At 55.3% G+C, this 137,736-nt stretch overlaps 6 protein-coding genes across 22 annotated transcripts in view; 4 read left to right on the top strand and 2 right to left on the bottom strand.

The window, feature by feature from the left end:
* IL2RB (interleukin 2 receptor subunit beta) overlaps positions 1 to 11,934 on the top strand; it is a 26,369-nt gene extending 14,435 nt beyond the window's left edge. For both annotated transcript variants that reach the window (XM_058308779.2, XM_004447025.4), the window contains exons 6-10: positions 282 to 430; positions 1,469 to 1,637; positions 2,453 to 2,570; positions 5,526 to 5,610; positions 8,712 to 11,934. In XM_058308779.2, coding sequence (XP_058164762.1) covers positions 282 to 430; positions 1,469 to 1,637; positions 2,453 to 2,570; positions 5,526 to 5,610; positions 8,712 to 9,446 — 1,256 coding nt within the window. In that variant the 3' untranslated portion in view covers positions 9,447 to 11,934. The remainder of the gene's footprint in view (positions 1 to 281; positions 431 to 1,468; positions 1,638 to 2,452; positions 2,571 to 5,525; positions 5,611 to 8,711) is intronic.
* Positions 11,935 to 23,149: 11,215 nt separating this feature from the next.
* On the top strand, positions 23,150 to 60,561 carry TMPRSS6 (transmembrane serine protease 6). Of its 2 annotated transcripts, XM_058308766.2 has the most exons (18): positions 23,154 to 23,364; positions 28,033 to 28,229; positions 30,818 to 30,951; positions 31,735 to 31,802; positions 32,250 to 32,434; positions 32,613 to 32,654; positions 37,186 to 37,390; positions 39,756 to 39,892; positions 41,329 to 41,441; positions 41,765 to 41,874; positions 49,074 to 49,219; positions 49,619 to 49,717; positions 50,569 to 50,682; positions 52,686 to 52,802; positions 53,109 to 53,277; positions 58,578 to 58,849; positions 59,130 to 59,266; positions 59,764 to 60,561. In XM_058308766.2, the coding sequence occupies exons 2-18, from the start codon at positions 28,040 to 28,042 to the stop codon at positions 60,052 to 60,054; spliced, it is 2,529 nt and encodes an 842-aa protein (XP_058164749.1). In that variant the 5' UTR covers positions 23,154 to 23,364; positions 28,033 to 28,039; the 3' UTR covers positions 60,055 to 60,561. The 2 variants fall into 2 exon arrangements, with proteins under 2 accessions (XP_058164750.1, XP_058164749.1); XM_058308767.2 differs by lacking the exon at positions 32,613 to 32,654 and having other exon boundaries at positions 23,150 to 23,364.
* A 2,168-nt stretch (positions 60,562 to 62,729) lies between these two features.
* On the bottom strand, positions 62,730 to 73,190 carry KCTD17 (potassium channel tetramerization domain containing 17). Of its 9 annotated transcripts, XM_058308774.2 has the most exons (9): positions 72,919 to 73,190; positions 71,666 to 71,774; positions 69,356 to 69,447; positions 68,308 to 68,403; positions 66,530 to 66,655; positions 65,102 to 65,192; positions 64,840 to 64,917; positions 64,386 to 64,476; positions 63,318 to 63,528 (listed from the first exon to the last, which is right to left on the bottom strand). In XM_058308774.2, the coding sequence occupies exons 1-9, from the start codon at positions 73,174 to 73,176 to the stop codon at positions 63,459 to 63,461; spliced, it is 1,011 nt and encodes a 336-aa protein (XP_058164757.1). In that variant the 5' UTR covers positions 73,177 to 73,190; the 3' UTR covers positions 63,318 to 63,458. The 9 variants fall into 9 exon arrangements, with proteins under 9 accessions (XP_058164758.1, XP_058164753.1, XP_058164757.1 ...); XM_058308775.2 differs by lacking the exon at positions 64,840 to 64,917 and having other exon boundaries at positions 62,730 to 63,528; XM_058308769.2 differs by having other exon boundaries at positions 63,403 to 64,476.
* A 13,306-nt stretch (positions 73,191 to 86,496) lies between these two features.
* Positions 86,497 to 103,676, top strand: TST (thiosulfate sulfurtransferase). 5 transcript variants are annotated; one of them, XM_004456378.5, is made up of 3 exons: positions 86,497 to 86,606; positions 97,474 to 98,105; positions 103,207 to 103,676. In XM_004456378.5, exons 2-3 carry the CDS (start codon positions 97,511 to 97,513, stop codon positions 103,503 to 103,505), a joined length of 894 nt encoding a protein of 297 aa, XP_004456435.1. In that variant the 5' UTR covers positions 86,497 to 86,606; positions 97,474 to 97,510; the 3' UTR covers positions 103,506 to 103,676. The 5 variants fall into 5 exon arrangements, with proteins under 5 accessions (XP_004456435.1, XP_004456433.1, XP_004456432.1 ...); XM_004456376.5 differs by lacking the exon at positions 86,497 to 86,606 and adding an exon at positions 96,465 to 96,695; XM_004456375.4 differs by lacking the exon at positions 86,497 to 86,606 and adding an exon at positions 96,615 to 96,865.
* Positions 89,765 to 96,478, bottom strand: MPST (mercaptopyruvate sulfurtransferase). The gene is made up of 3 exons (XM_004456382.5): positions 96,399 to 96,478; positions 92,900 to 93,525; positions 89,765 to 90,307 (listed from the first exon to the last, which is right to left on the bottom strand). Exons 2-3 carry the CDS (start codon positions 93,492 to 93,494, stop codon positions 90,009 to 90,011), a joined length of 894 nt encoding a protein of 297 aa, XP_004456439.1. The 5' UTR covers positions 93,495 to 93,525; positions 96,399 to 96,478; the 3' UTR covers positions 89,765 to 90,008.
* A 5,474-nt stretch (positions 103,677 to 109,150) lies between the features above and the next one.
* Positions 109,151 to 137,055, top strand: CIMIP4 (ciliary microtubule inner protein 4). 3 transcript variants are annotated; one of them, XM_004456383.2, is made up of 6 exons: positions 109,156 to 109,360; positions 111,901 to 111,933; positions 113,951 to 114,348; positions 114,934 to 115,075; positions 136,587 to 136,697; positions 136,898 to 137,055. In XM_004456383.2, exons 2-6 carry the CDS (start codon positions 111,912 to 111,914, stop codon positions 136,990 to 136,992), a joined length of 768 nt encoding a protein of 255 aa, XP_004456440.2. In that variant the 5' UTR covers positions 109,156 to 109,360; positions 111,901 to 111,911; the 3' UTR covers positions 136,993 to 137,055. The 3 variants fall into 3 exon arrangements, with proteins under 3 accessions (XP_058164747.1, XP_004456440.2, XP_058164746.1); XM_058308763.2 differs by having other exon boundaries at positions 111,874 to 111,933; XM_058308764.2 differs by lacking the exon at positions 136,587 to 136,697 and having other exon boundaries at positions 109,151 to 109,360; positions 111,874 to 111,933.
* The last annotated feature ends 681 nt before the right edge of the window (positions 137,056 to 137,736 follow it).

The raw sequence follows: 137,736 nt of genomic DNA, 5'->3' as shown, positions 1-137,736 counted from the left end.
GAAACAAAATGAGTATTAATATGTTGGGGGTGTTATAGGTTCTAGGAAGAAAAATTAAAAGGTAAGGGGGAGAGAGTGTGATGGGTGGTCAGAGGAAACTTCTCCAAATAGATGATATTTGAGCAGAGACCTGGAGAAGGGAGTGTGGGCCCGGGGTGGGGGCAGCTCTGGGGCAGGGCCTGCTGGGGGCAGCGCAGCAGCTGCGCAGGGCAGGGGGGCAGGCTCAGCCGCTCCTGTCTCCTCTTGCCCCAGCGTCACCTGTCCTTGCTCTCCTTCTCCAGTTCGCCTGATGGCCCCCGACTCCCTCCAGGTCGTCCACGTAGGGATTCACAGGTGCAACATAAGCTGGAGCGTCCCCCAGTTCTCCCACTACCTCACATCTTACCTGCAGTTCGAGGCCCAGGTCCGGCCCCTGGGCCGCAGCTGGGAGGTGAGTCCACGGCCAGCCCCCGCCTGCCCTGCCCTGGCCGTTCCGCAGCTTGGCGAAGCCAAAAGCCACCTGCAGCCAGCCTGCGGGTGGCCAAGAGTCCAGCCCCGCTGCTCCTCCCAGGCTGCCCCGCTCTACCTCCTCCCCATCCCCTTCCCAGCCAGTGGCAGACCCCAGGGCGAGACTGACATGGCTGAGAGGCAGGCGCCGGCCCACCCCGGGAGATTTCAGAGGCCCTGGGAGCCTCCTGTCTGCTCTTGAAATCCAGTGGGGCTGGATTGTCTCTAGGCGCCTCCTTCACTTACTCATTCATTCATTCCTTTACTCATTCATTCAGCAAGTATTTCCTAAGCAGCTATTACGTGCCGGAGATTGGGGAGAGGGGTGGATGAGACGGACAAAGGTCAGACTGTCAGCCAACAACTGAGCAGGAACCTAAGGGGTAGACGAGTGCCACGAAGAAAATGAAGTGGGTTGAGGCAGTGGACAGTGACTGGGCCAGGCTCCTCTGAGCAGCTGAGGCCCCTCTGAGACCTGAAGGTCAAGAAGGAGCTGACCTTGGGGAGGGTTTTCCCGACAGAGGAAAGGGCCCCTGCAAAGGCACGGAGGCGCTTGTGCCTCTGGGGAGCTGGGGGAGGGCCGGAGGATTTGGTTTTTAGTACAAGCAGATGGAAAGTCGTCCATGGGTGATTGACGCTTTTTTAAAAACCCTCATTCTGGTTCTATGGAGAAGAGTCTCGTGGGGTGTGGTAGAAGCAGGGAGACGTGCGACAGAGCAGGAGGGGGGCAGGAGAGAGGCCAGGAGGGGATGGGCGCAGGCTCCGGAGGTGGCCCAGGCTGATGAGCCAGCGGCCTGGGATGCGGGGGCCGAGGGGGAGGAGAGGTTCAGGGTGGCTCCTCGGGGAGCCTGTCAGCGGGACGGGGCGGCGGGGCCGGTAGGAGGACTGGAAGGTTCTGTTCTCAGCCCCCCGGCCCTGCCACGGGACGTGGGGAGGGGGGAGGCCACCCCTCCAACTCGGACACCCCCTGTCTCTGCCCCAGGAGACCCCCTCGTTGGCCCTCAAGCAGAACCAGCAATGGATTTTTCTGGTGACACTGGCCGCAGACTCCCTGCATGAGTTTCGGGTGCGGGCCAGGACCCAGGGGAACGGCTACACAGCGGAGTGGAGCCCCTGGAGCCAGGCCCTGGCCTTCAGGACGAGGCCTGCAGGTGCCCGTGGCAGCAGGGGCGGGCGGGGCTTGGGGCTGGCAGGGTGAGGCTCTGGGAGCCGTGGGCGGGGCACCGCCTTCCGTTAGCTCCCTCGGTGTGACCCGCAGGGGGTCCGTTTCACAGACCGGAGCAGAGGCTCAGGGAAGGCCTGGGAGTGCCCGAGGCCCTGTGAGCAGCAGGGAGGCCGGAAGGGCTCTTACACTTTCTCCATTCCGAAACCTCCAAGTCCTGGTTTCTGCCAGGGCAGGGGATGGGCTGCTCTCACCTCGCAGCCTCAGTTTCTTCATCTGTAAAGTGGGTATGGTGATGCCGAGGTAGAGCTACCGTGACGACGGCCTGGCAGACAGCAGTGCTCACGGGGTGTCCCTGGGAGGGCCTCGGGTCAGAGGTCAGCTGTCCCTGGTCCGTGATGCTTTGGGCTGAGTTCAAGCCCAAGCAAGGCCCAGAGGCCTCTGTGGTGGTCAGCGGGAGGGGGCAGGGCCGCTCGGCGGCGTGGAGACCCTGGCTGCTGGGCGCTGTGGGCCTGCCATGGGGCTCAGGGGAGCTGCCTGGGCCCAGGGTGCTCCCGGGAACCCCTTTCCTCCAGACCCTATGGTGATGGGTGCTTTGGCAAGAAGGATGGTCTCTTTGTAGCATCTAACCTGGCTTCCCAGAGAGGGCAGGCATCAGGCAGAACCGCTCAGCAGCCCAGAGGCAGGGAGGCCGGGGCCCCGGGGCCCGGCAGGGCGAGGCACTGGAGGGGGGGCACTGGGCTGGTGGGGTCCGGGGCTAGTGGGCCACTGCTCTAACCCCCTCTCCTCCCACCACCTGCGCAGCCCCCGGGAAAGAACCTCTGACCTCTTGGCTCGGCCATGTCATCGTGGGCCTCAGTGGCGTCTTTGGCTTCGTCCTCTTAGTCTACTTGCTGGCCAACTGTCAGTCCTTCGGGCCGTGGTAAGAGAGCCCCCTCCCTGCCCCTCATGCCCCCACCGCGCACACCTGCCGTGCCTCACCTGTGCTCCCTCTGTCCCCCTGAGGGTCCTCCCTGCCTAACACCTGGCCTTTCCCTGTGATGCCCCCAAAGATGGTACCACTTGGCCCAAGGAACCAGCCCCAGGAGGAGACTGGGGGAGACACGGGGGGCCTGCCCAGAGCACCGCTCTCCAGACTTGGTGTGTACACACCCGCGTGTGTGCCGCGTGGGCACGGCTGCCACCTGTGTGGAGGGCTCGCGGTCTGCCAGGGCTGCACACGCCTTCTCTTACGCCTTCCTTTGCAGGGCACCAGCTGAGTGCCAGCTACCGCTAGGTGCCAGGGCATAATGACACACCACAGGCAGGTGGTCCCCTCCTCCAGGAGCTCACCGCCCGGCGGGGGAAGTGTGTGGCTAATCGCACACGTGGATGATGCCCCGTGATTAGGATGGGGAAAGGAGGTGCTGGATGCATTGGGAGCAGGTGGCAGGGAGAGGAGCCTTAGCTGGGGGCGGTCAGGGAAGCTTCCTGGGGAAGTGATGACTCCACTGCAGTTGGAAGGGATGGAGGGGAGGGGGTGGCCTGGGGGGGGGAGAGCCTCACAGGCGGAGGACACAGCCTGTGCAAAGGCCCTGGGGAAGAGAGTGAGGGGCGTTCCAGGGACTGAGAGTGCAGGGAGGCTGGAGTGGCCAGGGGTCAGGGGTGCAGGACCGAGGGCTGACGGGGGGCCCCCACGTGGCTGCGAGGCCATGGCGAGGATTTGGAGCTGCACTCTGGGCCCTGCAGGACTGTGATGGGATCGGCCTTGCAGGCAGTGGCGCTGGCTGCTGTGTGCAGAGTGGCCTGGGAGAGGGCAGAGGGGAGTGGGGGGCGGCGAGAGGGGCGGCGAGGGGGCCGTCGCCACAGCCCAGGCAGGAGGGGAGGGTGGAGAAGCAGAGAGAAACGGGTGGAGTCGGGAGACGTTGGGAGAGGAAAGGAGCCGAGTTGGAGTCTAGCCTGAGCAGCAGGGGGAGGGTGGCGGCATTCCCCGAGGCGAGGCGGGCGACAGCAGGGGGTACGCTGTGCCTCTGAGATCTGAGATGAGACGCTGGGGCGGGTGCCTCTGGGTCTGGAGTTGAGCTGTCCCCTGGGGTAGCGTAGTGGCCGCTGTGCAGGGCACAACCGGGGCTGGGGTTAGAGCAGCTTTCAGCACCGTCCTGCGGCCTTCCCTTAGCCGTTTCACTTAAACTTCCTGACAACCCAGCTCGTACTTGTAGTCCAGTATTCCCGTTTTCCGGCTGAGGAAGCACAGAGAGGTTAAGTCGCTTGCCCAAGGCCACACAGGTGATAAGTGACAGAGCTGGGTGTGCACCCGGGCAGCCTGGCTCCGGCGCCCTGCGCCTGATGACTTCCTCTCTGAGGAAGCACGCACGCGTGTCCCCTCACACCCCTCACAGTCCCGGACCCCAGGCTCCCGGCAACGCTTCTACCCAAGGGACACTGCTCCTCCCTAGAGATGAGACAGCATTTTATGGTTTGCAGTGTGCCTGCCTGTAGCACCTCACAAAGGCAGCAAGTCAAGGGCTGCCGTTCCCTCTCCCCGCCTTTTTTTTGAAATGTTACATTAAAAAAATATGAGGTCCCCATATACCCCCCCACCCCCCTCACCCCACTCCTCCCACATCAACAACCTCTTTCGTCATTGTGGGACATTCACTGCATTTGGTGAAGACATTTTGGAGCACTGCTGCACCACACGGATAGTGGTTTACATTGTAGTTGACACTCTCCCCCAGTCCTCCCAGTGGGCCATGGCAGGACATACAATGTCCAGCATCTGTCCCTGCAGCACCACGCAGGACAACTCCAAGTCCTGAAAATGCCCCCACATCACACCTCCTCTTCCCTCTCCCTACCCTCAGCAGCTACCTGGCCACTTTCTCCACCTCAGTGTTACAATTTCTTCCATTACTGATGGCCATTCCCTCTTAGCTGGCCTGGAGCCAGAGAGGCCAGCGACCTGCCCAAGGTCACAGCCAATTAGCAGAGAGCTGGGGCAGGAGCTCACGTCTCCTGCTCCCCACTAGCACCTCTCAGGGCCCCCATTTTTCCTGCCCTCCTGAGAAAGCTGGACGGCCCCTCCCGCCACCAGCCCCAGCTGCACCCTCTGCAGATACACCAGGGACTCCATCTCCCTGCTCATCACTCTTGTTCCCAGACTGGGCGAGGAGACGCCCTTACCTGGATGACGGCAGTTACCTCCTCGCTGGCCTCCTCGTTGCCAATCTTGCCCCTCGTTAACCCATTCTCAATCAGATAGCGCTCCTGCTTAGCATGTGCAGGGGCTGCCCACAGTGTTTGGAATACACCCAACCCTTGGGGTCTACCACCAGCCATTTGCAAGCTTTGTGCGAATCAGAAAATAGTGTCCCTTCAGGCAGATGCATGCACATGCCCGGGCCTCCCCTCCATCCCTCAAGCCAAATACCCTAAGACAGTGCACGACCTGAACCACCATCCATGGCAGTCCTGCTGGGAGGTCACAGCCTGGCCTCGCTCCAGCAGCTCTCCTTCCGGCTCGCTCTGCTCCAGCCACCCCCATCCCTGACCACCCTGGTTTGTGGAGTTCCCGGTCCCGCACCCCAGTTCTTCTCTCACCTAGCACCCTGCTCTCTTTCTCCCCAGAACGAATGGCGTGTTGCACACTCGTTTCTGTCTGTCTCCCCATTAGAATGTCAGCCCCTCTAGGGCAGGATCTCCTCTGCCTCGGTCATTCTTGTGTCCCCAGCACCCAGCACAGTACCTAACCTGAAGCAGGCACTCCATCGAGAGTGAGTGAATAAATGAGTGAATGTGGGGTGTCCACACGGCCCACCTGCAGGGCTGCTGGAGCTGACTGAGACCGCGGCTCCCTCCCCGCCTCACCCTCCACCCTCCCTCCTTCTCTCCTGCGCAGGCTGAAGAAGGTTCTGCAGTGCCACATCCCAGACCCTTCGGAGTTCTTTTCCCAGCTGAGCTCAGAGCATGGAGGAGATTTCCAGGTAGAAGTCCACAGGCGGAGGCAGCAGGGGGCAGCTGACACTGGCTGGCCAGAGGGCGGGCAGTGGTGCCAGTGGGGTGGCAGTGGGGTGCAGGCTTAGCGGTGTTCGCACTTTGCAGAGGAGATGAAATGCTCCTGGGTGGGTGCAGGCCCCTCTCCCCAGTCCTGGCACCCCCAGCTGCCTGGCAGCTCCTATCTGAATTGGACTTCCCAGGCTGTGTGATTGTGGGCAAGTTACGGAACCTCTCTGTGCCTCTCTTTCCTCATCTGTCAAATAGGGTGAAAAAATAGCATTGCCGTGTGTATTGCCCTAAGAATACAACCCGGTTCCCAGTAAGCACGCAAGGGACCCCAGCTAGGAGGGCTGTCACCTGTGTGTGGCCGACCACCCTCCCCATCTAAAGCCTGTGCAGGCCCTGCCCCAGCAAAAGTTCTGCAGGCCCCTCACTGGTTCTCCAGTTGCTTCCAGGCACAAACACAGGCTCATTTTCCAAGTGCGGCCCACCGGGTAGGGCCACTCCGAACTCCACAAAGCGCAGGCGTGCCCTCCCTCCGCCCACACCCAGTTTGGTAGGAAGCTTCATGCGGGAAAGGGGATGTCGTGGGCTGCTTCGACCACCCTACCCCACCCCAGGCTCCTTAGGGGGACAGTGGGGGTGACGCAGGGGTGGAGGGAAGATATGAGGAGCAGTGAGGGCCGGGAGAGCCATCCTGGACCAGTGCTGTCATGAGCTGGCTTTGGGATTCTCTAGTCAGGACTGATCAGGTCCGCTTTTGGAATTCTTTGGACCCCAAGACTGGGGGTATCTCATCTACAGTATCTTTTTTTTTTAAAAGGTTTATTTTTTATTTATTTCTCTCCCCTTTCCCTCCCCACCTCCCCTCCCCCCAGTTGTCTGCTCTCTGTGTCCATTCACTGTGTGTTCTTCTGTGTCCACTTGCATTCTTGTCAGAGGCACCGGAAATCTGTGTCTCTCTTTGTTGTGTCATCTTGTTGTTTCAGCTCTCTGTGTGTGTGGCACCACTTCTGGGCAGGCTGCACACTTTTTGTGCAGGGCGGCTCTCCTTACGGGGTGCAATTCTTGCACGTGGGGTCTCCCTACACAAGGACACCCCTGCATGGCAGGGTACTCCTTGTGTGCATCAGCACTGCGCATGGGCCAGCTCACCACACAGGTCAGGAGGCCCTGGGTTTGAACCCTGGACCTCCCATGTGGTAGGCAGACGCTCTATCAGTTGAGCCAAATCCGCTTCCTTACAGTATCTTTGATGTGGGGAAATGTATCACCTTTAAATTCCTCTGTCAGGCCTAGAGGTAGTGAGTGCCCCATCAACAGAGGTATTCAAGCAAGCCTTGGCTGCCTGTGTGTCAGAACTGTTGCAGGAGGAGTTCTTACATTGGACTTTGTGGGAGGACTAGATGCATCCTCAGGCCTCTTCTAACCATAGTGTCCTCCTGACGCCTTGGGCCGAGGACATTTTGAGATGGAAGCAGGGTCTTTCCTGGAGAGCTGCAAACCTCTCCATGTCCCACAAGGTTAGCCCTGGCCAACAGGGTGTCCCGAGGGGGTCCTGGGGATACACCGCGTGGCTGGGGTGGGGCTGGTCAGGACCCTGCCCTCTCCTCTGCCGCTTTTCCTCTCTACGCCAGGACCCCCACTCCAAGGCCACCAGGTCTGCCCCATCCGCGGAATCGGGGCCTGAGCTGTGAAGGGGACGGACGTCTCTTTGACCCCCAGGGTGGGTGGAGGCGCGGGAAGCGGCTGAGCGCAAACGCCTCCGAGAAGGGCCCCGTGCGCCCCTGGACACCCGCGCTGGCTGCCGGGCTCGGCCTCGCTGCTTCCCCGAGTGCCGCAAACCTCCCCAGGCTGTTGGCCTCCTCCCGCTCCTGCTCTCTGCCACCCCAGGGCGCCCTGTCCCCCTCTCTCGGCCTTTTCTTCTCTAACACAAACTCCTGGTTCCTGGGGGTGTTTAAAGAAGTGGGGGTGGGAGGGTGTCACTGAGTCGTTGTGTGGACGTCCGTGCGCTGTGTGAGCACGTGCAGGCGTAGTTGTGTGTGTGTGTGTGTGTGTGTGTAACGGCCGGCTAGCCCGGAAGCTCACCTGGGGAGGGAGAACCAGGCACCTCTGCAGGCCCAGCAGCTCACCTGAAATCTACTGATGGGGCTCTCGGGCCCTGTGCTGGGCCCCGGCTGCAGGGGAGCCTGCCAGGCCTGGTCCCCATGCTCAGAGCCTACCTCCAGCCCTTGAGGGCTCCCACGGCAGAGGCTGCCGGGGTTCGCAAACTCATCTGCCGGAAGCCCTGCCGGGCTGCCTGTGGGGCTCCTGCCGCTGCCACCTCCGTGTGCAGCCTGCCTTGCAGCCTGGGCCGGGTGTCTGCACCTCCGTTTTCTCACTGCCCCTCTCCTTGCTGGCCCGACAGATTGCCAGAGGAAGTTGGGAAAGAAGTGACTGGGGGGTGGGGTGGCTGCGGGGGGAGAACTGAGGCTCAGAGAGGTGCAGTGACCTGCCCACGGTCACACAGCTTGTGAGCCGGGCGTAGAGCTGGGTCTGCCCACTCCTTGCCAGTGCCCTCTGGGCTCCCGATGGACGTGTTCCTCTCCCCAGGAGGTCGCGGGGCACTGGGAGGGAGAGGTGGATATGGGGGATACCGACAGCGCCCAGCAGAGACGTTTCCAGCTTAGTAGTAGGGGGAGCCCGTGCCCTCCCCAGGCACCTGGGAAGCCAGGAGCTCTTTGTGCCTGGGCCTGTCTGGTTAATTCACCACTCGCGCTAATGTCTGCCAGAGGCTCTGAGGAGTAGGGCCAGGCCACAGAAGGTGCATGATAAACAGCCCCTTATTCACCCAACAGACATTCTTCGAGCACCCTACTGGGAGCCCAGGAGGCCTGCCCAGGGCCTGTGAATCAGCCCCAGCCCTGGGCCGAGGTGCCCCAAGCCAGTGGGTGGCAGGGGCAAGGAAGGAGGGCGCCATCAGGGAGGGCTTCCCGGAGGGGTAGCCCTGAGCGGAGAGGAGGAGGAGCTGGGAGCTGGCGCTGAGTCTGCGGAGGGGTCGGGGTGGCAGGGGCGCCCCGCTCACCCTCCCCGACCTCTCTCCTGGCAGAAGTGGCTCTCCTCGCCTTTCCCCTCCTCCTCCTTCAACCCTGGCGGGCTGGCGCCCGAGATCTCCCCGCTGGAGGTGCTGGAGCGGGACGCCAAGGCCCTGAAGCTGCTGCTGCCCCAGCAGGACAAGTCATCCTCGCACGACACCAGCGGCCACTCTCTGGCCAGCTGCTTCACCAACCAGGGCTACTTCTTCTTCCACCTGCCGGATGCCCTGGAGATCGAGGCCTGCCAGGTGTACTTCACCTACGACCCCTGCGCAGAGGAGCCTGACGAAGGGGGGCCTGGGGCACCCGCGGGGTCTCCCCTGCCAGCCCTGCTGCCCCTGCCAGGGGAGGACGATGCCTACTGCACCTTCCCCCCAGGGGAAGACCTGCTGCTCTTCTCCCCCAGTCTCCTCGGTGGCCCAGGCTCCCCAAACACCGCCCTTGGGGGCAGGGGGGCTGATGAAGAGAGGCTGCCCCCCTCCCTGCAGGGGAGTACCCCTGGAGACTTGGCCCCCAGGCCCCTGGAGACTCCCTCCCCAGGAGCCCCTGACCTGGTGGGTCTCCATTCACCCCGAGAAGCTCGGGAGGAGGCCCCTGCCCCCAGCCCTGTGGAGGCCCGTGGTCTCCCCTGGGCCACCCTTCCTGGGCACGGCCAGGGCAGGGTCCTCACTTCCCACCTGCCCCTGAACACTGATGCCTATTTGTCCCTCCAAGAACTCCAGGATCAGGACCCGGCTCACTCGGTGTAGACAGTGCTGGTCCTGCTGGTGCCACCGGGGCCCATGCCTGGGGCGACTCCCCACTCCCCCTGCAGGCCAGGAGACGTGACCTGGCTCCCAGCATGGCAGGGCCTCCCCTCTTCATTGCGCTTGACACAGGGTCTGGAACCCGACTGTGGACCTTGGAGGAATTAATGAATTATCTGGCTTCACCCTGCCTGGGCTCACCATGCCCCACAGGGGGGCCCCCCACCCATAGGACCACCTCCTGGCACCTTGACTCTTTCTGAGGTCAAGACTTGGAGACAGCTCTAAGTCCCGAAAATGCCCCCAAATCACATCTCTTCTTCCCTCTCCCTGCCCTCAGCAACCACCGTGGCCACTTTCTCCACATCAATGCTACAGTTTCTTCCATTACTAGTCACAGTTATTCTACAGTAGAACACCAGTAAGTCCACTCTAATCCATATTTTATTCCTCCATCCTGTGGACCCTGGGATGGTGATGTCCACTCCACCCCTATATCAAGAGGGGGCTTAGATTTCACATGGTTGATGGATGCGATTCTCCTGCTTGGAGTTGTAGGCTTTCTCAGTTCCCTGCTGTGGTGGTTGACCATCTTCACTTCCTTGTTAGCTGACCTTGGTAAGTCCAACGAACCAGAGAGTAGGAGTTGCAAGTCTGCTGAGGCTTAGGACCCAGCTGACACATGGCCAGTCCAGAGATTCAAGTCTCCTGAGTATACATCAAGCCCAGCACCAACCACAGGTCCAGTAAGAGTGACAGAAGAGGCATGTGTAGAAAGGTTACATCTGAGTCCATCACACTCAGGAACACAAATAACAAAGTAGGGCCCACTGACAAGGCGCTGAATTCCAGAGCCATTTGCCATGACCATACAACCTGTGTGTCTCCTTAGCCCTCAGGAGCACCAGTACCTGGGGTTGTATCTACTTTGGCTGTCTCTGGGATCCTGCTGAGGCGTGCATAAGTGCAACCCCTCTGATGACCTCCCAACTCTTTTTTGAAGACTGTTAGCCATATAAACTCAATTGTCTTTATCATTTCCCCCTTTTATTCAAGGTCGTTTTCTATTTGAATCACCAGTTAGTGATTGATAGTAATCCTTGGGCACCAGGGAGGCTCATCCCTGGGAGCCATGCACTTACATGTTGAGGTTGGCCTAGAGAGTGGCCACATTTGAGCAACATGGAAGCTCTCAGGAGGTACCTCTTAGGTACCCTGCAGCTCTAGGCCTAGTTGAATTTCAGGCACACAGGCTCCTAAGCATAGTCATCAATATCAAGTGCTCATCATTGAACAATTCTTCTTCACTGATCTTTGCCCTTGCACTTGGGGGGTTGTTGCTGCTTCACTGGGGAATGTAACAGAGCTCCCCTGGCTAGGAACTCAGCACTCCCTCAGTTGTTGTTTGTAACTAATTACTATGAAAATACCCAACGAATATCTGTACATTTTTATATACCCTATATACATGCCCTGGATAACTCCCTCCCAACCATGTGTCCCCCATCAATAACACTCCACACCAGCATTCCTCCCCTGCCATAGTTGAACTCCTCTGTGGTCCAAAACTTCTTCAAAAATGAAGCTTATTGTATTGCCAAATTCAATTCATAGGAAAATGAAATAGTAATGATAGGTTTAAAGATTAGAAATAGAATACATACTAATTTAGAAAAACTAAAACAAAGAAAAAATAAATTGGGGTATTAAAATATGAAAAATATCATAAAACTTTTTTACATTTTGCCTTTCATCATTGTAATAGCGGTTGCCCTGTATGTACAGTGGCAAGGCAATTTCTTTCATTTCTTCCTCATGTCTACATCTTTTTTTTTTTTTTCTTCAAAAAAGTTTCAGATACAGTAAAGTCACATATACAATATAGGGGACTCCCATATATCTAACATCAAACCCTTGTCCTCCTTCCCCAGCAATGATCTTTTTACATGTTCATGTTATATTTGCTGCAGCAGATGTACAGATATTGAAACATAGCTACCAAACATGGTTCCATTTTGGTTACATTCTGGTTTATATTTTAGACTGTATAATTTTCTAAATTTTTAGTTACGTTATGGTTGACATTATGGATTACATTTTAGCCTATAGACTTTCATACATTTCTGGTGAAATTTAACATGTCCTATATCCATCATTGCACAATCTTGTGGAACACTTATATTGCAGGGACAGATGCTGGACATTATATATCCTGCCATAACCCACTGAAAGTACTGGGGGGAGAGTGTAAACTACAACGTAAAGTATAATCCATGCAGTACAGCAGAGCTCCAAAATGTATTCACCAAATACAATGAATGTGCCACACTGATGAAAGAGGTTGATGTGGGAGGAGTGTGGGGGGGTGATGTGTGGGGTATATGGAAACATCTTATATTATTTAACATAACTTTTTTTGTGATCTATGTATCTTCAAAAAAACAATAAAAAAATTTTTTTAATTCCTCAAGATTGGGGAATGAACAATGGACTCAAGGACTCTTATTATTCTAATATAGATGTCTTACTATTCTAGCAATGGAAAAACTTTTACCATTGATATTAATATAAAGGCAGTGGCCATCAGAAATTCTGAGGGGATGGAGAGGGAAGAATAAGTGTAAGGACATTGGAATTGTCCTGCATGACATTGCAATGACAGATACAGGTCATTAAACATTTTGTCATAACCTATAAAATTGTGCAGGGTAGAGTGTAAACTATAATGTAAACTGTAGTCCACAGTTAGTAGCAGTACTTCAGTATGTGTTCATCGATTGTAACAAATGTACCACACTAATGAAAGGTGTTGTTAATGTGGGAAAATGTGGGGGTGGGGGTGGGGGTAGGGCATATGGGAATCCCCTATATTTTTTATGTAACATTTATGTAATCTAAATCTCTAAAAAAAAAGACTTGAAGAGATGGAGCCCCAGGGCTAGCATAGGAGGCTCATCCCCCTGCTCCCCACGTGGTTGAACCTTCCTCCTCTGTGCTCCCCACCTCCCCCCTTGTTCTCTTCCCTCAGTCCTAGGTGCTGATCACATGGGCTGTTGCTCACAGATCTGCAAGGCTTGGACCAAGTCCCAACCTCCTCCGTGCCCAGAGCCTCTGTGCTCGCAGCTGATTGGGCACTTGACTCAAGAAGCCCCTCTATAGGCTGACCATCAGCCTATGAGGTGGCTCGGCACAGAAGCTCCACCCAGTCAAGGAGGCGGTCAGTCCAGGTATTTAAACAGAGGGAGGGAGCAAGAATGAGGGCGAGCCTTGGGGCTGGGGCTGGAAGAGCTGCCCAGGCAAAGCTGGGTGCTAAGGGACCTGTTAGTAGAGCACGCCAGTTCCTCAGGCAGACACTCTTGTTGCCGAGGGGTTCACTGACATTGGGTTAGGATTCCTGGTTCCCTTCTGTCTCAAAGAAACTCCCCTGTCTTGAGGTTATCTGAGTCTCAGGTTTCTTACTGCCAGGAGGCCTTAATTACCCGCAGCCTCATAAAAGCTTCTGTTCCTCGCCCAGGGGCCTCTTCCTACCTGACTTGAGCGTGTGTCCTGGGGCAGAAAGTACAAAACGTCCCTGCATCCTTATCCCCAAAGGGGAGGTCTTATTTGCCTGCTCTACTTCGAAGACTTCTTGGAAGGGTGGACCTTCACAAGCTTTGGTCATGTGTGTTATCAGATGTTCTGAAGATGAGCTGGGTTGTACTCTTTGGTTATTCTTTACTTAATTTTTCTTTAAAGCAATTCACCTTTTTGTTTAAATGCATTTATTTAAAGAAAAATCTTTATAGCACTCCTGTAAATGGAAAAACTGATATTCACTAGAAGTAAGGGTAACTTTTAAGAGCAAATACAGTGATATGAAACAATGTTCAAAGTCATTACCTGCTGGAAATCTGCTCTATTAGTTTATAAGGGCAGATTAGCAAGTGTCGGGAAGCTGTTGAAGAAGTCCTCCTTGAGAGAAAGCAGAAGGATTAAAAAGAGGACATCTTTCTCATGAATGAGAGTGCGGTTTATCTTATTCTGTGTCCAGGCACCATCTGACCTCATCTCACGCCCATATCTCCTGAATCCCACACTTAGGGAAAATATCCCACTTGATGGCAAATATGTAGATTTTTTTTTCATGCCCTTGACTCTGGAACGTTGGACTAGATCAGGAACTGCAATTCACCTGATGTTCATAAAGCTGCACCCATGGAAGACATTGCCAATCGACTACCCCATCCGTAGCAGACATTGCTAGTCGATCACGGCCCTCCGTCCTGTGGATCCTGAGTGAAGCTTTAGAGTCTGCAATTCCATGCTGTTGGCAGCCCCGGATTGTTCAGAGCTGGTTCCTGATGAAATCTCTGGACCAGATAATTTTTCAAGTCCCTTCCACAAAAAAATAATTTAAAAAGCTCTCATTATTCCTGACTCCCATTTTCCAGGTAGAGAAAACTGAGGTTGAGATGATGGAAACTGGAAAGCCAAGAGGGACCCGTGAGCGGGTGAGCTCAGGGAACTGTCTCCACCAGGTCTGGTAAGAGATCTGAGCTGGCCATAAGTGAGCCGAGTACAGGGTCACCTTACACCACGTGGTGAGGAAGCGGTCGGCTGGAAGCTGCAGTGTGTCAAGTCCAGTATGGATTAGAGCACAGGCCCTGAGAGATGGGGCGGGCAGGGGGCCACCGGCAGGGGGAAAGGCGTGAAGGAGAGGCCTGCCCGGGTCAGATTGCAGGAGAACAGCGCAGGCACCAGCTGGGAAGCAGGCTGCCCTGGGCTTCCAGAGAACCGGCAGGTGCCGAGTGGGAAGCAGGAGGCAGCCAGGGCAGATTCGGGGGGATAAGAGAAGAGGTAGGAGTTGAGACGGCCTTCCAGCCTCTTGGGTTTCCTCTCTGTTCACCAGGAGTCTTTCCTTTGCCTCCTCACTGCCCTGTTACCTCTGCTCTCAGCCCACCTCCAAGCCACGGCCAAGGCCCAACATTATGGTGCGAAGAGTTCAGAACTAGGAGGCACCACTGTTCTTGTTGCATCCTGGCTAACTTCAGAAAGACCAGGGGGCACGTGAAGAAGGCATAAGAAAATGAATATCGATGTTCAGACACTGTGCCAGACACTCCCCACGCATCAGCTCTTGTCACCTGAAAACCACCTTCCCAGGCAGGTGCCATGATTTCCGCTTGCAGATAAGAAGACTGAGGCTCGGCGAGGTTAGGAAAGGCAGCTGGTGGGTGGTAGAGCCGGGACGCACACGCTGGCCCCAGAGCTTTCGATCCTTTGCGTATGCAAGGCTACGTAGGAATCGGTTATGCTAACGGTGGGAAAACAGCACAGTTCCATTCCAGGGCGCCACGCGCGTTCGCTGACCGGGGCTGCGGGAGAAAGGGAGAAGCCCTTTGGTCAGCTCTGCCGACTGACGGGTTCCCGCGGTGGCCAGGAGTCGTGGCCGAGGGCACTGCTGGCTGCTCCCAGGCCTCTGGCTCACTGCCCCCCCCTTCTCGGTAGGGTCTCTGCTCAGCGCCCCCACAGTCCACTCGTGCCCTGCCCGGCTCCTCCAGTCTGTCCGCCTCTGGGCCCTGCCAGGTGACCTCGCTAAGGGCTACGTCTGACCACGCCATGCCCCCTCAGTGATACTGGCTGGACTCCTCCCTGAGACGGCCAGTGGGATGCCCTGGCCAGGTCCTACCTGCTCTCGTGCCTCAGCCATCCCATCTGTAATGATTTCTAAGTGCTCTTCCAGCCCCAGTTTTCTGTGGTTCCAGACATCATGTGGAATGTGGCTGGTGGCCCGGATGACCTGTATTTCCTCTCAGGGGGTGAAGGCTGGGGGTGGGGGTGAGGGCAGGGACCTGAACAGACTAACCTGTGTGGGCACCTGCTGCTCCCTGGGTGTGAAGTGCTCTGCTCCCCAAACAGTCCATCCCCAGACTCACCGCTCAGGCTCCCCGCAAGCACCGCCGCCTCTGGGAGGCCCTCTGAGTTGCCCCAAGGAGGAAGGATGGCTTCTTCCTACTGTCCCCTCCTGAGCTGCCTTGGTCACAACCGCCCATCAGGCTAGGGGCAACCCCTGTGCTAGATTCTGGGCATGGAGGGTGGATTAGTCAGCCAAAGGGGTGCTGCAGCAAAATACCAGAAATTGGTTGGTTTTTATAAAGTGTGTTTATTTGGGGTAGGAGCTTACAGGTACCAGACCATAATTATAAGTTACTTCTCTCACCAAAGTCTATTTTCATGTATTGGAGCAAGATGGCTGCCGACGTCTGCGAGGGTTCAGGCTTCCTGGGTTCCTCCCTTCCCGGGTCTTGATTCTCTCTGGGCTCAGGGTTTCTCTCTCCCTGGGGCTGGCTTCTCTTTCCTCCGTGAACTTACTTCCAGGGCTCCAGCTTAAAGCCTCGGCATCAAACTCCAACATCAAAAAACCCCTAACTCTGTCCTTCGCCGTGCCTTTTATCTGCCATGCCCCTTGGTGGATGGAGACTCAACCCCCTAATGACATGAACCAATCAAAGCCCTAATCATAACTTAATCACGCCCAGGTACAGACCAGTTTACAAACGTCATCCAGTATCTGTTTTTGGAATTCATAACCATATCAAACTGCCACAGAGGGGGAGTAAGAATAGTTTGGAAGAAAACCAACCGGAGCGCCATCAGTCCAGCCTTTATTCAGAAATGCCGGGCATGGGAAGGAGGGTGCATTAGCTCAGCTGGAGTCCAGCCAGTGTTGGAACTGGTTGACTGAGGATGGTTCTCAGAAGGGGGAGGCATGGTTTTTGTAGATTAGCAGCCACCATGTGGATAATTTGGATTTTCTCAATCAGCAGTGGGGAGGGACAGCTCTGGGGGTGAAGGCCCAGCAAGGGCCATGGTGGAACATTCTGTCCTTCAGGATCTCGTCAGGGGCTGCGTTTACCCAGCACTCAGCTTCCATCAGGTTTTCTCTAAGCACTTGATCCTCACAACAATGCCACAGGGAAGCTACTCTTCTTACAGAGAAGATGAATGCACAGAGTGGTTGAGTGACTTGCCCAAGGTCACACAGCTAACCCAGGGTAGAGCCAGGATTTGAACTCAGGTGATCTTCAGCACTCACATGGACAGTTTATCAAGCGTGTGCATGTCTAGTCTCTTATACAACCTCATCCCCCAGCAAGACTGGGAGCAGGGCTGAGAGCCTAGGCCACGCAGGGAGTCTGGCAGAGGGAAAGGCTCCCTGGCCTCTCACCCTGCATCTGGCTGCCTCAGGGCCGCGGTGGTGGGGAGGGGTGGTGCTGGCTCACCTGGAGCTCAGCCCCTGTGGCTCAGGGCCCCGGGACCGCCTGGGGACAGCCCCTTGTCTGGCATTTTCCACTTTGGGTATGACACACCGAGGCCGCCAGCTCCCTCACGCAGCCTGGGTCCGGGGGCAGCGCGGGGCTGTGTGAAAGCACAGGCAGGAAGTGCTGAGCGAGGAGAAGGGTGCGCGACGGGGGGTGCCCAGGCTACGATTCCAGGAAGCCAGGACGCGGGCGGTGGGAGGAGCGGCGCGGTACGTGCCTCCTCTCCCACCCGCCGGGCACCTGCCTTGCGCCGGGCGCTGGCCCCAGAGAGGTCCCTGGTTTCTGCCCTGTCTGCCAAGAGCCCCCAACCTGGCAGGAGACGGGTGGCCACGGAGGACCCAGATGCCCATCACCCTCCTCCTGCTGCAGAGCCCGTCAGCACAAGCCTTTATTTGGAAATGCTGGGCCTGGAAGGTTCTCATCGGGAAGGAGGGCTGAATGCTGGATGGACTGGCAAGAAGGGCTCGGCGGGAGTTCAGCTGGTGTCGGGAATAGTTGGTCGAAGTCGGTTCTCGGGGGAGGGAGGAGATGTGCTTGCAGATTCATTCATTCCCCTGACACCTTATGAGCAAGGCGGATGCCAGGTCACGGGGAGGCAGCCGGGGACAAAGCACCCCGTCCTGTCCTGGAGCCCCCGGTGGTCTCCTTGGGGCAGCGTGTGCAGTGGTTAAAGTGCTAACTCTGGGGCCAGGTGGCCTGTGAAGTCCTGGCTCTGCCACCTTCCGGCTGGGATCCCGGGCAAAATCCTAAACTTCTCGGGGCCTCGGTTGTCTCCTCTGTAATAGGGAGGAACCCCAGTGTGTGTTGCGAGGATGAAGAGTACTCAGAAGAGCCAGGCCGACTTTGGGGGGCAGGGAGGCGTGTCAGACAGGGAAGTCCAGGGGCTGCAGGGGTGGACGCAGCTGGCTTGGGGCTCCCCTCTCGGAGGGCTGAGGACACTCGTCATACATGTTGTGAAATTAAACAAGACGCCCTATGTGCGGAACTTAGAAGAGTGCCCGCACCTGCTAAGAGCCCACGGCACTTCCAGCATCATTTTCATCACTGTTGTATTACTGCCCCCACCCTCCACCCCCACTCCCGCCCCGTTGGCATTGACTTTGGCATCCCAGCAGTAAAGATTTTGCTGTCAGTTTCACATCTGCAAACATCACAAGCAACAGAATTTGCTTGTCGACCTACTTGGTCCTGGACAACGACACCACACCTGCTGTCTTGGGGAGGCTGTTGGGGACAGGCCCTGACCTGGACCCACTGCAGCCTGGATTCTGTCTCCCCCTGCCCTTACCTTTTCTCCTCGGGGTTCACTCCCCCAAGCACCTGGGTGGCTCTCAGGGCGTAATGGTTTCAAGAGTGACCCTTCCCGGGAGTATTGCAGAGACCCAAGGGGATACCTCTCTGCTGGGAGGCTCAAGCAGGGTGACAAACCCTAAAGGACAGAGTGGGGTGCTTTCTGAGTGCTCCTGCTCTCTTCCCCCCATGCTTCGTGCTCGCTGAGCCGTGCTGTGACCGCCGGCTTCCTCTCCCATCTGGCTGTGGTAGCTGCCACCAGCCTGGTCCAGGGCCCAGCCGCCGCGTCCCTCCCAGTTCTATCCCACTTGGCCCTGCTGCACCTCCGTCTCTTTACCTGTAAAAGGGGTTGAAGAGAGGGAGGGAGGGGGATCTAAAGCTCCCTTCTGGCTGAACAAATCTGTTCTGTGTCTCCTGGAAGGATGGGGAGGGGTCTCCACTCTCCCTGGGTAAAATGACACAACGAATTTGCCAGGGAGTCCTCTTCCCCACTCCCATTTCCATTTTAAATGCACTGGGGAGCTATTGATTAGAAAAAGCTAACATTACATGCTCGGTAGCCCACCCTGTGGCAGGCAATTCCTCACTCATTCCTTCTAATACATCTATCGAGCTGCTACTGTGTGCACTGCACTGTTCAAATCGGATGTTTAGATTTGATGGGGCGGAGATTACTGGGAACAAGGCTTGGCACTGAGCGACCCCTGTGTTAGGGAGGGAGCATGGCCAAGGGCCCAGGGACTCTCGCGGCAGGTGGAGAACACCTGCCACTGCGTTAGCCACAAGCAATCGCTGGGGACTGAATAGGTCGGCAAGCAAATGCTTTATGCAAATATGAAACTCACTGTAAAACTTTTACTGCTGGGATCTCAAAGTCAGATGCTGATGGAGGATGGGGTGGGGTAGGGGGGAAGCAGGTCATACAACAGGGATGAAAATGATGCCTGCGCGTGTGTACGGTGCACTTAGTAGGTGCCGGCCCTGTCCTAACTTCCTCACTTGGATGATCTTGTTTAATTTCACAGCACGTATGATGATTGTCCTCCTTTTCTAAATGAGGAGATGCAGGCTCTATAAGATGAAGTAACTTGCTCAAGGTCACGTAGAAGTGGTAGAGCCAGGGCTCAAATCCAGGTTTCTGACTCCAGGGCCAGTGTTTTTAACCCATGCTGTGTGAGCAATAGGGAGAGGTGGGGTCTGGGTCAGACTGAATTTGCTCAAGGGCAACCATTGCTGATTGCTGTGTTGGGAGACAGACCCAGAGCCTCCAGATCTTCTAATTTTTTAAGAGATGCTTAAAAATCAGCTTTTATGGGAAATGTCCTGATCTTTCAAAATCGGCCACTAATTTTAAAAAAATTAAGACAAGAAGGGCCAAGTAAGATATGTGTGCCCGCTGGATGGGGACGAAGGCAGGAAAACCATCGTTTGATATTTACAGGAAAGGCCACTTCTTCCAGAAGCTGAGTGCGCCTGCTCTCCGTCACCCTGCCCCCTCCCCTTGCTCTCTGAGCCCTGCTGTGACCCCTTCAGAAAAGGACCCTCAGTGTCCTGTCCATCACTGCATCCCGGCACTTGCTTCAGGATGTTTGTTGAATGAATGTGTAGATTGGAGAATGGGCAAAGGGAGGGAAGGAGGGAGGGAGGGAGGAAAGGAAGGGTGACAGCAGGGAGGAAGGGTTCCAGAGTTTTGAGAACCTGGACTTGCATATAAATTGGAGACCAAAGTGGCCAGAAGAAGGGTCAAAACCCACTGGTGTTAGGACATCCCTCAAGATCATCTCCAAGTTCAACAGCTATCCTGACAACACGGATCTTCCAGGAGAAGAGAGACCCCGAGGGAAGCCTGAGCAAGCGCCGGGGGCGGGGGGGGGGGGGGGGGGGGGGGCGGGGCTTTGTATGAAAGGGCAGCCAGAGAGGCTCCTTGGAGAAGCTTCCTTCTCCAGCCTTGCATGGGGCTCCCTTAGAGGGCCAGAGCCGTTCCCTCCAGCTGAGCTGCCTGCTGAGGACGGGTTCTGGCTGCAACAACATTTCAAGGCAATAAAAATTAAAAAATGCTGAAAAATGGAATTCTATGCCCCTTGGAAATTTTTAACTCTCATGCCTAAGGTCTTGCATTTATAGGCATGATATCATCTTCCTTTAATTGAAAAAAATGCGTTTTTGGACAGCACACGGGAAAGAGCGCGGGACTGCGAGTCAGACACCTCGGGCCCGGCCTTGGCCTTGCCGTGGGGCTGAGGGTACACCCGCCCCATCTGGGTCTCCGTCTCCCCGCCTGTTCCGGAAGCCCCTCCTGTCGGACCCCGGGACGGAGGAAGCCAGGAGGCCCGGCTGGCTGACACACGAAAAGTTTCCACCCCGTGTCCCCAGCAGCTAGAGGCAGCACCTCTCTAACCCCAACCCCTGCCTCGGCAGCGGCTTCCTGACCACTCGGCTGGGAAAGAGGCGCGGGGGCCGGCCAGGGGCCTGCCAGGCTCTCCCCTGCCGGGCCCTCAGCACGGGGCCGGGACCCCGCGAGCCGATGGCCTTTTTCTCATTAGGGGAGGGGACGGGTCGTGTGTGTGATTCGCTGTGTCATAAAGGCACGCAGCTGCACGGCCTCAAGAGCTCTCGGAAACCCCGCGGCCCCGCACAGATGAGGGACGGGGTGTTGGGGTGGCCACCGGGGGTCAAGAAATGGAAAAGTGGGCCCAGCAAGCAGAGGCTTCCCTTCCTCTCAGCAGCGGGCCTCCGTCCCCAGGCTCCGGAGGCCGTGGGCGAAGAGGGGAGCAGCGAGACCACTGGGGCTTCCTGTAGGAGAGGCGGTGGCGGGGCCCCGGGGGAAAAGGCAGAGCGCACTTCAGAGGCAACTTGAGGAGTCAGGGGTCCCGTGGGAACTTTGAAAAACCAGTCCCCGGCCAGCCAGCCTGCCCGCGCCCTCTTGGGCCGCTCTGACCTCCGACCGCCCAGACCCCTGTCTAGACGGTGTCTGGCTGGGGCCCACGGGGCCCACCCTGTCGGCGTAGCCCTGGGCCTGGAGCCCCCGGCTTTCCCCTGAGGGCTTCCGAGGAAGGCTCCTCGCAGAGCGTCTCCTCCAGGGCAGGCTCGCCTCTGCTGGGCTGGCAGCTCTTCCCGCACCCGTGGCCTCCTGGAGCTCCCGGCCCCCTGTCCCCCAGGCCGGCTGACAAGGAGGGGGCGGCCCTCCTGCTGCCTCCTCCTCTCCCCGGCCTGCCTCCAGCCCCATCCGAGAGACCAGGCGGGAGGACGACCACCACCCCTGAAGGATGTGGGGGGAGTGGGCGTCCACCCGCTCAGCCGATAGCAGCTCCTCCGCGGGCCAAGCGCCGCCCAGCCTGGGACCCCACGACCAGGCCTTTGTCTCCCCGGAGCTCAGGTGCCCGCCCCTCCCCCCAGGCGGTGGCCAATCGATGGCCCGAGGCCCCTAGGTACAGGGGATGGGGATTGTGCAAGGTCCCCGGCCTGTCTGGCTGCCCAGCTCCCTGCCCTTTGCCTTCGGAAGGGGCTAGAGGCAGGGCTCGGGTGTCTCCGGCCCACACCGCGGTCGGTGCCTGCTCCATCCCAAGCACCTTTCCCAGGGAGAGTTTGCAGCAGGGTGGGGACCAGGGCTTGGGCAGGGGGGCGGCTAGAGGGAGGAGGCAGAAGCCCCCCCGGGCTGGGCCAGGGGAGGGGGGCGAGGCTGGGCCCCGGTCTCAGGGTCAGGGCTGAGAGCAGGAGGAGGTGGGGAGGCGCCCCCACCCCAAATCCCTAATCAGCCCCCCAAGGACCCCACCCCACCGCCCAGCCCTCCTTGGCCTGGACACGGTGCTGCACAGAGCATGTGCCCAGATGCCCAAACCCCTGCCCAGACACAAGCTCAGGACACACGCAGAGCCAAGTACACAGCCGCCCGGGCCTGCAGCGCACGCCCTCACAGAGCCCACGGAGTGGTGCCACACGGGAGGGAGCCCACGGCCAGGGCCACGCACGCGGCCACCAGTTCACCCCATGGCCTCTGGGCACCTCCCACGACGCAGGACATCCTGGTCAACTGTCAAGACGGAGCTAACTTTGTGTGTTTAGCGGATGAGAAAGCGGCAGCTCCAGCGTCAGGGGACTTGCTCAGGTCCACATAACTAAGACACACTGGGGAGGCTTCCCCCACGCTGCATCACCTTCCATGTAACACCCACAGGAACACCCCCCACCCCCCTGCACACACGTATGACACGCACATACACACTTGCCCCTCTACCCCCATACCCACTACAACGCATACCCCTTGGGACCCCCGTCCCCAGAGCACGCAGGGTTTTAGGTGTGCACACCTGACCAGGACGCGGTGATTAAAATCCAGCTCCCTCTTTGGGGACAAGCGCATGTCATCCTGCACACATCCCAGGACACCCTTGTTCAGAACCCGGGCTTTGGCTCACACCTGGGCCAAGCCCATCACCTCCACAGCAGCTGTCCAGCAGGCTGTCCTGCAAAGTCACACAGCAATTTAAGTGTCACACTGAAAAAAAGTAAAAAGAAGCAGGTAAAATTAATACCCTTTACCTAACCCAGTGTAGCCAGAGGAGTGGGCTTTCAACATGTCATCAAAATAAAAACTATTATTGAGCTATTTTACGTTCTGCTTTTGCGCTAAGCCTTGGAACCTGGTGTGTATCTCACTCGTGCAGGACGTCTCAGTTCAGCCTGGTCACATCCCAAGTGCTCACGAGCCCAAGTGTTCATTGGCCCCATAACGGACAGCCCGGCGCTGTCAAATCATCCCCAGCTCAACAGAAAATCATGTCGAACCCCAGCCTCCCCTCCTTTCTCCCGTCCCCAGAGGACAAGGGCTGGCCTCCCTTGCTCTCTCTTGGGCCAGTGGACTCGTCTGGTCTCACCTGTCCAGGTAAGGAGGACTGCATGAGTCCCCGCCAGCACCTGCATGGGCCTCTGCGCAGCCCCCGGTCCTCGGCCACCCCACCTCATGCTCGGGGACCAGGGGGTGTAACCAGGCAGATGTCACCAGGCAACGGGCCTCGGGGGAGAGCTCAGATCTCCCACACCTGCCCGCCTGCCTCCCGGTGCCAGGGGCGGGGCGGCCGAGCGGGCACCGCCTGCCGCCTGCCTCCCGCCTGTTTACCTGCGCTCAGTCACAGGGCCGTCCCGGACCCAGCAGGAGGCCCATGGAGCCCGGGGCCACAGGCCACAGGGGACAAGGGCCAGACGCCGGGGCCATGGCTCTGGGCCATTGATCCAGGCCAGGCCGGCTGGGTGGGGGTGGGGAGACCTTGGCCTGGACAAACAGGCTCCTGAGGCCTGCGTGCAGGCCCCGCATCCACCTGCCGCTCCCAGAGGTAAGCGGGGACCTCCAGGGCAGGCGGCTGGGGTGGACGAAGGGCCTGGTGATGGTGTCCACTCTGAGAGCCGGGCCTGGCTCCCGGGGCAGGAGCTGCCTGTGCCACTTGGGGGCCAGGCCCGCACAGCCGCACTGGCCAGAGAACACGCCAGCACAGGGGGAGGTGAGGGCTCCTGGGGCCAGGGGAGCAGGCCTGGGGCCAGGGGAGCAAGGACAGGGCTGTGCAAGGCCGGGTGCAGGGACCAGCGCAGGGGCCGTGGAGAGTCTCAGGCGCCGGGGGGGCCGGGAGGCCTGGCGGGGCCTGTGGACGCAGGGCTGGGGCGGGGGAGGGGAGAGGCCCGATTCGCCAGGCTGAACGACCCACTCGGCCCTGCAGGACTGGACGCGCTGCCCCCTCCACGCCCAGGCACCCCACATGGGCTTGGCAGGGTCAGAGACTGGTCCAAAGCTGCATGCCCACTGCCGTGTGCTGCCCCACGCGTGGGACCTGGAGCTGGTCAGCTCACAGGCTCAGGGTTGAAAGCAGGTGGCCGTGTGCGATGTGCGGGGTGCACCTAGGAGTCTGTGTACAGCAAAGAGGCGTGTGCCGGCCTCAGGGAGTCCCCATCTGTGTGTCTCTGGGTGAGTTTGGGGGTTGGTGTGCTGGAGGGGACTTTCACTCACTCCCCCCACACTTAGGGGCGGGACCCACAGTGAAAGTGGCTCGTAGGCATTTACTCTAGGCCCCAGTGGCCCCAGGGAAAGGTACCTCCCATGGTCCTAGATCAGAATTCCTGCTCTGAGTCATTTCATTGCTCTGTGCCTCAGTTTCCCCAACCACTAAATAGAGACAGCAAAGCAACCACCCGGGCTGCTGGAGCCTGCACTCGGATGCGGTTTGCAGAGTTGCCTGGCACAGGCTTGGCACATAGCAGGAGCTCCACATACAGGGGTTGAGTCCCAATCTGTACCTTCTGCTGGGCAGGTATGGCTCTGCCAGGGAGCTCAGCTGCTGGCAGGCAGACTGCGGGTCCTCCAGGGGCCCAGATGGTGGGAGAGGGCGCAGCGTGGCGTACCCGTGGGGTCCAGCTTCTCAGAGCAGGGCAGAGCCCTCCAAGCCGTCCTTTCAGGGACGGTCCCCTTAGGGGGACTGAGAAAAGTCCTGCAAGTGTAGCGTGCAGTGATGGGGGGCCTAGGAGGCTTTGTAGGGGCAGCCACCCCTTCTGGGGTGTTCTGGGGTGCCATTAGGAGGTGGTGGCTCTGAGCTGATGGGCAGCAGCCTGATGGGGCCATGGAAGCTGGCCAGGTAGGCGTGGGGGTAAGGTGATGGGGAGCCCCAGCACAAGGAAGTGTGCGTGCAGGCCTGGCGGCAGGCAGGGCCTCCCAGCTTCAAGGCACAATCCCGAGGTGCTCTTCGCCCAGGGCTGGCTAAGAGCCCTTGAGCCACAAGTTTACTATTATTTGTATTATTGGAACTGATAACCAACAGAATCCAGTATCTCGAGGGTGTGTAGCAGAGAAAGGGGGAGAAATGAGCCAGACCCCCGCAGCTATGCAGGAGGGAACCTCATTCATTCATTCGTTCAACAGCAGTTATTGAGTGCCCACTTCACGACCAGCTCTGCCCAAGGCTAGATACGCAGCAGAATGAAGCCTCTGCTCTGGTGCACTTGCAGCCAGGCAGGGGACAGACAGCAGACGGATAAGCACATGCTGCAGCTTAGGCCTCCAGAAGTGCTGCATAGACAGATGCAGCAGGTACAGGATGGAAGGGTGGTGGTCAGGAAAGGCCTTGCTGAAGAAAGGACATTGGAACAAAGACTAAAAGAAGGTGAGGGTTTGTGTCATGAAGCCAACTGAAGGAAAAGTGATCCATCCAGCAAGTGCAAAGGCCCTGAGGTAGCCGTGTGCCTGGAGTCCTAGAGGTACAGCCAGGAGATGGCCAGGGCTGCAGCAGAGGGAAGGAGAGGACAGAAAGACAGGCAGGGACTTCGTCCTTTAGACCCTCTGTGGGCTGTGAGCTGTGACAAGGGCTTTGGATTCTCCTCTAGGTGGATGGGACCTGGGGAGGGGTGTCAGCAGGGTGAAGGAAGAAAAGACCACTCTGGTGGTTGAATGGGAATTCACTGGAGAGGCTGGCCAGACCCCTGGCCCTTGCAGTTGAGGTGGCAAGATGGTGACCGGGATGAAGGGAGCAGTGGAAATGCAGAGGAAGGGTCGGGGCCTGGGGTCACAGACTGTTCTGACAGTATGGCCCCTTAGAATGATGGGGAGTGGAAGACACGGGTGGCGAGGTCATCCTCGTAGCTGCTGGTTGCCTCTCTGCTGCTGGACGATAAGCCCCAAGCGGCGAGCGGCGGGAATGGGGTGTCCTTTGTTCACCAACGTGCCCCCAGGCCCAGCACAGGGCCTGGCCCTGAAAACCCAAGGTGACTCAGTAACTGAATTTAGGACTCCACAGGCCAGTGCCTCCCCCCAGCCCTCCCTCCAAGCCTCGCAATTCTCACTTCCTGAAGGCAGCAAGTGGTCGGAGAGAGCACTGCGCCAGGAGCGCGGAGACCGGGCTGCGTTCGTCCGGTCACTCGTTCATTCACTGCTCATCCGCTACACACCCTCGAGATACTGGATCCAGCCATCCGTGCCGCTGGCCCCGCGCTGGGTTCCGAGGGAGCCGGAGTGAACCAGCGGCTCTGGTTCCTGGGGGGAGAGAAACAGGGCGGAGAGCCAGGCCGTGCTGATCTGCTCCAGGGCTGCCCAGGGGAGGAGGTGGCTCCCCTGCCAGGTCCTGAACTCCTCGCCTGGCAGCTGGCCTCGCAGCCCCGGCCTCTGCGGGTTCCTCACGCTCCTTCTGTGGGCCCCGGGGGTGCTGCGCACCGGCCTCGGGATGGAGGGTCCTGGGCTTAGGGTCCTGGGTGTTTGCAATCAGGACAGGATCTTGAGCAGGTGAAAGGCTGCAGCTGGTCAGGAGGTCTTGCCAGGTCAGGATGTGTGGGAGGAGGGCAGGGGGCAGGGAGCCCCCTGAGGAGGCCCCTCCTGGAGTCCCCACAGCAGGGGGCAGTTCATGGGGGGGCAAGGCCTGCCCGGGGCACCACGAGGCGGGGCACGATGCGGGGCTCTGCCCTGGCCTCCTCCTTCTGGCGCTGCCTCTAACCGACCAAGTGCCCATCTCTGTGCCTCACTTTCCCCTTCTGTGCCCTGATGGTCCAGGAGGCAGTGGTGGCCAGACCCCCACTCTGGAGACAAACTGCTTGGGTTTGCAGCCTGGCTCTGCTGCCTCCCGACAGTGTGGGCTTGGCAAAGCTGCCTTCTCTGCCTCTCAGTCTTCCCGCCTGTAGAATGGGCTGAGGAGGTCTCTGGAAGGGCTTACGCCCCAGACCGCGTATAACGCACGAGCAGCAGCAGGCAGTTGTGACTTAGTACCTGGCGACTGCACTTGCCTCTATGCCCCTGCGTCCCCATGGCCCTACAAGTTTTCCAGAAAGGACTCCTCAGTGATCCAGACTCGAGTGAAGCAGGGGTGTGGTCACCTCTGGTGCCCAGACTGCGGGGCCAGCCACCTTGGCACACAGCTGATCAGCCTGCGACGGAGCGGCGGCTCGGCCTGCTGGGGGCCTTGGTCAAGTGTCTTCACTGTCAACCTCCTACTGCTGCACAAGGGGGCTGGCACTCCTCACGGGGGGCCGCGGATAGGTGGGGCAGTGGGTGGGACTGTCACACCCAAGGCAAGACGCTGCTATCCCTGCCCTGGCTCAGTAAAGCCAACAGCACCCCCTCACCTTTGCCCATATCCTCTGGGAGGGGTGCCACGCCCAGTTGAGAATCACCTGCGGCCCCTCCCTTCCTTACATCTGACGGGGGGGCCCCTCGGAGGACCACTGTGGTGGAAGCCAGGGACCTTGGCTGGGACTGTCACCAAGAGGGGCAGGAGGGAGGGGGCTGGGGGCCCTTACACCCATCTGAGAGCACTCAGCATTGCAGAGGAGCCCCATTTTCAGAAAACCCACTGAGCGAAAACCCAAGCTTAGATGCAGCCCAAATGGGGGCAACTCCCCCCTGGCCTCCCCCACCACCCGCAGCTTCTGGGGACCTGCTGAAAGTTAGGGTGGCAATTCATTTATGTAGCGAGAGGAGACTAACTGCCCCGTGCTCTGGAATCGTTGCTCCGCCGGGAGACCTTTCTCTGCAGTGTGGGAAACCCTGCCTGAGACTCCAAACAATGCTCAAAAGTTTGCTTGGGGAGTCTGAAGACCTGGGACATGGGGAGGGGGTGATGCTCAGTTATGAGCTGATCACGATTCATTATTTAGCAGCTCATGGATAAGAAATAGCTCCAAGAGTGGAAAGAGCAGGGAGTCAGACACCTGGGCTCAACCCCCACCTACCTGCGGTGTGACCGTGGGCAAGTGGCTAGCCTCTCCGTGCTTTGATTTTTCATCTGTAAAATGTAGTGAATGTCAGATTCAAAATCCTATCTGGAAGATGAGGGTGGGAAAACTCTGGGCTGAGCTGTGCCTGAAACGCTCTGCGTCTCCGTTTCCTCATCTGCCCAGTGGGTGCAGAACCTTTTTCATCGAGGCTGTCGTGATCCCTTTCCTCCAAAAGGCAGGGTGCCGTCTTCCTTCTGCGCACAGCTGGCGCTCGGTAAAGGCTCCGGTGCAAATGCGAGGCTGTTCTCTTTGCCTGCCAGGACGCCCATGGCCAAGGCCCCCCAGGCAGCTGGCGGGCAGGGCGACGGAGGCGATGGCGAGGAGGCAGAGCCGGAGCGGATGTTCAAGGGCCCTGAGGACTCCAAGAAGAAAGCCCGGGACTATCTCCGCCTGGCGCCCCTGTGGCTGGCCCTGGTTGTGCTGGCTTCCGTGGGGGTCCTGCTCTGGTATTTCCTAGGTAACCACGTGGGCCCACCTGGAGAGGGTGGCCGTGGGGGCCCAGCAGGCCGGATCAGGATGCCAGGCTCCAGCAGTGCCCGGCCACCCGCTGCGCTAACATGGGCAAGTTGTGTCCCCTCTCTGAGCCTCCTTCTGTCCTTTGAAATGGGAGTTACTGCACCCACTCTCTGGGTGCTGGGGTTCAGCTGGGTCTGTTGCCTGCTCTGGCCAAGGGCCCCCCGCTCCCTGTCAGCTGGGGAAGGAGTCCTGTCCCGGCACCCGCTCATTGTGAACCGACACGCCAAAGGAGTGTAAACTTGGCCTTCCCTTTGCCCTCAGCCCTCCGGGGTTGCTCCTGGGGCTCAGAGCCAGCCTGTCGCTCCTGGAGGAGGCCCAGGGGTGCCCAGGGTGCCCGGCACCAATTAGTGCCTCTGCTCACTCGAGCCCAGCCTGGGCACTCCTCCAGGGTGGGGACCACATCTCTGGCACCTCTGGCTCCCTCGGGTCCTGCTTGAATGGAGACAAAGAGGGGACCTAGGAATCAGGCCTCCAGGAGGGGTCCATGCCCACAGATGGCTTTCACATCCCAGCACAGGCATGGGCGGAATTCAACAGTGGGAGGGGACCTGCCGGTGGAGTGAGGCTGGGCTTGGGGCCTCTGCCATGGCCTTGACCTTGCCCTCCCTCCTCCCCCCACATCCCTGGTTATCACAGCCCTCAGTCAGTACCCTGGAGTCCTGGAGCAACTGTTCTGTGCTCCAGCCTGCCCATCCATCCATCCATCCATCCATCCATCCACCCATCCACCCATCCGTCCATCCACCCATCCGTCCATCCATCCATCCAATAAAGGTTCCCTGAGCACCTTCTCCATCTTTCTCCAGAACTATGGAGAATGTTCTCGGTCCTTTAGTGCCTGGTGACGGGCAATAATGGATGAAACCAAATTCAAAGGTGCCTGCACAAATGCTCCCTGCTCACTGTAGGAGATGACTCCAAGCCTTCTGTACTGAGCACCTCCTGTATGCCAGGCTCTGTGTGGTTTTCACCTCCGGCCTTGCGATTTAGCTGCAGGGTCCAACACAGCCACCGTGCTAGAGCATGGCCAGGCAGGGACAACTTGCCGGCCGCCCATGGCTACAGCTCTCATGGTGGTGTTTCAGACCCATTGAAAGAAACCGGAGGTCACATTTTGGAGCAGTCATCAGGGAGCTCTGCCCAGGTCCAGCCCCAGAGGAGGTCAGGGTTGGGGGGTAGAACCAGCCTCTGGGAGTGACCCTGTCAGGGTCCCCAGGTTTTGGCACAGACCACTTGCCGTGATTCAGCAGGTGGATTGTGATTCTGCTCAGAGCCGAGCAGCTCAGGCAGGGAGAGGAAGCTGTGTGCATTTCACCACCGGCAGGAAGCCAGTGCCCCAGATAGTGCGGCAGCTGCGAGGCCTCTGCCGGCAGCGGGATAATTAGTCTTCAGGGTAACCTCAGAGCTGGTGCTGGAGGGCCAGGGACTCGCTGGCCAATTCTTTCTTTGCAGTGGAGTCTAATTCCTCCTGATTGTGCTTCTGAGAGAAACCCCGTGGGGTGCAGCCGGGGACCCAGGGGCTGAGTGCCAAGCCACCCACCACCCCCACCTCCCACCCAAGGGATTAAGGGTAGATAGAAGAGGTGCTTCAGGGGATCTTGGACGAATTCCCTCCACCCTGGGCCCAGGCTTTGCTTCCTGGACAGCTGGGCGCTGGGCAGGGCATGAACCAGACACACGCCCTGTCCTCGGAAGCTTCCAGTTGGAAGGGGAGAAGAGCTGGACAAGTGGTGAATTACGCTAGAACAGGATAAGCAGCAAGGAGTGGAGGACTGTAGAACGGCCACCTGACGAGGAAGCTGCCGGCAGAGGCCAGGGCTGGCTGCCCAGGGTGGAGGCAGGAGCTCAGCCCCAGGGCTGCACCCTCCTCCCGGCCGTGCCCAGTCCCAGGAGCAGGCCTTTAATTCTGCCCAGCAAGCACGCCGTGTGCCCTGCTCCCTCCCCGCTCCACTCTTCTGGGTGGACTTCTATGTGCTCTTCTCAAAATTCTGGCACAACCCTGCCCCTGCCTGCTCTCAACAGCAGGGCGTGCCCCTCCTTGGTGACTGTCCTCACAGGTGGCTCCTGTGCTCTGTGTGTTTGTTGGAGCAATGCCCACTGCCCAGCACTGTCAGCTCCCCGAGCAGAGAACGTCCGTCTGGGTTTCCTAGGGTGCCCCACACAGCAGGTGCTCAGCACCCAACGGTCTGTATCATGGAAGGACACATAGAGGTGCCCACCAGGACCCAGACCCTCGGGGCCCCATGGGCTCCTGGCCTTCGTGGGCTCTCTGTCCTGGACCAGCCACTGCATCAGTCCCTGGCCTTTGGGACATCACCGGGCAGGGGTCCCTCTCCTCTCAGGCACCTTGGGGCCAGTTGTCACCAAATAAACCTTAGGTGACAATGGTGATGATGACAAAGATGATGCAGATGGTGTCTCGGAGGCCCGAGATGCTGGGGCTGAGCTGCGGGTTTGGGGTAGCAGAGGGAGGATGGGGCGCCTACCCGCCTGCACCCTGGGGTAACCCTGCTGGTTCTTCCCGGCCAGGGTACAGGGCGGAGGCCACGGTCAGCCAGGTGTACTCCGGCAGCCTCCGCGTGCTCAATCGCCACTTCTCCCAGGACCTCGCCCGCCGGGAATCCAGTGCTTTCCGCAGTGAAACCGCCAAAGCGCAGAAGATGGTAGGGGAGGGTTGCAGGGAGAGGAAGTAGGGTCGGAGGGAGGGGTTCTGGGATTAGAGGAGGGGGCCTGGGGTCAAGAAGGGAGAAGGGAGGTGTCCAATCTGACAAGCCAGCTGGTCGAGCCTCCCTGAGCACTCGCTGGGAGCAGAGTTCAATTCTAGGTCTGATGGAGGGGGGGGGTGTACTGAGGAAAGGGTGGTGGGAAAGTGGACGCACTTGTGTTAAATCCTGGTTGTGCCACTGACGGGGCGTGTGACCTTAGGACAGTCAGCCCAGCGTGGTGCTGTCAGGGCCCACCACAGGGACTGGAGATGGCAGGCTGGAGGTGCCGGAGGGGCCCAGGCCCAGGGGCTACCCTCAGCCGCTGAGACAGGAGTCGGTGGCTCAGTACCCGGGCTCGCTGGGCCCCTGGTGGGAGCGCAACTCTGAGGCAGCCCTGCACTCTCCCCCAGAGTTCCCCTCACACTGAGCCTCAGCTGCCCCACCTCTAGCCTGCCATTAACAGCCAGACCTCTCTTCCCGAGAGAGCTGGGGTGGAGGGGCAGGGCCTGGGTACTGGGGGCAAATGGGTGGGATGGGCACAGGGTTTGTGACCCGGCCTAGCTATGACCCTCGGGGACCGTGGGCAAGGCTGTGCACCTCCCGGCCTCCACGGGCATCTCTGTCAAGTGGCGCTGCCGGGGGGAGTTGGAGGACACCCAGGTAGGAAGGTGCCTGGAGGCCCGAGGGGCCGACTGCCCTGTGGGAAGGAAACAGCGGGGATCATTATTTTCCTCCTTGCAGCTCAAGGAGCTCATTGTCAGCACCCGTCTGGCTCCTTACTACAACTCCAGCTCCGTCTACTCCTTCGGGTGAGTTGTCCCTGGTCTCTCCTCCCGGCCCCAAAGAGTGGGAGGGGATCCTGCAGGCTTCCGATGCAAGGTCCTCATTGTATAAATGGGGAAACTGAGGCACGGAGCGGGGTTTGGTTTGCTGGGTGTGACCTTCCCTCAAGAGCACGGCCTCCCTGTCTGTAGAAGGGGTCCCGTGGCATGGGCCCCCGTATGTTAGGTGACGGTGGTAAGGGGCTGGTCGAGACCAGCATGCACCAGGTGAGGCCTGGGGTCCGTGGCACATAGCGTCATCTCCGTGCCTCAGTCTCCTCGCTGGGGAAAGCAGGGTGCTGAGGGCACCTCCCTTGGAGGTGGTAGGGAGGTGTCCAGTAAAGACTGGGAGCCCCACCTGGGGCGCAGAGCTGGCCCCACAGCGCGAGCCCCCTTCAGCCTCCTCCCGGGCCCCCTCTTTTCCACCTTCCTTAGGGAGGGGCCCCTCACCTGCTTCTTCTGGTTCATCCTCCAAATCCCCGAGCGCCGCCAGCCGCTGCTGAGCCCCGAGGTGGTGCAGGCCCTGCTGGAGGAGGAGCTGCTGTCCACCGCCAACAGCTCGGCCGCCGTGCCCTACCGGGCCGAGTACGAGGCCGACCCCGGGGGCCTGGTGATCCTCGGTCAGTGCTGGCAGGGGCCCGGCGGGCAGGGGCGGCGGGCGGTGGGGAGGCGCGGAAGGCCAGTCTCCGAAGGGGCTGGCTCGGATGGCCTCCTCTACTTTTATTCTTCTTGTTCTTCATTTTATTTAGTTATTTTTTTTTGTCCTTGTTTGTTTGTTTGTTCATTTCCTTTTAACAGAAGCCAGTGTGAAAGACATAATTGCCCTGAATTCCACGCTGGGTACGCTACCTTTTTTTTTTCCCTCCATAATCTCCTTTTGAGTAGGTGTTTTTCTTGGTTTGGTCAAGGGATCAGGGCCACTCGGCTTCCATGGTGGGTGCAGGGAGCCCTGGCCTGGGCTCATCCGGGGGGACGCCCGTGGTGGGGGAGGGGTCGTGCACGCGCGGCCGATTGTGTGTGTCACTGCACGGGTGTGTGTGCCCTGTACGAGCGGCGGATTTAGTGTCCGTGCGTGTGGTTCTGCTTTTCTGTCATTGAATTCAACTCATTCCCCAGCCACCGGTCCCACTGATGGTGGGAAGGAATCTTGTCGATTCCAGGTACAGCAGTCGCTTGGGTTTAGAACGTGGTCTTTTGGAGGTCCCGTCACAGTCAAGGCTACGCCCGCCACCTTTCCCTTTCTTTCTCAGCCAGGCTAGCCCGCACCCCGCACCCTCCTCTCCTCCCCAGGGCCAGATCGCTAGAGCCACCCTCCTCCACACGGTCCTCTGGCCTGTCCTGGGAAGCCGACTGGACCGCAGGGCTCCAGGAGGCAAGACACGGGGGGTGCTGCGGGTGCCGTGGCCTGGGTCCCGCTGGGCCCTGAATTCTCAGCTCCTCCACACTCTCAAAGTTTCTACCCGGAGCCGAGGCGGGGGTGAGGGGGCAGAGGTGAAATCCTAGCTGGGCCTTCTCTGACCTTCCATTCCTCCCAACTTGCTGGTCAAACTCTTACTTTCCTGGAGGACAGAGGTGTTGGGGTCAAAGCCCAATTTATGAAGAGTTAAATCATGATTCTCATACCAAGTTGTAGCAAGCATGTGTCAAAGATTTATTTAATTTATTTAAAGATTTACCAGTAAGATGGTAAAGCTGATTCAAGGAAGAAATAGTGGAAACTGATTATCTCTCTATCTATCTATCTATCATCAATGGAAAAAAGAATGTTGGCATGAGATTGCAAAGTTAGTTACCCACAACCTTGGGGTCTATTTTTTCTACGCAACCATTTACAGTTTATCTGTCTTCTATTAATGAACTCTTACAGAGTCTGGGGCCTAATTAATAGTCAGGAGTAAGTCAGAGTTACGGTTCCCAAGAGCCTTGGGGGACAATGCTGCAGCTGAGCAGGGCTCGGGCAAACTGCAGCCTGGGGACCCGATCCAGTGGGCTGCCTGGTTTTTGGATGCTCACGGCTTTTCCACTTTTAAACGGTTGAAAAAAATAATGGTGGGTATTCATTGTCTCCCTTGCTATAGAAATACCTACATCATAGCTCGATTTTGCCTCTCAGCTCTCAAAACCTAAACTATTCACTCTTGGGCCTTTTACAGAAAAAATTTGCAGACCTGCTCTAGGGCAATGAGTCTCAAACTTTCTGGTGTCAGGACCCCTTGATATTTTTAAAATTTGAGGACACCGAAGAGCTTTTGTGTATGTGGGTTGTAGATATCAATACTCACTGTAGAAATTTAAACAGAAGATTTAAAATAGTAAGAAACCCAACCAATACATAAGAACAAAAATAGTATGTTTTTAGGAAAAAATATTTTTTCCCTAAACAAAAAATTGTGGTTTGAAGAGTGGACTTGCTGTACATGTTGGCATCTCCTTCGTGTCTACAGCCGATGCTCACACCTGCCTGTGTGTTCAGTCTGCTGCGATGTCACAGGCCACTGAGCTCTGGGAAATTCTACTGTGCATTGTCAGAATGGGAGGGAATAAGGCAAACCTCATGTCAGAATTATCGTAAAAATAGTTGTGACCTCACAGGCCCCCTGAATGGGTCTCGGGGTACCCTCTCCAGAGCCCCTGTTCTTGTGTGGCAGTGAAAGGGCTCTCCGTACTGTCTTTCTTTCTTTCTTTCTTTTTTTTTTCTTTGTGTCCAAGTTTGGGTAATTTTTGTCCCCAGGAGAGTGCCTTTTCTGACTCTGTGGCTTATAGCAGTGGTTCTCCAACTCCGAGGCTCCCAGGAACCCTGGAAGATACGGTGCATAAGCCCCCTCCTCAGGTTCCGTTGGTCTTAGCTGGAGCTCAGGGATCTGCATTTCAGGTTGCATCCCCGGGCGATGCCAGTGGAGATGTGACACTGGAAAACAAGCCAGTTCCCCAGGCTTGGCCCGCAAGCTGGGCTCTGAGTTCAGGCAAAACCTGCCTTCCTCAAGGGCCTGGCTTTTAGTCTGTTTTCTCTGCTTTGAAATGCCTTCTTTTGAAAGGTCACAGCAAGCAAAGGCCCTTCTGCCAGCTCTGTCAGCCTGGGGCCCCCCCACCCCGGGGCTGGCCATCTGCCGGGACCCCTGGGGGACAGGGCAAAGGAAGCTGGAGAGCACTCTCCTGCCCTGCGGGCCGCGCTTCCCTAGTGAGCGGGACTGCATCCGCGCGTGCATGTGTGCTCACACGTGTGTGCACATGGCCTCCGCACCTGCGCTGTCCTGGCTTGGAGGCAACTCTGGAGTCTGGGACAGACATTGCCGTTGCGCTGGCCCGTGCCACCTGTCCCATGTTTCTGTCATTTGCTCTGCAATGACCCTTCTGTGCTCAGCGCAGGTCCCAAGCCCTGCACCCAAAGCCAGGTCCCCACACCAGGCCCCAGGCCTGCTCCGGGGACGCCAGAGCGACCAGAACGAACATGTCCCCAGCCCTGTCCGTGGAGGAGCTCTGAGCCCCTGGGGGAGACTGACAGGGCACAGATCCTCCCAACCCCGTGCTAAAGCAGCAGCCCTGGGGCGGTGGGGAGAAAGACAGAGGCAGACCCAGGGGCTGTTCCAGAGCAGAGTGGACCGGCCTGGAGAGGCCCGACTCTGAGGCTGGAATCACCAGAGGAAAGAGTTTCTCCTGCCCAGGACCCAGGAAGGCTTCCTGGAGGAGGAGACACCAGACGCAAGTGTGGGGGATAGGTAGGACCTGTCAGGTTGAGAAGGGGTCAGAGCATTCTGGGGAGAGGGAACAGCCTGGGCAAGGGCCAGGAGAAAATGTCCAAGGCACATCCGGTGACCTTCTCCCAGCAGGCAGAGGGGCCGGCTCCCCAGGGCGAGCTGACCAACTGCAGAGCCGGGCACGCGCCTCTACTGAATTAGTCCCCCAGACAGTGTCATAAACGGCAAAGTCCAAGTATCAGCTTGGAAAGGGATTTAAAGGAGACTAGGACCTAGGAAGAGCCAGACCCCGCCACCCAGCCGCCAGCTGAGACAGACGCCAGAGGGCCTGTCCCTTCCCGAAGCAGCAGGCAGAGGCCCTTCCCAGGCAGGTCAGCTCGCCACAGGAGTCGGAGGGGCGGGGGGGACAGGGGTCGGGGAGAGGGTGAGGAGCAAAAGGTGACAGTATCAGAGTGAAGCACGTCCACCTCCGCTCAGAACCACCCGGCAGGAGCAGTGGGAAAGGGACTACTGTGATTGGACAGAGCTCAGAGTGGCTAAGCAACTGGCCTCAAGTCACACAGCTTGTGGTTCAGGGGCTCGTTCGTTCTCCCAGGTTTCTGGCCCCCGGGCAGATCGCCCCACCGCCCTGCTTCCAGACTGACGGTGAGGGTTTAAATGAGCTGCTGTGTGCTCCGTGGCAGGGGACATGCGTCTGCTAGGTTGACATGGGCCCCCGGAGCCTGGCCCAGGGCTGGCCCCTGGCGGGCACTCAATGACTATTTTGAATGCATCACGCCTGGGTGAAGGGATGGGGTAGGTGGTACTGCTTGCAGATTCTAGCACTGCAGACAAATCCGAGGGCTTAAATGACGGGAGGCCCAGCTGGCACGGGGGGGTGCGGGGGGGAGGGGAGTGGAGCTGTCGATGGGGAAGGAGAGACGGAAGGAGGGGAGGTGGGCTGGTCTGAGCCTCCAGCAGGGCCAGCTGAATGTGACAAATCACGGGACATTCTCCCCAGCTCCCCCTCTCTCTCCCCACACCCTCACCCCCTGCACATGGATTGAGCTCTTACTGTATACGAGGCACTGTGACATGCACTCTAAGATTTATTATCATTCTTCCACTATCTTTAGCTCAAAGCTCCTCTCCTCTATCTCAGGGTCCTCTTCCCAGACCCCTCGTGAATACATTCCCTTCTCTCCACCTGCAGTGAAACTCTTGTTCTGTCTCACCCAGCCACGTGGGCCCTGCCAAACCTTCTGTGGCTCCTGAGGCTGCAGATAAAGCAGCACCGCCGGGACCGGGCCTGAGCCCTGCCTCCCTCTCCAGCTGGCAGTCTTGCCACAGCTCCCCTGTGCTCAGACCCCTCAAAGTCCCCTCCTGAGCTGCCATCCCTCTTTCTGGGTCTGTCTTCGGGCCTGTGCCAGCTACTGGGCCTTTGTCTGGGCTCTTGCAGTGCATGGAAGGCTCAACGAGTGCTGTGTAGGTGGATGAATGATTGAACCAATGAACGAATGAACGAATGAATGAAGAAGGAGACTGGAAACAGAAAGCAGCAGGGCCATGAGAGATGGGCCACAGCAGGCCTGGGGCTGGCTGGGGCCCAGCTGCTCACCCTGCCCCAGCCTGGCTCCCCTTGGCCTCTCCTCCCTGCTAACAGGGGCCAGGGGGGCCTGTCCCTCTCCCCTCTGCAGGCTGCTATCGCTACAGCTACGTGGGCCAGGGCCAGGCCCTGCGGCTGAAGGGGCCCGACCCGCTGGCCTCCAGCTGCCTGTGGCACCTGCAGGGCCCCGAGGAGCTCATGCTCAAGCTCCGGCTCGAGTGGACGCTGGCTGAGTGCCGGGACCGGCTGGCCATGTACGACGTGGCCGGGCCCCTGGAAAGGAGGCTCATCACCTCGTGAGTCCCTGGGAAGGAGGGAGGGGGTGGGACGGGAAGGGGTGGGTGGTGTGGGGTCGGAGCCATACCCAGCATTCTGAGAACAGCAGCTGTGTGACCTTGGACCCGGGTACCAGCGAGGCCGGCCTAGAGGGGAGTGGGAGAAGAGGCTGAAAATGGCTGTGCCCCACGTCTCCTTCCCCTCCCCAAGCCTCAGTTTCCCCTTCTGTAACAAAGCGGATACCAGATGACTCTTAAGGAGAGCTCTGGGAGCCAGTGCGGCTTGTTGGAATGTTTCAGAGTCTGGAGGCCCCGGCTTCCACTCCCTGCTCCCCTGCTTCCCAGCTGTACTCCCCCAAGCACGTCCCCTGTCCATCTGCACCTGTAAATGGGCGTCCAGTCCTGCTTATCTCGCGGGGTTATTGTCGGGATTTAAGTAGATCCTCCCCACAGTGGCTAGTAAATAAGCACTAGCGACTGTTACTATCGTAATTGATTTGGGACCGGGTCACAACAGGCATTGACCACCAGGAGCCATCTGGATTTTAACACCTGGTAAGTGGGCACCTACTGACAGCTCCTGAGCAGAGAAGTGGGGTTTTAGGATGTGGAGGGCAGAAGTGAGCAGGGTCAGAGGGCAGTGGTGGGGGACCAAGAAGGGACTGGAAATGGCCTTGGACTGGGCAGCCCTGGTTGCTCCCCACAGGATGAGCCAAGGGAGTTGAGCCCAAAAGTCTCTGTAGGAGGAGGGGGAGATCCTCTGGGCGGGGCCTCCTTCCCTTTGTTTATTGAGCACTTGCTTTGAGCCAGGCCTGGATTAGCATCTGCGTGTGCACTCAGATCTGGGGGCAGTCCTGAGGGTGAGCTGGGGGTCCCTGTCCCACCCCTGCCCTGGGACCCCTCTGATTCTCCAGGGTCTGGGGCTGCCCCCTTAGCCTGCCCACCTGCTGCTGCCTGGTGACCATAGCCCAGGCTGGGTTCCTGGGGGTGGGGGGGTGGTTGGGTGCCTGGAGGGCTCTGGGAAGCTCAGAGGAATCAGACACCCTGATTTCAGGTCAGGGAGGGCAGGGACACTTACAGCCTTTCCCAGGGGGCTTCTCCTGTATCCCCAAATTCACCATAGGGAAGGGGACACTGTTGCCAGTTCAACTCTGCCCTTACTCACTAAGGGACCCTGGCAGACCCTCAGAGAAGTTCTAAAATGATGGGGCGTGACAAGATCAGGGTCCTCAAACCTGCACCCAGAGCCCTCCTGGGGAGGGGGTGAGGCTAGTGGGGACAGCAAGGCAGAGCAGGTGGGACCCTCTCCGGGGTCTAAGCAGGCACTTTGCTTCATGATGGGTTCCACACGCTGGGTCTCTGTTGCTTAGTAAATAAAATCAAGTCCCCGACAATAAAAACTGAAGTCCCCAATAGAGGTGACCGTCAGGTCCCTCTTAGCCCGACAGCTCATCCCAGGACCTGGGGGGAGCCTGCTTGGCACTGCAGGCTGGAGGCTGGGGACACGCCCCATCCCTGGGCCCCTGGGCCCCAGGACCAGCCTCCTTCCCCAGGTGTGGGCACCCAGGTGTGGCTGTCCTGAGGTGCCGTGGGAAGGCTCGCACGTGTCCACCTGCCAAGGTGCCCAAAGCACCTCCATCGAAGCCAGTTTGAGCCATCAAGACCCAGGGCCCAATGTCGGCACAAAGTCGGCCTCCAGTAAATTGCTGCTGGACGTTGGATCGCCCACCTGGGGCAGCCATCAGCTGGCTGTGACTTGACCTGTCAGATTAGCAAGAACCGGGAGAGTTATCAGAGACAATGGGAAGTTTGAAGGAAGTGGGTGAGAGGGTGACGGGGATGGCTGGGCCCTGCTGCCCGGGGTGGGCAGCCCTAGGCCACCCCACACAGGCCGTGTGAGCCCACGTCCTTCTCAGCCACGGACAGGCAGTGGGGCCTTGGCAAGTCCCCGAGTCTCAGTTTCCCCATCTGTAAACCAGGCTGATTGACCTTGACAACCCCGAAGGGTCTTTTCAGGGCTGAGGTTCTGGACTTCTGACCGATGGGAGCTTCCTCCAGGTGCCAGTCTGGTCTACCTGCCGGGCACAGGCCGGGTGCTCAGGGGTCACGGGCGGTTCTGAGGCGCCGTCGGCGCCGCGGTCCATCCGCCACCTCCAGAAGCTGGGGCAGCTCTGCCCCACTCTGCCTCAGGAGCCGGCCTGGCCCCTGGGGGCATCCCTCGGGCCCCGGGGCCTGCTCGCACACGCAGTGGGCTGGTCGCTGAGATGGACCTCGGCCGCCGCGACCCACGCCCCGTCCACCTCCCTTCCTCGCGGCAGCCTGCTGCCCTCCCGGGCGCCCGTCCCAGCCCCGGAGGGCCCCCCGCCACCCTTCTCTGTCCCGCCAGGGTCTACGGCTGCAGCCGCCAGGAGCCGGTGGTGGAGGTCCTGGCGTCAGGCGCCGTCATGGCGGTGGTCTGGAAGAAGGGCCTGCACACCTACTATGACCCCTTCGTGCTCTCGGTGCAGCCCGTGGCCGTGCAGGGTGAGGGGCGGCCCCGGGGCTGGGGCGAAGCCGAGGGCCCTCCCCTGGCAGGTGTCCGGGGCGGGGCAGGGTGGGGGAAGGTCCTGGCAACTCTCCGCCCCCCTCCCGTCCTTACTCCTCCCTCAGTCTCCTTCACTTCCGCCCTCTGCCATTGCTCCTCTCCTCTCCCCAGCTCTCGCTCCTTCACCCCACGCTCTCTCTGGCCCCGGCTTCCCGATTTTCTCTCCTTTCCGAGTTTGTCATCTGTCTCCCCTCCTCTCTCGTCACCCCCCCAGTCCTGTATTGGTCTCTCCCCCCTCCTATTCCTTGCCCCCTGCACCCCTGTGGCTGGGCCTGGAGAGTGGGGTGTTTGCAGCTCACCCTGAAGCATGGGGCTGATTCCCATGGGGCTTGTGTAGTGCCGCCGGGGAGGGAATTACAAGTGTTTCTGGAACAGGCCTCACCTGCAGGGCAGCCCCCCACCTGGCTGCCCCACGGTCCCTCCCCGCCCCCACTCTGCCTCCACTCCTGGATCTCCTTCCCCCACCCCTTCCCCTGGGCTTCTCGCTCCCCCCCCCCGACCCTCTTTCTCATGAAGAGCAATTGTCCCAGCCCAAACCACCCACCCTTTCCTCCAGCTGGCTATTGGGGTGCTTGGGTCAGCTGCCAGTGGGAGCAAATCAAACCTTCCTGTTTGCACAGCTGCTGGGCCCTTGGCGGTTGCGGGATTGCAAATCGGAGGGGACCTGTCGCTGGCCTGCCCACCCCCCCCCACCCCCAAAGCTGCCCAGTCCCACTCAGCTTCCCCTCCCCGTCCTGGGCCACCCCATCAGGCATCCCCTGGCAGTGACCCACGTGCCCTGTTGGGGTGCTGGGGGTGGGATGTGTGCCCTCTGGGGACCCTGAGGCTGAGGAGATGCAGAGCTGGCTTGGTTCTCAGGGGAGCCTCTGCCACAGGCTCTATGGGGAGAGGGGCTGGGGGCTTTAGGGGTCCACAGCCCCACCAGAGAGGCTGCTGCAGACGTCACTGCTAGGCCCTGAACCTTATGCTTGAGAAGGGAAAGGGTTCTCCCCCCTGCCCCGTCTATATTCCAGCACTGTGAGGCTCCCAGCATTGCGAACACATTTTATAAACTGTCAAGAGCTATGCTCCTAATGGTAGTAGCCTACATTTATTGAGCTCCTACTACATGCCGGGCTGTTTGAGCATTTTTATGTCTTTTAATCTATTCAACTACCATAGGAGGTTTGTGCTATTATTGTCCCCATTTCACACATGAGGAAACTGAGGCCCAGAGAGGTCAAATGTCTTGCTCAAGGTCATGTAGTCACACTCAACCACTGGGTTTTACTGTCTAGTGGGTAGTGGGGGTGGGGTCCCAAGTGCCCCCCATGGGAGGGGCTGGGGGTGGCGCTGGGCCGAGGGACCCTGTGGAAAGTTTCCTCTCTGGGCCCAGCCTGCGAGGTGAACCTGACACTGGAAGGCCGGCCGGAGCTGCAAGGCGCCCTCAGCACGCCGTACTTCCCCAGCTACTACTCGCCCAGCACCCACTGCTCCTGGCACCTCACGGTGAGCCCCGCACCCCGCCCGCCCACCTGCCTCTGTCCTCTCCAGGGACCCCAGCTGGGAGGGGAGGTCCGTCCTGCCTGCTGAAGTGTCCTCGGGCGGGGCCCTGGATACAAATCTTGCTAGGGTGGATAGCGGGGTGGACAGTCTCCCCGTGTTTATCAAGTGACTAAATGACCTCAGCCCCAGCCTGGTGCTCTGTGTTGGGTCCCCTGTTGGGCCCAGAGGGGAACCCGCTGGGCGTCCTTCTCCCTTTTGCTATCCTGAGCAGTCAGCCTGCCAGCCTGACCGTGCCCCCGGCCCCTGGTGGCGGCCCCTCCTCCCAGGTGCCCTCTCTGGACTACGGCTTGGCGCTCTGGTTCGACGCCTACGCACTGCGGAGGCAGAAGTATGACCTGCCGTGCACCCAGGGCCAGTGGACGATCCAGAACAGGAGGTACCCACCCCGGCCCCCCAACTCTCCTCCCTCCCCAGGACCTCGTTCCTTCCTCTGGAGACACCCCCTTGAGAGCAGTCCTGGACCTCAGAGGGTCTCAGAGAGCAGGGCCTGGGCTAGTGTCGGGCCTGTTGCCCCCACCCTGGGACCCTGGTCCCATCCTGGCCCCAGCCCCCACCGAAATTCCTCTCCCCGACTATCCCTGATGTCTCGGATGCACGCTTTGTCACCAGACACCTTAGATGCTAATCCAGGTTAGAGTGAAGTGGTTTCTTTTTCTTGGGTACTGTGGCCCCACTGTCTGACACCCCGAATTCTTCAGTGAGATGATGCTGGAACCAGTGGATGCAGGGGTGCTAGAGTGTCCCCCTAAGCCCGTGACAGTGCGCGCGGAGGCTCGCCTGCCCTTACTCCCTGCCTGGCTAGGGGCCGCTCAATTGCTTCATGGCTGAAAGCCCTGCCGGGGACGGGACCCCATTTTGCCAATCCGCCTGCCTCGTGGGGGGAGGCTGGTGATGAGGGCACCCTCCCTGCTGCCCTCCCTGCCCTCTGCCCTCTGGTGGGAGCCCCTCTGGGAACCTGGGCGGGGACAGTGGGTCATTAAAGGAAGGCGCTGTCAGCAGGGCCCTGGAGCCGGGGCTGGCACAGGAGGAGGGTGTAAAAACCCGTCAGGTTTAGCGACATGGAGGCCTCTGGCTGTCCTGGCCGCTTCAAGGAGCAGAGGCAGCAGGGAGGCCAGAAACGGAGGCCGAGGGAGAAGTCTGGCTGGGAGGGGAGGAGAGAAATAGGAAGTTCAAGGAAGGGGATGGTTAGGGTGGGAGAGACTCCAGGTCTAAGCGCTGTGTGGGAGCCTCCAGGAGAGGGGAGAGGGGAGAGCCCCCTGCGAGATGGGGGCTAGAAACGGGGAGGGCTGGGGGAGGAAGGGGGGAGGGGGAGCCAAGGGGCCTCTCCCTTAGGGGCCAGGGCAGAGGTGTGGGGAGACGGGCATTGCAGAGCAGGGGAGACCCGTCCCACCGGGAGCCCGAGTGAGGAGGGTCTTCTTGCCGGGGAAGTGAAGAGAAGGTTCTGGCCCTCAGCACCCCTTCCAGCCTGCGAGTCTGGGCAGCTCAGAGGCTGGGTTCTACTACTCAGCGTTCCTGGCTGCTTGGCTTCAAAGATGCAGAGGATCCAAGACTCAGTAACTTGGAAGCTTCCAGGACTCTAGAATTCTTGGATTCTGGGGCTTGTGCGCACATTCACCAACAGCTGTACCTCGCCTGTCGGTTCATCTTATCCAACAGGATCAGGCAGCAAGCTGGCGGCAGGGCTTGTCAGTCTCTCCTGACTCATACTCCCTCCCAGGCTTTTTGCAACTAATCAGGGACCGTGCTTTGAACGAGAAGGAGGAAACGCCGGTGGCGCGATCCCAGGGCCCTGGTATGGGAGGCGAGTGCGTGAAGCACTCACGTGTGACCAGGCACGTTGGAGGGGATACTGCGCTAATGTGCGATTCCCGGCACGTGCTCTTTGGGGAGCAGAAGGCATCTTGTCCACCAGTCCCAGCACATGGACCTCTCAGGGTCCCTCCACTCCCCACCCGGGCCTGCCCAGGCTGAGAGTGGCTGGGCTCACCCGTCGGGTGGCCCTGAGATTGACCCATGAGTCACAGTTCTGCGAACGCTGATAACACCTTTTTCCACCACCCTGCGGGCCCCAGAGCTGAATCTGCTCTCTGGGGGGAGGGCAGAGGTCTCAGGGTCTGCTGCCTGCCACCTACGACGACGATTCCGTTTTGCCAGGGGCCGTCCAGGGACCAGTGGCACTGAGCCAGGTGCTCAGCACAGGTCACTTGGTTCGGTGACCCATGCCAACCCGTGACATCGTTCCCATTTCCCAGAGAAGGGAAGCGAGCCTCAGCGCGATTAGGTGGGACCGGGACGAAGGCCAGGCTCTCCCATCCCCACCGGCCACGCCCAGGAAGGCTGAGGACTGGATTTGCTAGTTCCTAATGAAATATCATTCCCATCATTCTGGTGAGGTGGAAAGAGCTTGAGTGTCTGAGGCAGACAGAATGAGTTTCTAATCCTGCCTCTATTTCCTACTTGGACAAGGACTTGACCTCTCCCAGCCTCAGGTGACTCTTCTGAAAAATGGGAAACAGTTGCCCCCCTGCCCCACAAGGCTAAAGGAGGTAATGGGTGGGCAGGGTTGATTGGCACATGCTGGCCTGGACCAAGCCGGCTCCCCAGGGCACCAAGCCCGCGCTCTGCGCAGGGACAAGGCGGGGGGCACGGAGCTGAGGGCAGCACAGGTGCGGCCTCCTCCCGTCTCCACAACCCGGTGGAGCAGGGCCTCTTGCAGCCTCTACAGCCCGATGAGAGTGGGAGGCTCGCCGGGGAGGGAAGGATCTGCACAAGGTCACCCAGCCCGTGTTGTGCCCAGGCAGTCTGACCCAGCGCGCGTGCATGCGGAAGTGTGCATGAGGCGCGCGTGCTCCCGCGCCAGCCCCCGGAGGCAGCCCCCTGGAGCCTCTGAGCAGCCCCTGCCGGCGCTGGCTCTCTCTGGCCATGTCATTCCCGTCCAGTCTATGGGCCTCAGGGGGGCCAGTCTATGGGCCTCAGCGGACGGGTGGCAGCTCTGGGGCCTCTCGCGAAGCCCCGCCTTCACCTTTACTAGGGCCAGGCCCCCAGGTGGGGAATCACGCCCCCTCCCCCAGGCGCCTGCCCCGGTCTGAGCGGGGGAGGGAAGGCAGCGGTGGGACGCGTTCATTAGAAGCACTGGGCAAACCATTTCCTCTGGTTATTATCATTTTTGATAATGATCATCCTATGTAGCTGTTGGGAAATTCTTTGAACAAGCATTTGTTGGAAAATCTGTGTGTGTGGCTGGCGCAGACGCCAGCCGCCTGGGAAAGGGTGTCAATTTTCGGGCACAGGGTTTGGTCAGGAGGGGGACGCTCAGTCCAGGACCCAGAGAGCCGGAGGGGAGGAGCAGGGTATGGGTGGGGGAAGGGAGCTGAGCCCTGGGCGCCACGTGGGAGGCCCAGGCAGGGCGGCCTCCGGCAAGGCCCTCTCTCCCAGAGGCCTGGCTGCGCTCCCCGACCCTTCGCTCCATTTTCCACTCAGCTTCTCCCCGGGGCCCAGCTGCCCCTGGCCGAGGCTTCACGCCCCCTGAGTGGCACCAGCTGCTCCGTTTCACAGAACCCAGCCTCGCCCGGCGTCACTGCAGCGCAGGCTTCCCCCTTTCCAGGAACCCGCCTCCCGCCAGCTTCCTCTGATGACACTTCTCTTGTGTTCTGCCCCAACCATTTCCACCTGGCTCCAGGCCAATGGGGACACGCAGAAACCTCTGGCTTCTTGGGCCCACTGGAGCCCCCTGGGGCCCGGCCTGCCTAGTGGTGGCCCTTCTGCTCTCCTGAGCCCCAGGGCGCCCAGCACTGCTTGCAGACACAGACACTCTGTGGTCACTGCCGAGGGCCCTACCCCATGCTGGGTGTGGCGATACAGAAGGTAGAGCCTACCGCTGCCCTAGATGAGCTCACGGTCCCATGACGTCAGCAGCCTGCTTTCCAAGAAGTCATTTTCTCATTTATTCCTTGAAACATCCTGACAGGGAGGTATTATCAGCCCCACTTGACATTTGCCGAGGCCACTCAGGTAGTTCACGTGGTAAAGTGGGGCCTGAAACTCAGCTCTGGGGCTTCAAGCCCAGTGCAGCCCCCACACCACCACCATGCTGTCCTCCCTTCTTTAGCACCTGCCTTCTCTGATCCTCCTTCCCGTTTAACTGGTCCTTAGGAAAGGGCGTGCATGTGTGTGTTCATTTATTCATCCATCTATTCCTTCCACCTTCCCTCCAACTTTCCCTCCCTGTCTCCCTCCATCCATCCATTCTTTCATCTATCCATCCAACCATCCCTCCATTCATCCATTCACCCATTCCTCCATCCCTCCATCCCTCCCTCCATCCATCCATCTATCCATCTATTCTTCCATCTATCCATCCAACCATCTCCATCCATCCATCCATCCCTCCATCCATCAATTCCTCCATCCCTCCATCCATCCATCTAGCGTTTCTCTACTTCCTCTATCACTGAAGTTGCTGACACACAAGGAGGTTGGCAGGGTCCCTGCTTACCATCCAGGTGAAGCAAGAAGGAAAAACCCCAACTCTAGAGTGGTGAGAGGGCCCAGCAGGTCACACAGTGCAAAAGGACACCTAGATCACTGAGGGCTTCTGCAGCTGAGGTGACAGTGGGGCTCCGCCGGCTTCAGACTGCTGGTGCTTCAGGGAGGGGAGGGGGGCTCTGCGGAGGGGGGGAGCGGGGAGGAGTTGGAGGGCCACAGGAGGCACACCCTCCCCAGCAGGCTCTGCTGGAGGAACCAGAGGCTCAGCTGTGCCAGGCCAGGGCAGGGCTCGGTGAGGAAGCTGCCGGGTGACAGCAGGGAGCGGGCCACACCAAGCAGGCAGCCCTGCTGAGGGCCAGCCAGGGCTGACGGGGCGTCTTCATTTTCAGGAGAACTCTAGATTAGGGTGTGAAATTAGCTGGTAACTAATTATTTTTTCAATGGGAAAAAAAACACAAAACCAACGTGTAGACTAAACGGATCACCTTTTAGTTGGGCCCAACCTGGGTGATGAGATTGCAGCCTTTGCCCAGAAGTCTTCTTTGGTCCCTACTAAGGGAGATGCCGGCCCGCGGATCCCATCGCCCACTGCCTGCCCCCAGGCCTCCAGGTTGCCCGACACCTCGTGGGAAGGCAGCTGCCAGCTGGGAGCTGCTTCCCGGATTCCCTCCCCGCTGCTAATTGAGTCTGACCTGCCGCCAGGTGCTGTTACCTAAGGGCCCATGGCTGAGGCTTGGGGTGACAAGGCAGCCCTCAGACACCTCTAGGTTGAAACGCTGCACCCCACTTCCAGCCCTGGCTCTGGTTCCTTTCCACAGCCTCCCCCGACTGCATTGGGACAATGGCCCAGTGGTCCCTGAGTCCTCACATGCTGAGGACGCTTCGGGCCCCTGGTCGCCCCTGCCCGGTATTCTCCAGCCCCAGCTGCCCTGCCTGCCTGCTGGGGTCATGCTCTGCAGATGACCATCCACGATAACCCTCGCTTATGCACCCTAGAATCAATGACAACCCCCCTCTGCTCCCTTAGTTCGAGGGCAGGAGGGGCCAGGCTTGCTCGGGGCGCCCCCTGGTGGTGCCGCGTCCCCGCCTGGCCCCACCTCCCGCTGTGGGAGTCTTGGTATTGGGCAGTGGCTCTCAAAATTTTGGGTCTCAGGACTCCTTTACACTCCTAAAAATTACTGAGGACCCTAAATAGCTTTCGTTGATAGAGGTTATCTATACCTATATTTATCATATTAGAAATTAAAGCTGAGGACATTTACAGATATTATTCATTTAAAATAATAAATCCATGACATTTGAACATATTTCATGAAAAAAAAATTATATTTTCCTTAACTAAAATAATTTCATGGGAAGAGTATCATTAGTTTACAATTTTGCAAATGTCTTTAACCTCTGGCTTCCTGGACCACAAGTGGGTCCTACTCCAGCTTCCACATTCGAGCAGTTCTGCTATCCCATATCCCGTAAAAACTCACCTGCTCCCTTGTGAGATAATGAGCAAAAAAGGGAAATAGCCTCTGAGTGTCTTGATGCACCTAGTTTCGACTTTGGGTGCCAAGGGCGCCTGAACCTGGAGACTGCCGGAAGGCGGAGCCGCTCGAACGCAGTCTCTGCTGCCGGCCAGGCCTGTCGAGAGGCCAGGCCCCAGGGGGGCAGGAGGGGCCCCGAGCCCGGGGCGCTGGGCAGGGAGAGTGGGGGTGCGCCCCCCCAGAGCAGGCAAGGGGATTCTCCTGGGGGGGATTCTCCTGGGCCTGAGAGGCCGGTCCTGGCCCCCGCCTGGCCGTTCCCCCTGGAGAACCTCAGAGCCCCCGGGCGGGCAGACCTGGTGGCGCTGTGGCCATGGGGAGCAGGGCTGGGCCAGAGGCTCAGCTTGCACAGCCGCACACCTTGCAAAGCTACGCCCAAGCTCATCCTCAGCTGTTCCCTGATTCGGTTGCTGAATCAGTAACTGAACTGTTAAGTGCTCACCGTGTTCTAGAAGCCTCTGAGAAGCAGGTGGCCAGCTCTGAGGGGTGCTGCATCTGCTGAGGGGTGCTCCCACCTGCTCGCCTGCTTCCCTTCTCCCCCTCTCCCGGCGCGCTCTCTCCTCCCTCCCGAGGGCTTTTGCCCGTGTTCTGGGTGATTCCGCCATCATTCAAAGTATCCTGTTTGTGGAGTTCTCCCTGCCCCGGGCAGGAGCTCCTACAAGCTGTTCCATCTGTTCTGTGAGGATGGCCCACCTGGGCTGGGAGGGAACCCCGGCTGCTCTGCCGGGAGGCTTCCTCTCTCCTGGGGAAGTGGCTGCACCCGCTCAGAGCACCCACTTGCTCCCTGAAGATGGGTGGGCTCCTACCTGCACTCTGGGGGGGGGGGGTCTCAGGCCCTCTGGCAGGTCCCCCACCTGCTCTGTGGAAACAAGACGACTTCCTGGCCGTGGGAGCAGGGACAGGGGTGAGCGTCCAGAGGGAACGTGAGGGTGCTCCTGTGGGCTGCCGTGGGCCCACCCAGGTGTGGTCATGTGCTGAGGAGGTGCTGCCCACCAGCACGGCCCCTGGTCCTGGGAGAGGGGCTGTCCTTCCCTCACACCCAGAGGGTCGCTGGGAGACCACCAGGACTGTGGAGGCATCCCAGCGCCGCCCCTCTACGCCCTCTCAAGACTCCGCAGAGCGGGCCAGGCAAGGACGTGGGCCTCACTGATACATTGAAGCCTCTTGCTAGAACCAAGGAGACAGAGACAAAAAATGTCCTTGTTTTATAAGGGAGGGAAGGGGGGTTCAAAGAGGCACCCTGACTTGCCAGAGATCTCACATCTCATAGACGACTGGGACTAGAATCCAGATTTGAATTATTATGTCATAAGCAACAGGGAGCCATTGAATGTTTTAGAGCAGCAGAGTGGCACAGCCAGGCTGCTTTCTAGAAAGATGACCCTGTTGATGAGTGGTTACTCAAGGGAGAAGCCATGGCATCCTGGACCAAGGCAAGGGAAGTAGGGGTGGGGTGCAGCCCCCCTCCTCTCTGCCAGCCACACCCTTGCCCTGTTGGCACACGGAACCCAGGCTGCCCCTTTCCTGTGGCCCTGAGTCCCTGTCTGGTCACCCCCAGGCTGTGTGGCCTGCGCACCCTGCAGCCCTACGCTGAGAGGGTCCCCGTGGTGGCCTCGGCCGGAATCACCATCAACTTCACTTCCCAGATCTCCCTCACCGGGCCCGGCGTGCAGGTGCACTACAGCCTGTACAACCAGTCGGATCGTGAGTACCGGCAGGCTGGGGAGCAGAGTGGGCACCCCCGCTGGATTCCCGGAGCTCTCCCTGCCTCTTTGCCTTCCTGCGAACCACTGAGTGGGTCGTGGGCAGCTGCTTTTCAGGCTGGACGCAAAGAGTGTGTGTGTGCTGCAGGTGAGCTCATGCATGCAGCTCTGGGTGTGCCCACGCGTTCATTAGGGATGGGGTGCATACAGACCCACGTGTTATGTGCATGTGTCTGTACATCCACGTGGACCTTGTGCACATAGACCCACGTGTTACATGCATGTGTCCGTATGGTTCGTGCGTACCGTGAATGGCTGTCGGTGGATATGTTTATGCACACGTGAGCACACAGGGGTGTGCGTGCTTGTGTGTGTCTTGGTTATCCCTCTCGGCCCCCAGCCTGCCCTGGAGAGTTCCTCTGCTCTGTGAACGGACTCTGCGTCCCCGCCTGCGACGGGATCAAGGACTGCCCCAACGGCCTGGATGAGAGAAACTGTGGTGAGCAGCTGCCTCGCAGGCCCGCCTCCCCTGTCCCCGCCTTCCCTGGGCTGAGCTGAGCCCACACTGGGGAAGCCCTCCTCTCCAGCTCCCACTAGCACCCAGGAAGCGGGTGCCCTCGCTCTGCTGAGACAGCAGGATGGAAGTCCAGCGCAGGCAGGGGACCCCCCGGGGCCAGCCCGACTCCCGACTCCCAGCTCAGGATTTCCCCAAGAAGGAACCAAGAGGGCGAGGGTGGGTTCAGAGGGCAAGGGCGTTAAGTGGGGCCCTCAGGCCCGGGCGGCCAAGGACAGGAGCCTTTCTGGCCCCCTCCACTCCGGGCTCATTCTGGGAGCTGCCCACTCTTCCTGGAGCTGTTCGCCTACTGCCTGGCCCTGGTGGAAGGGGCTCCAAGTCCTGGTGGTCTCCCAAGCCACGGCTCCCTGGGGACAGGACCTCTCCCCTGAAATCCTGGCTTCTGGACTCCCTAGAATCACCGTCCTGGCAGTTCATTCCTCCCTCCCTCCTGCCCCCATTATAGTTTTAATTATGGGGAAAGGGAAGCAGAAGGATAAGGAGATGTGCCCATTTCTGGGATGGCCTATCGTGATGCTGTGGAAGGTGCCTCATATTTGGAGCCAGATCATCTGGCTTCAAGTTCTGACTCAGCCCAGTGACCTTGACCAAGTCCTTTTATCTCAGTTTCCATCCATGAAATGGGGTATCTCACAGGGTACTCAAGAGTAAAGTAGCTGAGAAAGAGATCTGTGACCCATAAAGTGCAATGCAAATATGTGTCCCACAGCGCCAGCAGCCGCTGCCTGGTTTTTCTGACTTCCTCCCACCTGGCCCCTCTCTGTACCCCCGCACAGTCTGCAGAGCCACATTCCAGTGCCAAGAGGACAGCACCTGCATCTCGCTGTCCAGGGTCTGTGACCAGCAGCCTGACTGCCTCAACGGGAGTGACGAGGAGCAGTGCCAGGAAGGTAGGGAGGGGTGGGACCAGGTCTTGGCCAGTCCTTGCCCTCCTACATGCCTCTTCAGCAAAGGCTTCTGCCTTCTTGGCCAAAACACCCACCACCCCTTCTGTGTGTACATCCATTTGTCTGTCTGTCTGTTCATTCACCTATCTACCTACCCATCCATCTATCATCTGGTCTCCCACAGTCACCCTGTCTGTCCAGTGATTCATCCATCCATCTATCCAACCAACCATCCATCCATCCATCCATCCATCCAACCATCCATCCAACCATCCCTCTATCCAACCATCCATCCATCCATCCATCCAACCAACCATCCATCCATCCATCCAACCAACCATCCATCCATCCATCCATCCATCCATCCATCCATCCATCCATCCAACCATCCATCCAACCATCCATCTATCCAACCATCCATCCATCCATCCATCCATCCATCCATCCATCCATCCATCCATCCATCCATCCATCCAACCAACCATCCATCCATCCATCCATCCATCCATCCATCCATCCATCCATCCATCCATCCACTGGCCTGTCCAGCACCCTATCTACTGAACCATCAATTCACCCATTGGGTTTTTCTTTTTTTTTTTCCTTTTTATTATTTTCTTTTTTTTTTTGTCTTCATTTTTAAAATATTACATTAAAAAAATATGAGGTCCCCATATACCCCCACCCCCCTCACCCTACTCCTCCCCCCATAACAACAATCTCCTCCATCATCATGATCCATTCATTGCATTTGGTGAATACATCTCTGATCACTGCTGCACTGCATGGTCAATGGTCCACATCATAGCCCACACTCTCCCACGTTCCACCCAGTGGGCCATGGGAGGACATATAATGTCCAGTAACTGTCCCTGCAGCACCACCCAGGACAACTCCAAGTTCCAAAAATGCCTCCACATCTCATCTCTTCCTCCCATTGATTTTTTAACTGTCTTTCCATTGTTCTATTTATCTGTCCAAACAGTCAGCCATCCATCCTCCCATCCATCCACCCATCCACAAGTCCACTGATCTCCCTTATCCCATTGTCCATTGGTCTTCACACCCACCCATTCTTCCACCCATCTAGCTGTCTGTCGTCCTTCCCACTGGACCATCATTACATCCAGTTCTTGGTCAGCCCATCCTCCTGTCAGTGTGTCCCATTGTTTCATCCACCCAATCAACCAACTGACCAACTGACCAATACTTGCAGAACACCCAGTGGTAGGCAAGGCAGGGTGATGAAACAGGAATAAAAACCACCACCAGAGGCCTGTCCTTGTCCTCCAGGGGTTTGTCTGTCCATAGGAAGACATGGTGGATACCTCTCTCTGGCTCAAAGCTTTCTGGACATAACAGCAGTGGCATGGGAAGATTAGGGGAGGGGGAACACTGCGAGACAGAAAAGGAGGGGGAAGGTAGATTTTGAACGGGACCTTGGGGAGAGGTGACATTTAAGTAAGTGGGGGAAGGCAGCCAGGCAGAGATCAGTGGTGGAGGGGAAAGTTCTGTAGGTTGAAGAGCAGCGTGAGAGGTGAATGGCCAGGCAGGGCCAGGTCCTGGAGGACCACCAGGCTGAGTGGGGAGCCTTAGGTACAAGGAGCAGGGCCCTGCTCTTGGAAGCCGGGTCTCAAAGTGGAGGCGCAGCCCTGCCTTCAGGCACCCCACCCAAGGAGAAGCCCCCGTTGAGAGGAGAGACAGAGATAGGCTGCTGGACAGGCCAGGGGCTGGCTGAGTCTTGGACAGGTGGGGTAACTGGGGCGACCAGATGATAGATGGATGACTGGTGGATAGATGAATGAGCAGACAGACAGATGAACAGCCCTAGTGAGGGGAGATAGAGGGCTGGCCTTTAGGAGGCTCAGAGGACCCCTCAGGGTGCTCAAGAGACCCCATCCCAGTCACCTCCCAGCCGAGATCCACCTTCCCTGGGCCTTCTCTGGAAGGCCCACTCCGGGCTCAGGACCCACCTTCTGTGCCCTGTCCCTGCCCCTCTCCCCCAGGGGTGCCCTGTGGGCCTTTCACCTTCCAGTGTGAGGACCGCAGCTGCGTGAAGAAACCCAACCCGCAGTGCGACGGGCAGCCCGACTGCAGGGACGGCTCGGACGAGCTGCACTGCGGTGAGCCTGCCCGGGCACTCCAGGCCCGCGGCCCGGGGGGTGGGCTGCCAGGGGTCCTCCCCACCTGCCCGGCCCTGGGGCTGGGGAGCGGGGGAGCGGGGCAGCGGGAGGGCGGTCTCACCCTGTGCCCATCGCTCTCTCTGGCCCCGGGGTCCCCTCGCCACCGTGGGCCTGACTCCTCCTCTCCCCCTTCCTCCTCTTCCTCCTTCCTCTCCTCTTTCCCTGTTCTTCCGGCTCTCTGATCTCCCTCCCTGGCCTCCCCCATGCCCTCCCCCGCTCTGCATCCTGCACCCCCACCTCCCTCAGACTGTGGCCTCCAGGGCCCCTCCAGCCGCATCGTGGGCGGGACCGTGTCCTCAGAGGGGGAGTGGCCGTGGCAGGCCAGCCTCCAGGTGCGGGGCCGCCACATCTGCGGGGGGGCCCTCATCGCCGACCGCTGGGTGGTCACAGCTGCCCACTGCTTCCAGGAGGACAGGTGAGGCGCGGGCGATGTGGACGGGGAGGCCGTGGCAGGGGCAGGCGGGGCGGTGGGGTGCAGGGCCCCAGGGCTGGCCCCACCGTGAACACTGCGCCCCCGGACAGGATGCTTGGCCTCTCCGTGCCTGCCTTTGACTCCCTTTCATTCATTCACTCATTTTTCCATCCAACAGCATTTCTTGTGCTCCTACTGTGTGCCAAGGGCTGTGCTAGATGCTGAGGATACAGTAGAAACAAAACACAGAAATCCCAGCCCACCCTGTGTCCTGAGCCTTGATCCCCTGGATGTAAAAGGGGCATCGACAGGGGTGGTGGGCGGGGCTGGGAAGCCCCAAAGAGGCCCCAGGGCCATCTCCCCTCGGCACTGCGGGCTGACATACCTACACACACACACACACACCCTCGGCACTGAGGGCTGACATACCTACACACACACACACACCCTCGGCACTGCGGGCTGACATACCTACACACACACACTCCCCCTCGGCACTGCGGGTTGACATACCTACACACACACACACACACACACACACCCTCGGCACTGCGGGCTGACATACCTACACACACACACACACACCCTCGGCACTGTGGGCTGACATACCTACACACACACACACACACACCCTTGGCACTGTGGACTGACATACCTACACATGTACACACACACACATACCCTCTGCCCTGTGGGCTGACATACCTACACACACACACACACACCCTTGGCACTGCGGGCTGACATACCTACACACACACACACCCTCGGCACTGAGGGCTGACATACCTACACACACACACACATCCTCGACACTGAGGGCTGACATACCTACACACACACACACCCTCGGCACTGCACTGCGGGCTGACATACCTACACACACACACACCCTCGGCACTGAGGGCTGACATACCTACACACACACACACACCCTCGACACTGAGGGCTGACATACCTACACACACACACACCCTCGGCACTGCACTGCGGGCTGACATACCTACACACACACACACACACACACCCTAGGCACTGCGGGCTGACATACCTACACATACACACACACACCCCCTCGGCACTGATGGCTGACATACCTACACACACACACACACACACCCTCGGCACTGATGGCTGACATACCTAAACACACACACACACACACACACCCTCGGCACTGAGGGCTGACATACCTACACACACACACACACACCCTCTGCACTGCGGGCTGACATACCTACACACACACAGACACACACCCTCGGCACTGATGGCTGACATACCTAAACACACACACACACACACCCTCGGCACTGAGGGCTGACATACCTACACACACACACACACACACCCTCGGCACTGAGGGCTGACATACCTACACACACACACACACACCCTCGGCACTGAGGGCTGACATACCTACACACACACACACACACCCTCGGCACTGCAGGCTGACATACCTACACACACACACACACACCCTCGGCACTGCGGGCTGACATACCTACACACACACACACCCTCTGCACTGTTGGCTGATGTACCTACACACACACACACACACCGTCTGCACTGTGGGCTGACATACCTACACACACACACACACACACACCCTCTGCAGTGTGGGCTGACATACCTACACACACACACACACCCTCTGCACTGAGGGCTGACATACCTACACACACACACACACACACACCCTCGGCACTGAGGGCTGACATACCTACACACACACACACACACACACCCTCGGCACTGAGGGCTGACATACCTACACACACACACACACACACCCTTGGCACTGTGGACTGACATACCTACACACACACACACACACACACATACCCTCTGCACTGTGGGCTGACATACCTACACACACACACACACACACACCCTCGGCACTGCGGGCTGACATAACCCCCACACACACACATACACCCTCGGCACTGCGGGCTGACGTACCTACACACACACACACACCCTTGGCACTGTGGGCTGACATACCTACACACACACACACACACACACACCCTCGGCACTGAGGGCTGACATACCTACACACACACACACACACACACACCCTCGGCACTGAGGGCTGACATACCTACACACACACACACACACACCCTTGGCACTGTGGACTGACATACCTACACACACACACACACACACACATACCCTCTGCACTGTGGGCTGACATACCTACACACACACACACACACACCCTCGGCACTGCGGGCTGACATACCTACACACACACACACCCTCTGCACTGTGGGCTGATGTACCTACACACACACACACACCGTCTGCACTGTGGGCTGACATACCTACACACACACACACACACACACCCTCTGCAGTGTGGGCTGACATACCTACACACACACACACACCCTCTGCACTGAGGGCTGACATACCTACACACACACACACACACACACCCTCGGCACTGAGGGCTGACATACCTACACACACACACACACACACACACACCCTCGGCACTGAGGGCTGACATACCTACACACACACACACACACACCCTTGGCACTGTGGACTGACATACCTACACACACACACACACACACACATACCCTCTGCACTGTGGGCTGACATACCTACACACACACACACACACACACCCTCGGCACTGCGGGCTGACATAACCCCCACACACACACATACACCCTCGGCACTGCGGGCTGACGTACCTACACACACACACACACCCTCGGCACTGTGGGCTGACATACCTACACACACACACACACACACACACCCTCGGCACTGAGGGCTGACATACCTACACACACACACACACACACACCCTCGGCACTGAGGGCTGACATACCTACACACACACACACACACACCCTTGGCACTGTGGACTGACATACCTACACACACACACACACACACACATACCCTCTGCACTGTGGGCTGACATACCTACACACACACACACACACACCCTCGGCACTGCGGGCTGACATACCTACACACACACACACCCTCTGCACTGTGGGCTGATGTACCTACACACACACACACACCGTCTGCACTGTGGGCTGACATACCTACACACACACACACACACACACCCTCTGCAGTGTGGGCTGACATACCTACACACACACACACACACACACCCTCTGCACTGAGGGCTGACATACCTACACACACACACACACCCTCAGCACTGCAGGCTGACATACCTACACACACACACACACCCCCTCGGCACTGCGGGCTGACATACCTACACACACACGCACCCTCTGCACTGAGGGCTGACATACCTACACACACACACACACCCTCGACACTGAGGGCTGACATACCTACACACACACACACCCTCGGCTCTGCACTGCGGGCTGACATACCTACACACACACACACACACACCCTCTGCAGTGTGGGCTGACATACCTACACACACACACACACACACACCCTCTGCACTGAGGACTGACATACCTACACACACACACACACACACACCCTCGGCACTGAGGGCTGACATACCTACACACACACACACACACACCCTCGGCACTGAGGGCTGACATACCTACACACACACACACACACACACCCTCGGCACTGTGGGCTGACATACCTACACACACACACACACACACCCTCGGCACTGAGGGCTGACATACCTACACACACACACACACACACACCCTCGGCACTGTGGACTGACATACCTACACACACACACACACACACACACATACCCTCTGCACTGTGGGCTGACATACCTACACACACACACACACACCCTCGGCACTGCGGGCTGACATACCTACACACACACACTCCCCCTCGGCACTGATGGCTGACATACCTACACACACACACACACACACACCCTCGGCACTGTGGACTGACATACCTACACACACACACACACACACACACATACCCTCTGCAGTGTGGGCTGACATACCTACACACACACACACACACACACCCTCTGCACTGAGGGCTGACATACCTACACACACACACACACACACACCCTCGGCACTGAGGGCTGACATACCTACACACACACACACACACACACACACCCTCGGCACTGAGGGCTGACATACCTACACACACACACACACACACACCCTTGGCACTGTGGACTGACATACCTACACACACACACACACACACACATACCCTCTGCACTGTGGGCTGACATACCTACACACACACACACACACACCCTCGGCACTGCGGGCTGACATAACCCCCACACACACACATACACCCTCGGCACTGCGGGCTGACGTACCTACACACACACACACACCCTCGGCACTATGGGCTGACGTACCTACACACACACACTCGCACACCCTCGGCACTGTGGGCTGATGTACCTACACACACACACACCCTTGGCACTGTGGGACCTACACACACACACTCTCACACACCGTCGGCACCGTGGGCTGACTTACCTATACACACACACACACTAGGTTTCCTGGGCTTCCAGATCCCACCCCAGGCCCCTCCCAGCACAGCGGGCCCTGGGCTCTTCCTCTCCCCCACCTCCTTCCCCGCCCTGGATCTGGGTGAGTGGAGCAGTCTCCCGAGTCTGAGGCCTGGCCAGGGCTCGCCCCTCCTCCCCTTGCACCCCCAGTGGGGAGGCTCTGGGCTAACTCGCCGCTCGGGCCGCGTGGCCGCTGTCACCCGGGATGGCTGCGGCAGCCCAGAGTCCACTCCCGTTTGTGTCCTCTGCCCCGGTGCCAGGGTGCTCTCTCTAACGAGCCATCTGACCGCGCCAGACTCCTAGGCCCCGTCCCCCTCCCCACTGCCCTGGAGGCCAGACCCGAGAGCTGACCCCGCCTCCAGGGCTCTGGGGGGCCCACCCCCTGGCCGATCCCGCCACACTCCATCCCCACCCCCTCCCCACCCGGCTGAAGGTCTCTGTGAGCTCAGAGCAGGGCCCAGCCTGTAAAGTGCACAAAAAAGAGGAACAAGTACTTGTTGGGTGCCTGGCGCTGTGCTAATTCTTCACATACAGGGTCTCACTGAATTCTCCCATGAACATAGGAGCGGAATCTGCTCTTCCCATTTCACAGATGAAGAGACTGAGGTCCAGAGACGCACACACCTATCCAGCAAGCTGGAGTGGGAACCCAGGCAGGCTCACTCCAGGGCACACACTGCACCCGCTGCCACCAGTCCAGGAGGGCTTCCTGGAGGCAGAGGAGGGATGGGGGTGACAAGGCGGAGGCCCCGCTAGTGGGGCGAGGCGGCTGCTGAGTGAGTCCCTCCCCCCCCAGCATGGCCTCGCCCACACTGTGGACCGTGTACCTGGGCAAGGTGTGGCAGAGCTCGCGCTGGCCGGGCGAGGTGTCCTTCAAGGTGAGCCGCCTGCTTCTGCACCCGTATCACGAGGAGGACAGCCACGACTACGACGTGGCCCTGCTGCAGCTCGACCATCCCGTCGTGCGCTCGGCCACCGTGCGCCCTGTCTGCCTGCCCGCGCGCTCCCACTTCTCAGAGCCGGGCCTGCACTGCTGGATCACGGGCTGGGGCGCCCTGCGCGAGGGCGGTGAGCGGAGGCGCCGGGACGGCGAGGCGGGGTGGGGGGCTTGAGGGGAGGGTCTGCCTCACACAACATCCGGGCATGAGGGTGGGCGAGGCTCGGGGGCCCAAGGCTCCCCTCGCAGGCCCTGGGATGAATCGAGGCGGAGGCACAGTGAGGTCGAGGTGCAGGTGCTGCCCTGGCAGGAGCAGAGGGGAGGAAGGGGTTTCGTGAGATGCCAGGGGATGGAGGGAGGGAGGGTGGGGCTCCCGGAGCCCGCTGCCCTCTGACCCCGGCCCCCGGGCAGGCCCCACCAGCAATGCCCTGCAGAAGGTGGACGTGCAGCTGGTGCCGCAGGACCTGTGCAGCGAGGCCTACCGCTACCAGGTGACCCCGCGCATGCTGTGCGCCGGCTACCGCAAGGGCAAGAAGGACGCCTGCCAGGTGAGTCCCGGGGGCGGGCCGGAGAGCGAGAGCAAGGGGCGGCGCGCACTCCCCGGCCGCCGCTGATGCCTCCTAGCTCCCAGCAAGGTGGAGACGGAGGCTGGGGGCAGCGGGGCCCTTGCCCGCGCTGGCAGGGCTAAGAGGGCGCCGTCTGCTGGCGCACCTCCAGGCGCCCCCCCCCCCCACGCCAAGGGCCCGGAGGACTCTGGCAGGAGGGGAGGGGCGGCCCATGGAGGGAGGCGGGGTGGAGGGTGGGGTTGGCGCACATCCAGGGTCCCACGGGAGACCCCATCGCACCGGCACCTGCTGCAGGACCCGGCTCTTTCTACTCAGCCTGAGCGGGGGTGGGGGCCGGGAAACAGAGGCTTCAGGAGGGCGCGTGACTTCCCTACACCCACCCAGCAAATTCCAAGCGTGAGGACGAGAACCCCAGTGGCCCTGGCCCGGAGGGCAGGGGACCGTCCCCCTGAGGCAGCCTGTCTCTTCTCCCCCTTCAGGGTGACTCGGGCGGTCCCCTGGTGTGCAAGGAGCCCAGTGGCCGGTGGTTCCTGGTGGGGCTGGTCAGCTGGGGCCTGGGCTGCGGCCGGCCCCACTACTTTGGCGTCTACACCCGCATCACCGGCGTGATTGGTTGGATCCAGCAGGTGCTGACTGGGGGAGCAGCCCCCTTGCAAAGCTGGAGCCTCCCTCCTGGACCCCGAGAGCCCAGGGCAGCCACCTGGCGAGGGGAACAAGTATTCTCGGGAGTGGGGGACACCCTGTGGGGGCAGGAGGTGGCACCTCCCTGACTCAGGAGATCTGTCTGCCACAGTGAGGGCACGAGAAGCGGGGAGTCAGGACACCCCCAAGGGCCCAGGACGGGGCACCTGGGCACAGACCTACTGCCATCCTCCCTCCACGCCCCTCTCCATTCTCTCTCTTCCTCCCCGTTCCTCAGCCCTTTGAGGGGAAGCAGCCCAGCACGGGGGCTCCTGGCTTCCAGGTCCCCAGAGGGCCCCTCTGCACACCCCGCCCCACCCCTAATCCCTAACGCAGAGGCCGCTCGGGCAGCAGTGCTCCAGGGAACAGAGTCCAGCCAGGGGGGCCCGGGCCCACCCGAGAAGGGGGCTGAGGTGCTCCCGAGGAGGCCCTCAGAGCCCTCGCCACAGTCACGTGGGCCAGCTGCCACCATAAGCCAAAGCACGGGGGGCCCCGGACCTGGGGTCCTCACCCACCCCTACCTGCCGCGCGGGCCACCACCAGCAGCCCCTGGAGGTGAGCTCCGGCGCCCTGTGGAATAAAGCCATCGGACAGAGCGCCTGCCGCCGGGTTTTGAATGGGGACGTGCACTGCGCTGAACCAGACGCTGCGTCCTGCTCAGCCCCCTCCCCAGGAGGCCAGCAGGCCCCGGTGGGGGCCGGGGAGGCAGGCACCCGGGAGAAAGCCTGGGGAGACAGTAGTTCAGAGGGACGGGGCAAACGAAGGGCTCCTTCTAGAACCTTGCGGAGGCCCAGAGAGGGGCAGAGACCTCCTGGTGGCCGCCCGGGGGTTAGAAGAGGAGCCTCAGTCACAGGATTTCCAGTCTCCTACTTCCTCCTTTGCAACAATGCCCCCTCCCCATTCTTTCAGGCATTTATTCGGCATGTCACAGGCTCCTACTATGTGCCAGGCTGTGGGCCACAGATAAACAAAACCTGGTTTCTAACCTCGGGGGTGGGTGCAGACTAGGTCAAAAGACAGTGATCACCCAGTGTGAAGGGGCTTGAAGGCAGTGTAGAACTTGGGAAGTCAGGGAAGGCTGCCTGGAGGAGGCAGGACTTGAACCAGGGCTCAAAGTGGCCAAGGTGGGGAAGGGCATTCCAGGCAGGGGACAAACATGTGCGAAGACATGAATCCCAAGAGCAGGGCATAGCAGGGAGCAGCGAGTCGTGTTACTTAGAACACAGGTTGTGAGCAGAATGACTAAGGAATTCGGAAAGCAAACAGACCAAATGACAGGGCTTAGAGCTGAGCTCAAGACTTGGCCCTGAGAGCAATGGGGAGCCATAAAAGGCTCTGTGGCAAGGGAATGGCCGGAGTGAACCTCCATATTAGAATCACCCACTGGCACCGGCGGGGAGGCGGCTGGCAGGGAGGCCAGGTAAGAGGCCACTGCAGAAGTCCCAGCAGGGGCTGGGGGCCTGGCCCAGCGGGGGCAGCAGGGACCGACTGGAGAGCCGGAAGGACAGGCGCCTCCTGCAGGAGATGGGGGTGAGGAAGGAGAGACCCAGGCCTTGTCAGGTCCCGGCTTGAAGAGCTGCCGACGGAGGCACCCCTGCCTGACCTGGGGACCTGCGGAGGGAAAGGCTCGGGTGCCTCTGGGGCCTCCGAGAGGGAGATGGTGGCGCCAGAGAGGTTGGGATGGGGCGTTTCAGGGGTGCAGCCTCTGGGAGGCTGATGCCATGGAAGGTGGTCCGGGGGAGATGGCCGGAGGGTGGGAGATGGGGAGACCTGGCAGCCAAGCAGGCCCAGAGCAGAGCTGGTGCTGGCAGAGAGGAGGGGAGCAGCCAGACGAGGGGGGGAACGGGAACCGTGGCATCTCAGCAAGCCGGGGCGGGGGGGCGGCCGAGGGGGCGGCGTGGTCAGGGCGGGCCGATGGGTCAGGCCTTGGGTCACTAGAGTCCTTGAGGGAGGGGTGTTGTCCAAGACCAGGCCAGGCTGGAGGTGAGGAAAAGGGCACCCAGAAAAAGAGGGGCCTCAGCCCAGAGTGTTCTTTCAAAGGCAGCGGGGTGTGCAGCAGCACAGTGAGGGCGGATGCAGTGGGGTGGGGGTGGGGCATTGCTGGGTTCCACCCACAGCCTCCAGCGGCTAAAATGCAGATCCCTGGGCCCCTCCCGGTCTTAAATAAAAAAGGGGGCGGGGTTCATCTGTTCTTTTAACAAGCTGCCTGGTGGCCTTGGTGGGGTGGGAGGGTGCCCTGACCCAGCAAGCAGGCGCCTCCCCTCTGCCAGGGGGCCACTCCTTTGCAGGGATGCCCCTGCCCCGCCCCCGCAGTGGGACTAGGATGTGGAAGGAATGGGCTAGAGCTGGGGTCTGACTCCAAGGTCATCGAGAGGGCTGGGCGCAGACTGGACACGGGGTGGCAGCAGCGGGGAGGGGGCTGGTGGCCGTGAAGCGTCCTAGCAGGAAGGGGAGGCTTCAGAAGCACAAGGGCGGCCTGTGGGGTTCAGAGGCATGGTAGGGGGGACACGGAGAGCAGGGGGTGGGAGGGCCTCCCCTCCAGGCTCCCAGCCCCCTCAGCACCCCGGCCTCTGTCACGGCTGCCTGGGGGCACAGACGGGGAACCAGGGCTCCCCCCACCCCAGCCGGCCAGGCCCTCCTTCCCTGGTCCCCAGCCTGGGACCTTCCTAGGTCGGGCCCACAGGACGTTACCTTCAGGATTCTCCCGCCTGGAGTTGAGGCCCCCGTCCCCAAGAGCGGCCCAGAGAAAGAGGGGAGCCAGGCCGGCTGTTTCTTCAGGTTTTATTACACGGTGGGGTCGGACAGAGCTGAGAAGCAAGAACCTATCCTGGGAGTCAGGACACAGGAGGGGCCCCTTGCTCAGCCCGGATGCCCCCGGACCCCCCGGGGAGAAGCTGGGACCCCCTTCCCCTCATTGCGAGGTCCCGAGTCACTCCGCTGGCCCTGCTGACCCGCGGCCACGGCCCGGGCGCTCCGCTAGCCGTGAGGATGGGGAGACGGCGGCCCCCACGAAGACCCAGCCACCCACCCCTCCTTCCACAGGGCCCCTGGCCCCCAACCCCTGCACTTCCTTTTGCAAAGAGTGCCCTGCTGGGGGGTGACGCCAGGTCCCTCCCCAGCCGAGGGAACGGGGGAGTGCCCACTGTGCCCACGCCTCTCTGCACCCTCACAACAACCCTGTGAGGTAGGTTGGGTGGGACAAGAAGGCTGGGGGGCCAGGCCACAGGGCCCGGGGGCAGGTTTCCGCCATGCAGCAGGGGAGCCCGGGGTGGGGGCAGAGGGTCCTGGGGAGCACCGCTGGACGACGCCCCACGTCGTGCCCGGGGGTCCCAGGGCCCACCTCCGGGCTCGAAAGGACCTAGGGGGCGCCCACCCCAACCCTGGAGGCGGGGGTAGATTGCAGCCCCACAGGGCTGGACAGAAGTGGCAGGGGGCACAGCATGTCCTCCACCTCGGGCCAGGCGCCCACCCGGCAGTACAAAAATAAAGGATTTCAGATCGGAACCCCAAGTCCCTGGAGGTGATCTGAGGCCTCACATCCGGGTACCTCTGGCTTGTAACAGCTAGAAAATAAGAGGGGGAAGGGGCAGGGGGGCAGGGTGGGTGGTCAGAAAACCGGGGAGGGGTGGGGGTGGGCCAGTGAGGAGGGGTGATGCGGGCCAGAAGGGCAGAGAGGAGATAGGAAAGGAGGAGAGGGGGTGGGAGAGAGGGAGAGAAAAAGAGGCCAGTGAGTCCCAGGGTCCCTTCTGGGAGAGGTGAGTGGGGCCGAGGCCCACAGGAGCGGGGTTCAGAGCCGAGGAGGGGAGCAGGAAGGGGACCCCAAACCATCCATCCGGGAGCTCCAAGCCCCATCGGGCTGCAGGGTGGCACTCACATGGATGCCTAAGGACCCTGACCAGAGTCTCTGTCAGGGACAAGAGGCCAGTCACTGCAGTGTTGGGCCAGCGGGGCTGCAGAGAGCAGCTGTCTGTCCCCATTTTAGGGGAAGCCATGGCCCAAGAGGGGCAGCGACTTGCCCAAGGTCACACAGCAGGCAGCTGAGATGGAATGGGGCCTGTGGGCACCCGGCCAGGGCTTTTCCTGCCACACACCACTCCACAGCCAACTGGGGCGGACTCCAGCTGTGGTCCCGGACCTCCCCGCCCCTGCAGAATCGGGCTCCGGTGCATTCGTGGAGGTGAGGGCAGCAAGCCGGCTCCAGTGCCCCCTCCTCCCCAACCCGGCTCTGGCGTTTCCCAGTGGGTGGGAAAGAGCTTCCGCCCCCTGACTGCCTTCTCCTCTCAGAGCCCAAGGCTGAGCTGGGGCTGAGAAACTTTGGTCGGGGGAGAAAATCAGCTGAAAGCTCGGCTCAAGGCCACAGAACCAGAGATGAGCACCCTCCTTGCTTCCGCCCTCCCTCCGGCTCGGCCGAGCTACAAACCAGGGATGGCAGCTCTGGGGGCGGGCGAGGGGCCGAGGAGCAGCCCTCACTGCAAGCTCAGCCTCAGGTCTGAGAGGGTGCAGACGGGGACCTGCAAGGAGGAAACGTGAGTGCGAGGCTGGCAGGCGCTGGGGCCGGGCAGGGCAGGGGGCCGAGGCCCGGCCTCAGAGGTGCCCGGCAGGGTGGGCGGGCACCGAGCAGGTGCCGCTGCGCCCCTCCGCCCCAGGCCGGGCGGTAGGAGGTGCCAGGAGGGGCGCAGGAGGCGGCAGGCAGGACGCTCTGGGGTGCAGGGCCGGGGGGCTTGGGTGGGGGCGGCGGGAGGCGGGGGCCAGGGCCACCCCGGGATGGAGGCGCGAGCAGGCAGAGAGGAGACCCGGACAGGAGCAGAGAGGGAGGAGGCAGGGTGCAGATGAGCTCCAGGAGGAAGAAGTGGTGGATGGAGATGAGGCAGGACCTCCAGCGGGGAGCGGAGGAGGAGGAGGAGGCGGTGGTGGGAGGAAGGAAAGGTTAGCAGGATCCTGAGAGGCCTGGGCTGCGGAGAGAAAGTGAGAGAAGGGATGGTTATGCGGGTGAGGCGGGTGCGGCTGAGCTAACCCTGGTGGGCCCGCCCCCCCCAGTCCCGGGGGCCCCCGGGGCCCCGCAGCTGGCTCCAGCCGGGAGTGGGCGGGAGGCTCCGGCTTTTATTAGCAATCACTCTCCTCGGGGGTCGGCTGCACCTTTCTCCTGCGCATCTGCCTCCACCTGCACCTGTTCCACCTCCACCTCCTCCACCTCCTCCTGCTGCTGCTCCAGCTGCTCCTCCATGCTCTGTGCACCGGCCGGCGGACCCAGGGAAGAAAGAGTGGAGACGCTGCCGAGGGGGCCGGGGCCTGCGGCAGCTGTCCCCGTGGACCCCTATCTCAGGGCAGGGTGGGGCGGGCAAGACGGAGGGGTCCTCCAGGAGAGGGGAGGGCTTCGGCCAAAGAAGCTGGGGGGCTTCTCCAGAAGCCTGGGAAGAGTCTGGGGAAACCCAGCAGAAGATGGGCCCCCGCAGGGGATGCTGTGGGTCAGTCTGGCTACCGTTGGCATAGAGCAAGGCTGGGGCAAGGGGACGGAGGGGACAGGGTGGGTGTGTCACTCAGAGGGGGACCAGGAAGGCCAAGAGGTAAGAGGAGGCATGAGGTCAGGGGAGCCTCAGGGCAGACAGTACCCAGGTCTGGGATGCCAGCTACAGCGCTGGCACCCCAGGTCCCGGGACCTGGCCCAGCGAACATTTCCGGAAGGCAGAAGCAGCAGGCTCACTCTGTGCCCTCGCAAGGCAGCACCAGCCCCTGGCACCCAGGGGCGTGTAGTGGGCAGGGGGAGTCACAGCAGGACAGGGAGGCAGACAGACAGACAGGAAGCCAGAGTTCACAAGGCTCCACTGCACAGGGACAGCCCCCACAAGGAACGGCATCCCTCCTCCCACCCGGCTTGCTGCCCGCTGCGCCAGCCTCCCTCAAGGTGTCTGACCCACTCTGGGCCCAGGGCGACCTGGCCTCTGCTTACTGCCCTCCCCACAGCAGGCTGGGTGCTGCCAGGAAGTGCCCTCGGGAGGCTGCTCCCTGCCGTGGCGGAAGCCCAGGCCGGACCTGCCGAGTTCCCCAACCCCTCCTGCCGAGCGCCAGGGGAGGAGGCTTGAGGAAGCGCCGGAATCTCCAGAAGCGGCCTCCTCGCCCCAGCCCCGGCCAGCTGGGGACAGCCCCCCGCCACTGGGGAATAAGCTGGCCACTTGAGACCCCAGAAGATCCAGCTTCAAGGCACCACAGATTGCGTGGGCCACCCCTCCCTTCACAGGGGACACCGTGAGGGTGCTGAGAGGGGACTCGCCTGAGGTCACCAGGAGGGCGGCGACGGGCCCGGCCCTAGTCATGGCGCTCCCGTAGGTCATGCCCTCTGGGCAGCCCCATCCCCGTGCTCCCCTCACCTGGGCCTGTGGAACTGGCTGGGGCAGACAGGACCACGACAGCATGGCATGAGATGGCATCGGCTGTGACCGTGGAGGGTTATGAGTGGACGTGGGAGGGAGAAAGACGCAGCAGGTATGGAAAGGCAGAGGGCAGGGAGCGGTGGAGAAAAGGGGGTCACTCCGGCCCAGGGCCGGCCCGGCTGAGGTTGGGGCTCACCTTGGTTTTGCGGCTGGACTCGGAGCTCAGCCCGTGGGGGGAGCTGTAGAGCTCCTTGGACACCACGCACAGGAACTCCGCCTGGTCTTCGCTGCCGTAGTTGTAGGAGGACCCGATGTTCACCAGCTGGAGGGGAGGCACGGGGGAGAAAGGTGATGCGTGGGGGCTGGCGGGAGCCGCGGGGAGGGGTGGCACGGACAGCAGCACACATCAGGACAGCAGCGTCTATCCTGACCTGGCTGTCCTACTCAGGCTCATCCCCGGATTTCCAAAAGGCACTTCGTGTCCCCGTCTCCCTCGTGCCTCTGGTTCCGTTTCCCAGGACCGCCCTCCCCCCCTGGCTTGGCTGAGCCCGCTTCCTCTTTGAGGACCGCAGCGTTCCCACCCCAGCCCACCCCCAGCCTAGCCCAGCCCCAGGAGGCCACTTCCTAAAGCAAACAGAGGCCTGTGATGGGCAGGCTGCTTGCCTGTCCAGGTGAAGCTGGAGCAGCCCCAGGACCAGGCTGCAGGGTGGGGTTTGCACGGTGGAGCCCCATAGAATATTCCCTTCCCTTCTGGAAGCAGAGGTTGTCCATTCCTTAGGCCAGAGGGCAAACGACCCATGGCCCCGATCTGCTGGCTGAGGCTCTGAGATCCCAGCAGCTCCTGAGAGGGGCTCACCCTTGTTGTGGGGTCCCTAGACTAACCGCACCCACATAAAGTCCCATCTCGTTCAGCCCTCACATAACTACGGCAGATATGCCCCTCTGGCTGACAAAGCCTACAGGGGAGGCAGCCAGGAAGAGATTAGCACCCGGGCCTCTGCAACCTCTCTGGGTCTTGTGGATGGACACACTTCCAATGACCCGCGTAAAGCTAGCTCCAAGGATCAGGCCTCTTCTAGGCTAGGAACTAGATCCACGGCCCTTCTCATCTCACAACAGGTCTTGAAGGAGGTACTACTGGCCGGCATTACAGGCGAGGAAACTGAGGCCCAGAGAGGAGGTAGGCCTTGCGCCCTGCCACACAGCGTGTCAGCGCTGAGGCCTGTGTGTGCATCGGGGCTTCTGATGCCTTGGTTGGGCTCCTCCCCCCAAACTGCCGGCCATTTCTGGGGAGCTTGGAGCTGTGGGGAGCTGTGGATAAAGGGCCAGCGGAAGCCTCTCTAAGGGCAGATGTGACCTGGGGCTAACTTTCTGCCTCTTCCTCTGAAGCCTGATAAGGTGCGACATCAGTTGCATCACTAGGCCTGACTGCTGGGAAAAGCCTCCTGGCTGGGAAACTGCAGCTGCGTGGGAGCACCATGTGTCACTAACCATACCTGATGGGATGCCACGGCTTTGGGCTTCCCTCAGTGTGGTGACGGGCGTAACTGAGCACATTCCTTGTGGGACCCCGGATGCTGTCTGTGTGGACTTGCTATAAGAGGCATTGGCTCTGAGGGAGTGTGGGGTGCTAGGCCAGGGTGAACCCCGCTCACCTGTGTGGCTTTCATCTCCGTGCACCTGAGCGACTGTCACTTTGAGGCCAGAGATTTGCAGTGTAGACTACTACACGGATGCTGTGAGCACTCCCACCCAAGGGACGCCCGATGCCGCCCTGCAACCAGCGGTGGCTCCCGTCCCCTCCTTGGTGAATCTGCTGCCCAACTGGCCTTTGTGAATCTCGCTTAGTTTGACTTAAGAAGACCTCACGGTGGGGACCGTGGTAGGGGACCTCAGGCCTCGGCTGCAGGAGGGAGGGGCCTGCTGTGTCCAGAGGCCAAGAGGTCCTGGATGGGCCGGCGTGCCCCAGCCCACCTGCTCGAAGCGCCAGCCGTCAGACATGGTGGAGACCATCTGCGTGAGCTCCTCCTCCTGGCACTGCAGCACACGGTACACGTGCTTGGGCGGGACCTGTGGAGAGAGGCACGTGGAGGGTCCCCAGGCACCCCAAGGTGTGACAAGCACCTGCTGTCCCCACCCTCCAGCTGCTGCTTCTCTCCTCCCCACCCCCTGCAACCATATACCCCTAGAAGGAGAGAGGGAGAGAAAGAAGAGGTGGGCAAGGGCAAGGTAGGAGGAAGGAGCTGTGCCCTAAAAACACCCATTATGTGCAGGCACTTGGTGTGTGTGATTTCCTTTAATCCCTCCAGGAGCCCTATGAGTTATAGGATTTTCTCTAAAGCTCAGAGAGGTTCAGTTACTTGCTCAGGGCCACCCAGGTAGAAGGTGGCAGAGCCAGAGCTGGAACCCAGGTGATACAGGGGGAGGGTGGGGGCCAAAGGGACAGTCTGGGTCACTGAGTTCAGTCCTCCAAGAGACATGGAGCGTCCTCCCTTCAATCCTCTGGAACTGGGAGGGGGTACCTCCCACTCCTCCCCATCTCCCATCTCTCCAAGGCTGGGCTGAGTATCTCCCTTGTTCCTGGGTGAATCTTCCTGTGGATTTGCCTCTGAGGCCCAGAATCCAAGCTCAGAAATGCCGGCCCCCAAAACACGTGCTGTGCCTGGCAGGGGACCATCTAATCCACGAAATGAACAATTTACTAAGTGTGCATTGCCCCTGGCAGGCCCCCCTCCCCTGCACCTCCACACTGACCCTACTTTGCCTGTGAGGAAGGGATGGGTGGGGAGCTCTCAGCACTTCTGTATTCTCCAAGGGGAAATCAAGGTCAAAGAGTGCGGTACAACTGGTTCCAGGCCACACAGTGAACGGGCCAGTGCTAGGCAGCTGAGAGCCCCAACACCAGCCCAACAGGCCAGCGTGGCCTCCCCAAGGGCAAGGCCGTTCCCGTCTTCTCCAGCTTTTCTCCTGCCTCCCCTCTCCCCAGCCCACTCCCCGCCCCAGAGGCTCCCTTTGCCCCCACCTGTGTGATGGTGTAGTCTTTCTCCTCCATCCGGTCTTTGATGATGCGGATCAGTGGGCCAATGTTGTAGAACTCAGCTTCCTCCAGGACCCCTGGCACAGAGCAGCTCGGGTCACTCCCAGGACCCCACCTGCCCCAGTCTCCCCTTGTTCCTTCCGCCCCTAACCAACTTCTGATGCAGCCACACACCTCGCAAGGGTGAGTTAAGTGCCTGAGCTCAGGGATCAAGTGAGAGGGAACACTTCCTTCCTTAGATCCACCCTCCCAGTGGAAGGGGCCGAGGTGCCCCCACCACTCAGCCCTCTATCTTCTCCACTGTGCTGAACATGGTGGCTCGGGACACCTGCCAGGACACCTGTCCAGGGCTGCTCTGGGGCTATCAAGAGACAGACTCATTGGGACTGACCTTAGAGCCCCACAGTGAGAAGGGCCTTGGCTGGCCCCATTACACACTCCATAGCAAGTCCATACTATGTGCCAGGCACTGTGCTGGCACTTGGCATCCATTATTACATCATGGTACTCTCATTATCTCCACTGAACAAATAGGGAAACCGAGGCTTGAAAAGGGATGTAGCTTGTCCAAGGTCACAGCCGGTAAGAGGCAAAGGTGGGATTCAGATTTGACCTCCTCTGACTTCAGAGCCCGTTTTCCCACTCTCAGTTTCTAATGTTTGTGCATGTGCATCTTCCTGAGCACAGCACTTTACAGTTTGCAGAGCCCCTCATTCGCTCATCACAAGCCCTGGAGCCACGGGGAAGGCCGGCGTTATTGCCTCCATTGGACAGTGAAGGGAGCCGAAGGGAGCAGTGAGAGGTTAAGCAAGTCAGCCCGCCAGGGAAGTGCCTATCCCAGAGCGCTCCTCTAGGGTGGGGGGTCCTTCTGGTCCTTTCCCCGACTGGCCTCTGGGCTCCCTGGGGACAGGACCCGTGTCTGACCGATCCTGCTGCCCTGGCACCTGCACAGGACCTATCACAGAGCAGGCAGTCAGTGAGTACTGCGGCCCGCGTGACGGAATCGCCCCGGGGCCGTGCGCAGGGCCCTCAGACGAGAGCCAGCCAACACGGCCTTGAGCGCCCGCGGCACCAGGCATGCCGGGCTGCACCTGCTCTGGCTCCTTTTAGCCTCACAGCCACTCAGTGAGGTGGGTGCTAGTAGCAGCCCCACTCCACAGAGGGGGACATGGAGGCACAGAGAGGTTAAGGAATTTGCGCCCAGGGTCAGGCAGTCAACAAGTCTCCTCCCAGCTTCCCCTGGCCCCGTCTGAAGGTATGGGAGTAACCTGTAAACAGGTATTGGCTGTGACGCAGCTGAAGCGTTCGCGTGGGCTCCCTTGGGACCCGCTCCTGGGCCTGGCCACGCCCCCGGTGCCCGTGCTCCCTTAGGGCCTGCCAGGAAGCTCCTCTGGGGCTCCGCAGAGCCAGCAGCTACTGAGGCTCTGGCTTTGAAGCTCTGACCCTCTGGGGCGCGCTCGATCTTCTGACCACTGTATCCCACGGGGATCATGGAGGGGAGCCTGGAACCAGCATGGGGAAGGCTGGGTGGTGCTAGACACCCACGAGGCACCAGAGCCGTGCACAGCAGCTGGAGTCCCACCCCTGCTCTCCACAGCCAGCGTCACCGCCCCCACTTTACATACACAGGAAAGAGGTGGAGACTCAGGAGATGACAAGCCCTGGCTGGCCTGGCCTGGTCAGCCAACCCAGAGCCACACCCGTGCTCCAAGGAAGTACTGTCTTGGCACCGGATTTTAGGACCTACCCCTGGCTGGGACTCTGCCCAGAAGCCATCCTCCTGAGGTGGGGCTCCCTCAGGGTCTGCTGGGCTCAGGTATGGGGGCCTGCAGGGCATCAGCCAGTGAGGCCCTGAAGAGGTCAAACCCCCCATGCTCTGCAGCCCCCTCCCCTCCCCACCCCCACCCACAACCAGGACTGTGTTGCAGAGACTGAGAGAAGTGTAACCTGCTCCACCCACCTGCCTTCTGCAGCCCCCACCAACATGAGGTCCCGGCTCCCGGGGAGAAGGGGGCCATACCTCTTCCATGCTTGCCTCCTCCCGTTCCCCTTACACCCACCTCTGGGCCTCCCCGGAGGCCAGGGAGAAGAGGCATTCCTGCCCACACAGAGGCCGGGGGCCTCCTGGCTCCCTGGGGCCTGTCACCTGGGCAGGGGCTTTGCATTCAGCCCTGCCGGGGGTGGACAGCAGCAGAGAACATGGAAGCAGATGTCCCTCGCGGCTGTGAGAAATGGCTTTGGGTTTCCAAGGAAGGCCCCGGCAGGCTGCAGAGGGCAGGGGTGGGACCGACTCACCCTCCTCAGCCATGTCCTTGTCCAGCACCAGCTTGCCGTGCCGGAGGAAGTTCAGGATGGGCCCGAAGTAGGTGGGGTCACGGTCAATGAGGTAGGCTCCGGTTTCATCCTACAGAAGAAGGGGCCCAGGGAGTGAGACGAGGGTGAGGACTGCCCAGGCCCACACCAACTCCTTGCTTCAGGTCCACGTAAAGGACTGGAGAAAAGGAGGCAGCACAAGGCAGCAAAAAGGCTTTGGGGTCAGATGGAATAGGGTTCAAATCCTGCCCCTGCCTTTTCCCAGGCTGTGTGACCTTGGGCAAAGGACTTGTCCCCCAAGGCGCACTCCTCTCTGGATAACTAAGCCTGGGGTATCACTGTGAGCACTGCTGAGACGAGGTCTGAGAGGTGCCTGGCTCAGGGCAGGGCTCGGTGGTCCCACTTAGAGTTTGTTCCCCTGAAGCCAGCCCCACACTGTCTCTACCACCTCCCCAGTCGTTTGGGAAGTGTTTACACGCTTCCCAGCTAGGAGCCACTACCTTGTTGGACACTGGCAGCCTGCAAGGGGACAGGGCGGGCATCAATAGCTCAACTCCACAGAGGGAAAACCGAGACCTCAGAAGGTGCCCAAGGTCACAGCATGGAGGGGATCGAGGGGGTGGGGACAGGGGGCCTTGAGGTCATCTCCAGACCAGTCCCCTTTGGTGACAGACTGGAAAGCAAAGCCCAGAACCCAAGGTCATGCAGGCAGTTTGCAGCAGAGCCAGGATGCAAGCCCAGAAGTGGGACCTGCCGGCTAGTGCTGCTGCCAGACTGAGCCCAGCTCCGAGGGCACCCGGGGAATCCTCTGTCCAGCTCGCTGCACCCCTCGGCCACCCACTCCCCAAAGGGTGGGGAGAAACCTCAACTCCAACCGAGTCCTGTTTAGGAAGGAGGCAAGGCCCTCAGTGTTTGGCGGTCCCCACCGCCCAAAAGCATCAGGGAATCTGCAACCCGCCAGCCTCCTGGGGTGCTAGCCCAGGGCACCCTCAAAGGCTCCAAACGGCCGCGAGCCTCGCGTTGTCCCGTTGCTAAGGTAATGGGCACATCCCTCGCTCTCAGCTCTACTTCCTCCTCCCCCTCCCTTCCCGTTCTTCCCGCCTCCAGCTCTTGGAAAATAAATCCAGCCGCGTTCCCGGCCTGGCGGGGCAGGTCACGCCGGACACCCCCATTTCTGGCGAGCAGAGGACACCCCCCCCTCCCCATCGGGCCTCCACCCACCCCGCGGGCCTCACCCGGTCCGACTGCAGCTCTTCCCCCTGGCACAGGCGACTGAGGAAGGACTTCTGCTCCCGGCACAGCGTCTGCCGGGTGGTCAGGAACACCGTGCCCCCCACGTTGAGCCGCACCCACTTGCCCCAGCCGCCCCCAGCGCGGCCCCCCGCCCCCGCCGGCGGCGCTCCCTCGCCGGCCTCCATCCTCATCGCTCGCCCTGGCGTCTGCATCCTCGGGCTGCGGGCGCAGGGGGCGGGCAGGTAGCGCGCGCGGGGCATGCCGGGAGCTGTAGTCCGCGCCGCCCCCCGCCGGGCGAGGGGCACCGCGAGGTGAGGGCCTGGCGGGTGCGCGTGTGCCTGACGCCGCCACCGCCCGCGTGGGCCCTGCTGGGAGCACACTCGCTGGGGGCTCGGCAAGAAGCCTTCTGGTCAAATACTGTGTGTTTGGGGACGGTCCGCTTCCCCAGTCCAGCAGCCCTCGCCCTGTTTGCTCCCCACAGGATTGTTTTTCCCTTGTCCAGTCTGGGTTCCCTAACAGCTGACGGGGGACGAAACTTCTCCCTCCCGCGATTCCCGTAGCCCTTACTTGCCTCTGTTTTCTAATTTTCTTTCATTCTGCCCTTTGTGTGTGTGTGTGTGGGGGGGGGGGGGGTAGTTCCCCCACTAAGTTCCTGCCGGGCAGTGTAGTTGGACGTGAGGTTGGCTGAGTGCTTCCTTATGCTGGAGACGCTGTGTATTTAAAAGTCTCAGCAGCCCTGTGAGGGTCGTATTACTGGACGGCACCCATTTCACGCATGTGGACGCGAGTGAAGGGAACCTCCCGACTCAGCTGGTGAGTGGCAGCTGGCGAGCGCCCATGCATCCCCCCCATTCCCCCAACCCCCGCCAAGGTCCCCTCGCTCCCCGGCCACAGGTGGTCAGCGCTCCTTGGGAAAGATTTCTCGGGAGCTGGAGAGGAAAGGGTGCTGGACCTGGGTTTTCATCCTGGCTTTTGTGAGATGACGTTTTGGGAGAGGTCTCAGTGTGCCTATCTGCAAATGGGGAGGGGCGTGGGCGCACACTCTGGCAGAGCAGGCATCCCCACACCCGCGCCCAAGAGCCTGCTTTGGTAGGGAGCCAGTCACGGAGCTACCAGAATCCTGTAGAATCCTGCTCCTGGGATCTCACCAGGTGTATGAGCTTGAGCAAGTTCCTCTCTTATGTCTCTGTTTTTCTCTTTTGCAAAATGGAAATTGTAATAGTTACTACCCTAGAGCATTGATGAGTGGCTTAAATTATGTAATGTCTGTAAAATGTGTAGCATTCGGTATTTTAAAACTTACAACTACTCACTTTATTTAAACAAGCTTTAGTTTAAAAGTCAACTAGGTCATAACCATAAGTGAAGAACAGTGGTACTTGGTGCTCAGGGGAGAGAACTAACATTCAATATTGAACAAATGAATGAAGAATGAATGAATGAGGTGGGATATGAACTGGCCTGGAAAGATTAGCCCCACTTCTGGTACTTAGCCCTCAACAATGTTTTGCTGGCACAAAATGAGCAGGAGATACATCTTTACCCATTTCAGGATTGTAGGCAGAGGAATGATATGATCCTTTTGCAACATGGATCATTCTGGGGGCTGCAGGGGGGGAATGTTCAAAACACAAGCGACCTGTTAGGAGGCCACTTGCTAACTGGGACAGGAGTGGGGGGAGCTTGAACCAAGGCAGGGTCATCAGGATAAGACAGGAGTGAATGACCACCCTGGTTTCAGGCTTGAAGCAAGTCTCCGTGGTTCCATCACAAAGTCTGAGAGGTAGGGCAGTATAGGAGAGGCAAATTTGGGGGCAGGCAGGGAGATGAGGAGGTTGCTTGGGGGGCAAGCTGTGCTGCAGTTTCCGTGGGGCAAGTGACAATTATCCCTCCGGGTGTGACACTCAGGAGAGCAACCTGAGCTGGAGAGAAGAGGTGGGGCTATCATCAGTCTTGGGAGGGGAGGAGACCCCCAAAGAAACATGAAAAGTTAGCTCAGGAAAGGAGCCCAGGACAGCTGTCGGGGAGGTAGGGAGAGGAGTGGGTGGATCAAGTCAGAGAAGAAGAAAGAGCTAAGTCCAGAGGGGAAGGAACAGAGCCAATCAGGGGCCCATTTGGATGAAACAAGTTCACATGAGGAGTGAAGTTGAGGAGGCTAAAGTTCAGTCCTAGAGCTGTAGAGACCCAACCTGCCCCTTTATTAATATGTAGTGTCCTTCTTTGTTTCTCGTAACAGCTTTTGACTTAAAGTCTATTTTGTCCGATATTAATATAACTACCCCAGCTCTTTTCTGGCTACTATCTGCATGGTATTTTTTCCATCCTTTCACTTTCAACCAGTTTGTGTCTTTGGGTCTAAGGTGAGTCTCTTGTAAACACTATATAGTTGGATGGTGCTTTTTTATCCATTCTGCCAATCTGTGTCTTTTGATTGGGGAGTTTAATCTCTTAATATTCAGTATATTGTAAAGGCAGTACTTACTTCAACCATTTTGTCCTTTGGTTTTTCTATGTCATATCTTTTTTGTTCTCTCTTTTTCTTTATTGCAATCTCCTCTTCTGTATGGTTGATCTTTTATGGTGTTCTAACTTGCTGCTGTGAGTGGCTCCACATTTCACTTCTGTTCCTGTTTATTTTAAAAATACTTTCTTTGTGGTTACCCTGAGGTCTGTATTATACAACTTATGCCCATGACCTACTAATTTGAAAAGATACCAACTTAGTTCCAACAGCATAAATGTTCTCTGCTCCCATATCCCTCTGTTTCCTCTCTTTATGTTGTTTTTGTCCCACATTATCCCTTTATATTTTACATATCCGTTATCAGGAAATATGCCTTTTTCTTGCTCAGTTGTATTTTAACTCTTATGCCCCTTATAAGAATTAAAGAGTAGAGTTTTATATTGAGGATACAGTTCTATTGGGTTTTACATTTACCCTTTTAGTTACATCTATTGAAGATCTTCATTTCTTCACACTACTACAAGCCATTCTCTCCCGTCTTTTCCTTTCAAACCCAAAGAACACCCTTTAGTAATTCTTGTAGGGCAGGTCTTATGTGGATGAACTCTTTCAGTTTTTGTTTATTTGTGGAGTTTTAAAATCTCTCTCATTTTTGAAGGACAATTTTGCCAATAAAGAATTTTTGCCCGCATTTTTTTCTTTCAGTACCTTAAATATATCACACCACTGCCTTTTCGCCGCCATGGTTTCTGATGAGAAATCCACACTTAGTCTTATTGAGGAGCCATTGTATGTGACAAATTGGTTTTCTTTTGCTATTTTCAGAATTCTCTATTTTGCTGTTTATGTCTACTAGTGTTTATTCTGTTTGGAGTATGTTGCACTTCTTGGACGTGTATATTTATATTTTTCATAAGAGTTGGGAGATTTTTTTGGCCATTATTTCTTCAAATATTCCTTCTGCCCTCTTTTCCTTCTCTTCTCCTTCTGGGACACCCATGATGCATATGTTTGTATGCTTCATTTGTCACTCAAATGCTACTTTTTCACTCTCTTTCCTATCTGTTCTTCTGACTGTATGCTTTTGATTGCCCTGTCTTCTAGTTCACTGATTCTTTCTTCTGCCTGTTCAAATCTGCCATTGTATGCCTCTAGTGTATTTTTAATCTCCATTATTGTGCCTTTCATCCCCATAATTTTTGTTACGTGACTTTTTAAACTTTAAATTTTTTCTTTATACTCAAACTTGTCTACTTAAAATCCTTTAGCTCTATATCCATATTTTCCTTCTCTTCTTGAATTACTTAGGAGATTTGTTTGAACTTCTTTAATTAGTTGTTCCAAATTCTATGTCTACTCTGAAGTTTAAATTTATTCCCTTGACTGAGCCATCTCTTCTGTTTCTTAGTATGGCATGTAATGTTTTGCTGCTGTCTGAGCATCTGGTTATCTAGATCAGGTAACTCTGAAGGTCAGTTTCTCCCTCTTGCCTTGGGTTTTATTGTTGACTAGCTTTTTATTAAGGCCCTTCTTTAATGCTTGGTCCAACTATTCTGGACCTTTAGAGTACCTCGTGTTTAACTATCCAGATTTTCTCAGCTCTTCTTCACCTGATTCTTGCCCTGGATATGTAGTACAATTTTTAAGATTGCATTTTGTGTACAATTGTTTCACCTCCAGGAGAAAGCTTCCTTTCCTCTATTACTTCTCTGGGAATCTTGATCTGATCTGACCTGTCTGTTTTTGTGTAGAATTTTCTCTCCCGCTCCTATTTATTTATTTGTTTGTTTGTTTATTTATTTATTTTTGAGGTACCAGCCTGGGGATTGAACCCAGGACCTCGTATGTGGAAAGCCAATGCTCAACCACTGAGCCACACCAGCTTCCCTGACTTGGTATTTTCATTTGTTTTGTTTTTTGTTTGTTTGTGTTTTTTTCAGGAGGCACTGGGAACTGAACCCAGGACCTCCCGTGAGGGAGGCAGGCACTCAACTGCTTGAGTCACATCCTCTCCCCTATCTCCAGCTCCTAGGATTTGTTAAAATTCTCTCCCTCACTCAGTGCCCCCTTTTCCTTATACTTTCAGTTCTGGGACCCATCCTAGTTTACAGAAGTTCAGTTTTACCCCCTTTTTTCCATGAGGCTTTTCTGTCTTTGGTTTCTTCTCTATTAGGGTATCCTGCCCTGGGGGGCCAGATGAGGTCAATCCAGAAAGGTCCATTTTTGTGTCTGTGTAGTCCAGCAAAGGACTGAGCCAACAGTTCTGCCACAGTCTCATTTTTTCCCCCTCTGGGGTTACTTTTGTACGTGGCTCTCCTCAGCCACTGTGTTCTGCCCCCTGTCACTGTGGACTTGGGTCCCTGGGCCTGGATGTGCAGGGGGTTCTAACTCGCTGCTGTGAGTGGCTCCCTCACCTGCTTCCAGGGCAGGACAGACCCCGGTTGTGCGGCCTTTTCGTGACCCCCAAGCTGTGTGGACTGAATGAGGGGGTGGGGTCCAGACTGGTGGGCCCAGATGAAAATCTCCTACTTGATTCTGATGATTATTTTTCCTTTTCTTTGATTCGGCATTTGTGGAGTCCCTCTCCAGTCTCTGTCGTCCTCCGGAGTTCCAAGCAAGTGGGTTTTGTCCTTTTATTAGTTGATTCTGAGTTGTAATAGTCAGGGTTCTCTAGGGAAACAGGAAATATCTGTAAATATTATGAGATTTTATAAAATTGTCTCATACAACTGTGGGGATGCAGAAGTCCAAATTGCATAGGGCCAGCTGCAAGCTAGAAACTCCAAAGAGGGTTTTTGATGAATTCCCCGGGAGGAGCTGGCTGGCTCAAGCAGAGATGAGAATTCTCTCTTCTACAGATGAAATCCTCACTGCTCCTTTTAAGGCCTCCAACTGATTGCATGAGATGCTTCTCACTGCTGAAGGCAATCCCCTCAGTTGATTGTGGAGATAATCAGCCATAGATGCAATCAGCTTACTGATGATTTAAGTCCATGACATGTCCTCACAGTAACAATTAGGCCAGTGCATGCTGATCGAATAAGTGGGCACCATTACCTGGCCAAGTTGACACAGGAACCCAGCCTTCACACAGGGGATGCCTTATGTTGCCGTGATGTCACTCACAACCTCCTCCTTTAATGTGACAAAACTGAGGACCTGAGACTAGAGTAACTTACCCAGGGCCATTCAGCAAGTCGCAGCAGATGTGGAGCAGATGCCAGGTTTCCGGGGCCAGCCCTTGCCCATCAGGGGCTGCTTCTCCCAGTGCAGACTCCCCGGTGATGAGGTGGACTCTGTGGCAGGGCTTGGACAGCACCCAGGAGTGTTGTGAACATTCGGGGAAGTTTAATCTGGCACTGGTACACATGGCGGATGGTCAGGGTGGAGTGGGGGGAGACCCTGGGGACAGGGAGGGAGAAAGGTGGGGGAAACCAAGATTCACCATGTGGGCCCTGCTCCTTCCACCACACTACTTTCTTGCTTTTCCCCTCCTGCACCATGACCTTCTTGAGGTCACACACTGTCCCCGAGCTGCCGTATCTCAGGGCCTGGCTCAGAGGTCGTGAGTGGAGCAAAAACAGCAAAAACAAAAACCAAACAAATGAAAACACTGGAACTGTCTGCAAGACAGGGATCAGTATTTCACACTGTATTTCCATTTATTGTTTTTAAAGAATTTAGCTACATACGTGCTGACATGGTTCTGAGTATCCAATGAAGACAAGTTAGAGTAGAAGCTACCATTGGTTTATCATCTTTCACGCACCAGAGACTGTGTTCCAGGCATTCTGCAGTAGCAACAACAACAGCAGTAGCAGCTGTCACTTTTTGAGGTTTGTTCTGTGCCAGCAGGCTCCCATTCAGTATCTCATTTAATTCCCACAACAGCCCCTCGGGAGTGATCCTGTTCCCATCCCATCTTACTGATGGTGAGACTGTGGGCCCTCCCTAGGTCGTGCTGGAAATGGCTGCTGGGGCACAGCTGGCCTCAAAGCCTGGTCTCATTGCCCCTGAAGGCAAAGCAGGTGGCTGCTTTGCTGTCCTGCCTCCCACAGAACCCCCCGCCCCCATACAGCAGGCCTTCTTTCCCTCATTTACAGATGAGGATGCCGCCGTCCAATGGCCGGCCCAGCGCAGGCCCGTTGACTCCAGTGCCAGCGCCCATCGCTGCCACGTCACAGGAGCTGCCTGGCTTGGCCTCGCACCCTCTTGCCTGGAGGCCTGAAGTGTCAGGGGGAGGCGGGGCCAGTACCTTCCGTTCCCCCTCCTTCCCTCAGAGGTCCCTCCATATCTCTGGATGCCAGCATCCCTCCGCCAGCAACCTGAAGCCACAGCCTCACCGTGCGGGGACCCAGCCAAGAACCAGGTGGCAGGAGCCAAGGAGAGCTGGCAGATGCTGCCACATCCCTGCCTGCGCCTGGGCTCTGCCGGGTGGGAAAGCATGGGCTGGAGAGAAGAGGGGCCTCCCACCTCTGGAGAAGGGCTCTGGACCGCCCCTCCCTCCCAGCCCTCCTCGCAGTGCCGTCACTGTGTGTGTGGAGCACCTACGATGGGCCAGGCCTCGAGCCACAGTGAAGCTGTCAGAAATGGCCCCTGCGCTACAGGCTTTAGAGAGTGGCTCCAGAGGCCTTTGACAAGGAATGGAATTCCAGACGGCCCTACTTGTAATCATGGACTGGCACTTCAGAGTTTTGTGCATGTTTTCCCCATTTAGAGGATGATAATCCAAAACCAAACATTCCATAGACACTTTTCCAGGCTACCCTGCATAGGGCTGAAACTTCAAATGCCAACTGGTTCCACTGCCCCCTGCTGTCCCTTCTGGGAAGAGTGACCTCGGGTGCTTTTTATTTTTTAAAAGATTTATTTATTTATTATTATTCATTCATTCATTCATTTCCCCCCCCCCCCTTTGTGGCTTGCTCCATTCTTTGCTGTCTCTTCTCTGTGTCCATTTGCAGCACATTTTTTCTGTATCTGCTTGTCTCCCTTTGTTGCGTTATCTTGCTGCGCTAGTTCTCCGCAGCACACGGGCTGTCAGCTCTCTGCGGCGCACGGGCCAGCCTGCCTTCACAAGGAGGCCGTGGGACATGAACCCAGGGCCTCCCATACGGTAGGCGGGAGCCCAGCTGATTGAGCCACAGCCGCTTCCCCTCGGGTGCTCTTTAATATGGCTCTCGACCCTGCATGGAATGGGACAGGACAGAGGCGGTGAAGGGCACAGGCTCCCAGATAAGACTTGGCCGCTTGCTAGCTGGGTGCCAGCTGGGTGATGTTAGGAAAGTCACTTAACCCCTATGAACCTCAGTTTCCTCATCTCTAAAGTGGGAATAATAACAGTACCAACCTCATGCAGGATGCTGAGGATTCAGTGAGGTCACATAGGAACGTACTGCCTGAGCAAAGCTCAAACAATTTTTGCTTCATCAGACCAATCCTGCCGCTCTGTCGTTGCTTGGGCCAGAGAACAGTGCCAGAGCCTAAGGCGGCCCTTTAAGATTTGGTTCCCACCGGTCAGGGGTGAACCCACCCAACCACCTTCTCCCTGCTGGAGTTGGAGGGAAAGCTAGAGAGAAAGGCCACCCAACTGACCCAGGCTTTAGAGCAGAGCACTGCCATTTCACACACTAAGCCCCTGTGACCTTAAGTGACCTGAGAGTCTCTCTCTACCAGATAGAGCTGGAGGGACATAAAATACATCCCCAAGTTCTCGCCTGAGCACGTCACTGTCTCCTGTTCTGAACCCCTCGTCTTCTTAGCACCCCCACCCTCCATGTCTGAGTAGCTCATTTCACATCCACTGTCAGCCTGTGACTAAGCTATCACTCACCCCCTGCTGGATATTTTGGATTCCGTCCTCCTCTTTCTCAAGTTCAGAATGTCAGAACATTCTGATTACTTTCAACTGCTGTTTTTGTTCTTTGCATCAAATCCAATCCTATCCTTGCCTCGGTGCCAATGCTGTTCCTTACCCTTGGGGTGAGGGTAGGTGACCTGAGAACAGGCTTTCAGAGTGCCAGGGCCCAGGGTTTGGGTCTTTGTGGCTGTAAGACGTGGCTAGTTAACCAATGCCTTCAAACTTCACATGACACCATTTGCAATATTTACATCATAATGTGATTACGTACATATAAGTGTTATTACTAAATTAAGTAAATGTTAGCCATTAGGACAGAGCTTCTGCTGTGTGCCAAGCCCTGGGCTAGAAGCATCATCTAGTTCAGGTAAGTATTATTATCCCCATTTTACCCATGGGGCTCAGAGAGGCTAGATAACTGGTCCAGACTTAAATATTTATACCATAGCAAGTAGTTCGGGATTTTTTTTAAATCTAGAAGTTCCTCCAATGGTCAAACATTTCCCCCAAACCTTCCCCAATTCCTAGTGTTTTGTGTTTCCAAAATGAAAGAGAGAGGACCCTTCCCCTATAAGAACTCAGAGGAGACCCATAACTTCTGCATAACTCTAGGGGGCGCCATTCACCTCGCCACGGCAGGCACATGTCTGGAGGGGGGGGGGAATGTCCAAAGGTGACCAAAAGTGCAGTTGGGGATGGCAGAGGCGTGGCGTCCCAGTCCCTGCTGGACCACCTTAGCCCGGGCGCTGCCCTCTTCAACCAGCAGGGCAGGGCTTGCCGGGCTCCCAAGGCTGTCCTGACCGCACGGAGCGTGGCCAGTGACCCAGCCTCGCCAGCAGGGGGCGCACCAGCCAGCCTTCCGGAAAAGTCACCAGCAGCACCCGGGGCTACGCGGGAGCTCTCCTCGGCTCCTGGTGGCCTCTTCAGCAGCCAGCTCTCCTGGACTGAGGCTGCAGCCGGCCCAACCCTTACCTAGGGGCCCTGCTCTCTCCCCTCTACTTCTCTTGGGCTCCTGAGGCTGTCATTCCACAGATGGATCACACACAGCCAGGAATCTCCTGCCTGTCTGCCCGGTCCCGCTGGACGTCCCCCTCTGCCAGAGAGACATTTAGGAGCCCTTCCAAGTGCCGGGCACCGCACCAAGCACTGAGTCATCTCCATCAGTCCTAACTCAGCAAGGAGGTGCAATGATAACAGAGAGGAGAGCATGTGCAGCGTCGTGGCTCTTCGGCAGCGTCCAGCTTCTCTTGTTCCGTCTACTCTTTGCAGGCGTGGGGCCAGGGGTAGGAGGAGAGGGGGGGACGGGGCCGTTTCCTCGCCCGGCACTGCTGGCCTCTGGTGTGGCTTTGCTCTAGAGGCCAGGGACACCTATAAGAATTTTAGGAGTTTACCCCACAGGTACTCTGTATTCTTCCTTTCTTCAGGAGGTACTGGAGATTGAACCCAGGACCTGTACATGGGAAGCAGGTGCTCAACCACTGAGCTACAGCCACTCACCCCACAGGTACTCGTAAACCTACACGTGAAAGGACATTTGCACCAAGTTAGTCATGGTAACATCACATGTAGTAGCAAAAAGGTTGAACCAAAATGCCCGTTGGCAGGGAATTAGTTAGATCAGTTAGGGGGCACCCATGAAAGGAATGCTGTGCTGGCATCTGAAGAGGGAGGTCTCTGTGTTCTGAGACGGGTCAGTCCCCGTGGTAGAGTGCTAGGGCGAAATCCGGGTGATGAACTCTGCGTGTGCTTGGATACCATTTGTGCAGAGAGGTAATGTAAGCACACATATGTGCTTGTGCTTTATATGCACAAATCGGAAACGGACTTTGGCCCAGTGGTTAGGGCGTCCGTCTACCATATGGGAGGTCCGCGGTTCAAACCTCGGGCCTCCTTGACCCGTGTGGAGCTGGCCCATGCGCAGTGCTGATGCGCGCAAGGAGTGCCATGCCACGCAGGGTGTCCCCCGCGTGGGGGAGCCCCACGCGCAAGGAGTGCGCCCGTGAGGAAAGCCGCCCAGCGTGAAAAGAAAGTGCAGCCTGCCCAGGAATGGCGCCGCCCACACTTCCCGTGCCGCTGTCGACAACGACGCAGCAAATAGACACCAAGAACAGACAAACAGGGGAGGGGGGGAAATTAAATAAATAAATAAAATCTTTAAAAAAAAAAAAAAAGATATATATATATATATATATATATATATATATATATATATATGCACAAATCATCTCTGGATGGATCCACAAGAAACTAACAGTGGCTGCCTTGGAGAACGGAACTGGCTCCCCGGGAACTGGGCTGGGGGGAGGACTCCCCACGGAGCCTTTGGTACCTTGTGAATTCTTCAGAGTACATGTATTGTTTCCTCAAATAACAATATATTTTTAAAGTTAACTTCACCCTTTAATGGCAGGAATATAATTATCGATTAAGAGGCCACAGGAGAGAGGGCAGGGACAGTTTGTAAAGAGTACAAAAAGGGGGTGGAATAGTCACATGGCGATCACTGTAAAAATACAGTATGTTAGATACGTGTTTGCACCGTCAACTTCCAGCTCTGAAATCATATTTACACTTTTGTTACAATCCTGGCTAGAGAACAATTTTTCTTTAAACACTCTGGCCTGATGGCAAGTGAAAATTATGGGTGAATTCATAGTCCCATGAGGTTCTTAGGCTAAATATTCCAAAAGGAGGGGTCCAACTTCTATTTCATCCACAGATTTCAGTTTTTAAAAAGTATCGAATTTTTCTTTTACAAAAGGAAAACCTCAAAGACAAAGAGAAAAGGAGAAAACAAAATGCATCACCATACCGTATTCTTATTTTACAAACTCTAAGGGCTGCAGCCTCCTGCTCTGAGGTCAACACTGGTGGCTGAAGACAAAAATCTCACTAACGAGTTTTAAAAACAAACAAAAAACCCCAAAGTGACCTGATGGCGGTGCAATGGCCCTGGGAGCCTGGCTGGCGCATGCCCTGCCTCCCCCGCCCTTGCTTCTGGCCCCAAACCGGAAGGTGCTTTTTGAGGGGGTGGGGAGTGAGGGGGCCCTTTGGCTGGGTGACCAGGTTTCCTTGTTTTTAAGGAGGGACAGGAGCCCTCCGCGAGTCAGACGAGGAGGCAGGGGACTGAGGCGAGGGAGATGGGCTGGCAGGCAGACCTGGGGCAGCGAGGGCCTCCCGCCCTTCGCCCAGGCCACGTGCGCTGGGCCGGCCTCCTGGGAGCTCTGAGGGCCAGAGCCCCGTGCCATCCCCACCCCAGCAGCAGGCGGCCGGCTCCCTCTCCTGGCAAAGGCCCAGCAGCCCCCACACTGCCCTGGCTGTAGTCTTGCCCCCTTTCCTCAGGCCCCCTTTCCAGAAGTGTCCACAAATCCAACACCATGACACACCTCTGGACCCACGTACCTGTTGGCTCAGAGAAGGGAAACCAAACACATCAGTGTCACGTGCCCACAGGTCTGTCTGACAGGCAGGGGAAGGGGACAGGGTGGAAATGCTTCCTCCAAAAGCTACCTGGGGATCTATTTTTTTAAAACCGTGATTATTTATTTAATTAAAGATCTATTTATTCCTCCCCATCCCCTCATCGTTCGCACTTGCTGTGTCTGTTCGTTTTCCTTGTCTCTCTAGGAAGAATAGGGACCCGAACCTGGGACCTCTGAGGTGGGAGGAAGGCAGCTAATCGCTTGAGCCACCTCTGTTCCCTAAATAATTATTTAGATACGGTGAATCCACAGCTTCCTCTAATTGCCTATTCTAATATTTTATTTTGGGATCTTTAAAATCTTTCTTATGGTCAACTAAAAAAAAAAGGCAATGGACTAGGCTGACATGTAAATGGGTCAGTATGATGATAACTTTAGAGTCCAATGACTGCAGGCAACTACCATTTGGACTCTGCCAGCCTCCTCGGCGACCTCGGCGAGCACGTGGCTTTCCTTGCTGACACTCGGCCTCGCTCTCTCACTGCAACGTCTGCCCAACTCTGCACTTGCCAGACAGCCCCGTGCGCTCAATGGCCGGGCGGGCAGCAGCCTGCTGGCTAGAGCCCACTCCATCTCTACTCCAAGGCTCTGCCTCCAATTCTCCTTCCTGCTCTCACCCTCTGGGACTGTATTGGAAGGACCTCAGCTCTAACACTCCTTTCCGGCTCCTTCTATTCCACTTCACCTCATGTTGGCAATTGGGGCCTACCTCCAGCCCTTGGGCTGAGCCCAGGGCCAGCTCCTCAGCTGACTGCTGGCCAAGCACCTGCCAGGCCTCCTTGGGGGTCCTTTGGGGCTGTCCCTGCCCAGTCACACACTGCAGCTTCTCATCCATACTTCCTCTCTCCCACTGCCTGCCGCTGCCTGCACTGAGTCAAGATGACACAGCTGAATATACCGGGCCCACAAAGGATAACCAGAAATTTCTCAGAGCCAGGGGGAGTGAGCAGCAAGCGGGTAGCGTGTGGGTGGGCATGCCGGCGGGCACAGGCCACCTTGGGGGCCTCTTGGCTCTGCTCTCAGAAGTGCCAAGAGCAGCTCTTGAAGGCCTGGCGCTCTTGGCCCTCAAATATGAACAAGAGTAAGAATACAAACATGTACTCAGTGCACACTGTGCCAGAATTTCTTCTCACAGCTTTGCACCAATCAACTCCTTTCATTCCCATAGCAGCCCTGAGGTGGATACCAGGATTGCCCCCATAGCACAGATGGGGAAGTTGAGGCCTGGCCCCTGCTCACAGAGCCAGGGACTAGAAAGTCAGGACAGAGGCTGCACTTTGAACCCCAATCCCATGCTGCTTTACATGGAGCCAAGGGGCACGGTCTGGGGAATGCGTCGAAGGTGACTCTCAGACTCAGCTCAGAGTCAGCCCCTCCTCCGTCCTCTGTGCCCCCACCGCCCGTGTTTCCATCTGTGCTGGAATGGCCTGTCCCGCTAGGCTGATTCCTACTTTCAGGGTCCTCTTTATGCCCCCCTCCCCTAGATCTGGGCGCAGAGCCTGCCTCCCAGCGCGTGGGCTGGAATCGAAGGCTGTGTGTGCCTTGGGCCTGGGGGAAGGGAGGGGCCCTGGACTCAGGCCTGGGCTAGAGGCAGAACTCTGGCTATGGGGCTAAGGCAGGGGGACCTAGGAGAGCTCACAGCCAGGTCTGGGCGTGGTGCCGTGCTCCCCGAGACGGGAGCCCGGTTGGAGGAGCAGGTGCAAGGGCCCAGCAGGCAGTGGACCGTGGGGTTCAGGAGGGGCAGTCGAGAGTCCCTGGCCTCGGCACAGGGATTTAAGCCACTGGAATAGAAGGCGTCAGCAGGAGAGCGCGTAGACCCAGGAGGAGGCTGCAGAGGGGACTTCAGAGATCGCAGACAGGAAACAGGAAGGACAGTCAGCAAAGGTAACGTGGGGCAGCCAGGACCTGCGAGCTGAGAAGCCACGGGGGTTGGTGGCTTTGTTTCGTGACCGTGCAATAACGTCATGAAACAAAGCCGCCGAGGGTTCAGGTATGCTCGGTGTAACCTGCTCATAGGTTAGTATGTTAAAAGTTCTGGTGTTTACAATGATACAGCTTCAGGTACCTGGAAATTCCAGTTCCCCCCAATGACTCCTTCACCAGGAGCACAGGATAATCAGGCTTCCTTGTGATATGTAGCTGGGGTTGGTCCAGTAGGAGGCACGCCTTACATGCTTTGAGCTTTCCTTACCTAACGCCACACCCACCCTGCGCATGGCAGGGCAGGCTGCTCCCCATTTTTCAGATGAGAAAAGAAGCCCCAACAGGAAGGGTCTGGAAGGCAGACCTTCTGGGGCCTGGCCCAGGGTTGACTTCACAGCACCAGGACGGGACGACCTCATTCAGTCCATCACTGGGCCCAGCATGTGGGGCGGGGCTTCGGATCCAGGGCTCCAAGCAGTGGAAATACTTTGGTGCAGCTGTTGAGAGGTTGGGAAATGCACTTTCACTGTTCCTGACATAGAGGAGGTACTCAGCAAATATTTGCCGAATGGATGAAAATTTCATCAGCCTCCAGCGGTGTCGCAAGCTCCTGCCTAGAACACAGAGTGGGTGGGGTGGTGGCTGGGAACCCCTGGGTTGCTGGTTAACAAGCTGAACCTGCAGTGAGTGGTTAATAATTCTGGGAGCTCAGGCTTGCAGGAGGCAGGAATGAGCTGGGGTGGCCCTGGGTTATCCCTGGCAAACTCCTGAAAAGCTAAACCACAGCTCTGAGAATTGTAGAAAGGCAAAGAAGGCTAGATCTTCTTTATCCTGCCTCTGTCCAGACACCTTCCCAGGAGGAAAAAGCCTCAGGGCGGGATCAGCGTGGCCTTCCTTGCTAGGAGTGGGGCTGGGATGGGGCAAGAGAAACCCCTTGACTGCAGCTTAAACCTGTTGCTCAAGGGGTGTCGGGGGGACTGGGGAACTCGCGACCACCTTCTGTGAGCTCGTTTCCAGACCCTGGTTTTACACTCCCTCCTCCCCTTCATCCTGAGACCTGGCAAACCACTGCAGGGGAGACCCCGCGGAGGGCTCCGGCCCCGGGAGTCCTGAGTGCAGGGAAGACCGGCTCCTCTAACTAACTGCGTGCACTTAGGCACATTGTGTAACCTCTCCCAGCTTGTTTCCTCCTGTAAAACTAGTCTGTTGTAAAGTGAATCACTTAGCAGCACTCCCTTCTCTCTGGAAATATGACACTATAAGGCTGGGTTCCCTCCCTGGCCTGAGAGCTTTGAGGGCAGGCACGCAATTCTCTTATTCTTTGCTCTCTCCCCACCAATGCCTCAAGCACAGGAGGCACTCAACATGCGGGATAGGTGAAATCTTTATTTATTAAAAATAACACCAACTCTGTAAACCTACAGCTTCTCTGTTTTTAAAAAAAGCAACAGCAACATTCCATGTTTACTAATGCCCAACACCAAGCTGAACAGTTTACGTGGATTATCTCATCTGTCTCTTGAGGAATTATCCCACTTAAAAGATGAAGAAACTGAGGGCCAGAGAGGCTCAGCAGCATGTCCCACTGTCAAGCAGCCTTGAATGGAGTAGCTAGGACAGAAAGCTAGATCACAAAGCACCCGGGGAGCTACATTCCTGGGAGAGAAAACAAGCCCCTCTGAATACTAGCACGAAGCGAAAGGGATTTTTAAACTAAATGCAGCCTCCGGGGGAAGGAGCTATGAGGGGGACACAGAGACCCCTCTCTACGTCGGGGTCCCTGTTTGCACTGTTCCTCACTGCTGTGGTCAACCATGCTATTTGCTCCTAATGCAGTGGTTCTCACCTGGGGGTCATTTTGCCTCCCTCTACCTGAACCACCCCCCCAACACATGACCATGTCTGGAGACATTTTTGGTTGTCACAGACTGGGTAATGCGACCGGCATCTTGTAGGTAGGGAGCAGGGATGCTGCTGGCCATCCTACAAAGGCACAGGGCAGCCCCTGTAAAAAAAGAATTATCCAGACCCAAACGTCAATAGTGCCAAGGTAAAGCAACCCTGGGCTAGAAAAATGGGGTCTGGCGATGGGCTCCTGGCTGGGTCCTCTGAATTCCCTCCTTCTGAGATAACATATTATTCCCCTGTTATAGACGAGGAGACCGAAGCTCAGAGAGGGTGGGCTTACTCCAGAGCTCCCACCCATAAAGCCAAAATTCTGTGCTGTTGACACCTCTGTCCCTGTGGACTTGGAAAATGACTCAGCATTAGAGGAAAGTGCTAGGGTTGGTGGAGTCAGTGAGAATAGTCAATTCAGTCACTTCAGAGTCAGGAAAGTGGGGACTGGTCCCAGGTCTGTCATAAATTCACTGTGTGCCCTTGGGGAAGTCACGCCCCCTCTCTGGTTTTGTTTCCAGAGGGTCCAGGCAAGGTCACTTCTGGGGCTCTCCCCAGCACTGACTGTACTGCCACTGCTATCGAGACAGTGTCTTGAGAGTCAGAGAGATGGGGAGGGGTGGCCCGAGTCCTGGGCGGGGATCGGGGGCCCTTTCAGACACCTACGTCCACTTCTGCATGCTGGGTAAATACAGAGGAAGGAGGAGGCCCCACCCTGGGATAGTCTGGGGGAAGAGGCTCTCCTTGGACAGAGCCCCATGGGTTCTTACCAGCCATTCCAGAGACCTGCCTCCAGGTGGGAGCTCCCTGCTAACTCCGAGAGCTTAGACCTGCATCCTCCTCTCCTCCGGCTGAACCCAACCCTTCTCCAGAGCATCCGGGCTGGCCCAGGACAGGCCTCCTCCCGTGGTGCAGCCTCCTACTGCACTCTGGACCCCCCTCTTGGAACGAGGAGGTACTGCATATATGTATAGAGAGGGGAGTGGGGGGCACGTCACAGCAAGATTCACCCCGAACGACCCAGAGGCTAGAAAGGAGACCCCCCAGATTACGCGGTAGGGGGTGGTGTGCTGGGTTAATCGGTTACCCCAAAAGGACTCTGGGGTGCAGCCCTGCTCGGAAGGCAGGGAAAGGGTCCCCAGGACCCGCAGGCTCTGCAGAGCGCTTTTTGCTGGGGCCCCCGAGCCCCGAGAGGAACCGAGACCACTCCACAGGGACAAGGATTTAGCACTTGGCTGGTTTATTTCCTCAACAGTACAACAGAAGGGGGCCGTACCCCAGCACAGCCCCACGTGGGGTCTCCCTCCTCCTGGGCCCGTCACCTTCTCCTCCCACGAAGCCGGGGAGCCGGCGGGTCGGCGGGATTCCTGGCCTCTGGAATGTCGCCCCAGGAGCCCCCTGAGTCGGGTGAAGGTACTCCGTCCTGGTCAACGCGGAGCCAGATCCACCAGGCGTGGCCCTGTGGCCTCACAGGGTCTTTCCGCGGCCCTCAGAGATGACTTCCTCAGGCTTGGCACGCATGTACCACTCCACCCAGGAGCCGTCGTACACGGGCACGTCAGGCTTGCCGCAGAGGTAGGCCCCCAGGGCCACGTGGCAGGCCGTGACGCCAGAGCCACACGTGGCCACCAGCGGCTGGGCCAGGTCCACCTTCTTCTCCTGGAACAGGCGGCGGATCTCCTCGGGGCTCTTCTCCAGGCCCTCGGGGGTCAGGAATTCTGTGAAGGGGATGTTCACGGTGCCCGGGATGTGGCCGGGTTCAATGCCTGCGGGAGGGAGTGATGGGAAGGGTGGGACAAGCCGCACCCGCGAGCGTGGAGCCTGCGGGAGCCACAGCCTCCCAAGCCGGGCGCCGGCTGAGCCCCCTGTGTCCTCTCACTTAATCCTCACAGCCCAGGGCTCGGGCACGCCCATTTTACAGGTGTGATGCCCAAGTCGTGTGCTGCCCACGGCCAGGTACCTGGCAAACTGGCAGGGACCTGAACCTGAGGCTCAGACTCCACCAGGGCCACTTAGCCCTGAGGTTTCCTGACCACCCACTCTGCACCCTGTGGGGCAATAAAGCAACAAGCCTGCTAGGACATGTAGATATTTCCGATCGGGCTGGGCAGACAGGCAGTCAAAAAGCCCTACAGGAGTGGAGCTCATGTGGCTCAAGCCACATGGAGGAGGTCCCGGGTTCTGTCTCCAGCCCTCAGTGCCTCCTGAAAATAAAAAAATAAACAAGCAAAAAAACCAACTCAGGCAAGCCAGTGTGGCTCAGTGGTCAAGCACCAGCTTACCACATACAAGGTCCCTGGTACCTCAAAAAAGAAAAAGAAACAAAGCAGCCCTACAGGGCATGGGGGCCTTCCTAAAAAGTATGGTATAACAGTTACGGCTAACAATGCCAAGTGCTTACTAGCCCCTCTGTTCTAAGCCCCTCTGCTGTATTTTCTCCTTCAATCTCCCCAAAACTCTATTGGAAAATGTTATCCTCGACTTCATACAGATGTGGGCACGTGGGCACGGGGGCACAGAGCATAACCCGCCCAAGCTAGTAAGGAGCTGCCAGGATTCAAACCCCGGCCAGCTGATCCAGACTGGCTGCACTTTCTCTAGTCTAGGGGACAGGGAGGGCTCAGGGAAGCTTCTCCAAGAAAGCCCTGAAGGGTGAGCAGGATTCAGCCGGGTAAAGGGGTCGGGGCAGTAGGGGGCAGAGAGACGCCGAAGGAGCAGAAAATCACACGGTGCTTGCAGGGATGAAAGGCACCGTGGAAGGGTGGAGCCATGGACCCCAGAAAAACATGTTCTTAAACTTAATCCGTTCCCGGACCTTTGCAGAGGTGGCTTCAGTTCGGTGCGGCCCATCTGATCAGAACAGGCCTTGTCTTATCACGGAGGGCCTCGTGGGGAACGTCGCAGGGAGAGAAAAGGCCAGAGGAGCAGCCAGAAGCTCGACTTCAGGGGAGCCCAGAAGAGAAAGGAAAAGCCAGGAGGGACTGCCATGTGCACTGCCATGTGACAGAGGAGCCCGGGGCCCAGGACCGTCAGCAGCCAGCCCAGGACTTCCGGGAGAAATCGCCACCTTGATGACGCTGTGATTTTGGACGACTTCTAGCCGTGCATCAATAAATTGCCACATTTCATCCAAGAACACCTAAGCAGGCCTGATTAAGACCTGGCAGCACTGGGAAATCAGACTTCCATGTATAAAAGATCATTTGGGCTGTAGTGTGAAGGGACTTAAGCAATTATTATCATCTCCCCCACATTTTGGGCAAACCCCAGGAACTCCCAACATACACACACAAACACACATTGTTTCCTGTTCACCATCCTCTACCAGGCAGGTGTAACCAATGTTTCCTTTTCCATACAGAAGAACAAGATAAGCAAGAAAAGAAACCCTAACAGCTAATGGTTTAAATCCAGGCCACTCCGACTCCAGGGCCTGGCTCTTCAGGCTGGCAGCTGCTGACCCATCTCAGTATCTATTCTTAGCCTTGGGAGGAGGTTGGAATTCCCATTTAACACATACCAAATGCAGACATCATGTAGCGACGGGCCCTGAGCAAGGAAGAACAAGCTCCGGACCCAGGCGAGCAGCTTTGCGAGCAGAGCTGTCCCTTCACCTTGAAAGCCCACCAAGCAAACCTGCTTCCTTCCCTGCTGGGCAGATGTCAGCCAAATCTCAGTGCACTTGGCCTGGCTTTGGGCTGTCTAGTGGGAATAAATGAAGCTGACCACTGGCCGGGCTGCTTCCTGAGACCTCAGGCAAGGCAGGCTGTCTAAGGCTCCCTTCCCTCCACTGTACAATGGGCACCCTGGCAGCATCCACCTTTGGGAATTGTTGAAAAGCTCATGCAGAGGCGGCCCTGGCTGGGCAGAGACCCCTGCCCCACCACACTGGGCTTTCTCCTGGGCATCCTGGCCTGGGGGTGTCCAGCATAGCAGAAGTCTCGGTCCCAACCTGGAACAGCACCGCCCCCCTATCCTGCTTCTGCGCCCACCTGGGACCCCAGCTCCCCATTCAGCATCCCCCCTCTATGCTCCCTTAGCCAACCCTTGGCCCATCTGAGGACCTTTCCCTTCACTCGCCCTGGACGCCTCCTCAGGGGCGGGTGTAAGGTCCCCACCAGCGCCCATCTCTGGCACACCCACAGTGCTGGGGTGGCAGCTGTTTGGGTAGATAACAGCTTCTCACACTTCGACTGGGCTCCCCAGGGTCACCAGCAGGTGTCCCCAAGCATGGCAGGGGTCGGCACAAGTATTACTGTCCCACTTTTGCAAATAAAGCAAGTGAGGCTTAGAGAATGAGGCCCCTGGAAAGCAGAGCTGTGGCCCCTTACTCGCTCTTCCCCACTTCTTGCTCTTACCATCTCGGGGCTCGGGCTCGGTACCCCGGAAGCGGCCGGCGGCACGGGCGTCCACCACCTGGAAGCGCCGAGATTCCACGTTCTCCTTGATGTCCTCGTATGTCTTGAGGAAGGCAGGGTTGAGCACGGCGTGGAACTCGGCTGGCGCCGGGCGGCTTTTGCCCGAGCTGAGCGGGAGGCCCTGGCGCTGCCAGTGGCGGAGGCCACCGTCGAGCAGTGACACGGAGCTGTGGCCAAAGGCGCGGAACATCCACCAGACGCGCGGCGCCGAGTAGAGGCCCTGGTCACTGGCGTCGTAGACCACGACATGGGTGGCTGCGCTGACGCCCAGGCGGCCCGCGTACTCGGCGAAGTGCGCAGCGCTGGGCAGCATGTGGTCGTAGGGCGACGAGCGGTCGCTGCACTGGTCAATGTCGAAGAAGGCGGCGCCGGGGATGTGGCGCTCCTCGAACTCGCGCCTTGCGTCGCGGCCCAGCTTGGGCAGGTACCAGGAGGCGTCGAGCAGCTGCAGGGGCTGCTCGGGGCGTGGGGCCCGCAGCGCCTCGGCCACCCACTGCGCCGACACCAGTGCGCGGAAGAGCTGCTTCGAGGCCATGGTGGCGGCGGCGCTCGGGCAGGCGGCGGGCCTGGGCGACAGGGAGGCGGTCAGGAGGGCCCGAAAGGAGGGGCCGGCCTTGGGATGGAAACGCCCGCGTTGTGGGGTGGGACCAGAGCGGGCACTGGGAAAGGGGCAGGGGTGAGGGGAGGTGGAGCCGGGGAGGGCAGAGTCCAGGGAAGGCAGAAAACCAGCTGTGGTGAATCCCGGCGTGGACTTTGGTAGCCCGGGGAACGCTCTCTGCCAGATCTTGGATGCAAACCCAGAGCCAAGGGGCTGAGTGACCATGAGCCGAGTGAGGGCCAGGGGGCTCACCCCCAACTGCTGAGGGGCTGTTAGGTAGAGGGTCTGCGCAGGGCAAGGGCCTGAGGCTACTTTGCGGCAAGCTGGGCCAAGTCAGCCCCTTCCCAGATGTAGCTTAGCCTCATCTGCAACCAAGCCAAAGCCCCTGCTGGAACCTGGGCACCGTTCATCGAGCACACACACACGCACGCTGATAGAAGAGCAGCTGGAGCTGAGGATATGCCACTTTAATCCTCACCCCCCGTGAGAAGGAAGCCCAAGTAGGCTCTCAGTTGTTGAGCAGCCCCAAGGGGTCTGGTCCTGTTCTCCCCATTTCAGGAAGGACACTGGGGCTCACCAGTGAGAAGTTCACTACCTTGGGGCCAGGCAGCCCTATGCCAGAATCCAGACTTTTCACCCACATGTGCCTTGTGGCTCTGAGAGCCAGCAAGGCCAGGGTGGCCCCTCCAGCCGGGAGCAGCAGTGACCCACTTGCCCTCAGGCCAGCGGCAGAGGGTGCACCAGCTTCCCTGCCCACCCCAACATTTCAGCCCACCGCCTTCCAGGGCCCAGATTCTCCCAACATGGTGAGTGCTGTACCGGGCCTCCCCTAACCCATAGGGTGCCTTTGTGCAGACTAGAAAGCAGCACCCCTTCTGCCAGACAAACGCAGAGCCAGGGCCCAGGGCGGGTGATGGAGTGTGGTGTGTGGGCTGCAGATCAGCCCGCACCTGCCCTGTCCGTGGTGTAACCCCATGCACGGTGGCACAACCATCAGCTCCAAACCCAGCAGCCCGCTGTGAGGTGGAGGGGTAGGGAGAGCACCTGCGGCCAGGCCACGCGCTCAGCGCCGCAGCCTTTCGTAGTGGGTGTAAGGGCACCTGTCTTAAGAATGAGGCGATGCCTCTTAGAGGAGTACGTGCCTTGGCCTTGACCCCAGAGCTGGGCCAGGGCCTGGGGAGTCCTGGATGTGTCCTGGATGTGTACCTGTGCCTGCCTCCTCCCAGTCTCCTCATCCACTGGCTTTGAGGAACCCCCTTGGTCCCCAGAGCCAGTGTCCCTGTGCTGGGCACTGAGGAACCCGGGATGTGGCCAGGCCCTGCCCTTAGGGGGCCCTTGGCCTAGGGGTAAAGTCTTGGGCTCAAAACATGAGTCCAGAGTTCAGTGGGAGCACAGAAAGGAGGGAGCAGAAGGGGCGGGAAGGCTTCCTGGAGGAGGGGGAAGTTCAAACTGACGTGACCTTTCCAAGGGCCCGGAAACCTCACCTTGACCTTCAGGATAAGGAGGTTGCCAAGGGGCCTAGCGCTGAAACGACAGTCCATAAAGAATCCGTCTGAGAACCACAGGCACCCCTGCCTTCCCATCCCCCTCCATTCTTGGGACACTCGTTCATTCCCAGGATCCTTTGGTCTGATCTGGGAGTCAGAGAGCCCAAGTCCAGGCCAACCCCTACTGCTCAACTCATTGGGTGGTGGTGGGTATGACAGGCACCTGGCAGGCTGTGTCTTATCATAGAGATTAGATTATGGAGGTTGGAGGTAGAAAGGCCACCAGACTGCCCTGCGTATGGCACATTTTAATAAACATTAAGAACGGTTTAATAAAAGCCCATACTTTCTTCAAATTTACCCTCCTAGGTGGCCCATGAACTGACGCCAAGCCAGTCTGGAATCTTAGGGTTCAGGACTGGCTGGGACCTGAGACAGCTGAGGTCATTGGGCTTGACTGGTGGTTCTCACCAAGGACTGTGAGTGACACTGCAGGGGCTGGGGGCGCCGTGACCAGGCACAAGGGCCAGGACCACTGTGGGGGGGGGCTCTCTGGGAGCAAAGACCCCCAGGTCATGGAGGACAGCCCCAGGCCCACCTCAGGGTGGTTCACAACTGCTCCAAGATAAGTGTGACCTCTCTGCCCCCTTCCAGGGCTGGTACCTCTCAAGCATAAGGCTCAGAGACTCACTGGGTAAATGTTTACCAAAGGATGAGGTTGTGCCACTTCATTGTGAGAATATAATTATTTCAGAATAAACATTTTTTTAAAAGGGGAGGGGGTGGTGGAAAAGCAATCCCTGCACATGGCACAGGGCAGGGCAAACTGTTCGATTTTCCAGGGATTTTGCCAGCCGGTTGTTAAACACAGCCCCGGTTAAAAATGAAATGACAGAAACTTACAATGAAATAAGTCACATTAAAAACAAAGGCAGTAAAAATGTTTTGAGGTTTCAGACCAGCCTGGGGCTGTGGGGGTTGAGAAAGCTCAGCCACGGCAGCAGGGGCACCGGGGCTTCCACGAGGGCGCCCGCAGGCCCCTGCCGGCCACTTGGCCTAGCCCGCAGGGTGGTGGCGGGAGCTAAGGAGCGCTCCGCAAAGTGGCGGCACCAAGCAGGCCTTGCCAAATGCCAGTCTCCTCCACTCCGGCAAGTTCCTAGGCCGTTCTCCGCCGGGGCCGTCGGGCCTCCACTCCCCTCCGCCCGCTCGCCCGACCCCACCCTGCAGGCCCGGCCCAGTCCCTCCCGGACCGCAGCTGCTTCCTCGGCTCGGGCCCCCACGGGGATCCCAGCGCCGCGCACCTCTAAGAAAGCCCACCCACGAAAGACAAGCCAGCGCGCCCCGCAACAGTTACCCGGGTCTCGGGCTCCGGGCTTCCGGGCTGGGCGCAGCCCCGGCGGCACGCGCCCCCGCCCCGCGCCCGCGCCGCCCCTCCCACCGCCACCAATGTGCAGCCAGCCAGAGGGAGGAGACTCGGGCACAGCCCCCCGCCCTGGCCACTCGCAGGCGCCGCTGCCCGCGCCTTCCACTGGCCGCGCCTGGGGGACGCCTGCGCCGCCCAGCCCGGGCCCGCGCTACTCCGGCGCCGCCAGGCCACCCCGGCAGCGCCCCGGGAGTCTGGAGGGCGCTGCGCGCGGAGGAGCAGCCGCGGGTAGGCGCGGCGGGGCGACAGGCGACGCGGAGTGGTGGCGGGCGGCCCGTTGGCCCCCTCGCGCGGCGGCGCAATGGTGTCGGCCGGCTGGGGAGCTCCGGGCTTCCGAGTTTGAACCGGCCACCTTACCCAGCGGGCCGGCGAGAGCGCCTGGGCGGCGGCGAGGGCGCGTGAGTGCAGCCGGGTGGGGGCGGCCGCCAGCCGGGCCACCTGCGTCCCAGAGGAAGGTACCCGCGGCGAGAGCCGGGCCGGGTGCCGCGGTGCCCGCGGCACCTCTGACCCAACTGGGGCAGAGGCCACGGGGCAGGGCAGGACCCAAGCATTCTGCTGGCGCCGGAGCCCGAGCTGCTGGGAGAGGCCGCAGTCCAGGGCGGAGATGTGTGGGGCCCAGCCTTCTCTCCTGTTGCACCCACTCTCCTCTCTTTCCAGGAATGGAGGTTCCAAGCCCAATATGTCAACTCCCTCTTTCTGGACATCTTTTCCCTGCACTTTTCTGGAAGGATCCTGAGGGTCAGCATTGCAGGGGGGGAAGGGGGCAACTGGAGCCCTCAGAAGCTGTTGCCCCACCCCCTTCTGCAGGTCCCCAGGCCTGGTGGGAGGGGAGGAGCAGGCTTTCCTTAGGGAACCTGCAAACCTATCCCATTGCAACAGGCTCCCTGGGTTGCCATAAACAGGACACCCCAGGGGAGTGGGGTGGGAGAATCAGCGCCCCAGCTCCTCCCCCCAGGCCCCACCCCACTGCACACAAACCCTCCTCATGCCCTTCTCTCTTTCCCAGTTCCCACTCGCACCAGGTGACACGCAGAGCAGAAACCATGGTTCAGCAGCTGCTCTACCGGGCGCTGGTCTCCACCAAGTGGCTGGCGGAGTCGGTCCGGGCCGGCAAGCTGGGGCCCAACCTGCGCGTGCTTGACACATCCTGGTACTCTCCAGGCACCCGCGACGCCCGCCGGGAGTACTTAGAGCGCCACGTGCCTGGCGCCTCCTTCTTCGATATCGAGGAGTGCCGGGACACGGCGTCGCCCTACGAGATGATGCTGCCCAGCGAGGAGGGCTTCGCCGACTACGTGGGCCGCCTGGGCATCAGCAACAGCACGCACGTGGTGGTCTACGACGGCGACAGCCTGGGCAGCTTCTACGCACCCCGGGCCTGGTGGATGTTCCGCGTCTTCGGCCACCGTACCGTGTCAGTGCTCAACGGAGGCTTCCGGAACTGGTTGAAGGAGGGCCACCCCGTGACGGCCGAGCCCTCGCGCCCAGAGCCGGCCGTCTTCAAAGCCACCCTGGACCGCTCCTTGCTCAAGACCTACGAGCAGGTGCTGGAGAACCTCAAATCCAAAAGATTCCAGCTGGTGGATTCGCGGGCCCAAGGGCGGTACCTGGGCACCGAGCCGGAGCCGGATGCAGTAGGTAGGCTGTCCTGGTGGGCGGGGGGTCCCTGGGAAGTTTGGCGGAGCGGAAGGAGCCACGAGGACGCCTGGGACTGGCTCCGGGTTTTGCCCACAACCCCTGTCCGTCCCCTGTCCCCCGTCCCCCCGTGTGGTCCTCAGTCTTCTTGTCTGTTAAATGTGAGGGTGGAGCCAAACCTAAAGGCTTTTCAGCTCTGATGCACGAGAATCTACCTAAGTGTCCTGTAGCCATGTGCTCATAAGTGACCTACCATCTGTGTGAGGTGACATCAGCAGAGGGGTCTGGTGACTTCCACCCACATGCACTCCCAGCACCAGCTTCCTCCTGCGTCCTCAGTGTACCAAAGGGCGTCACGCCTGTGTGCCAACGCATGCATTTTTGTACAGGAGCCTCCCAAGGACACACCCAACTTCTCAGGGCCCTTGCCATCTGCGGGAAACCCTTCAAGACACCAGTCAGCCTCCTTCCCCCAGCTCCCACCATGCCCCATCCAGCCCAGCTGGGTCCCCTGACTGGTGTTTACAAAAGGCACCCTGGTTTATAAATTTTCCCAGCAGCCATAGCAGGGTCTGCCTAGCTGTCACAGCAGCTGCCATTTCAGGCAAAGTACTTGGTGCTACATTCTCCTATCCAAGGAGAATACCCCCATTTTAGAGGAAAGGAGACTGAGGCCCCAGAGGTGAAGGTGCTTGCTCGGTCGTGGCAGAGCTGGAATCTCAGCCCTGCATTGCCTAATTTCAGAGCCTGTGCTCTTCCCAACCTGCCCCCATCCGAGGATCAGGAGGGAATCCCCCCCACCAGGCATCCCCTGGGAAGTGGCTCCTGTGTCCTCTCACATGGACGAAGGGGTGGCCAGGAGGTGCCACCCTGCCGGGGCGTTGGGAGGGGGCCTCAGGAGAGGAAACGCTGAGCTCTAGAACCTCCTGATCGGAGAGAACCAGGGATCTGGACTTCCTGAGCACAGGAGTGGAGTCTTGTCGCCGTTGCTCCTACTGGGCGCCCTCCAGCCCCTGGCCGTGGGCTCTCCAGGCAGCCCGGTGGCCCCTGGGGCCAAGGCTGTGTCCTCTGTCAGAGCCACTTCTCTGTCTGTAGCAGCTAACTCTGGTGCACCGTTTTTCTTAACTTGCTGAACAATGCCTCTTCCCTTTCGTGCCTCAGGAGAAGAGAAGGCTGTGAGAGCCCTTCCGTGGGCTTGTAGAACTGGAGGGCCCGAAAGGTCACCTCGTGGGACCCAGGGGGCACTGAGGCCAATGGAGGAAGGGACAGGTCAAGGCCACGCAACTGGTTAGGGCAGTGCCAGGAGGGCACGGGGCTGGGGTCTTGGGGCCAGCTTCTTCCCGCCCTGTGCTCTCCTGGTCCCGCCTGCTCTCTGAAGGCACCTGCCAGAGGCTCTGGCCACAGGACCCCTGCAGTGCGCTCTCCTTGGGACTTAGGCTCCCCAGGTGGGTGACAGGAGCCACGCAGTGGGCTCCCTGGCGGTTTTCTCACCTGCCCTGCAGCAAACCGAGGAATTAGCGAAGGGAGAGTCCAGTCTCCTCACAGCCATCTTACAGGCGAGGAAACAAAGCCTTGAATTCTTCAGCCCCACCCCTCGCAGGCCCTCTCCCACTTCCCGCAGTTCCCCCCTGGGGCACGGGGGACTGGGGACTCTCACTTTAGCTCCCCACTCCTTTGCCATATGACCTCAGTCCAAATCCTTGGCCCCTCTGTGCTCCCTTATTGTAAAATGAGAAGAGAAATGTCAGCCCTACCCACCGCCTTCCTGGGCGTGTATCTGCTCACGTCTCAAGAGAAGGTATTTGGAGACCCGTAAAGAACTCCACAAACACCAGTGCCACCCGGAAAGACGGGGAGTAGGGGGCACGTCCCTCTCGCGTCCTCGCCGAGGCTTTGCTGGCCTCGCGTACAAGGCGTTGTGTGGGCGCAGAAGCACGCAGGGTTCCCAGGGGTCAGGGGGCGCCCGGTGGGCTCAGGGGTCGGGATGCAGCACTCAGGCGGGTCTGGGGGGGCTTGACCAGAGCGTCCTGGGAGGAGCTGGAAGCCGGGCAGGGGACGGGGGAGCAGAGCCCCAGAAACCAGGCAGCCTCCTCCTGCCCGCCCTGGGCAGGCGCCTCCCCTCTTCCCGGGCGTCGGTGTCCCAGATGCCTTCGTTGGACTTGGTGGGAGCCAGGCCTGCCTCAGGCCTGAGCCGCCTCAGTGGAGCCAGTTTCGGGAGCGCTGAGGGATGAAGAGTTTCTTGGGGAATAGTGTTCCCTGTTCCTCCCCCTGGGCGTGGGGGGTGGTGGGAGGGTAAAGGGGGCGGGCACTGACCCTGAATGAGGCTTTCATCAGCCGACCCTTTTCTATGCACATGTTCTCCTTGACCCTGCCGCAGCCCTGCCGGGGAGGAGGGGGAGAAAGGCGGGGGCTAGGGACCTGGAGAAGAGACCTCTCTGGTGAGGGGAGGGGACAGATTTGACTAGGTCGGCAGGCTTCAAAGTGGCTGTTTCCCAAGGCCAGCGCTGGGTGTGGGGTGAGCCGCGGGCAAATGCGGGAATGAGGGAAAGGGGCTCGTGGCCTGCTAGTGGCCAGGGTCGGGGGGCTGTCCGCTGGGGCTGCCTGCATGAGAGTCCTGATGGAGAGGAAAGCAAGAAAGGGCCAGGGGTTTTCCTGCCCGCGGCCTGAGGGATAGATGGACTCAGTTTGCCTTAACTGGCATCTCCCCGGCCAAAGTTGGAGCACAAAGTCCCAGATTTTCTGAGCAGCAGAGGAACACGTGGCCATCTCCTCCATGTCCCTGCCTCGGCCCCCTTTGCCAGGGAGGCCCAGGGTGCAATGACACAGGCTTTGGAGTCAGACAGACCTGACTGGAGTTACAAGTCTCTCTGTGTGTCCTGGGGCAAGTTACCTCCCCTCTCTGAGTGCCTGAAAGATAATCTCCTGCTTTGTGAGGCTTGAGGAAGGTAAAGTTCATGAAAGAAGTGGCTACCAGGGCACCTGCTGTCAGAGGTTCTGAGCCGGTGACCTGCCTGTGGGGGAGGGAAGGCCACGGATGTGTAGCTGGAGGCTGGACTCGGGAGAAGATGGCCAGCAGCGCTGCTTGCAGGGCCAGGGCCCCTTTCCTCCACTTGGCTCTTCTCCAAGGTTCTCTGGCCTGGCATCCGCCCAGCCCTCCCTGCAGACAGGAGGTCCGGGCCCTCATTTAAATTCCCCAGGCAGGCCTCGGGTCCTTGCTGGGTGCTCAGGGTCCTTGCTGGGTGCTGAGCCCGGGTGCAAGATGCAAAGGGCCCGGCGTGGGAGGCGGGGTCTTCAGAAGTTCTCCTGACCGGCTACTCGGATGGTAAATAGTAAGAAGAGGGCCCCTTTGTATAGTCAGAAGAAAACAAGGAGGCTGTTGCATTGGGGGTGGGGAGAAAAAAGAGCCCTGAAAACAAGCACTGGTGCTTTTAAGCATACTTAAATAAGGCCCCCCACTGCTGCGGGGCTGAAAACCTTTCAAAGTTGGGTTCCTTGGCAGAGAACACCCTGGAAGCCAAAGATTAATTGTTCTTTATTGGTAGGGTCAGCATGTATCTGCACTCAGAGCTTCCACACAAAAAGAGGAAACCCATAACAGAAAGGAATTGCTCTAACTTAAGTTGCGACATCTGTTTTCATCAGAGGAACCCTTGATTTGTACGAGAGGATTTCAGAATCCTCTGGGGCTTCGGGGGTGAAGGCAATGGATTTATACCTGCTGTGTGCCGGTGCCACCAGGCGATTTTTTCCTTATGAATTTGGTGGGATTATCCCCTCATTTTGCAGATAGGGAAACTGAGGCTCAGAGGGATAAGGCCTGGCTGTCTCGGCCACGCCGGCCATGTCCTCTCCCTCCCACCCTGCCCACATGGCCCGGGGTTTACAGGGTGGTAAGGGCTTTCTGGAGGAAGTGGAGCCTAAATAGACGGAGGCAACCTGTCTCAGGCCCACTCCTAGTGCCCCAAGTCCGCCAGGGTATGAGGTGCTTGGGGGAGAGAGGACGGCCCGGGCAGGCTGGGAGGCTGGACCGAGGCCGTGCCCGTTCCCTTTGCCCGCTTCCTGCCCTTTCCACAGCAGGATTTGACTGAGGGGGCCTCACTGGGTGCAGAGATAATTCCGGACAGGACCCCAGAGCCAACTTAGATTCCCACTCTGCTTCTAATATGCCACCCTGCGTGGGTGATGAAGCGGTGGGAGCGGTGCCTGGGAGGCAGGAGCTAACATCGTTGAGCATCTACACGCACCTCGGCAGTCAGCGCCTGCTGGTGTGATTTACCTTTCCCACAGGCTTTCTCCAGCAGGGTACTCTTATTTCCATTTTACCCACAGGGAAACTGACTCAGAGAGGTGACTTGACTTGCTTAAGTTTTCTCAGCTGGTAAGTGGTGGCACTGGGATTTGAACTTAGGTCTGGTGCCAGTTCACCTGCTCTTTCCTCATCCATGTGCTTAGCAGGAAAGCCAGAGGGCCTGGTGTGATCCCGGGCCTGCCTTTAACTCTGCATGGCCTTGAGCAAGTCATTTCATTTCTCCAGCCCCCAGTGTACCATCTGTAAAATGGGGCAGTGTTATATTTAATCAACTATGTGGTTGTGTTTAATGTCTGTCTTCCTTGCTAGACGGATATTCCCAAGGGCCTGGGCTGTGTCTCTCTCTTTCCCCTCTGTGTTCCCAGCAACTGGCGTGGCACAGAGCAGTCACGTTCATCTCATTTGCTCCTCTCTACGGCCCTATGATATTGGTTATGTGCCAGTGAGCCCATTTTACAGATGAGAAAGCTGTGGCTCAGGAGTGATTTGCCCAAGGTAACACGGCTAGTAAATGGTGGAGCCAAGACTCATACCCCTGTCTTCTAAAGCAGGTATGATTTTGGACATTCCTACTTCAAGACAGGATTTGGTGGGGCGCAGGTGTCTCAGATCACGTATGTTGCCTGTAGGTAGGGCTGGGAATAAATTGAGCTCCAAGAAGGACGAAGACTTGGTTTTTACTGGTGGTACTCGCTCTCCTTAGGGCCACCCTTGGTTGCAGCCACCAGACCCCACTCCAGCCCTCTCCTGCTGCACCCAACCCTGTCCTTACCTGTGTCCTCTGTCCCCACCCAGGACTTGACTCGGGCCACATCCACGGCTCTGTCAACATGCCGTTCATGAACTTCCTGACGGAGGAAGGCTTTGAGAAGACCCCCGAGGAGCTCCGCAGAATGTTCGAGGCCAAGCAGGTGGACCTCACGAAGCCCCTCATTGCCACGTGCCGGAAGGGCGTCACCGCCTGCCACGTTGCCCTGGCCGCCTACCTCTGCGGCAAGCCCGACGTGGCCGTCTATGATGGCTCCTGGTCCGAGTGGTTCCGCCGGTCCCCCCCGGAAACCCGTGTGTCCCAGAGGAAGAGCGAGAAGGCCTGAGCATGGGCCCCTCCTCCTTCACCCCTAATTCTGGCCAGTTTAGTGACCCCGACATCACCTGCAGCTAGTTCACACTTCTCTGGCAAAGGAGAGTGACACATTTTTAGAATTTCTATGTAAAGCTCTCCCTTTCCCTAACAACACTGGAATAAACTCTGCTCTTTCTGCGTAGCTGTGTTTGTCCCCCTGTCCTTGGGTTCCAGCCTTGTTCCATCCTTCCATCTCCTTCAGAACATTGGAATCCACCAAGCAAAGAAATCCTCCAAAGTCACCTTCAACTGAGGAAGCCACACTGAGGACGTGACTTTATGACTTCGGTCTGGTAAAGGGAGCAGCCGCAGTCCCACGCTAGGCGGTTTCCCCCCCAGAGTGTGCTGGGACCTCCCTGGACAGCCAGTGAGGGGTCGGGAAGCCAGAGACAGGGGACCAGGGCCCTAGCGCTTACTGTAGGCCCCGCCCCCGGGGGCAGAGGGCAATCGACCTCCTAAGGAGTGTGAAAGGGGAAACAGGCCCTAGGGCCTCCCTGAGGGCAATACTCAGAAGCAGGCAAAAAGAAGGTGACCTCCCACTTCGGGTGCCCTCTGCTGGGTGATGGGGAGCCCCCTAGAAGGGTCTTCAGGCTCTGGCAGAGGGAATCAGGAAGATACAGTGGGAGAAAGTAGCCTGGCAGATGGGTCTGACGTGACTGGATTCTGAGTTTCCCAGAAACAGGCTCTCTGAACCCTCGTTTGGGGCTTCAAGGTGGATTTCAGGCCTTGTCTGGGGATTCCTCACTCACTGCCATCCAGTCTGCTGTGGTTAAGACGGTCCTGGCAAGTCTGTCCTTGATGGCCTCCAGCCCCTAGCTCAGCATCTGGGGTAAATAGGAGCTAAGGAGATGCCGAAGAGACTGGGTGGGGGGTGGGAGGTGGGCTGAAGGCTGAGGCCTTTGGGGTCTGGGGTGGAGGAGGGCTGGGCAGTCTGCACAGCTGATCCCTCTCACTTGCACACAGGCCTTCTCATGCCAGCCATAGTCCCTTGTTAGAGCCTCCAGGAGAGATGGAGATGGGCTGAAGAGTCACCATGGGAAGTGATGACAACTCCACTTCCTCTTTCTCTTCTTGCTTCTTCAATCCCAAAGTTGATTCAGTCAACATGTTTTCTGAGCACCAATGGACTCAGGCACTGTTCCAGGCACTGGGGATGCAGCAGTGAACTCAACTATCCATGTTCCTCCTCATATCTTACTGGGGGTGAGGGTGTTAAGTGTGTTAAGTGTTAAGTGGAGGTGTAAGCATGTTAGATGGTGATAAGTGCTATGGAAGAAAAAGCAGGGAAAGGTGGATAGGGTGGGTGGGGTGGATTAGGATGTTCTTTTTAAAATGATAGCTGCTGCCTAATAAAGGAAAATAGGCTTATAAGCCAAGAGCTTGATCTTAATGACTGCACTTATGAACCTTATTCCTAATTATAATTAATGCCTAAGTGTTGCCTCCTGAAAACCATCTTGTTACTCAAATGTGGCCTCTCTCTAAGCCAAACTGCAAATAAACTCACTCCCTTCCCTCCAACGTGGGACATGACTCCCAGGGATGGGCCTCCCTGGCACCGAGAGGATTACTATGAAGTGTTAATCAGCAGTGCATGTGAAGAAACACCTTGATCAAAAGAAAGGGGGAAATATAAATAAAAAAGTTTTTATAGCTAAGATATTTCAAAGTGAGTCATGAGGTCATTCTGGAGGTTATGCTTATGCAGGTCTCAGTCAAACTCCTCAAAATGCCACAGTAGACAAAACCACAAACAAAAGTGCCCCCTGAAGACCCTAAGCAACCCACATGGCCCCATGAAATCAATACCCCCTTGGCGGGCTTTATCTGGGAATATATGAAAAGCCATTTACACAAAATAACAAAGTTAAACTTAGGTATAAATCTGCTAATCATGATTCTTCTTTTATTTGAACCTATAATTTTCAATTTGTCTGCTAAGTATATTGCTCAGAAACTTAAACTCTTCAGGTTGTTTCTATGCTGGTGAAGCCCTGAAACCCAGCAGATACTCAGCCAGCTTCTACTCTCCAGGTCTTCAGGCCTGTCCTGGACAATTAACAAAATGATGACGGACCAGCCCCAGCCCAAAAGCAAGGAGTACCTTCAACTGCAAGCAAAATAATTCCATTCCTCTGTCCCATAATATCCACATGCCTTCTCAGCCTGAAGAAGAGTGGATATTGTTACAAAGGCCTCAAGTTTGAGGAATGAAGAAAAATAAGGGGAATGGGAAGCTCAACTGATAGAGCATCCATCTACCATATGGAGGGTCCAGCGTTTGATCCTCAGGGCCTCCTGACCCATGTGGTGAACTGGCCCACGTGCATTGCTGCCGTGTGCAAGGAGTGCCGTGCCACACTGGGGCGTCTCTCACGTAGGGGTGCCCTATGCACAAGGCGTATGCCCCATAAGGAGAGCTGCCCCACGTGAAAAAAGCACAGCCCGCCTAGGAGTGGTGCCACACACACGGAGAGCTGACTCAGCAAGATGATGCAACAACAAAAAAGAGACACAGTTTCCCAGTGCTGCTGGATAATGCAAGCAAATGCAGCAAATGGACACGCAGCAAATGGACACAGAGCAGACAATGGGGGGGACGGGGAGAGAAATAAATAAAATAAATCTTAAAAAAAATAAATAAGGGGAGAGTATAACTGATAGCTAAAGCAGATTTTTGTTATTGTAGTTGTTGTCTTGTGTTACCTAACATGAAAAATTGATATAAAAATAAAATTTTAAAAAGAAAAATATGATATCTGCACAACACAAACAATAAACTCTCATCTAAAACATGGACTATAGTTAATAGTACAATTATAAAAAAATATTCTTTCATCAAAGTTACCACATTAATGCAAGGTTTTAATAATGGTGGGGTGGGGCCTATGAGAACTCCATATTTCCTGCATTTTTCTGTAGACCTATATTTTCTCTAGTAAAAAAATTATACTTAAAAAATTGTGGTCAGGGAGGGGGTGGGATATATGGGAATCCCCAAAATATTTGATATAACATTTATGTAAACTAAAGCTTCTCTAACAATAAAGAAAAAAATGGTGGGCTGCGAAGGTGACATTTGACTAGCCTTCTGAAAGAGGTGAAGGGTCCAGTCATGCAGATATCTGGGATAATAAAGTTATGGCAGAGGGAGTAGCCAGTACAAAGGCCATGAGGTTGGACAGTGTTTGGTGTGTTCAAGAATCCATGCAGCCCAGCTTGGCTGGGACAGAGGGAGCAAGGGGAGAGTGGGAGGGGCTGAGGGTAGAGAGTGGGAGGGGCTGAGGTGAGGAAGGGCAGCCCTGTGGCTGGCCCTGCAGATAATTGTAAGGACTTTAGCCTTTACTCTGAGTCATACAGGATGATAACAGAAGGGTTCTTTGTTTGTTTTTTAGGAGGTACCAGGGATTGAATCCAGGACCTTGTACATGGGAAGCAGGCACTCAACCACTGAGCTATACCCACTCCCAGAAAGTTTTAATTGGAAGGGTGACATAATTCGACATAGGTTGATAGGATCACTTGGCTTCTGAGGTGAGAAAAGAAGGTAAGGGATGAGGTGGTTAGACCCTCATGTGCCCCCAGGAGCCTCACCTCCCATGTTCATGGTCTTGTGTGGATGGGACCTGTGACTCGATTTTAACCAGTAGAACATGGCAAAGATGATGGAATGCCATGATATGTAAGACTGTAAAACCAATCTTGCAAAGGACTCAGTAGCCATGTGGCGAATGCCCACTGTTTACATTTCCTAGTCTTCCAAAATAAATACTATGAAATGGGTTGGTTCAAACAATGGTAATTTATTTGCTTTTGGTTTGAGACTGGGAAAACATCCAAATCAAGGCACCATCAAGGTGATGCTTTCTTCCCAAAGACTGTGACATTTTGGGCTGGCTGCTGGTGATCCTTGGTCCTTTGTCACATGGCAAGCCGCATGGCAGCCTCTTCTGGCCTCGTCCTTTTCCTCTGGGTTCTGCTGGTTTCAGCTTCTTGCTGCTCCTTCTGAGGCTTTTTTTCTCAGAATTTCCATCTCTTATAAAGGACTCCAGTAATAGGACTAAGACCCATTCTGATTGCGGTGGGACATACCTTCTTGATTGAAGCAACCCCATCAAAAGGCCCTACTTACAGTGAGTTCATAGCCACAAGATTGGATTAAATTTAGGAACTTGTTTCTCTGGGGTACGTAGTGCTTCAAACCATCACACGCACATAGCCAGGAACAGGGCAGCCAACAGCCAGCAAGAAACTGAGGCCTTCGGCAACTGCATCCTGCTAACGACTATGGGAGCTGAGAGCATGCCCTTACCCTGTCAAGCCACAGGTGAGACTGCAGCCCTGGCCAACACCTTGGTTGCAGCCTTTTGAGACCCTGAAATTGAGAACACAGCTAAGTTGTGCCCAGACCCCTGACCCATAGAAACAGTGAGATAATCAACGTGCAATGTGCTGCTAAGTTTGTGGTATTATTGCTGTGCAGCAATAGATAATACAGAGAACAAGAACAAACAGTGAGACCAGTGAGAAGGCACTGTGTGACCCCAGGCGAGGGAGGGCAGTAGCTTGGGCTGAGGGGCCTCGGGGGAAGAGGGGAGAGAGATGTGGAAGTGGAAGAAGGAATCCAAGTTGATGTCTGCTGAAGGACTTGTTGCTGGATTGCTCATGGGTACACCAGGCAGGGAGCCAAGCATTTCACACAAATGACTTCGTTCAATCTCTCCCTTACCCTTGAAGGTGGGTTGCATCTCTTTTTCACAAACGAGGAAAGTTCCTTTGATGAACTTAGCCAAAGTCGCTCATCTACTAAGTGGCAGGCCCAGACTCTGGAGCCTCTCTACCTCCCAGGGAGACCCTGAAAGGCTGGGCATGCAGGAGGCCTTCCCTACAGCCCCCTCCCCCTCCCCCTGCTCCTGCTAAGAAGTAGCCAGACAGGGCAGAGCGAGCCAGAGCTGGACTCCTTTTCACTCTTCGTAAAAGAAGCCACTTAACTTTGTTCATCTCCTTCTGGAACTCTTGTCCAAAGGGAAGAGAAGGACACTTACTGTACTGTGTCTGCTCTAATTTTACTCCCTGGTTCCTGATTCCTCTGCCTCCAGCTCAGACAGCTCTGGACACATCTATCACGTCCCGTTGTCCCCACCACCCCATGACCTACATTTGTGCTCTTCAGCACATCTATTCCTTTAATAGTCTAGTCACTTCTAAACTGTTAAACTCTTACCCATCCTTCAAGATCCATTTCAAATGATCCTTCTGTGAGCATGCCTTCTTTTCCCTGGACAGAGTTCATCACTTTCCACTTATTCCTCTGTACTCCCTAGAACTTTCCTTGTTCTTGATTGCGTTTGAGTCCTCCCTTTATCCCCAGTGTTTGGCACACAATCTGGTGGGTGCTTTGTGTCTGTTCTATGAATGGATGAGAGAGTGGACAAATGCACAAAGGCACCTCCTCCCCCTGAGTGCTGTCTTTTACCTGGCCACTGTCTCCGAGGGGTGGCCCGCACAGCCATCTGAGCTAACAGAGCCCTGTGTATAATGATTGCCATGGCAACTCCAATGAACAGCAAGGGAGGGCTGCTCCCTAGCAACCAGCCATTGATCTTCACCAGTAGTTCTGCAGTGCAGGTCTGCCCTCCTGGCTTCAGCACACACCGGAGTGGTTCAGATGTACAAGAGATTGCAGAAGTGAGGCAGGGCCTTGTGAGGTGGGCCAGGGGTCTGCCAGGACACAGGAGTTGCTTGTGAGTGAAGAGTGCCCAGGCTGCAGCTGGACCTACCCTCCCTCCTTCCTAGATCAACATCTCTTGGGACCTTTCTCTTCAGGTCAGAAACTGGCAGTGAGTCCAAACTTCTGTTGCAGCTGGTCTAGGCCTCTCTGGGCTAGTGGTGCTATAAGGCAGACAGAGACTGCTGTGGGTGGGTGGCACACAGGTGGGTGGCTGGAGACAGTGTAGTATCTGGGCCCACATCTGCGGAACAGGGGCAGGAGCAGAAGGCTAGCTGGAAGGACATAGACTGCGTGGGGCCTGGGAGACCCTCCCTGCGGCGAGGTCCTTTTTCCTTTCTGAGCCTACATTTCTCTACCTGGGAAAGAGGGTGGGTTATAATTTTCCAGAACACCTCATTGGGTATTTGTGAAGATAGACTAAACTACTAGATGTGAGAGCACTTGACATGTGAGTTGTGTTAGTTATCTATCGCTGCAGAACAAATCACTTCCCCAAAACTACTGGATTAAAACAATAACACTTACTATCTCACAGTTTCTGTGGGTCAGGAAACCAGATGCTGTTTAGATGATTCCTCTATCTCAGGGCGTCTCAAAAAGCCATAATCAGGTGTTGGCTCAAGTAGGTTCAACCAGAAAAGGGCCCAATTCCAAGGTCACGTGGCAGGATCTCAGCTTCATGGGTTGTTGGACTGAGGGCCTCAGTTCATCACAAGCCATTGGCCAGAGGCCCTCCTCAGTTCCTTGCCTTGTGGACCTCTCCACAGTGCAGCTCACATCCTGAAACCTGGGTTCCAAAATAGCAGTTGAACTGTCAAGAGCCACAGAGAGTGCAAACTAAAGTCATGGTCTCTTATAACCTGTCCTTGGAAGTGACATGCCATTACTTTTGCCGTATTCTGATGGTTCAAAGCAAGTCACTAGGTCCAGCCCACACTCAAGGGGAGGGAATTACACAAGGGTGTGATTACCAAGAGGCAGGGATCACTGGGACCCATGGCAGAGCTGCCTACCAAAGTCCACCCTCTGGCCCCCAATGATATATACATTCCTTCTATGTTCAAAATGCATCCATCCCCTCAAGGTCTCCAAAAGTCTCATCCCCTTTCAGCATCAGCTTAAAATCTAGAAGCTCACAGAATAGATCAGGTCCAGGCCTGGATGAGGCTCCTTGGTTATTGTTCCTTGAGTACAGCTTCTTGAATATAGTTCTCCATCTGTACATCTATCTGTGACACTGTTACCTGTCCCTAACACTGAACATACCATAGTGTGATATACATAGGGTGAGAGCAATAGACACTCCTATTCAAAATGAGAAAGAAGAGAAATACAAAGGAGTCACTGGCCGGTAGCAATAGAGATAAAGCCAAGTGGGTTGGGGGGGGGGCAATGACTGTCACCCTTTTGTTTAAGCCTTAGAGAGATCAAAGGATAAGAGAATGTTTCAGTCTCACAATGGGCCTTTGAAGAGCTGAGTGTGCTCCACGTATCCTCTCAGTGGAACAATAGGGCCTCTGGGGAACTTGAGAGTGGGAGCCCCAAGCAGCAACGGTGTGCCTTTGTCTTTGAGAACACTGTATCAATAGAAATATTGCCAATTTGGGGTGAAAGGGACAACGTAGAAAATGAAAGAGGACCTTGGACCCCAAAATACAACCGGCAGAAAATAGGCTGAGAAAAATACTTAGCTGCAGACATGGGCTCCTTTTTATTTAAAAAAAAAAAAAAAAAAAAAAAGAGTAGGAGCAAGAATCCAGGATTCAGAGCGAGAGCTGTGGAGAATTCTGCCCCAGGCTTTGAACCCTAATCAGGGAACTTCCAACGTTTTACCTGGCTAGATTCCAGAATTGCTATGGAAGGTACCACACTAATTAACACAGGTGTTAACAATAGGGAGGTTATATGCAATTCTCTATTTTTTTGCATAACTCCTTTTTTTTTCTTCTAAACCTACAACACCTCTAATAAAAAAGTTATATTGAAAATTCCTCAAAAAACAATGAAAAGACTATGACCGAGAAGAAGATTACCTGGGGAAAAGGAGCACAAACGTGCAAGATGCCAGAGCTGCCCCTCCAATTTGGCCCAAAGGCCTGTTGCTGCAACATTGCAGTGCTCCGGAGTGTGGGTTCCCAGTCTTGGCTCTCCTCCAAGATGGCCAAGCTGGTTTCCGCCCCTTGACTTTGAATGTCCAGCCAGAAAAGGGACACAATCCTATTTGCAGGAAAGCAAAGAGTCACCAGTATGGGCCGTAGGGTGGGGCCAGGCACCCTCAGCCATGTGCCCCCTGGGGGAGGAGGACGAGAGGGAAGAAAGAGTGGCCAGGGTCCCAAGGCTGCCTGAGAAAGGCAAAGCTGGTGGGTCTGAAAAGGGCTTTCCAGCGAGCACAAAGCCTGCAGGGGACCAGGAGCTGGAGTGCGGTGCCAGAGGCGATGGGTAGGTGGGACAGGTAGGAGCGGCTTCATGGGTCTGCGCAGTGGCAGAGCATGAGATCGGAAGGACCTGCTCAGAGCAGATGGCCCCTGGCCTCCCCGCTCAGCTCATCCTCATTCATGGAAGCTGTGTGTGTCATCGGAGACAGTGAAGAGTGTTTCTTTGTCTACAGGACTAAGCTTGGAATTATCTGTTCCAGAACAAGAGCCAATGGAGCTGGGCCACAGAGCAGGTAGGATGGGTGGGCCAGGGCCCTTGGGGGGCACCTGGGGCAGCAGGGAGTAGGCCCTTCCTTCTTGTCCTCACGCTTGCTCTGGCTTCCAGACCCTCTGTCTCGGCCCTGCCTCTTTGAAGACAGAAACGAAAGGAAGGAAAAGGCTTACTTATAAGCCTGTCCATTGTGCCAGGCCTGGGGCTTATGACCCCCAAACAGACCCTGTCCATGGGGGCACAGTGTTGTTCACCAGAAGGGCCTGGCGCTGTGGTGGAGCTGAAGGAAATTCAGTAAGGCTGAAGGCTAAGAGAGCAGAGGTGCAGGCGATCATTCATTCAGTCAACAAACATTTTGCTCCAAGAGGACAGGGATCAGCCTGTTTAGTTCATTGTCATCTCCCCAGTGCCTGGCACAGCACCTGACTCCCAGTAGGTGCTGAGGGAGTGGCTCCTGAAAGTACTGGCTCTCTGAGTCCTGCTATTAAAGTGCTCCGATACCCCAGGAGCAGGCCGAGGATGATAGAGACACCAGGAGCATGACCCAGGAAGAAATGGGGAGCACTGCCCAGGAGTACAGAGCCTGAACTCTCTGGGGTCCTAGGAGAACCCCACCCCTGTGCTGCTCCTCAATCGTCCCCGTTGCTGGAAGAGGCGCCCTGGTTGACCAGCTGGATGCTGAGCACAGCCCTTCCCGCTCTCTGCCCCCCACTCTTCTAAGACAGTGTCTCCCACCCCCACGGCGCCCAGCCCTCTGGCAGCCTTGGTCCTCCCTGGGGGACCCTCTGCTTGGCTGCCAGCTTGCTGGGGCAGAACCCAGGGTGGGGGAAAACTGCCTGCTCGGGAACCAGGTTCTGCCTCTGCCTCTTGTGGGGGAGGCCAAGGGCAGAGAACAGGGTCATGCTGTCAGCTTCCAGCTCCCTGGGGCATCGGTGATTCTGGGGGGATTCGAGCAGGCAGTGGGCAGGCCTAGGCCTCAGCTTTCTCCACCTCCTACCGCCCTTAGGAAGGGTCTGCGCCCCCCACGGGATGGGCAAGAGGGGGTCTCCTAGAGCACCACCGCTTGGTGGCGGCAAAGCAGGATCTGGTGAGAGTTACATAAACACCCCAATAGGGCAGCAAAGTCTGACGCTTGAGGCAGCCTACTTTAAAAAGAAAACAGGACCCATCCGAAAGTCCACCAGGGGCAGGGGCTACCTCCCGCCTGGTGTGAAGGGAAAGTCGAGTCTACATCCACCTCCATAAGTAGATCCTTGAGGTATACTGTTAAGTCTTTTGAACAGCAATTTACAAAACCTTGTGCAGACTCTGATCCACATTCAAACAAAATTAGAAGCAAACTACTGATCTTTCGAGAGAGACATGGAGGGCCCTTGGTCTTTCTGGCTAGAGCCAGGGGAGGTGAAAAGAATGGGGAGGCGGCCCCAGGGCAGCCTGGCCTCCTGGCAGGCTGGCAGCAGGGGCTCCTGGCAGGGAGGTGAGCAGGAGGTGAGGATCCTGGAGAAGGGAGGAGGGAAGTGTGGACTGGGGAGCTGTGGTGCACAGGGAGCCAAAGCCAGGGCTCCTGACCTTGTTCTGGCACTTTCCAGCCTCAGGTCCTAGTCAAACCCATGAACAGCAGCCTTCATAGCTGCCGGCTTCCCCTGGGGAAGGAAAGAATCAAATGGAGCCAGAGACATTGAGGCACAGACAGGTCAAACCCCTTGCTCAGGGTCACACGGCTGGGCCTCAAGGCTGGACAGATAGGCTCGGGCTGCAGCCCCTACCGTCAAAAGCAAAGGAGGCTGGGACTGGACAGTGGCTGCTCTCCTGGGTGGCGGGAGGCTTGGCGGGCTGAAATACCTTCTCCCTTTGCCTCTCCCCTTCTTTCTCACTCCCACCCTCCCCTCCCCTGGTTTCTCTCTGTGCCAATTTCCTTTGCTGTCTCCGTGTCTGTCTGTCTGTTCTCCCCCACCTCCGCCTCGCTACCCCGCTTCCTGCCCTCCACCTGCTGAGCTTGCCCACCGGTCTCCCTCCCCGTCTCTCTTTCCCCCATTCAGGCACCACCACTTTGACCAGGGCCCACCTGAACAGCAACAAGGAGGGCCAGCAGGACGCAGAGCCCCGGAGAGCCGCCCGCAGCCCCGCGGCCTCCGCGCAGTTCAAGCACCCGGAGGAGGTCCGGCCTCCGCCCCCGACGGCCGTCGGCAGGCATTCTCCAGGGATGGACCCACAGTCCGGGTACCTGAAGATGGGGGACCCCAGGCCCTCCTCGAGGGGGAGCAGGGCCTTCCGAGACGGGGCTCGGCCACACCAGGGGTCTGCGGAGGGCCCCAGCTTGGCGGTCCAGGACCTCAGGGGCCCACCCAGGAGCCGGGAGAAGGCCAGCGTCATCCCCGACAACATCCGCCACAAGTTCGGAAGCAGCTTGGTGGACCAGCTGGTCTCCGAGGAGCAGGTGCACGGAGGCCCCGGGAGGGCTGGCCGTGGGGAGGGGGCCCTCGGGACCATTGGAACCTAACCGCACTGAGCAGCTGCCCTGGGCCAGGCAAGGCTGAGACCCTTCCCACAGAGCAGCTCGTCTGTTATTCTCCCCGTTTCATGGCTAAATGACTTACCCAAACTCGCCCAGTGACGCGGAGCCGTTATCCAAAGCGGGTCTGCAGCTTCTGCGGCCCCGGCCCACCTGACCTCGCCTAGAGCTGAACCCGAGATGCTCCCAGCGTAGGAGGCCAGCCGGGGCTCTGCGATGGGAAAACGGGCACGCCGCACCCTCCGCACACATAAAATGGTGGGACTGGCACCGCCCACGAGGGCCTCTCCTCCTGCTTACATGATAGTGCGTGGGGGAGGTTTTACATCATTCCTGCCCCTGATGCTGGCAGCCCACAGAGTGGTGGAGGGGCTGGGGGTGGGACCGTGGCGCTCCCCGGGCTCTGAGGGCTTGAGGAGAGGGCTGCAGGCTAAGTCAGGGGGAGTGGGGAGCGGGAGACATGGGGCTGGAGCCCGCTTTCCATGCCTTCTCTTCCCTCCCCGCCTCCAGGCTCGAAGGGCCATTGGTGAAGTCGAGGGCCAGAAGCGGTCCAGCTCGTGGCCCAGCAGGACCCAGAGCCCCGTGCAGGTCTCCTCCATCTTCTCAGACTACTACGACTTGGGCTACAACATGCGTTCAAACTTGTTCCAAGGTCAGGCCAAAGGGCAGGTGTGAACGCCTCATGTGCTCCAGGCGTGGGTCAACGAAGGCCTTTGGCGGCTGAACCTCCGTGGGGTCTGGGCACACCACCAGGGATGCTCTTGTCCACTAGGGGCGTCCTCTTTGCCAGGGCCTGGGCCTGGTACTGGGGGCGCACAGTCCCCTCGGCCAGCCGGTCCACCCTGGGCAGAAGGTCCTTCCTTCGCAGTGGGCGGTCAGCCCTGGGCACGTCTGGTGTCTTCACCTGCCTAGGGGGGGCCCAGGCAGCTTTGGTCCCGTGACGGTTCCAGCTTCCTGGCTCAGAGTTGGACCCTGCCTCCCCCTAGCCGGGTGTCGATGGGCAAGGCCCCGCGCCTCTCCACGCCTCGCCACCCCGCCGTACGATGGGGAGGATGACAGGGAGGCGCAGGGCCTGTGGCACGCGGCGAGTGCTCAGGAGCTCTCAGGCCATCGTCCTTCCTCCCCAGAGCCAGCGTCTGCCCAGCCTGGGAGAAGGGTGGCTCGGAGGCTCTGACCTTGGCAGAGTGAGTCCTCTTTGATAAGGGGGCGGGCTGTCAGCGCCACCCCACAGCCGGAGGCCTGTCGGAAGCCTGAGGCGGATCTGGATTCAAATCCAGCCTTTGCTTCTGCCTCGGCCTCCAAAGCCCAGCCCCAGCACTTCCCTTTCCCTGGAGGTGAGCCTCCTCCCGGGGTTTTGGAAGGCTCAGCTGGGAGTCGCGGCCAGCATGCAGGGGCTTCTCTCCACCTCCCCCCTCCTGGGGGCCTCCTTGCAGAAGGGCCTTTCCGGCCCTGTCCTTTCCCCCTGCTCACCCAGGCACTGCCCAGTGCCCCAGGGCTGGCTAAACCATGCCACCTGGCTGGGCTCCCTGTCACCCGAGGAACCAGACACCCACTGGAAGCCTTTCTGGGTTCTCCTTTGAGCGTGGAGAAGGGGTGGTACTGAGGAAGGCGGAAGAAAGCTCCGATTCTCCTCCAGCCTAGCGCTCAGGAATCCTGCCCTCCCTCTTCTCTAACAATGACACAAGATAGTTCCTCCATACAAACGGCTATGGCAGTGTACGCAAAATGTGAAACAACCAACAGAAAAACCATCTGCGCACCATCATCTAGTCTAAGAAACACGTCTATGCCAGGGGTGTGCTGGAGCTGCTCGTTCCAACTGCGGAATTGGCCCGAGCTGGTTGGCATCTTGTTGGGATTTGAAAATCGGCCCTGGCAGTAGCAGTAGTCTGGAAACTGGCGCCCCTCGACAAATTCGGGCTCTCCCTCCTCCCTCTCCTGCTTCCCCTCCCGCCTCAGTGGGCCCCATCTGGACATCCCTCTCTGTCTCCGCCCGCCTGGTCAGTCTTGGCACTCGCTGCTGGAGGCTGGAGAAGAGTGTTGGCTGGGCAGGGGTGAGGGAGAGGGCATGCAGGCAAAACCAGAGAGGAAAGGGGCCAGGCCACGGAGGGGATCGTAGACCAGGGTGGGGGCTTTTCTCTGGGTGAGACAGGACACTCATGGAGGGGGGCAAGCAGGAGAGGGACAGTGTTTGCCTCAGGTGGAAGGATCGCTCAGGCTGCTGGGTTGGGAGAAGACTACAGGAGAGTTGAGGCAGAAACAGGGAGAGGTGAGGAGGTGACTGCGAAACTCCAGGAGGGACAGTGGTGGTGATCGGAGTGGGGAGCTGGACGGGGGGACAGCAGGACGGTCCACGGGGCGGGGGGGGAGAGGCCTGGTGTGGGAGGATTCCGGACACTTGTGCAAGGTGCCGCCGACAGGATACACAAGTGGATGGATGGGGCGTGAGGGAAAGGGGGGTGCAGTTGGTGTCAAGGTTTTTGACCTGAGTAACTGAAGGGAGGTAATTGCTGTTTGCCAAGATGGAGAAGCTTCCAGGAGGGGCAGGTGGAAGCAATCCTATCCCATGCTCAGTCATGGAGAGAATCTTTTATGTAGTCTTCTAAAATACGTAGTTTTGCTTTTCACATTTAAACCTTTAATCTACCTGGGGTTGATTTCTGTTTTTGATGTGAAGTAGGGATTTCTTTTTTAATTCCTTTATGTGGACTATCAATCATCTCATTGTGATTTATTCAATAATCCCGTCTTTTCTCCAGTGACCTGAAGATGCACCTCTGTCATCCACTAAGTTTCCATATGTGTGCACTTCTGTTTCCAGGCTTTCTCTTCTGCCTACTAGTCTAATACCACTTTCAATTACCAAGGTACTAGAAGTAGCCTGATATCTGGTCGGGCAATCCCCTCCAGCCCTCCCCATCCTACAGCTAACGTCTTAGCTATTCTAGGTCCTTTACTCTTCCCATATACATTTTAGAGTCACTGTCAATTTCCACAAAAAAACTGTTGGGATTTTGATATGAAATATGTTGAATCTATAGCTTAATTTAGGGACAGTTGTCAGCTTCATAATTAATTTTCCAATCTATGAATATGATATGTAGCTCCATTAATTTAAGTCTTCCTTCAATATCTGTCAAAAACATTTTTATTTTTTTCTTTAAAGATTGTATGGTTTTTTGTTAGATTTATTTTCTTGCTGCTTAGTGCAAATGGTTTCTTTTTAAAAATTACCTTTCCTAAAATAGATGCAAATTTTATTTTTGTATCTTAATCTTGTAACCAGAACCCTTGCTCAGCTCTTCTATTAATTTCAATGATTCGTAGATTCTTTGGGATTGGGGTTTCTTATGAATACCAGTGCCTGCATTTACATATAGCATGTTAATGTGTGCCAGGCACTGCTCTATGCACCTTTAATTTTCACAAGAACTCTATGCAGTAGGTGCTGTAATTCCCATTTTTGAGAAAGAAAAATTGAAGCAGGGAAAGGATTAATAGCTTTCCCAAGGCCACACAGCGAGGAAGTGTCAAAGTTGGGACTTGAACCCTGGCAGCCTGGGCCGGATCCTGTCCTTCATCACAGGCTTTTCTCATCTTTGTCTCAACTGACTTGGTTTCCGATGGAGCCGTCCCAGCTGCCGTGTCCAGGACAGTGGGGCCCACGCAGGGACGTGGGCGTCCTTGTCTCCTTCCTGAGTCAAACGTTTTACCATGAAATGTGTTTGAAAAGGAATGTTGACGGGGTCACGTATTAGTTAAGGAGGTTCCCCTTGGGCAGGGTAGCAAGTCTTTCCACTGGGGCTGGTCAGATTCTCCCCAAAGAGCCCTCCGTCCTCTCGCCTGGGAGGAAAGGTCCAGCTGCCAGGTGCTGCGGAGGGAAGGGAGGCCCGCGGGCGGCTCTTCAGGACCCACGCTCTTGGCGAGCCTGCCCTTCCCTGCCTTGACACCTTTGGTTTTCCTTCTCCGGGTCACTAGGCTTTGGGCTTCTCAAAGGTTGGGAGGGCAGCCCCAGCTTGTGGACTCGGAAGGGGATTAGGGCACTGCTGCCTCTCAAGTAGATTCCCCCCAGTCCTTATTTTAGTCCCCAATTCCCCCCACTCCCCACCCCCCCGCCCCGCAGTTCCAGAGCGCCCCCGTGCTGCCAGTCCCTGAGGATTTGGGGGATTCTGTGTTTCAATCTCTTTGAGTCTCACCTTTCCCCACTGCTTTCCCACTTCCCTTGAATATGATACTGTCTCTTCTTCTCTTCCACCCATCCTTGTGGGGTTATGCTTTTATATTATTTACAAATTACGTGTGTATATATACATATCCCTTTAACTATAGTTTCAATGGAATTTCTAGAGGTAGCAAAAATAGATGTGCTTTTTTTTTTTTTTTTAAAGATTTTATTTTTATTTATTTAATTCCCCTCCCCTCCCCTGGTTGTCTGTTTTCTGTGTCTTTTTGCTGCGTCTTGTTTCTTTTTTCTTTGTCCGCTTCTGTTGTCGTGAGCGGCACGGAAAGTGTGGGCGGCGCCATTCCTCGGCAGCTCCCTCCTTCACGCTGGGCGGCTCTCCTTATGGGTGCACTCCTTGCGCGTGGGGCTCCCCTACGCGGGGGACACCCCTGTATGGCACAGCACTCCTTGCGCGCATCAGCACTGCGCATGGGCCAGCTCCACACGGGTCAAGGAGGCCCAGGGCTTGAACCGCGGGCCTCCCATGTGGTAGACGGACGCCCTAACCACTGGGCCAAAGTCCGTTTCCCTAGATGTGCTTTTTTGATCTGTCATTCTAACCCAGAAGCTGCCTGCACTCATTTCCTTGGGCTGCGATAATGAATTATCACAAAACCCAGTGGCGTAAAACAAGAGAATTCACCCTCTCATAGTTCTGGAGTCCAGAAGCCTGTAATAGAGGCAGAGCCCTGCTCCCCTCCTGGGCTAAGGGGAGAACATGCTCCTGCCTCTTCCAGCTTCTGGCGGGCTCCAGGCCTTCCTTGGTCTCTGTCTCCAGGGCCCCATGCCTCTTCTGCAGGCGTCGCCCTCTCTGGGTCTCTCTTATAAGGACACGTGTGATTGCTTTTAGGGCCCACCACCATAATCCAGGGTAAGCGCCTCCTCTCAAGATCCCACATGTTTTGCCATATAAGGTAATTCAGGAATTAGGAGGTGGACATATCTTTTTTGGGGCCACCATCCAGCCCACTACAATGCACTTACCTTTTAAAAAATGTTAGTTACATGCAATCCATATCCTGCAAACATGCACTACCCCTTCCTGCCTTCCCTGGTAACCTCTAATCTACTTTCTGTCTCTAACATCTCTTATAAAAGACATCACACAATATTTGTCCTTATGTGTTGTGTTTATTTCCCTGAGTATAATGTTTTCAAGGTTCTTCCATGTCACAGCGGGTCTCAGAACTTCATTCTGTCTTATGGATGAGTAATATTTCATTGCATATACGTACAATATTTTGTTTTTTTTTTTTTAAGATTTATTTAATTCCCCCCCCCCTCCCCTGGTTGTCTGTTCTTGGTGTCTATTTGCTGCATCTTGTTTCTTGTCCGCTTCTGTTGTCGTCAGCGGCATGGGAAGTGTGGGCGGCGCCATTCCTGGGCAGGCTGCACTTTCTTTTCACGCTGGGCGGCTCTCCTCACGGGCGCACTCCCTGCGCGTGGGGCTCCCCCACGCGGGGGACACCCCTGCGTGGCTTGGCACTCCTTGTGCGCATCAGCACTGCGCATGGCCAGCTCCACACGGGTCAAGGAGGCCCGGGGTTTGAACCGCGGACCTCCCATATGGTAGAGGGACGCCCTAACCACTGGGCCAAAGTCCGTTTCCCAATATTTTGTTTATCCATTCATTTGTTGATACGTTGTTACCACATTTTGGCTACTGTGGATAATGCTGTGATAAACATTTGTGTACAAACATTTGTTTGAGACCCTGTTTTCACTTTCTTTGGGCATATACCTAAGAGTAAGATTGCCTGGTCATATGGTAATTTTATACTTAATGTTCTAAGGAACCACCATGTTGCTTTCCACAGTGGCAGCACGATTTTGCATTTCCACAAACAACTCATGAAGGTTCCTATTTTTCCACATCCTTGCCAACACTTAATATTTTCTTTCTTTTTTTTTTAATTGACATCTTTGTGGATATGAAGTGGCACCTCACTGTGGTTTTAATTTGCATTTCCCATATGGCTAACGGTGTTGAGCATCTTTCTGTGCACTTATTGGCCGTATGTATATATTTTTTGGAAAAGTGTGTATTCGGATCCTGTGCCCATTTTTAAAAATTGGGTTATTTGTCTTTTTGTTATTGCTTTGTAAAAGATCTTTATTATTCTGGATATTAAGCTTTTTATCTGATATATGGTTTGCAACTATTTTCTCCATTCTCTGTTTTCGCTTTTCTTGATAGTGTCCCACGATGAACAAACATTTTTTAATTTTGATGAAGTTGAACTTATCCTTTTTTGCTCATGCTTTTGGTGTCATATCTAAGACTTTATTACTGAATCCAGGTCATGAAGATTTGCCCTATTATCATCTAAGTTTTGTAGTTTTTGCTCTTATATTTAGGTCCTTAATCCCATTTTATATATTTGTGAGGTAGAGGTTTGACTTCATTCTTTTGCATGTGGATATCCAATTTCCCCAGCACCATTTGCTGAAGAGACTATTCTTTTCCTATTGAATGTACCTAGCACCCTACTAAAAATCAATTGGCCATAGATGTGTGGGTTTGTTTCTGGACTTTTAATTCTGTTCTTTCCCATACATTTTTTTTGCTCATGTATTTATTTATTTTTAAAATTAATTTATTGAAGTAGATCACTCATACAAAACATACATAAACAATAAGTGTATAATAATAGTTGTGAACCTACAAAACAAACATATATAACATCACACAGGACTCATAACTCACCCTACCACCAAAAACTTGCATTGTTGTTAAATCATTTTAACTAATGATTAAAGAGCATTGTCAAAATATTACTATTAATCAAAATGTTTTCCCCCAACCAACCCTATTATTATCTTTATATCATTTCTATATGAACATATATAAACAATTAAGTGTATAGTAAAAGTTGTGAACTTACAAAGCAAACATGAATAACATCATACAGGGGTCCCATACATCAACCCTCCACCAATATCTTCATTGTCGTGAGACGTTTGTTACAAATTATGAAAGAATGTTGTCAAAATCTTATCCTTATCTTACATTTGGTGTGTTTTCCCCCCAACCCACCCTATTATTATTTTTTAAGTATAATTTTTGTGACAGAAGTTGTAAACTTATAAAACAATCATGCACATGTGCAGAATTCCCAAACAACACCCCTCCATCAACACACCACTCTGTGATGGAACATATGCTACAGATAATATCATCTGATTGTTATCATGTCCATAGTGTACATTTGGCTCACATTTTCCATACTGCCTCATTATCAACACAGCACATCTTTTGCATAGATGCAAGAATATTATATTACTACTAACCCCAGTCCATAGGTCACTCCAGCTATATGTTTCCCATGCTTCTTCACATCACACACCCTGCAGTAGTGATGTACATTTGCTCTAGCTCACAAAGGACACTATTGCATCTGTACCATCAACCACAATTCTCATCCACCTCGTGGTTTACTGTGCTGTTCAGTTCCTAGATTATTCTCTAGCATTCTGTCAACTGGCATTTACATACCTAGACTACCATTTTCAGGCACATCCCCATTTATGAACTAGCCATTACTCACTGTGTTACCAGCCACTCTATACATTGCCACATTTTTACAGTAAAGCTAATTAAAACGTCTACATACATTAAATATCAGTAGTCTACTCAGTCCTCCTCTTACTCTTATCTCCTTTAAGAATCCACCTCCTATCAACAGTTCTTGAAGATATTTCCCCAAAATTTCTTCTTGCTTTTATTTTTAGGTTTTTGGTCCATTTTGAGTTAATTTTTGGATAAGATGTGAGATAGGGATCCTCTTTCCTTCTTTCGGCTATTGATGTACAATTCTTTCAGTACCATTTGTTGAATGGATTGTTCTGTCCGAGCTGTGTGAGTTTGACAGGCAGGTCAAAAATCACTTGACCATACATGTGAGGGTCTGTTTCTGAACCATCAGTTTGGTTCCATTGGTCTATGTGTCTGTCTTTAGGCCAGTACCATGCTGTTTTTACCACTATAGCTAGGTAATACGATTTAAAGTCTGGAGATGAGGGTTCACTTTTCCTTTTTATGATGTTTCTGGCTATTCAGGAATCCTTACCCTTCCAAATAAATTTGATGATCATGTTTTCAATTTTTTTTTTTAATGCTGGTGGAATTTTTATTGGGATTGCATTGAATCTGTATATCAATTTGAGTAGAATTGACATCTTAATGATACATAGTCTTCCAATCCATGTGCATAGAATGTTCCTCTAGTTATTTAGGGCTTTTTTGATTTCTTTGAACATTGAGTTGCAGTTTTCTGAATACAAGTGCTTTACATTGTTGGTTAAGATTATACCTGACTATTTAAGTTTTAGCTCTGATTTTATTTTTGTCACACTTTTTACACTTTTAGTTACTTTTATTGAAATACTCCTTATTTCTAGACTCTCTTCCAGGCCCCTCTCTCCTGTCTTTTCTTTTCAGGCTCTGGCACATCTTTTAGTATTTCCTGAAAATCTGGTCTCTTCCTTAGAAATTCTCTCAGTTTCTGTTTATCTGTGAATATTCTAATCTCATCCTCATTTTTGAAAGACGGTCTTGCTGGATATAAGATTCTTGGCTGAAAGTTCTTCTCTTGTAGTATCTTAAATATACCACTGTCTTCCTGCCTCCATGGTTTCTGGTGAGAAATCAGCTCTTGATCTTATTGGATATCCCTTATATGTTATGTGTTGCTTTTCTCTTGCTGTTCTCAGAATTCTCTCTTTGTCTTTGGCATTTGACATTCAGATAAGTATGTGTCTTGAAGTTGGTCTATTTGGATTTTTTCAGGTGGTAGTACGTTGTGCTTGTTGGACATGGATATCTATGTCCTTCAACAGGGTTGGTAAATTTTCTACCAGTATTTCTTCAAATATTCCTTCTGCCCCTTTTCCCTTCTCTTCTCCTTCTGGGATAACCATGACATGTATGTTTGCATGCCTTTTGCTGTCATTTAGTTCCCTGAGACTTTGTTCAATTTTTTCCATTCTTCATCTGTTCTTTTGTATGTTCACTTTCAGAGGTCATTTCTTTAAGCTCACCAATCCTTTCCTCTGCCTCCTCAAATCTGCTAATTTATGATTCCAATGTTTTTAAAATTTCATTTATTGTACTTTTCATTCCCATAAGATCTGCTATTTTTCTATGTATGCTTTTGAATTCTTCTTTGTGCTCATCTAGTGTCTTCTTACTATCCTTAATCTCTTCAGCCATCTCATTGAATTTATTAAGAAGATTTGTTTGAACATTTATGATTAGTTGTCTCAACTCCTTTATGTCATCTGGAGGCTTACCTTGTTCCTTTAACTGGGCCATAGCTTCCTGTTTCTTGGCATGGATTGTAATTTTTGGTTGGTGTCTTGGCATCTGACTTACTAGAGTATTTATTCTGGGTACAGTTTTTCTCTTTAGTTTAGGGCTTCCTGCCCTTTCTCCCTTGCTGGTTGTGCAGTAGAAGTCAAGCATGTAGCTGGTGCTGTAAGCTGTGGAGGCTCAAGCTGCCCTCATTGCACCAGAGACCAATGAAGTTTCTTCCAACTTTCTCCTTTGCCAGGGGTAGGGACAGAATCACAGCTGTGTGGAATAATCCAAGTCATGCAGGCCTAGACTATAGTTGCCCAGAGAGACTGATGAAGCTTCATGCCCCTTTCTCCCCTGCCTGGGGGGTGGATGGATCTGCAGGCGTGGGCAGCAATCTATGCAGTACGGGTCCAAGATGACCACAGTTGCTCCAGCAGACTTCCGATTTTCAGACTGTGTCAGCCAAAGTTACCTGCAGTTACCAGGATAGGCTGGTGTGTGTCTGAGGGGTGGGGGGGCACCAGCCTCCTCCCTCGCAGAGGCTAGGGCTACAGGCCGATCTGGGTGAAAGAACCAGTTTCTACAGTCACCATGATTTTCAGTCAGTCCAGCTTCCCCTCAGGCTGGGGGCAGAGTCAAAATGGCAGCCACCAGCCTCTTTCAGACTTGGGCAGATTCACACCCCAGCTGTTCCCAGGGTTATATCTTAGCCAGTTGCGTCTACCAATCAGTAGCCAACTTTGGCAGCCAACCATCTCCTCCTCCCCTGTTTTTGGGAAATGGAGCTTCCAATTCCAGCCACAGAACAGCTCCTGGGGTGGCTCATGCCTCCAGAGTAGGATGATCACTGGTCTCTGCAGCTTCCTCCCTGTCAGAGGTGGCACTAGGGCCTAGCCCTGAGCTGCAATCTGATCTGGATGGGAAGAAGCCGGTCCCCACCAGCACTGGGATTCTCAGTCCACCCCGCTTCCCCTCGTGCCAAGTGCAGAGTTAAGATGGCGGCTCCCAGCCTCTTTCTACTTGGACAGGCTCAAACTTTAGCTGTTCTCAGGGTTTTACTTTAGCCCACTGAATGTACTCATCAGCTTAGGTGAAGTTGGTGCCCAACTGTCTGTTTTTGGGAAGTGGAGTTTTCAATTCCAGCCATGGAACAGCTCCCAAAGCGGCTTGTGCCTCCAGTGAAGGATGGGCCCTGGCCTCCATGGCATGGAGAACTCTACTTACAAGTCTTCTCGGCAGATGGGCATTCTCCTCCTTCCATTCCTTCAAAGATGTTGCAGGATGCTTTTCTGGCCTCCTAGAGCCCCAAAGAGGTGCTTCAGCTAGCTCCAGAGGGCTCTGGGTGTTTACTAACTGCTCCGTAGCAGGAGCTGACTCTAGGAGCTCCTTACTCTGCCACCATCTTGCTGGTTCTACCTTGCCCAGACATTTTTCACACACATCTATAAACCTATAATCCTTCTATCAGTACTTGGAGTCTTAACACGGCCATTTTCTATGATCTTTTTCATTCATTGCTGTATTTTGTCTGCTGCACTAATAATCTCCTGACATGAATTGGAAAATATTACCTCTTTTTATGATCTGGAAAATAAGACAAAGTAGGAATTAGCTGTTTTTTGAATATTTGTAGAATCTCTCATAAAAATACAAACTGGATCTAATTCATGTTTTCTAGCATTTTGAAGTCATTCGTGATGTTTATAAAAATGCCTAATTTCATTTTAACTTTCTAATTTATTGATGTAACATTGTTCCTAACATTTTGTTTTTTAAAATCCTGGCTGGGTCTGTGGTTATAGTTCTCCTTTCTTTCCTAACACTGTTTGCTCATACTTTGTTGCTTTTTCATTTTACACCAAATCTTCCAAAAGATTTTTCATCTGTATTTTCTCCTTTTTACTTTATTTGGGTTCATTCTGTACTTTCTCTGACATGCCCAATTGGATGCTCACTTCATTAATTTCTAGCCTTTATTCTTTTCTGAAACAGGTATTAGATGAATAGGTAGGACTCAGGAGATGTTATACAAGCCACTTTTATTATTTTTATCTCAGTAGGTCTTTTAAGCCTGCTCAGTGGCGGTGGGGCTGTCCTGTCCCTGGTTGAAATTATATATGGCCCCTATGATTTTCTGCTCGCCATTTGTTGAAATAAAAGGAGGAGAAGGGAAGAGGGAGAAGACAAGTTCTATGGCTACTTTAAGGTACTTAAGTTTCAAGTTGGCAACTGAAATGTCCCCAGCCCAGTATTTTAGCTATCACTCCCCCCTTACCCCCCAGGCCTGGGCCACAGCAGGCGAGGTCTTCCACTGGGAAGGGGGTGTCTTTTTAACTCCTCCCCTCCCCCTTTCACTTACCGCTGTTTCACACCCCTTGTCCAAGGTGGGGGAAGGAGGGGTGCTAAGGGAGGCAAGAGTGTCCCCATGACTGCCTTTGTCTTAAAATGGCTTTGTGCTACCTGGCTTGGCAGGTGTTTTCCTCAGGGACACTTCTGTGGGTTCTGCAGAACCCTCTGCTGGGAACTTTCTACTGTACTTTCTACCCTGCAGGCGATGCATTTTCCTTCTTGCTGCCAAATCTCTCGCGCACCCTGGTTTTGGGTGTTGTGCTCCTCATGGGTTCTCTCTGGTGGCATTCCGCTGGCCCTCTAGAAAGTCTTGGTAGGATTTAAAAGACTCTAGGCTGGCCCTCTAGTGACCCAGCTGGCATCTGGTCTACGAGAAACGTCCCTGTACTCTTCTCCTTGCTTGTGGACATCTGGCTGGTTTGTATTCTCTCTGTGTCCTGTCATCTCAGGTCAGTAGCTTTCTGCTACAAGCTTTGGTCCCCAACTCCCAGAGAGAGCTACCAAGCTCCTCAGGTGACCCCATTACACTCCCTCTAATTTGGTTTAATGTGAGAGGCACCTTCACTCTGGGGAGGATGGACTCAGCACATAAAAAACAAAACAAAGAAATCCTTTTAAAGCATCTTGGCTAGTTTCCCCAAACTTGACCTTTTTAAACCCTCAATGTGGGAAAGTTCTTTCTCAGGTTTTTAGATACTTATTTTAAATTTCCCTTTGGAGGAGTCTGCCTTACAGCTCACTTTGATATCTGATCTCTTTCATGCATTACTGCCTTGGTCAAAACTCTTAACATCCTGTTACATAAACATTTAAAGCCATAAATACCAATGACAATAAAAATTGCTTTAAAAATTGATTTCTAGCTTGACAGCATGGTTATTAGAGGACACAGTCTGTAAAGTTTTCAGTCCTTGAAATTGCTAAGATTTGCTTTGTAGTCCAGCAGATGGCTGGGGTTGGGGGTCTATGTTTGTCCAATAGATCACGCTTATTAATTGTTTCTGTACAAATCTTCTAATTCCTTATTTAATAATCTTTGCTTGATCTATTAATTACTAAAAGATGTATCATGTTTCCTGTTATAGAGAATTTGTAAATTCCTCCTTGTAGTTCTTTCAATTTTTGCTTTATCTATTTTGAGATTCTTTCAATTCAGCAAGTTTAGAATTATATTACCCAAATGAATTCAAGTTGTTTTTGTTTTTCAGAGTACTTGTCCCTTTATTTCTGTCTTACCTGATATCATTACAGCTGGACTAGATTGCTTTTGGTTAATATTTGCTTGTTCCATCTTTTTCTATCCTTCCACATTTACCCTCTGTATCCTTTTACTTTGACTATGTTTATTTAAATAATACTTAATCTGGAAAATTTTTTAATATAGTCTGATCTGCCTTTTAATCAATGGCATTTATACTATATACTGATATGTTTCTGTTTCCTATTTGTGTTTTCTTCTATGCTGCTTTTTTAAAATTTGATTAAGCTTCCTTTTTTTCCTCAATCTAATTTTTGGTTTTCCCAACTCTTCCTATTCTTTTATGATTCTTTACATCGTAACACACATAGTTAAAAATTCTCATGTTAACCAAGGTATTTCGGTTTTTCTGAACAATCTAAGGACCTTAGAAGGCTCCAACTTCAATTACCATCCTCCATCTCAGCTTTAAAGAATTTTAATTCTGCATAAGCAAAGTAATTAAACTGTGGAGTCTGGAGCTACTTGGTTTGGGTTTGAGTTCTAGATATTTCACTTGCCAGCTGAGTCACTTTAGTTATTTAAGAAGTTAACTTACTTAACTTCTCTGGGCTCCAGTGTCTTCGACAGTAAAATGGGAATAATATTTGTACCTACTTCTTAGGGGTCTTGGGAAATTCATGTAAAGTTCCTGTGGTTAGCACGTAGCGCATCTTCAAAAACAGCTATCATCATGCGCATCATGATTTTACCCCATAAATTAGACATTGGCATTGTTCTTACAATTGATGTATATTTAGATTTACTTTATTTCCATTTTCTTTGCCTACCATTCCTTCTTGGATCTCAGGAAGATGTATTCTTCCTGAAGTGCATTTAAAAGTTGTCTTAGTGAGGTTCTGTTGTTGGTAAATTTTAGGTTCTGTTTGTCAGAAAATTCTTTATTTTGTTCTCATTCTTGGAAAACAGTTATACTGTAAACAGTTCCAGGAAGTCAATTGTTTCCTAAGAGTACTTTGATGATATTGATTCACTTTCCTCTGGTTTAGATGGTTAAATTCAAAGTAATTGTTATTCTTTCTAAGTATGCTGTTTTTCCTCTATGGCTGTTTTTCACATTTCTTTGCCTCTGGTGGTCTACATTTGCCTTGCAGGTGCCTAGGTAAGGACTTCTTTTTACTTATCCTGATTGGTGTTTATTACGATTTCTTGGAATCTAAGGATTCACGTCTTTCAACAATTCTGGGAGTATTCCAGCCCTTTTCTTTTCAAATATTGCCTCATTTTCATTTCCTCCACTCTCTCTTTTAGGAACTCCAATCAGACATATGTTAGACCTTCTCATTTAACTGGCATTTTAAATCTCCTTCATATTTTCCACACCTTTCCCCCACTTTGTGCTGCATTCTAGTAAATTTCTTTAGATAAATCTTCCAGGTTGCTGTTTTCTCTCAGATGTATCTTATCTATTTTACTTATCCATTGAATCTGTTTTTAAACTCTTATAATGACAATTTAAAAACTAATGGAAAAGTAGATAAAACAGTTTAATAAATAGATGTTGTGCATATCACCCAGCTCCAACAATTATCAATATATAGCTAATCATGCTTCATCTACTCTCCCACCCACCCATCCCCTCTTTTCCTAGATTATATTCAAGCAAATACTAGGTAGCTGACCATTCATGGAGCTTACCTTTTATTTCTTTTACTAATCTGTTGGTTCTTTCTGGATAATTTCCTATTCCTTATGTATTTTTTCCTTCCTTTCATGGCTTCAAACATTAAATATACTTACATTATATTCTGTTTCTTGTCATTTAAATAATTGGAGTCTTTTGGGATTTCATCCTCTGGTGTTTTTGCTGACTCTTGATCATGGTGACTTATTTCCTCTTAAGAAACAGATATAATGTTTCTTAAAGCACATCTGTTTTTTTGAGTTATCGTGGTAACATATATAAAATATAAAGTTTCTCAGTTTAACCACTTCCAAGTATACAATTATACAAGTATACAGCTCATTAGTGTTAACTACATTCACAATGTTGTGCTGCCATTACCAAAACTTTTCTATCACCCCAAACTCTGTACCCATTAAGTATTTATTCCCCACTCCACCCCAGCACCCTATCCCTGGTATCCTATAATCTATTTTCAGTCTCTAAGAATTAAAATATTCTAGTTATTTCACATAAGTGAGGTCATACAACATTTGACCTTTTGTGTCTGGTTTATTTCACTTAATCTGATATCTTCAAGGTTCATTCATTCAGGTGGTAGAATGTATCAGAACTTCATTCTTTTTCATGCCTGTAATATTTCATTTTGGATATATATCATATTTTGTTTACACATTTATCTGTTATTGGGCAGTTGTGTTGTTTCCACCTTTTGGCTGTTGTGAATAATGCTCTTGGGGTATAGATATGTTCCTGAGCCCTTGCTTTCAATTATTTTGGGTATGTATCTAGAAGTGGGATTGCCAGGTTAACATGGCAAGTCTATACTGAACTTTCTGAGGCAAAGCCAAACTTTTCCCACAGTGGCTGCACAGTTTAGATTCCACCAACAATGCATGAAGGTTCCTATTTCTCTGCATCCTTGCCAACACATGTTCCTTTTATTTAAAAAAAAAAAAAAGCCATTCTAGTGAGTGTTAAATGGTATCTCATGGTTTTGATTTGCATTTCCCTAATGGCTAATGATATTGAGCATCTTTTCATATGCTTATTGGACATTTATATATCATCCATGGAGAAATATCTACTTAAGTCTTCTACCCATTTATTAACTTCTTTGTTTGCCTTTTTGCTACTGAATTACAACAGTTACTTATGTATTATAGACAGTGAACCCTTATCAGATATATGGTTTCCCAAATATTTTCTCCCATTATGTAGGTCATCTTTTCACATTCTCGATATTGTCATTTGATGCACAAAAGTTTTAAATATTGATGAGGTCCAATTTGTCTATATTTGTCTATATTTCCTTTTGTTGCTCATGCTTTTTGTGTAAAGTCTGAGACTCCATTGCCTCACAGAAGTTCCTGAAGATGCTGTCCTATTTTCTTGTAGGAGTTTCATAGTCTTAATTTTTATATTTAGGTTGTTGATCCATTTTGAGCTGATTTTTTGTCTTTGATGTGAGGTAGGGGCCTAACTTCATTCTTTTGCATGTGATTATCCAATTTTCCCAGGGCCATTTGAGACTATTCTTTCCCCATTGACTAGACTTCACGCCCTTGTCAAAAATCTGTAGTCATAGATACAATAGTTTATTTCTGAACTCTAAATTCTCTTGGCCCAAACAGAAGTCTTAATTCCAGACCTCAGCTTCCATGGTTTTCCGCTTAAAGCTGTTTTCCCTTCGATCTCTCCCCTCCATGTCCCTTTTAGTCCAGGATGACAGTGGTTATGTTCGTATGCTCTCTCAAAAAGCTTGTTGGTTTAACACGCAGGAAGTAGGGATCCAAGCCATCCAACAGTAAGACTTACCACAAGTCTTTTCTGAATAATCGCATTTTCAATTCTGACTTAAAAGTTCCAAGTTTAGTTACTTCCTCAAATGGGTCACTATCATCTGGGGGCTTGATTTCCAGAGGTGTGGAATTTCTGGAATCAGTTTCTGGTTTCTTTGTCCCCAACAATTCTGTTATCAATTTATCTCTTTCCTCTAACATTTTGCTATAAGCTGCAAGGAGAAGCCAGACTACATTTTCCATATTTAGTTTGGAAATCTCCTTGACTAAAAAGCTCATTATGTTCAAATTCTGCCTTCCATATAACATCGAGTCAATCTTGCTGAGTTATCTGCAACTTTAATGCATGGATCACCTTTCCTCCAGTTTCCAATAGTAGTTTCATTTCCTCTTTCTAAGTCTTCATCAAAAGTCTCTTTAGTGTCTGTATTCCTACCAACAGTCTCTTCAAAGCAATTTCTATCAAGCGTCTCACAATTCCTCCAAAAAATACTCCTTACCCATTTATAAAACCATTCCAGCATTTTTGGTAGTTGCATCAGACTACCCCACTCCTGGTACCAAATTCTGTATTATACAGCCTAAGGGGTGCTGATGCAAAGTACCAGAATCTGCTGGCTTATATAAAGGGCATTAATTTGGGGTAAAAGAAAGGTTCCTTTCTCACCAAATTCAGTTGCCACATTTATTAGTCAGCCAAAGGGATGCTGATGAAAAATACCAGAAGTTGGTTCATTTTTATAAAAGGTATTTATTTGGAGTAGGAGCTTACAGATACCAGACCATAAAGCATAAGTTACTTCCCTCACCAAAATCTATTTTGGAGCAAGATGGCTGCTGATGTCTGTGAGGTTTCAGGCTTCCTGGGTTCCTCTGGGCTCAGCACCTCTGTTTTCTCCACAAGGTTAGCTGTAGACTATGAGGCTCTCTAGGCTTTGCCTCTTTCCCTGGAGCTCCAGCTTAAAACCAGCATCAAACTCCAACATTAAGAACCCCTGACTCTCTGTCCTTTGCCATCCCTTTTATCTGTGAGTGCCCACCCTTTGGTGGGTGGGAACTCAACACCCTACTGGCACATAATTACTTAATCAAGTAAACCTATGAATTCAATATAATCTAATATGCCCAGAGGAAAAGATCAGTTTACAAACATAATCCAATCTTTCTTTTTGGAATTCATCAATAATATCAAACTGCTGCACCACGTGTTGAAGCAAGATGGTTGCTGATCTCTGTGAGGATTCAGTCTTCCTCTCTATCAGCTACAGGCTAGGATAGGGCTTGTTTCTTTCTGTCATCTCTTCCTGGTGCTCCAGGATCAAAGTTGTCTCCTCTGCCATGTCTATGGAGCTATCTCTCTTCCCTGTGTCTTCTGTGTGTCTTCTTGAGACACCAAGGGGGCAGGAACTTAACCTGAGCTGTACCCTACTGACGTGGTCAAATCAAAGTCCTAATCTTGACATAATTTAATCAAAGACATCTCAGCTGAATCTAATAAAATCAAAAGGTCTCATGCCCAGAGGAACAGATCAGTTTACAAGCATAATCCTTATCTTTTTGGGGGTTCATAAGTAATCTCAAATAGCCACAGATGGTTTTAGCTATTCTGGGCCCCATTCCCTTCCACATGAATTTGATGATTGTCTTTTCCAGTTTTGTGAAGGAGGCAGTTGGAATTTTGATTGGGATTGTGTTGTATATGTAAATTGCTTTGGGTAGTATTGACATCTTAATATTTGGTCATCCAGTCCATGAACATGGAAGGTCTATCCATTTATTTAGGTTTTCTTTCATTCCTTTTTGCATGCTTTATAGTTTTCCATGTACAAGTCTTTTATATCCTTGGTTAGATTTATTCCTAGATATTTTATTCTTTTAATTACTATTGTAAATGAAATTGTTTTCTCGATATCCTTTTCAGACTGATTATTGCAGGTGTATAGAAACACCACTGATTTTTGTATGTTGATCTTGTGCCTTGCCACTTTGCTGAATTTATTAGCACTAGTAGTTTTCTTGTCGATTCTTTGGGATTTTCTCTATATAGGATCATGTCATCTATGAATAGGGAAAGTTTTACTTCTTTCTTTCCAATTTGAATGCCTTTTACTTCTTGCCTAATTGCTCTGGCTAGAACATACAGTACAATGTTGAATAGCGTTGATGAAAGTAGGTATCCTGGTCTTGTTCCTGATTTAGGAGTAAAGAGATCAGTCTTTCACCATTGAGGATGTTAGCTGTGGGTTTTACATATATGCCCTTTATCATGTTGAGAAGTTTCTTTCAATTCCTAGTTTTTTGAGTATTTTTATCAAAAAGGGGCACTGGATTTTGTCAATGTCTTTCCTTATAAATTGAGATGGTTGTGTGTTTTTTTCCCCTTCTATTAAAGTGGTATATTACATTAACTTTCTTCAGTTGAACTGCCTGGCATTCCTGGGATAAATCCATTTGTTTATGGTGTACAATCCTTTTAATGTGCTGTTAGGTTTGGTTTGTTAGTATTTTGAGTATTTTTGCATCTATACCCAAAAGGGATGTTGGTCTGTAATTTTCTTTTCTCAGATATCTTTGTCTGACTTTGGTATTAGGGTAATGCTGACCTCATAAAATGCATTAGGAAGTGTTCCCTCCTCTCCAGTTGTCTGGAAAAGTTCAAGTAGGATTGGTGTTAATTTTTTAAATGTTTAGTAAGGATTCACCAGTACAGCTATCTGATCCTAGAATTTTCTTTGTGAGAGTTTTATTTGGTGTTTTTTTGTTTGTTTGTTTGTTTTGATTATTGATCCAATCTCTACCTGTTATTGGTCTATTGAAGTCTTCTATTTCTTCTTGAATCAGTGTAATTTGTGTGTTTCTAAGACTTCATCCATTTCTTCTAGGTTATCTAATTTGTTGGCATAAAAGCATTTGTAGTATCATTTATAATCCTTTTTATTTCTGTGGGTGTGGTTAGTAATATCTTCCCTTTCATTTCTAAATCTTTTTTTTAAGATTTATTTTATTATTTATTTCTCCTTATCGTCTTGTTGTTTTTCACTTGCTGTCTGTTTGTCTTCCTTGTTTCTTCAGGAGGTCCCAGGAGCCAAACCCAGGACCTCTGCCCGAGCCACCTCTCCTTCCTGGTTTGTTGTGTCTCTCATTATGTTTTTCCTCCCCACATCTCTAGTTGCATCATCTTGTTGTGTCACCTTTTCATGCCTGCCAGTTGTGTCAGCTCACTGTCTTCTTTAGGATGCACCAGAAGCCTCTGTCCCCTGCTTTGTTGTGTCTCTCTTTATGTTTCTTCCTCCTGTGTCTCTTGTTGTGTCAGCCTACCATGCCTGCCTATTGTGCCAGCTTGTTGTCTTCTCTAGGAGGCATCAGGAGCCGAACCAGCAACCTTCTATATGGTAGGCCCAGTTGCCTGAGCCACATCTGCTTCCCTTTCCTTCCTGATTTTAGTTATTGCACTCTTCTCTCTTTTTGTCAGTCTAGCTAAAGTTTTGTCAATTTTATTGATCTTTTCTAAGAACTGAATTGGCTTCATTGATTCTCTCTATTACTTTTTTTCTCTATTGCTTTTCTATTCTCTATTTTGTTGATCCCTACTCTAACCTTTACTAATGTCTTCCTTTCAGTTTGCTCTTCTTTTTCTAGTTCCTGTAGTATGAGGTTAGGTTACTGATTTGAGACCTTATTTTTTTAGTGTAAGTATTTACAGCTTTAAATTTCCCTCTGAATACTGCTTTTCCTACATCCCACACATTTTGCTATATATTTTGGTATGTTGTGTTTTTAATCTTCATTCCAATTTTATTTCCAATTTGCTTTTTTTAAAAAAAATTATTATTATTATTATTTAAAATTTATTTCTCTCCCGCCCAACCCCCGTTGTCTGCTCTTCGTGACCATTTGCTGTGTATCCTTCTGTGTCCACTTGCATTCTTGTCAGGCAGCACCGGGAGTCTGTGTCTCTCTTTGTTGTGTCATCCTGCTGTGTCAGCTCTCCATGTGTGCGGTGCCACCCCTGGGTGGGCTGTGCTTTTTTTTCACGTGGGGCACACTCCTTGCATGTGGGACACCCCTGCATGGGGGGCACGGTACTCCTTGCTCGCAGCAGCATGACAGGTGGGGCAACTCACCACATGGGCCAGGAAGCCCTGGGTACTAAACCCTGGACCTCCTATATGGTAGGCGGATGCTCTATCAGTTGAGCCACATCCGTTTCCCTCCTATTTCCTTTTTTATTTCTTCTTTGGCTCATTGGTAGTTTAAGAGTATATTGCTTAATTTCCACATATTTGTCAATTTTTCTGTCCTCCCTTTGTGATTAATTTCTACCTTCATTCCACTGCAGTTGGAGAAGTTACTTTGTATGATTTCAATCCTTTTAAATTTGGGACTTATTTTGTGACCCAAAGTATGGTCTCTTCTGGAGAATGATTCAAGTGCACTTGAGAAGAATGCGTATCCCGCTTCGCTGGGTGAAGTGCTGTGTATATGACTGTTAGGTCTAGTTGGTTTATAATATTGTTCAAGTCCTCTATTTACTTATCTTCTGTCTAGATGTCTATCCATTTTTTTTTTACTATTTATTTTTAAAAATTTGTCTTTTTTTAAAAAAAAGATAAATAGATCACAAAAATGTTACGTTAAAAAACATAAGAGACTCCGACATACCCCACTCCCCGCCCCGCCCCCCCATGCCCTCTCCTCCCTCATCAACATCCCCTTTCATCAGTAAGGCACATTCATTGCATTTGGTGAATACACCCTGGAGCACTGCCACACTGCATGGACCATAGTTTACATTGTAGTTCACACTCTCCCCCAGTCCATCCAGTGCGTTATGGCAGAATATACAGTGTCCTGCATCTTTCCCTGCAATATCATTCAGGACAACTCCAAGTCCCGAAAATGCCCCACATCACACCTCTCCCTCCCTTTCCCTGCCCTCAGCAGTGCCCATAACCACCATCTCCATGTCAATGATACAATTACTTCCATTGCTAGAGTCACAGCAGTTCTATAGCAGAGTACCAACAAGTCCACGCCAATCCTTATTATATCCATCCTGTGGACCCTGGAATGGCAATATCCATTCCACCTCTAAATTGAGAGGGTCTATCCATTTTTGAAAGTGGTATTTTGAAATTTCCTACTGTTCATATAAAACCACCTATTTCTCCCTTCAAATCTGTTAATATTTGCTTCATATTTTGGGGGCTCTACTCTTAGATGCATATATAATTATGATTGTTATATCTTCTTGATGAATTGATCTTTTTATTAATATATGATATCCCTCTCTGAAAATATGTATATGAATTAATTGCCACATGCTAGATTCCCCAGGAGATTCCAATAAATCAATCTTCCCAACCTTGTAGGAAAATTTTATTCCTTCCTATAGGTAAAGAAACTGAAGCTCAGAGACGTCTGAAGTCATGGCCCATATATAACAAGCTAGGTTTGAACCTGGGCCTGCCTTATTCTGAAATCTATCCATTTCTTGTCCTTCTAAACTCTACTGTCCATAGGGGAAATTAATATCCAAGTATAAACCATAGAGTATTCGACCTCCATTGACTTGGGGCACCTGGGGATTTCTTTGTGGGGTTCCGCAGGGGCTCCTGAGGAGACAGTGAGCCTCATGAAGGCCTCCTACACCCCAGACGTGATTGAGAGATCAGTGAGGGACATAGAACATTGGCACGGCAGGAAGACGGATGATCTGGGTAGGTGGGAAGATGGTGGTGATGGAGGTGGCCACTCTCCAACATGGGTGGGGTGTGTTGGCCCCAAGGTCCGAGAGAAAATCCAGAGCACGAGATAGAGCCTTAGGGTGGGCCTAGAAAATTATGGGTCTCCACTGGGGTCTGGGCACCTCAGAGGCGCTCTGGGTGATCTCTGTGGCTGTTTCCCCTTCTCTCTGCAGGACGGTGGCACCAGAAAAACGCTATGAACATGAACTTGCAGAAAGCGCTGGAGGAGAAGTTTGGAGAAAAAAAATCCAAGGGGTCAAAATACTAGATACAACACCAAACAGGTTCCCTCCTCTCAGAGAAAGTGCTAACAATAAAGGCAGAAATCTGATGGGTGCGCTCTTCTTGGGTAGGGCCAATGTATGGTACTGGAGAGGTCACCTTAAGGGTGATAGGAGTCCTGAGGGCCCAAACTCTCCCCCAGACCTCCCTTATTCTCTTTCTCTCTCTCTCTCTCTCTCTCTCTCTCTCTCTCTCTCTCTCTCTCTCTCTCTCTCTCTTACCCATTTCCCTCCAATCCCAGGAAAGGCAATGAGAACTGAGTGGGACCCTGTCCCCAGCACAGTGTGCCTGGCTTCTCCCTTCACCTTGTAGAGAGGGGTCCTCTCGTGGCTATCGCTGGTCCCTACCCTGAATGTTCTCCCTAGCAGAAGCCCAATTTCCAGACATCCCTTCCTCCTTCATGAATCCTTGGACTTAAGAGGAATTGAATTCACCTACTTCACTTAAGAAGAATTGACTGCACCCACTTCATTGAAGAGGAATTGACTGCACCCACTTCCTCCGATGTAGTGGTGGGTTTGATTTGTCTTCAGGTAATCCCATTCCCCCTCCCTCATAGGCATTGGTTTGGAAATGGGCATATGAATCAATCTGGGCCAAAAAAATACAGGGAATATGTGAATGAGTGGAGCCTTCTGGGAAAATCTTTTTTTCTTTGGGGAAGCATCCCTCGCTCCTGCTATAGGTGAATGAGGAACCTTGGATCCTGGACTCATCCTGGCAGGACACC

The sequence above is a fragment of the Dasypus novemcinctus genome, chromosome 12, assembly GCF_030445035.2.
Source record: "Dasypus novemcinctus isolate mDasNov1 chromosome 12, mDasNov1.1.hap2, whole genome shotgun sequence".
NCBI classification, from domain to species: Eukaryota; Metazoa; Chordata; class Mammalia; order Cingulata; family Dasypodidae; genus Dasypus; species Dasypus novemcinctus.
Note: the sequence above shows the minus strand (reverse complement) of the source record. Positions and strands in the feature narration are given on the sequence as shown.

Coding starts and splice junctions, on each gene's coding strand:
- KCTD17 (XM_058308769.2), bottom strand. CDS start 73,176: ATGCCCCGCGCGCGCTACCTGCCCGCCCCCTGCGCCCGCAGCCCGAGG. Junction 71,775..72,918: donor AAGAGCTGCAGTCGGACCGG/GTGAGGCCCGCG, acceptor CTTCTTCTGTAG/GATGAAACCGGAGCCTACCT. Junction 68,404..69,355: donor AAGACTACACCATCACACAG/GTGGGGGCAAAG, acceptor CTCTCTCCACAG/GTCCCGCCCAAGCACGTGTA.
- CIMIP4 (XM_004456383.2), top strand. CDS start 111,912: ATGGAGCTGGGCCACAGAGCAG. Junction 114,349..114,933: donor AGCTGGTCTCCGAGGAGCAG/GTGCACGGAGGC, acceptor CCCCGCCTCCAG/GCTCGAAGGGCCATTGGTGA. Junction 115,076..136,586: donor GCGTTCAAACTTGTTCCAAG/GTCAGGCCAAAG, acceptor GGGGTTCCGCAG/GGGCTCCTGAGGAGACAGTG.
- TST (XM_004456378.5), top strand. CDS start 97,511: ATGGTTCAGCAGCTGCTCTACCGGGCGCTGGTCTCCACCAAGTGGCTG. Junction 98,106..103,206: donor GCCGGAGCCGGATGCAGTAG/GTAGGCTGTCCT, acceptor GTCCCCACCCAG/GACTTGACTCGGGCCACATC.
- TMPRSS6 (XM_058308766.2), top strand. CDS start 28,040: ATGGCCAAGGCCCCCCAGGCAGCTGGCGGGCAGGGCGACGGAGGCGAT. Junction 32,435..32,612: donor CGGGGGCCTGGTGATCCTCG/GTCAGTGCTGGC, acceptor TCCTTTTAACAG/AAGCCAGTGTGAAAGACATA. Junction 39,893..41,328: donor GCAGCCCGTGGCCGTGCAGG/GTGAGGGGCGGC, acceptor CTCTGGGCCCAG/CCTGCGAGGTGAACCTGACA.
- MPST (XM_004456382.5), bottom strand. CDS start 93,494: ATGGCCTCGAAGCAGCTCTTCCGCGCACTGGTGTCGGCGCAGTGGGTG. Junction 90,308..92,899: donor CGAGCCCGAGCCCCGAGATG/GTAAGAGCAAGA, acceptor TCCCTCCCGCAG/GCATTGAACCCGGCCACATC.